The sequence below is a fragment of the Ranitomeya imitator genome, chromosome 10 (assembly GCF_032444005.1).
Source record: "Ranitomeya imitator isolate aRanImi1 chromosome 10, aRanImi1.pri, whole genome shotgun sequence".
NCBI classification, from domain to species: domain Eukaryota; kingdom Metazoa; phylum Chordata; class Amphibia; order Anura; family Dendrobatidae; genus Ranitomeya; species Ranitomeya imitator.
This window is the reverse complement of record NC_091291.1, coordinates 39,980,324-40,124,502: the sequence shown is the minus strand read 5'-3', so window position 1 is coordinate 40,124,502 and position 144,179 is coordinate 39,980,324. Positions and strand designations below refer to the sequence as shown.

At 43.2% G+C, this 144,179-nt stretch overlaps 1 protein-coding gene across 1 annotated transcript; it reads right to left on the bottom strand.

Moving 5' to 3' along the window:
• Positions 1–28,637: 28,637 nt before the first annotated feature.
• Positions 28,638–116,355, bottom strand: CD37 (CD37 molecule). The gene is made up of 9 exons (XM_069742376.1): positions 116,212–116,355; positions 77,842–77,920; positions 68,322–68,394; positions 67,034–67,158; positions 55,121–55,195; positions 53,587–53,691; positions 50,363–50,593; positions 48,794–48,877; positions 28,638–29,789 (listed from the first exon to the last, which is right to left on the bottom strand). The coding sequence occupies exons 2-9, from the start codon at positions 77,905–77,907 to the stop codon at positions 29,712–29,714; spliced, it is 837 nt and encodes a 278-aa protein (XP_069598477.1). The 5' UTR covers positions 77,908–77,920; positions 116,212–116,355; the 3' UTR covers positions 28,638–29,711.
• Positions 116,356–144,179: the final 27,824 nt, after the last annotated feature.

The following is a 144,179-nucleotide window of genomic DNA, read 5'->3' as shown; positions in this document are numbered from 1 at the left end:
CGTGTCCATCACGGCACACTGGGTAAATGTGGTGGATGCAGGGTCCACAGGGGACAGCAAGTTTGGGACAGTTCTGCCTAGCCCACGGTCTAGGAAACAATTGGCTGTAGCCGTTCGCACCCCCTCCTCCTCCTCTTCGTCCTCCTGCAGAAGCGAGAGCTCGTCCACAGACCGCAGTCGCACAACCACTCCATCCGCAGCTGCCACTGTTGCACACCAGGTCTCCCATTATGGGGCAGCTACTGGCAAACGTCAGCAGGCTGTATTGGCTATGAAGTGTTTGGGCGACAACAGACACACCGCGGAAGTTCTGTCCGAGTTCTTGCAGAAAGAAACGCAGTCGTGGCTGGGCACTGTAGATCTTGAGGCAGGCAAGGTAGTGAGTGATAACGGAAGGAATTTCATGGCTGCCATCTCCCTTTCCCAACTGAAACACATTCCTTGCCTGGCTCACACCTTAAACCTGGTGGTGCAGTGCTTCCTGAAAAGTTATCCGGGGTTATCCGACCTGCTCCTCAAAGTGCGTGGACTTTGCTCACATATCCGCCGTTCGCCCGTACACTCCAGCCGTATGCAGACCTATCAGCGTTCTTTGAACCTTCCCCAGCATCGCCTAATCATAGACGTTGCAACAAGGTGGAACTCAACACTGCACATGCTTCAGAGACTGTGTGAACAGAGGCGGGCTGTTATGTTTTTGTGGGAGGATACACATACACGGGCAGGCAGTAGGATGGCAGACATGGAGTTGTCAGGTGTGCAGTGGTCGAAGATTCAAGACATGTGTCAAGTCCTTCAGTGTTTTGAGGAATGCACACGGCTGGTTAGTGCAGACAACGCCATAATAAGCATGAGCATCCCCCTAATGCGTCTGCTGATGCAAAGTTTGACGCACATAAAGGATCAGGCGTCTGCAGCTGAGGAAGAGGAAAGCCTTGATGACAGTCAGCCATTGTCTGGCCAGGGCAGTGTACAGGACGAGGTAGCGGGCGAAGAGGAGGAGGAGGACGAGGAGGATGATGGGGATGATTATATTTTTAATGAGGAAGCTTTTCCGGGGCCACTGGAAATTGGTGGCGCGGCAAGGCCGGGTTCTGGTTTTTTGAGGGACACAAGTGACGTGGATTTGCCTGAAACTGCCCCTCAACCAAGCACAACCGCAGATTTGAGAACTGGAACTTTGGCCCACATGGCGGATTATGCCTTACGTATCCTCAAAAGGGACACACGCATAACTAAAATGATGAATGATGACGATTACTGGTTGGCCTGCCTCCTTGATCCTCGCTATAAAGGCAAATTGCAAAATATAATGCCACATGAGAACTTGGAACTAATATTAGCAACCAAACAATCAACTCTTGTTGACCGTTTGCTTCTGGCATTCCCTGCACACAGCGCCCGTGATCGTTCTCACACGAGCTGCAGGGGCCAGCAGACCAGAGGAGTTAGAGGGGCAGAAATCAGAAGTGGCGTTGGCCAGAGGGGTTTTCTGACCAGGTTGTGGAGTGATTTTGCTATGACCGCAGACAGGACAGGTACTGCAGCATCAATTCAAAGTGACAGGAGACAACATTTGTCCAGTATGGTTACAAACTATTTTTCATCCCTTATCGATGTTCTCCCTCAACCGTCATTCCCATTTGATTACTGGGCATCAAAATTAGACACCTGGCCAGAAATGGCAGAATATGCATTGCAGGAGCTTGCTTGCCCGGCAGCTAGTGTCCTATCAGAAAGAGTATTCAGTGCTGCAGGTTCAATACTAACAGAAAAAAGGACTCGTCTGGCTACCCAAAATGTAGATGATCTAACCTTCATTAAAATGAACCACAACTGGATTTCGAAATCTTTTGCCCCACCTTGCCCGGCTGACACCTAGCTTTCCTATGAAAAGGTCTTGCCTGTGGACTATTCTGAATGCCTTTTCCAATCTCGTAATTTTCTGCACCTGATTGTCCAGCATACGACATGTTTACACCTCACTAAATGGCCAAACTCCCCACACGGGGCCGTGGTATCGACACTTGGCGACAGCACCCGTGAGAGTGCAGTTTGTCTGAAGAGGTGGGTGAGCCCACTTTTGGTCGACGGCACTGCCACTGGGTCCCTCCTAGTACAATAAAGTGTCTCTGGCGGTGGTGGTGCGCACCCAATGTCAGACACACCGTTGTAATATGAGGGGCCCTGGGCCTGTACCGCCGGCCACAAGACAGTTTCCCCCCACCCCAGCTCAAACAGTGCTCTATCACTTGCAAAATTATCTCACAGCTCCACCAATGTTTAGTCTATGAGCTGACATCCTTCAATGCCTGCCACTGACAATACCATTGTATTGACATTTTTGTTATGTTAGGCCTTCGATGCCTGTCTGCGGTCACTCCTTCCACTAGGCCTCCACTGACCACACCACTGCTGCCCGTGTACCCCTGTAACCAATTTAAAATTGCCTACAGCCATGTGTTATTATTTTAGGCCTTCGATGCCTGTCTGCGGTCACTCCTTCCACTAGGCCTCCACTGACCACACCACTGCTGCCCGTGTACCCCTGTAACCAATTTAAAATTGCCTACAGCCATGTGTTATTATTTTAGGCCTTCGATGCCTGTCTGCGGTGACTCCTTCCACTAGGCCTCCACTGACCACACCACTGCTGCCCGTGTACCCCTGTAACCAATTTAAAATTGCCTACAGCCATGTGTTATTATTTTAGGCCTTCGATGCCTGTCTGCGGTCACTCCTTCCACTAGGCCTCCACTGACCACACCACTGCTGCCCGTGTACCCCTGGAACCAATTTAAAATTGCCTACAGCCATGTGTTATTATTTTAGGCCTTCGATGCCTGTCTGCGGTCACTCCTTCCACTAGGCCTCCACTGACCACACCACTGCTGCCCGTGTACCCCTGGAACCAATTTAAAATTGCCTACAGCCATGTGTTATTATTTTAGGCCTTCGATGCCTGTCTGCGGTCACTCCTTCCACTAGGCCTCCACTGACCACACCACTGCTGCCCGTGTACCCCTGGAACCAATTTAAAATTGCCTACAGCCATGTGTTATTATTTTAGGCCTTCGATGCCTGTCTGCGGTCACTCCTTCCACTAGGCCTCCACTGACCACACCACTGCTGCCCGTGTACCCCTGGAACCAATTTAAAATTGCCTACAGCCATGTGTTATTATTTTAGGCCTTCGATGCCTGTCTGCGGTGACTCCTTCCACTAGGCCTCCACTGACCACACCACTGCTGCCCGTGTACCCCAGGAACCAATTTAAAATTGCCTACAGCCATGTGTTATTATTTTAGGCCTTCGATGCCTGTCTGCGGTCACTCCTTCCACTAGGCCTCCACTGACCACACCACTGCTGCCCGTGTACCCCTGGAACCAACATCAGAAAATATAAAAATAAGTATTTTGCTTATAAAAAAGAAAATACTGGAGAGATATCAAATGCAGACATTTTAACTCAGGAAGAGTTCAGAAATCAGTATTTTGTGGAATAACCATGATTTTTAATCACAGTTTTCATGCTTCTTGGCATGCTTTCCACTAGTCTTTCACACTGCTTTTGGGTGACCTTATGCCATTCCTGGTACAAAAATGTAAGCAGTTCTTCTTTGATGGCTTGTGACGATCCATCATCCTCTTGATTACATTCCAGAGGTTTTCAATGGGGTTCAGGTCTGGAGATTGGGCTGCCCATGACAGGGATTTGATGTGGTGGTCCTTCATCCACACCTTGATTGACCTAGCTGTGTGTCATGGCGCATTGTCCTGCTGGAAAAACCAATCATCAGAGTTGGGGAACATTGCCTGAGCGGAAGGAATTAACTGTTTTTGCAGGATAACCTTGAATGCGGCTTGATTAATTTGTCCTTCGCAAAGATTTACCTGCACAATTCCAGCCTTGCTGAAGCATCCCCAGATCATCACCGACCCTCTACCAAATTTCACAGTGGGTGCAAGACACTGTGGCTTATACGCCTCTCCAGGTCTCCGTCTAACCATTAGACGACCAGGTGCTGGGCAAAGCTGAAAATTAGACTATGATCTGGGGATGATTTCTGCAGCGTGTGAACGCGGCCGTACAGACCCCAGAAGCCGGATGTCGTATAGCGACGCTACATAAAGATAAGAATGTTCTGGCGGCTCCGACTGTGAATGAAGGAACAAAATATAATCCCCAGGTCCCAACCATCCCAGATAGGACAGTTCTGGATTTGAGTCCCGCTCTGTCTGCTAAATGTCCCTCTCTGACATCTCCTCCTATTAGGGTAGAAAAAAAAATGGACCCATAGACTTGCATTGCTGATTTTGATCCGACGCTAGGATCAAAATCGGACATGTTCCTCATTTTTTTCCGTGATCACTCATTGCACAGACATGTGCACAGCCCCATAGAATATCATAGATGTGAGATCTCTCCATGAAAACCACAGATAGCGCCTGTCCACGAAAATCAGTTGTGTGCACAAGCCCCTAGTGCAGTGTTTCTCAACTTCAGTCCTCATGACCCATGTTTCCAAGATTTCCTTAGTATTGCATGGGTGGTGGAATTAAGGCTTGAGCAGGTGATGAAATTATCACCTGGGCAATACTAAGGAAATCTCGAAAACTTGACCTGTTGGTGGCTCTTGAGGACTGGAGTTGAGAAACACTGCCCTAGAGAGACACAAAGACTAGGATCTATCTGCGCATGTAACTACATGCATAAATGACATAAATGGCTGTATGGTGGTGGGTAGGGTTGAGCGAAACTGGTCGTTCATTTTCAAAAGTCGCCGACTTTTGGCAAAGTCGGGTTTCATGAAACCCGATCCGACCCCTGTGCGGGGTCGACTATGCGGTACGCGACTTTCGCGCCAAAGTCGCGTTTCAATGACGCGAAAAGCGCCATTTCTCAGCCAATGAAGGTAAACGCAGAGTGTGGGCAGCGTGATGACATAGGTCCTGGTCCCCACCATCTTAGAGAAGGGCATTGCAGTGATTGGCTTGCTGTCTGTGGCGTCACAGGGGCTATAAAGGGGCGTTCCCGCCGACCGCCATCTTACTGCTGCTGATCTGAGCTTAGGGAGAGGTTGCTGCCGCTTCGTCAGAAGCAGGGATAGCGTTAGGCAGGGTCCATTAACCACCAAACCGCTTGTGCTGTAGCGATTTCCACTGCCCAACACCACCTTCGGTGTGCAGGGACAGTGGAAGCTACATTTTTTTTTTTTCTCAGCGCTGTAGCTCATTGGGCTGCCCTAGAAGGCTCCCTGATAGCTGCATTGCTGTGTGTACGCCGCTGTGCAAACCAACTGCTTTTTTCAAAGCACAAATCCTCTTGTTCCTTCCTTTCTGCACAGCTATCTTTTTGGTTTGTACACACTTTTTATTTAATTTGTGCATCAGTCCACTCCTTATTGCTGCCTGCCATACCTGGCTGAGATTACTGCAGGGAGATAGTAATTGTTGGACACTCCCTGTTTTTTTTTGTTTTTTTTGTGGGAGATTAAGATTGACATTTCTGCTAGAGTGCCATCCCTGTCTGTGTCATCTCTCACTCAGTGGGCCATAGAAAGCCTATTTATTTTTTTGCTTGATTTGGGTTATAAAATCTACCTGAAAAAATCACTACATCAATCAGTGGGAGAAAAATATTGGCCTCAGGGCTTGTGTGCCACTCCTGACTCCTGTGTGCATCATCACTCACTCAGTGGGCCATAGAAAGCCTATTTATTTTTTTGCTTGATTTTGGTTCTAAAATCTACCTGAAAAAATCACTACATCAATCAGTGGGAGAAAAATATTGGCCTCAGGGCTTGTGTGCCACTCCTGACTCCTGTGTGCATCATCACTCACTCAGTGGGCCATAGAAAGCCCATTTTTTATTTTTTTTTGCTTTATTTGGGTTCTAAATTCTACCTGAAAAAATCAATAAATCAATCAGTGGGAGATTAATATTGGCCTCTGGGCTTGTGTTATGGCCGGCAATCAGGCAACACAGCGTGCAGTAATCAGCGCACATACAGAGATCTGGCAATAACCAAAAACAATAGGACGAGCTCTGAGACGTGGAATCTCTGTAGACTGCAGTACCTGATCTATCCTCACACAACTATAAGCAGCAGTGGATTGCGCCTATCAACTACCTATGCAACTCGGCACTGCCTGAGGAGCTGACTAGCCTGAAGATAGAAATACAAGCCTGACTTACCTCAGAGAAATACCCCAAAGGAATAGGCAGCCCCCCACATATAATGACTGTTAGCAAGATGAAAAGACAAACGTAGGAATGAAATAGATTCAGCAAAGTGAGGCCCGATATTCTAGACAGAGCGAGGATAGCAAAGAGAACTATGCAGTCTACAAAAAACCCTAAAACGAAAACCACGCAAAGGGGCAAAAAGACCCACCGTGCCGAACTAACAGCACGGCGGTGCACCCCTTTGCTTCTCAGAGCTTCCAGCAAAAGTTAATAGCAAGCTGGACAGAAAAAACAGAAAACAAACTAGAAGCACTTATCTAGCAGAGCAGCAGGCCCAAGGAAAGATGCAGTAGCTCAGATCCAACACTGGAACATTGACAAGGAGCAAGGAAGACAGACTCAGGTGGAGCTAAATAGCAAGGCAGCCAACGAGCTCACCAAAACACCTGAGGGAGGAAGCCCAGAGACTGCAATACCACTTGTGACCACAGAAGTGAACTCAGCCACAGAATTCACAACAGTACCCCCCCCTTGAGGAGGGGTCACCGAACCCTCACCAGAACCCCCAGGCCGACCAGGATGAGCCACATGAAAGGCACGAACAAGATCTGGGGCATGGACATCAGAGGCAAAAACCCAGGAATTATCTTCCTGAGCATAACCCTTCCATTTGACCAGATACTGGAGTTTCCGTCTAGAGACACGAGAATCCAAAATCTTCTCCACAATATACTCCAATTCCCCCTCCACCAAAACAGGGGCAGGAGGCTCCACAGATGGAACCATAGGTGCCACGTATCTCCTCAACAACGACCTATGGAATACATTATGTATGGAAAAGGAGTCTGGGAGGGTCAGACGAAAAGACACCGGATTGAGAATCTCAGAAATCCTATACGGACCAATAAAACGAGGTTTAAATTTAGGAGAGGAAACATTCATAGGAATATGACGAGAAGATAACCAAACCAGATCCCCAACACGAAGTCGGGGTCCCACACGGCGTCTGCGATTAGCGAAAAGCTGAGCCTTCTCCTGGGACAAGGTCAAATTGTCCACTACCTGAGTCCAGATCTGCTGCAACCTGTCCACCACATAATCCACACCAGGACAGTCCGAAGACTCAACCTGTCCTGAAGAGAAACGAGGATGGAACCCAGAATTGCAGAAAAATGGAGAGACCAAGGTAGCCGAGCTGGCCCGATTATTAAGGGCGAACTCAGCCAACGGCAAAAATGACACCCAATCATCCTGGTCAGCGGAAACAAAACATCTCAGATATGTTTCCAAGGTCTGATTGGTTCGTTCGGTCTGGCCATTAGTCTGAGGATGGAAGGCCGAGGAAAAAGATAGGTCAATGCCCATCCTACCACAAAAGGCTCGCCAGAACCTCGAGACAAACTGGGAACCTCTGTCAGAAACAATATTCTCAGGAATGCCATGTAAACGAACCACATGCTGGAAGAACAAAGGCACCAAATCAGAGGAGGAAGGCAATTTAACCAAGGGCACCAGATGGACCATTTTAGAAAAGCGATCACAGACCACCCAAATGACCGACATTTTTTGAGAAACGGGAAGGTCAGAAATGAAATCCATCGAAATATGTGTCCAAGGCCTCTTCGGGACCGGCAAGGGCAAAAGCAACCCACTGGCACGTGAACAGCAGGGCTTAGCCCTAGCACAAATTCCACAGGACTGCACAAAAGCACGCACATCCCGTGACAGAGATGGCCACCAGAAGGATCTAGCAACCAACTCCCTGGTACCAAAGATTCCTGGATGACCGGCCAGCACCGAACAATGAAGTTCAGAGATAACTTTACTAGTCCACCTATCAGGGACGAACAGTTTCTCGGCCGGACAACGATCAGGTTTATTAGCCTGAAATTTCTGCAACACTCTCCGCAAATCAGGGGAGATGGCAGACACAATGACTCCTTCCTTGAGGATACTCGCCGGCTCAGATAACCCCGGAGAGTCGGGCACAAAACTCCTAGACAGAGCATCCGCCTTCACATTTTTAGAGCCCGGAAGGTATGAAATCACAAAATCAAAACGAGCAAAAAATAACGACCAACGGGCCTGTCTAGGATTCAAGCGCTTGGCAGACTCAAGATAAGTAAGGTTCTTATGATCAGTCAAAACCACCACGCGATGCTTAGCACCCTCAAGCCAATGACGCCACTCCTCGAATGCCCACTTCATGGCCAGCAACTCTCGGTTGCCCACATCATAATTACGCTCAGCAGCAGAAAATTTCCTGGAAAAGAAAGCACATGGTTTGAACACTGAGCAACCAGAACCTCTCTGTGACAAAACCGCCCCTGCACCAATCTCAGAAGCATCAACCTCGACCTGGAACGGAAGAGAAACATCAGGTTGACACAACACAGGGGCACAGCAAAAACGACGCTTCAACTCCTGAAAAGCTTCCACGGCAGCAGAAGACCAATTAACCAAATCAGCACCCTTCTTGGTCAAATCGGTCAATGGTCTGGCAATGCTAGAAAAATTACAGATGAAGCGACGATAAAAATTAGCAAAGCCCAGGAATTTCTGCAGACCTTTTAGAGATGTCGGCTGAGTCCAATCCTGGATGGCCTGAACCTTAACCGGATCCATCTCGATAGTAGAAGGGGAAAAGATGAACCCCAAAAATGAAATTTTCTGCACACCGAAGAGACACTTTGATCCCTTCACGAACAAGGAATTAGCACGCAGTACCTGGAAAACCATTCTGACTTGCTTCACATGAGACTCCCAATCATCTGAGAAGATCAAAATGTCATCCAAGTAAACAATCAAGAATTTATCCAGATACTCACGGAAAATGTCATGCATAAAAGACTGAAAAACAGATGGCGCATTGGCAAGTCCGAACGGCATCACCAGATACTCAAAATGACCCTCGGGCGTATTAAATGCCGTTTTCCATTCATCTCCCTGCCTGATTCTCACCAGATTATACGCACCACGAAGATCAATCTTAGTAAACCAACTAGCCCCCTTAATCCGAGCAAACAAGTCAGAAATCAATGGCAAGGGATACTGAAACTTAACAGTGATCTTATTAAGAAGGCGGTAATCAATACACGGTCTTAGCGAACCATCCTTCTTGGCTACAAAAAAGAACCCTGCTCCCAATGGTGACGACGATGGGCGAATATGTCCCTTCTCCAGGGACTCCTTCACATAACTGCGCATAGCGGTGTGTTCAGGTACGGACAAATTAAATAAACGACCCTTAGGGAATTTACTACCAGGAATCAAATCGATAGCACAATCAAAATTCCTATGCGGAGGTAGGGCATCAGACTTGGACTCTTCAAATACATCCTGAAAGTCCGACAAGAACTCTGGGATGTCAGAAGGAATGGATGACGAAATAGACAAAAATGGAACATCACCATGTACTCCCTGACAACCCCAGCTGGTTACCGACATAGAGTTCCAATCCAATACTGGATTATGGGTTTGTAGCCATGGCAACCCCAACACGACCACATCATGCAAATTATGCAGTACCAAAAAGCGAATAACTTCCTGATGTGCAGGAGCCATGCACATGGTCAGCTGGGCCCAGTACTGAGGCTTATTCTTGGCCAAAGGTGTAGCATCAATTCCTCTCAACGGAATAGGACACCGCAAAGGCTCCAAGAAAAATCCACAACGTTTAGCATAATCCAAATCCATCAGATTCAGGGCAGCGCCTGAATCCACAAACGCCATGACAGAATATGATGACAAAGAGCACATTAAGGTAATGGACAAAAGGAATTTGGACTGTACAGTACCAATAACGGCAGAGCTATCGAACCGCCTAGTGCGTTTAGGACAATTAGAAATAGCATGAGTAGAATCACCACAATAGAAACACAGTCTGTTCAGACGTCTGTGTTCGTGCCGTTCTACTTTAGTCATAGTCCTGTCGCACTGCATAGGCTCAGGCTTACTCTCAGACAATACCGCCAGATGGTGCACAGATTTACGCTCGCGCAAGCGACGACCGATCTGAATGGCCAAGGACATAGACTCATTCAAACCAGCAGGCATAGGAAATCCCACCATTACATCCTTAAGAGCTTCAGAGAGACCCTTTCTGAACAAAGCCGCTAGTGCAGATTCATTCCACAGAGTGAGTACTGACCATTTCCTAAATTTCTGACAATATACTTCTACATCATCCTGACCCTGGCATAAAGCCAGCAGATTTTTCTCAGCTTGATCCACTGAATTAGGCTCATCGTAAAGCAATCCCAGCGCCTGGAAAAATGCATCAACATTACTCAATGCAGAATCTCCTGGTGCAAGAGAAAACGCCCAGTCCTGTGGGTCGCCGCGCAAAAAAGAAATAATAATCAAAACCTGTTGAATAGGATTACCAGAAGAATGAGGTTTCAAGGCCAAAAATAGCTTACAATTATTTCTGAAGCTCAGGAACTTAGTTCTGTCACCAAAAAACAAATCAGGAATCGGAATTCTTGGTTCTAGCATCGATTTCTGATCAATAGTATCTTGAATCTTTTGTACATTTACAACGAGATTATCCATTGAGGAGCACAGAGCCTGAATATCCATGTCCACAGCTGTGTCCTGAAGCACTCTAATGTCTAGGGGAAAAAAAAGACTGAAGACAGAGCTAAGAAAAAAAAATGATGTCAGGATTTCTTTTTTCCCTCTATTGGAAATCATTGGAGGGCTCCTTGTACTGTTATGGCCGGCAATCAGGCAACACAGCGTGCAGTAATCAGCGCACATACAGAGATCTGGCAATAACCAAAAACAATAGGACGAGCTCTGAGACGTGGAATCTCTGTAGACTGCAGTACCTGATCTATCCTCACACAACTATAAGCAGCAGTGGATTGCGCCTATCAACTACCTATGCAACTCGGCACTGCCTGAGGAGCTGACTAGCCTGAAGATAGAAATACAAGCCTGACTTACCTCAGAGAAATACCCCAAAGGAATAGGCAGCCCCCCACATATAATGACTGTTAGCAAGATGAAAAGACAAACGTAGGAATGAAATAGATTCAGCAAAGTGAGGCCCGATATTCTAGACAGAGCGAGGATAGCAAAGAGAACTATGCAGTCTACAAAAAACCCTAAAACGAAAACCACGCAAAGGGGCAAAAAGACCCACCGTGCCGAACTAACAGCACGGCGGTGCACCCCTTTGCTTCTCAGAGCTTCCAGCAAAAGTTAATAGCAAGCTGGACAGAAAAAACAGAAAACAAACTAGAAGCACTTATCTAGCAGAGCAGCAGGCCCAAGGAAAGATGCAGTAGCTCAGATCCAACACTGGAACATTGACAAGGAGCAAGGAAGACAGACTCAGGTGGAGCTAAATAGCAAGGCAGCCAACGAGCTCACCAAAACACCTGAGGGAGGAAGCCCAGAGACTGCAATACCACTTGTGACCACAGAAGTGAACTCAGCCACAGAATTCACAACAGGCTTGTGTGCCAGTCCTGAGCGTGCCATCTCTCTCACAAATAGTGGGCCATAGAAAGCCTATTTATTTATTTTTTTTTGGTTTTATAAATTCTCCCTTAAAAAAAAAGGGAGATTAATATTGGCCTTTGGGCTTGTGTGCCAGTCCTAAGCGTGCCATCTCTCTCTGTCTCTCAGATAGTGGGCCATAGAAAGCCTATTTATTATTTTTTTTATTGGGTTTATAAATTTTCCCTGGAACAAAAAAAAAAAGTGGGAGATAAATATTGGCCTCTGGGCTTGTGTGCCACTCCTGACTCCTGTGTGCGTCATCTCTCACTCAGTGGGCCATAGAAAGCCTTTTTTTGTTTTATTTGTTTTCTAAATTCTCCCTGAAAAAATCATTTTATTTTATTTGGTTTCTAAATTCTTCCTGAAAAAATCATTTTATTCTATTTTTTTTTTCCTAAAGTCTCCCTGAAAAAACAAAAAAAACAAATCAGTGGGAGATTAATATTGCCCTTTCTGCTTGTGTGCCAGTCTTGACTCCTGGGTGTGCCATCTCTCTCTCTCTCTCCAATTGTGGGCCATAGAAAGCCTATTATTTTTTTTAGCTTGATTTGGGTTCCAAAATCTACCTGAAAAAATCACTACATCAATCAGTGGGAGATAAATATTGGCCTCTGGGCTTGTGTGCCACTCCTGACTCCTGTGTGCGTCATCTCTCACTCAGTGGGCCATAGAAAGCCTTTTTTTGTTTTATTTGTTTTCTAAATTCTCCCTGAAAAAATCATTTTATTTTATTTGGTTTCTAAATTCTTCCTGAAAAAATCATTTTATTCTATTATTTTTTTTTCCGAAAGTCTCCCTTAAAAAAAAAAAAAAATCAGTGGGAGATTAATATTTACATTTGTGCTTCAGTGACAGTCCTGCGTGTGTGGCATCTCTCTCATTTGTTGCCACCAACAACAGAGTGTGTAACATTGTGCCTGATTTTCGTTGTGGTCTCACTCACCTGTAAAGGGGTAGCTAAATCATACTGAAGTTATAGCTCACCGTGTAATTTGTGTGACAGCAACAAATACCGTTAGTTTGTTTACGTTTTTAAAACAATGAGGAAGTATGGTGGAAGAGGTCGTGGCCGGGGGCGTTCATTGTCAGCTGGTAATGAGGGTAGTGGTAGTGGTGGAGCATCAGCTGGTCGTGGGAAAAAGAATATTGCACCTAAGTCTGGAGCTGTGGAGCCAGGTTCGTCGTCTGGCTACACAAGGCCTCGAACGCTCCCTTTTCTGGGAGTAGGAAAACCGCTTTTAAAGCCGGAGCAGCAAGAGCAAGTTTTGGCTTATCTTGCTGACTCAGCCTCTAGCTCTTTTGCCTCCTCTCGTGAAACTGGTAAATGTCAAAGCAGCGCGTCGTTAGTGGATGTTCACGGTCAGGGACAAGTCGCTTCCTTGTCCTCTTCAGCAAAAACAACAACAGAGAAGAATGCAGCAGGCGACACAACGGGTTACTCCATGGAGCTCTTTACACATACCGTCCCTGGCTTAGAAAGTGAAGCAGTTAACAGTCCATGCCCATTACAAGTTGAATCTGACATGGAGTGCACTGATGCACAGCCACAGCCAGACTACTATGCTGGTCCTTTGACTCAGACCACAACATTGCCCTCGCAGGGTGCTGATCAAGAATCAGACCCTGATGAGACTATGTTGCCCCATCACGAACGCTATACCACCGACCGACACGGTGACACAGACGAAGTTGCACACGAGCTACAAGAAGAGGTAATAGATGACCCAGTTCTTGACCCCGATTGGCAGCCATTGGGGGAACAGGGTGCAGGCGGCAGCAGTTCTGAAGCGGAGGAGGAGGGGCCGCAGCAGGCATCAACATCGCAACAGGTTCCATCTGCCGGGCCCGTATCTTGCCCAAAACGCGTGGCAAAGCCAAAACCTGTTGGAGGACAGCGTGGCCATCCGGTTAAAGCTCAGTCTGCAATGCCTGAAAAGGTATCCGATGCTAGAAAGAGTGCAGTCTGGCATTTTTTTAAACAACATCCAATTGATCAGCGCAAAGTCATCTGTCAAAAATGTTCAACTACCTTAAGCAGAGGACAGAATCTGAAAAGTCTCAATACAAGTTGCATGCATAGACATTTAACCACCATGCATTTGCAAGCCTGGACTAACTACCAAACGTCCCTTAAGGTTGTAGCACCCTCGGCCAATGAAGCTAGTCAGCAACGCAACATCCCTTCCGGCAGTGTAGGGCCACCATTTTCCGCACCACCTGCAGTATCTGTGCAGGTTTCTTTGCCAGGCCAAAGCAGTCAGGGTCAGGGAATCACCAGTTTCGTAGTAGGAAACACTGCATCTAGGGCACCGGTGGCAACAATACCATCTCCCACCGTCTCTCAGTCTGCCATGTCCACCGGCACCCCCGCTAGTTCCACGATCTCCAGCTCTCCAGTCCAGCTCACCCTACATGAGACTATGGTTAGAAAAAGGAAGTACTTAGCCTCGCATCCGCGTACACAGGGTTTGAACGCACACATAGCTAGACTAATCTCGTTAGAGATGATGCCCTACCGGTTAGTTGAAAGCGAAGCTTTCAAAGCCCTGATGGACTACGCTGTACCACGCTACGAGCTACCCAGTCTACACTTTTTTTCCAGAAAAGCCATCCCAGCCCTCCACCAGCATGTTAAAGAGCGCATCGTCCATGCACTCAGGCAATCTGTGAGCACAAAGGTGCACCTGACAACAGATGCATGGACCAGTAGGCATGGCCAGGGACGTTACGTGTCCATCACGGCACACTGGGTAAATGTGGTGGATGCAGGGTCCACAGGGGACAGCAAGTTTGGGACAGTTCTGCCTAGCCCACGGTCTAGGAAACAATTGGCTGTAGCCGTTCGCACCCCCTCCTCCTCCTCTTCGTCCTCCTGCAGAAGCGAGAGCTCGTCCACAGACCGCAGTCGCACAACCACTCCATCCGCAGCTGCCACTGTTGCACACCAGGTCTCCCATTATGGGGCAGCTACTGGCAAACGTCAGCAGGCTGTATTGGCTATGAAGTGTTTGGGCGACAACAGACACACCGCGGAAGTTCTGTCCGAGTTCTTGCAGAAAGAAACGCAGTCGTGGCTGGGCACTGTAGATCTTGAGGCAGGCAAGGTAGTGAGTGATAACGGAAGGAATTTCATGGCTGCCATCTCCCTTTCCCAACTGAAACACATTCCTTGCCTGGCTCACACCTTAAACCTGGTGGTGCAGTGCTTCCTGAAAAGTTATCCGGGGTTATCCGACCTGCTCCTCAAAGTGCGTGGACTTTGCTCACATATCCGCCGTTCGCCCGTACACTCCAGCCGTATGCAGACCTATCAGCGTTCTTTGAACCTTCCCCAGCATCGCCTAATCATAGACGTTGCAACAAGGTGGAACTCAACACTGCACATGCTTCAGAGACTGTGTGAACAGAGGCGGGCTGTTATGTTTTTGTGGGAGGATACACATACACGGGCAGGCAGTAGGATGGCAGACATGGAGTTGTCAGGTGTGCAGTGGTCGAAGATTCAAGACATGTGTCAAGTCCTTCAGTGTTTTGAGGAATGCACACGGCTGGTTAGTGCAGACAACGCCATAATAAGCATGAGCATCCCCCTAATGCGTCTGCTGATGCAAAGTTTGACGCACATAAAGGATCAGGCGTCTGCAGCTGAGGAAGAGGAAAGCCTTGATGACAGTCAGCCATTGTCTGGCCAGGGCAGTGTACAGGACGAGGTAGCGGGCGAAGAGGAGGAGGAGGACGAGGAGGATGATGGGGATGATTATATTTTTAATGAGGAAGCTTTTCCGGGGCCACTGGAAATTGGTGGCGCGGCAAGGCCGGGTTCTGGTTTTTTGAGGGACACAAGTGACGTGGATTTGCCTGAAACTGCCCCTCAACCAAGCACAACCGCAGATTTGAGAACTGGAACTTTGGCCCACATGGCGGATTATGCCTTACGTATCCTCAAAAGGGACACACGCATAACTAAAATGATGAATGATGACGATTACTGGTTGGCCTGCCTCCTTGATCCTCGCTATAAAGGCAAATTGCAAAATATAATGCCACATGAGAACTTGGAACTAATATTAGCAACCAAACAATCAACTCTTGTTGACCGTTTGCTTCTGGCATTCCCTGCACACAGCGCCCGTGATCGTTCTCACACGAGCTGCAGGGGCCAGCAGACCAGAGGAGTTAGAGGGGCAGAAATCAGAAGTGGCGTTGGCCAGAGGGGTTTTCTGACCAGGTTGTGGAGTGATTTTGCTATGACCGCAGACAGGACAGGTACTGCAGCATCAATTCAAAGTGACAGGAGACAACATTTGTCCAGTATGGTTACAAACTATTTTTCATCCCTTATCGATGTTCTCCCTCAACCGTCATTCCCATTTGATTACTGGGCATCAAAATTAGACACCTGGCCAGAAATGGCAGAATATGCATTGCAGGAGCTTGCTTGCCCGGCAGCTAGTGTCCTATCAGAAAGAGTATTCAGTGCTGCAGGTTCAATACTAACAGAAAAAAGGACTCGTCTGGCTACCCAAAATGTAGATGATCTAACCTTCATTAAAATGAACCACAACTGGATTTCGAAATCTTTTGCCCCACCTTGCCCGGCTGACACCTAGCTTTCCTATGAAAAGGTCTTGCCTGTGGACTATTCTGAATGCCTTTTCCAATCTCGTAATTTTCTGCACCTGATTGTCCAGCATACGACATGTTTACACCTCACAAAATGGCCAAACTCCCCACACGGGGCCGTGGTATCGACACTTGGCGACAGCACCCGTGAGAGTGCAGTTTGTCTGAAGAGGTGGGTGAGCCCGCTTTTGGTCGACGGCACTGCCACTGGGTCCCTCCTAGTACAATAAAGTGTCTCTGGCGGTGGTGGTGCGCACCCAATGTCAGACACACCGTTGTAATATGAGGGGCCCTGGGCCTGTACCGCCGGCCACAAGACAGTTTCCCCCCACCCCAGCTCAAACAGTGCTCTATCACTTGCAAAATTATCTCACAGCTCCACCAATGTTTAGTCTATGCGCTGACATCCTTCAATGCCTGCCACTGACAATACCATTGTATTGACATTTTTGTTATGTTAGGCCTTCGATGCCTGTCTGCGGTCACTCCTTCCACTAGACCTCCACTGACCACACCACTGCTGCCTGTGTACCCCTGTAACCAATTTAAAATTGCCTACAGCCATGTGTTATTATTTTAGGCCTTCGATGCCTGTCTGCGGTGACTCCTTCCACTAGGCCTCCACTGACCACACCACTGCTGCCCGTGTACCCCTGGAACCAATTTAAAATTGCCTACAGCCATGTGTTATTATTTTAGGCCTTCGATGCCTGTCTGCGGTCACTCCTTCCACTAGGCCTCCACTGACCACACCACTGCTGCCCGTGTACCCCTGTAACCAATTTAAAATTGCCTACAGCCATGTGTTATTATTTTAGGCCTTCGATGCCTGTCTGCGGTCACTCCTTCCACTAGGCCTCCACTGACCACACCACTGCTGCCCGTGTACCCCTGGAACCAATTTAAAATTGCCTACAGCCATGTGTTATTATTTTAGGCCTTCGATGCCTGTCTGCGGTCACTCCTTCCACTAGGCCTCCACTGACCACACCACTGCTGCCCGTGTACCCCTGGAACCAATTTAAAATTGCCTACAGCCATGTGTTATTATTTTAGGCCTTCGATGCCTGTCTGCGGTCACTCCTTCCACTAGGCCTCCACTGACCACACCACTGCTGCCCGTGCACCCCTGTAACCAATTTAAAATTGCCTACAGCCATGTGTTATTATTTTAGGCCTTCGATGCCTGTCTGCGGTGACTCCTTCCACTAGGCCTCCACTGACCACACCACTGCTGCCCGTGTACCCCTGTAACCAATTTAAAATTGCCTACAGCCATGTGTTATTATTTTAGGCCTTCGATGCCTGTCTGCGGTGACTCCTTCCACTAGGCCTCCACTGACCACACCACTGCTGCCCGTGTACCCCTGGAACCAATTTAAAATTGCCTACAGCCATGTGTTATTATTTTAGGCCTTCGATGCCTGTCTGCGGTCACTCCTTCCACTAGGCCTCCACTGACCACACCACTGCTGCCCGTGTACCCCTGGAACCAATTTAAAATTGCCTACAGCCATGTGTTATTATTTTAGGCCTTCGATGCCTGTCTGCGGTGACTCCTTCCACTAGGCCTCCACTGACCACACCACTGCTGCCCGTGTACCCCTGTAACCAATTTAAAATTGCCTACAGCCATGTGTTATTATTTTAGGCCTTCGATGCCTGTCTGCGGTCACTCCTTCCACTAGGCCTCCACTGACCACACCACTGCTGCCCGTGTACCCCTGGAACCAATTTAAAATTGCCTACAGCCATGTGTTATTATTTTAGGCCTTCGATGCCTGTCTGCGGTCACTCCTTCCACTAGGCCTCCACTGACCACACCACTGCTGCCCGTGTACCCCTGGAACCAATTTAAAATTGCCTACAGCCATGTGTTATTATTTTAGGCCTTCGATGCCTGTCTGCGGTCACTCCTTCCACTAGGCCTCCACTGACCACACCACTGCTGCCCGTGTACCCCTGGAACCAATTTAAAATTGCCTACAGCCATGTGTTATTATTTTAGGCCTTCGATGCCTGTCTGCGGTCACTCCTTCCACTAGGCCTCCACTGACCACACCACTGCTGCCCGTGCACCCCTGTAACCAATTTAAAATTGCCTACAGCCATGTGTTATTATTTTAGGCCTTCGATGCCTGTCTGCGGTGACTCCTTCCACTAGGCCTCCACTGACCACACCACTGCTGCCCGTGTACCCCTGTAACCAATTTAAAATTGCCTACAGCCATGTGTTATTATTTTAGGCCTTCGATGCCTGTCTGCGGTGACTCCTTCCACTAGGCCTCCACTGACCACACCACTGCTGCCCGTGTACCCCTGGAACCAATTTAAAATTGCCTACAGCCATGTGTTATTATTTTAGGCCTTCGATGCCTGTCTGCGGTCACTCCTTCCACTAGGCCTCCACTGACCACACCACTGCTGCCCGTGTACCCCTGGAACCAATTTAAAATTGCCTACAGCCATGTGTTATTATTTTAGGCCTTCGATGCCTGTCTGCGGTCACTCCTTCCACTAGGCCTCCACTGACCACACCACTGCTGCCCGTGTACCCCTGTAACCAATTTAAAATTGCCTACAGCCATGTGTTATTATTTTAGGCCTTCGATGCCTGTCTGCGGTCACTCCTTCCACTAGGCCTCCACTGACCACACCACTGCTGCCCGTGTACCCCTGGAACCAATTTAAAATTGCCTACAGCCATGTGTTATTATTTTAGGCCTTCGATGCCTGTCTGCGGTCACTCCTTCCACTAGGCCTCCACTGACCACACCACTGCTGCCCGTGTACCCCTGGAACCAATTTAAAATTGCCTACAGCCATGTGTTATTATTTTAGGCCTTCGATGCCTGTCTGCGGTCACTCCTTCCACTAGGCCTCCACTGACCACACCACTGCTGCCCGTGTACCCCTGGAACCAATTTAAAATTGCCTACAGCCATGTGTTATTATTTTAGGCCTTCGATGCCTGTCTGCGGTCACTCCTTCCACTAGGCCTCCACTGACCACACCACTGCTGCCCGTGTACCCCTGGAACCAATTTAAAATTGCCTACAGCCATGTGTTATTATTTTAGGCCTTCGATGCCTGTCTGCGGTGACTCCTTCCACTAGGCCTCCACTGACCACACCACTGCTGCCCGTGTACCCCTGGAACCAATTTAAAATTGCCTACAGCCATGTGTTATTATTTTAGGCCTTCGATGCCTGTCTGCGGTCACTCCTTCCACTAGGCCTCCACTGACCACACCACTGCTGCCCGTGTACCCCTGTAACCAATTTAAAATTGCCTACAGCCATGTGTTATTATTTTAGGCCTTCGATGCCTGTCTGCGGTCACTCCTTCCACTAGGCCTCCACTGACCACACCACTGCTGCCCGTGTACCCCTGGAACCAATTTAAAATTGCCTACAGCCATGTGTTATTATTTTAGGCCTTCGATGCCTGTCTGCGGTCACTCCTTCCACTAGGCCTCCACTGACCACACCACTGCTGCCCGTGTACCCCTGGAACCAACATCAGAAAATATAAAAATAAGTATTTTGCTTATAAAAAAGAAAATACTGGAGAGATATCAAATGCAGACATTTTAACATTAAAAACAAACACATACAACAAAAATCTGGTACAGTACTAAAAATGGCCACCAGCTACAATAACTTTCTCCTGCAAGTAGTTAACTGAAAGGTTTTTTCAATTTTAAACACAGATATGGCATCCACCGAGTGTTGTCCTGTCGCGTCTTCTTTATATTATTGCCAAGAAGATGCAAAACAATGAAAATAATAAAATCATTATTTACCAAAAAAATAGAGTAAGTCAAAACCACATTGCAAATAAACATTCATTACAAATAAAGAAGCAGGGCGCGTCCGAGGGTGAGTATATACCTAATAAGAATATAATCACCCTCGGACGCGCCCTGCTTCTTTCCGACAGCCTTCCTTCCTAAGAATCAGCCCTTCCGTGGTGTAGAGAGAGGGTTTGTTACACTCCAAGGTGTTCCCCGGGTTGCCTTTCCTGAGCTTCGATCTTCCGACTCTCGTTTAGTATTTGTTGGAAACTACGCTGCATTGGGCCTACAAATTGGGTATGGGGTGTAGAGAGATGGTGTGTTCCACTCCAAGGTGTTCCCCAGGTTGCCTTTCCTGAGCTTCGATCTTCCGGCTCTCGTTTAGTAGTTGTTGGAAACTACGCTGCATTAGGCCTACAAATTGGGTATGGGGTGTAGAGAGATGGTGTGTTCCACTGTAGAGAGATGGTGTGTTCCACTCCAAGGTGTTCCCCAGGTTTCCTCGCCAATGCTTCGATCATCATGCTCTCGTTTAGTAGTTGTTGGAAACTACGCTGCATTAGGCCTACAAATTGGGTATGGGGTGTAGAGAGATGGTGTGTTCCACTCCAAGGTGTTCCCCAGGTTTCCTCTCCATTGCTTCGATCTTCATGCTCTCGTTTAGTAGTTGTTGGAAACTACGCTGCATTAGGCCTACAAATTGGGTATGGGGTGTAGAGAGATGGTGTCTTACACTCCAAGGTGTTCCCCAGGTTTCCTCTCCATTGCTTCGATCTTCCGGCTCTCGTTTAGTAGTTGTTGGAAACTATGCTGCATTAGGCCTACAAATTGGGTATGGGGTGTAGAGAGATGGTGTGTTACACTCCAAGGTGTTCCCCAGGTTTCCTCTTCATTGCTTCGATCTTCCGGCTCTCGTTTAGTAGTTGTTGGAAACTACGCTGCATTAGGCCTACAAATTGGGTATGGGGTGTAGAGAGATGGTGTGTTACACTCCAAGGTGTTCCCCAGGTTTCCTCTCCATTGCTTCGATCTTCCGGCTCTCGTTTAGTAGTTGTTGGAAACTACGCTGCATTAGGCCTACAAATTGGGTATGGGGTGTAGAGAGATGGTGTGTTCCACTCCAAGGTGTTCCCCAGGTTGCCTTTCCTGAGCTTCGATCTTCCGGCTCTCGTTTAGTAGTTGTTGGAAACTACGCTGCATTAGGCCTACAAATTGGGTATGGGGTGTAGAGAGATGGTGTGTTCCACTGTAGAGAGATGGTGTGTTCCACTCCAAGGTGTTCCCCAGGTTTCCTCGCCAATGCTTCGATCATCATGCTCTCGTTTAGTAGTTGTTGGAAACTACGCTGCATTAGGCCTACAAATTGGGTATGGGGTGTAGAGAGATGGTGTGTTCCACTCCAAGGTGTTCCCCAGGTTTCCTCTCCATTGCTTCGATCTTCATGCTCTCGTTTAGTAGTTGTTGGAAACTACGCTGCATTAGGCCTACAAATTGGGTATGGGGTGTAGAGAGATGGTGTGTTACACTCCAAGGTGTTCCCCAGGTTTCCTCTCCATTGCTTCGATCTTCCGGCTATCGTTTAGTAGTTGTTGGAAACTACGCTGCATTAGGCCTACAAATTGGGTATGGGGTGTAGAGAGATGGTGTGTTACACTCCAAGGTGTTCCCCAGGTTTCCTCTCCATTGCTTCGATCTTCCGGCTCTCGTTTAGTAGTTGTTGGAAACTACGCTGCATTAGGCCTACAAATTGGGTATGGGGTGTAGAGAGATGGTGTGTTCCACTCCAAGGTGTTCCCCAGGTTTCCTCGCCAATGCTTCGATCATCATGCTCTCGTTTAGTAGTTGTTGGAAACTACGCTGCATTAGGCCTACAGATTGGGTATGGGGTGTAGAGAGATGGTGTGTTCCACTGTAGAGAGATGGTGTGTTCCACTCCAAGGTGTTCCCCAGGTTTCCTCGCCAATGCTTCGATCATCATGCTCTCGTTTAGTAGTTGTTGGAAACTACGCTGCATTAGGCCTACAAATTGGGTATGGGGTGTAGAGAGATGGTGTGTTCCACTCCAAGGTGTTCCCCAGGTTTCCTCTCCATTCCTTCAATCTTCATGCTCTCGTTTAGTAGTTGTTGGAAACTACGCTGCATTAGGCCTACAAATTGGGTATGGGGTGTAGAGAGATGGTGTGTTACACTCCAAGGTGTTCCCCAGGTTTCCTCTCCATTGCTTCGATCTTCCGGCTCTCGTTTAGTAGTTGTTGGAAACTACGCTGCATTAGGCCTACAAATTGGGTATGGGGTGTAGAGAGATGGTGTGTTCCACTCCAAGGTGTTCCCCAGGTTGCCTTTCCTGAGCTTCGATCTTCCGGCTCTCGTTTAGTAGTTGTTGGAAACTACGCTGCATTAGGCCTACAAATTGGGTATGGGGTGTAGAGAGATGGTGTGTTCCACTGTAGAGAGATGGTGTGTTCCACTCCAAGGTGTTCCCCAGGTTTCCTCGCCAATGCTTCGATCATCATGCTCTCGTTTAGTAGTTGTTGGAAACTACGCTGCATTAGGCCTACAAATTGGGTATGGGGTGTAGAGAGATGGTGTGTTCCACTCCAAGGTGTTCCCCAGGTTTCCTCTCCATTGCTTCGATCTTCATGCTCTCGTTTAGTAGTTGTTGGAAACTACGCTGCATTAGGCCTACAAATTGGGTATGGGGTGTAGAGAGATGGTGTCTTACACTCCAAGGTGTTCCCCAGGTTTCCTCTCCATTGCTTCGATCTTCCGGCTCTCGTTTAGTAGTTGTTGGAAACTATGCTGCATTAGGCCTACAAATTGGGTATGGGGTGTAGAGAGATGGTGTGTTACACTCCAAGGTGTTCCCCAGGTTTCCTCTCCATTGCTTCGATCTTCCGGCTCTCGTTTAGTAGTTGTTGGAAACTACGCTGCATTAGGCCTACAAATTGGGTATGGGGTGTAGAGAGATGGTGTGTTACACTCCAAGGTGTTCCCCAGGTTTCCTCTCCATTGCTTCGATCTTCCGGCTCTCGTTTAGTAGTTGTTGGAAACTACGCTGCATTAGGCCTACAAATTGGGTATGGGGTGTAGAGAGATGGTGTGTTCCACTCCAAGGTGTTCCCCAGGTTGCCTTTCCTGAGCTTCGATCTTCCGGCTCTCGTTTAGTAGTTGTTGGAAACTATGCTGCATTAGGCCTACAAATTGGGTATGGGGTGTAGAGAGATGGTGTGTTCCACTGTAGAGAGATGGTGTGTTCCACTCCAAGGTGTTCCCCAGGTTTCCTCGCCAATGCTTCGATCATCATGCTCTCGTTTAGTAGTTGTTGGAAACTACGCTGCATTAGGCCTACAAATTGGGTATGGGGTGTAGAGAGATGGTGTGTTCCACTCCAAGGTGTTCCCCAGGTTTCCTCTCCATTGCTTCGATCTTCATGCTCTCGTTTAGTAGTTGTTGGAAACTACGCTGCATTAGGCCTACAAATTGGGTATGGGGTGTAGAGAGATGGTGTGTTACACTCCAAGGTGTTCCCCAGGTTTCCTCTCCATTGCTTCGATCTTCCGGCTCTCGTTTAGTAGTTGTTGGAAACTACGCTGCATTAGGCCTACAAATTGGGTATGGGGTGTAGAGAGATGGTGTGTTACACTCCAAGGTGTTCCCCAGGTTTCCTCTCCATTGCTTCGATCTTCCGGCTCTCGTTTAGTAGTTGTTGGAAACTACGCTGCATTAGGCCTACAAATTGGGTATGGGGTGTAGAGAGATGGTGTGTTCCACTCCAAGGTGTTCCCCAGGTTGCCTTTCCTGAGCTTCGATCTTCCGGCTCTCGTTTAGTAGTTGTTGGAAACTACGCTGCATTAGGCCTACAAATTGGGTATGGGGTGTAGAGAGATGGTGTGTTCCACTGTAGAGAGATGGTGTGTTCCACTCCAAGGTGTTCCCCAGGTTTCCTCGCCAATGCTTCGATCATCATGCTCTCGTTTAGTAGTTGTTGGAAACTACGCTGCATTAGGCCTACAAATTGGGTATGGGGTGTAGAGAGATGGTGTGTTCCACTCCAAGGTGTTCCCCAGGTTTCCTCTCCATTCCTTCGATCTTCATGCTCTCGTTTAGTAGTTGTTGGAAACTACGCTGCATTAGGCCTACAAATTGGGTATGGGGTGTAGAGAGATGGTGTGTTACACTCCAAGGTGTTCCCCAGGTTTCCTCTCCATTGCTTCGATCTTCCGGCTCTCGTTTAGTAGTTGTTGGAAACTACGCTGCATTAGGCCTACAAATTGGGTATGGGGTGTAGAGAGATGGTGTGTTACACTCCAAGGTGTTCCCCAGGTTGCCTTTCCTGAGCTTCGATCTTCCGGCTCTCGTTTAGTAGTTGTTGGAAACTACGCTGCATTAGGCCTACAAATTGGGTATGGGGTGTAGAGAGATGGTGTGTTCCACTGTAGAGAGATGGTGTGTTCCACTCCAAGGTGTTCCCCAGGTTTCCTCGCCAATGCTTCGATCATCATGCTCTCGTTTAGTAGTTGTTGGACACTACGCTGCATTAGGCCTACAAATTGGGTATGGGGTGTAGAGAGATGGTGTGTTCCACTCCAAGGTGTTCCCCAGGTTTCCTCTCCATTGCTTCGATCTTCATGCTCTCGTTTAGTAGTTGTTGGAAACTACGCTGCATTAGGCCTACAAATTGGGTATGGGGTGTAGAGAGATGGTGTCTTACACTCCAAGGTGTTCCCCAGGTTTCCTCTCCATTGCTTCGATCTTCCGGCTCTCGTTTAGTAGTTGTTGGAAACTATGCTGCATTAGGCCTACAAATTGGGTATGGGGTGTAGAGAGATGGTGTGTTACACTCCAAGGTGTTCCCCAGGTTTCCTCTCCATTGCTTCGATCTTCCGGCTCTCGTTTAGTAGTTGTTGGAAACTACGCTGCATTAGGCCTACAAATTGGGTATGGGGTGTAGAGAGATGGTGTGTTACACTCCAAGGTGTTCCCCAGGTTTCCTCTCCATTGCTTCGATCTTCCGGCTCTCGTTTAGTAGTTGTTGGAAACTACGCTGCATTAGGCCTACAAATTGGGTATGGGGTGTAGAGAGATGGTGTGTTCCACTCCAAGGTGTTCCCCAGGTTGCCTTTCCTGAGCTTCGATCTTCCGGCTCTCGTTTAGTAGTTGTTGGAAACTACGCTGCATTAGGCCTACAAATTGGGTATGGGGTGTAGAGAGATGGTGTGTTCCACTGTAGAGAGATGGTGTGTTCCACTCCAAGGTGTTCCCCAGGTTTCCTCGCCAATGCTTCGATCATCATGCTCTCGTTTAGTAGTTGTTGGAAACTACGCTGCATTAGGCCTACAAATTGGGTATGGGGTGTAGAGAGATGGTGTGTTCCACTCCAAGGTGTTCCCCAGGTTTCCTCTCCATTGCTTCGATCTTCATGCTCTCGTTTAGTAGTTGTTGGAAACTACGCTGCATTAGGCCTACAAATTGGGTATGGGGTGTAGAGAGATGGTGTGTTACACTCCAAGGTGTTCCCCAGGTTTCCTCTCCATTGCTTCGATCTTCCGGCTCTCGTTTAGTAGTTGTTGGAAACTACGCTGCATTAGGCCTACAAATTTTGTATGGGGTGTAGAGAGATGGTGTGTTACACTCCAAGGTATTCCCCAGGTTTCCTCTCCATTGCTTCGATCTTCCGGCTCTCGTTTAGTAGTTGTTGGAAACTACGCTGCATTAGGCCTACAAATTGGGTATGGGGTGTAGAGAGATGGTGTGTTCCACTCCAAGGTGTTCCCCAGGTTGCCTTTCCTGAGCTTCGATCTTCCGGCTCTCGTTTAGTAGTTGTTGGAAACTACGCTGCATTAGGCCTACAAATTGGGTATGGGGTGTAGAGAGATGGTGTGTTCCACTGTAGAGAGATGGTGTGTTCCACTCCAAGGTGTTCCCCAGGTTTCCTCGCCAATGCTTCGATCATCATGCTCTCGTTTAGTAGTTGTTGGAAACTATGCTGCATTAGGCCTACAAATTGGGTATGGGGTGTAGAGAGATGGTGTGTTCCACTCCAAGGTGTTCCCCAGGTTTCCTCTCCATTCCTTCGATCTTCATGCTCTCGTTTAGTAGTTGTTGGAAACTACGCTGCATTAGGCCTACAAATTGGGTATGGGGTGTAGAGAGATGGTGTGTTACACTCCAAGGTGTTCCCCAGGTTTCCTCTCCATTGCTTCGATCTTCCGGCTCTCGTTTAGTAGTTGTTGGAAACTACGCTGCATTAGGCCTACAAATTGGGTATGGGGTGTAGAGAGATGGTGTGTTACACTCCAAGGTGTTCCCCAAGTTTCCTCTCCATTGCTTCGATCTTCCGGCTCTCGTTTAGTAGTTGTTGGAAACTACGCTGCATTAGGCCTACAAATTGGGTATGGGGTGTAGAGAGATGGTGTGTTACACTCCAAGGTGTTCCCCAGGTTTCCTCTCCATTGCTTCGATCTTCCGGCTCTCGTTTAGTAGTTGTTGGAAACTACGCTGCATTAGGCCTACAAATTGGGTATGGGGTGTAGAGAGATGGTGTGTTCCACTCCAAGGTGTTCCCCAGGTTTCCTCGCCAATGCTTCGATCATCATGCTCTCGTTTAGTAGTTGTTGGAAACTACGCTGCATTAGACCTACAAATTGGGTATGGGGTGTAGAGAGATGGTGTGTTCCACTCCAAGGTGTTCTCCAGGTTGCCTTTCCTGAACTTCTATCTTCAGGCTCTCATTAAATTGTGGTTAAACGGAATAACTGCATTTGGCGTACTAGTTGGTTGGGGCCTACTATCGGTGTCTGCCGCTCCTTGCTGTTCTCCTGGTTTCCTGTCCTGAAATTCCGTTTTCAGGCGCTCGTTAAGTAGTTGTTAATGTTAGACTGCATTTGGCCTACTAGTTGGGTTGGGGCCTACTATCGGTGTCTGCCACTCCTTGCTGTTCTCCTCCACTGAACAAAGCTGTGCCGCCTGTTTACTACTGTTGCCAATTTTGAACTGCATTTCGACTACTTACTGATTTGGGCCTACTCTCTGTGTCAGCCTCTCATTCCAGTTGTCCTCCACTGCAATGCCCCCTGATTAGTCCTGTGTTACCAATTTTGAACTGCATTTAGCCCACTTTATTCTTTGGGCCTATATCTGTGTTTCCTCCTCATCCTGCCCATTGCCCAGCCAGTGATAGATGAGTCTGCTGGTACATTGACCCATAACGCAACATTTCCCGTGCACGCTACACTGCAAGATTGTGACCCTGCTGAAAGTCAGGTCCCCCTTCCCGCATACAATACCACCTTACACGGGGACAAACAGGAAGGTGCAGATGAAAGTGCAGGTTCCTTCATCAGGTGGGGGGAGGAATATTAGTTGGCGACGTCACTGGCACAGGGCCTCTCATGGTACGCAAAAGTGTTGCTGCCGGTGGGAGGCGCCCCCGCCGTGCAAACACACCGCTGTACTTTGAGGGGCCCTGTGCCAGTGCCAATGCCAACGAGTGGGCCCCCCCTGCTTGCTCAGGTTCACAGCACTTGCAAAGTTGAAATACTTACCTCTCCCTGCTCCACTGCCGTGACGTGGTCCAGATTTCCTGGGCCCACTAATTACTTGAACCAGCCCTACCCACCACAACTTTAGCCAAATGACCCCCAATTTCAAATGCCTTCCAATTATTATAAGGTAAATTACGCTTGACAAGCTTCATTAAGAAGAATGGATGGTTTTGACATTAAAATGGGCAGTGTAGGTGTTTTCCTGGCCCCCACTCACTGCCGACTATGCTGCCCCATTGACTTGCATTGGGTTTCGTGTTTCGGTCGATACCCGACTTTACGTCATAATCGGCCGATTTCACTCGACCCGACTTTTGAGATAGTCGGGTTTCGCGAAACCCGGCTCGACTCTAAAAAGGTCAAGGTCGCTCAACTCTAGTGGTGGGTACAAGGGCCCTGGGCAGGGTAAATCATTGATAAAGAAGGAGCCCCAAAACTCAAAGTAGGTTTCCCCTTCTGATGCCAGATCACGTAAATCCTTATTCCTAGGACAAAGCATGCTCATCCCCTTCTCCTTTTTATAAGATAGAATAGTGGCTCCTCTAGGGAAGAGGTTGTCGGGGTTAAACTTTTTGGGGAATCCCTCTATATGGGCCCAGTTCCTTCTTTATTATATTCACAATAGGGGTAGGTGCACACAACCAATTTCTCCATACCCGAGAAAAGTGGTCCAATTATAGAGTTTGATCCTATCCGAGAGAAGGTTTACCATCTTCTCCATTGTGACAATCCGTGAAAATCGGACTGCGCTCTGATGTCATCCAAGTGCTGTCCATTTTTTTTTCACAACAAACTTGCACTGCCGATATTTTGACTGTGAACCATTGGGTCCTAGGAAATAAAATCGGACATGTGCACGGTACCATAAAATATCTTAGGGGTATGAGTGTTATCTGTGAAAACCATGGATAGAGTTCATCCAAGAAAATCTGTAGAGTGCGCTCATTAAATCACCTATAAATAACACATCATAAATGATTCATATCATTTTATTCACATGCAGTACACAAGAGATGATCATGAATATTTTAGATTTGTTCACATTAACCAAAACTATCAGAACTACTATGTGTTATACTATTTATTTCCACTAAGTATTTTTAGAGAACAATTCCAGGGAGTCCAGAAATCATGGACCAGACCCGGACCACCAATCACAATTTTCTGAGTTTGGTCTAAAGCGTGTGGACTTGTTATAAATTGATTCTTATACAGTTCTCTATGGTGCCAGTTTGCTGCCACTTTTGATAAATTGTGGAAAAGTTTAAAAAAAATGTTGCAAAAGTAATTGCACCTCAATATTTCTGTACACTTTTCTATCTTACACCTGTCACACTTGTTGGGATGCCTTGACAAGTAATGAAATGGCTGGTATAGGAATGTAACATACAAATTATATCTCAATGGAATTTGATAATTGCTTATAAATTCTAAAAAAATCAGATTCAAGAGTTGGATGATGACTTATATTTGTATAAAACAGGCATAAAGAACAATCACAACCACTGCGCAAGTCACAACAGAACAACACACGTATGACGATGTGAACCACATGTATATCTATATACAATAGTAACTTATTCCTTAGAATAACTTTTTTTTTTGTATTGTTGGTTGGATCTATATTTCGATCCTTGTAACATCGGAAGAAAAAAAATTAAAAAAAAGTCTTTGTTATACACACAATGACCTCTAGATGTCACTATTGTCTTAAAGAAGTGACATAAAAAAAGGCGCTCAAGGAGGATTGATTGCCTGGCAGTTCAGAGTTCATCCCCTGGGCCTAAATACTGCAATTGGTAAGGTATTAAATATTCCAAAATATGGGGCCTGAACGGTGAGCAGAGCCTGCTGTCCACAAAGAGATGATGTAGGACCTTGCGTGAAGTCCTGAAGCTTCAAACGTTTCGCAAATTGGCCATCAATGGGGAAGGACTTGTGCCATCAACAAGATGAGCAGGAGCATGCAGTTTGTTTTTGGTTTTGGTTGGATGCGCAGTTTCCATTCTCCTCTTTCTTGGGCAGTGCCAAGAAGCTGAACAGTCTTTTAGGAATAGCGGGCGAGCTTGTTGTAGTTTTGGTCCAGATTCCTACACAGACACATCGACAACGTCATGACAAAGAGCTGCGGAACAGATGAGAAAGGATATACAGGTTAGAGACGTCGCTGAGCATCGGATCAGAGCAAGAAAAATAGCAAATTTCTGTTATATTAGATGCATGAGGGCTTGGTTTTTTGCAATACAAGTTGGTAGTTTTGAACGACACCATTTTCTTAACCATATAACGTACTGTGAGACTAGAGAAAAATATATAACTGGGGTAAAATGGTTAAAAAAAAAAAATGAAAAAAAAAAATCACAGCATAGAACTACTTTTGTATTGTCCACACTTTACTTTGCACTGACATTATAAAATGTCAGTGCAAAGTATGCAGCTTGTAGGAACTCATGCAGCTGCAGGGGCCGGACTCTCCACAGAGAAGAAAAGCATTGTTTATTACCAGGTTTACCTTCTAAATTCTGAACCAGTTGCTCATGTGGTTTCTGGTTGAAGTGATCATGAGTTGGTGGGTCATAGAAGACCCAGTCAGCATTGCTATGCAGCCAGGAGGCTTCATTTCCCCTGTAACTGTGTCTAATATACCAACCTAGTTACAGGATAAATCAGTAATAAAAATGAATGTTAAAATGACCCGCAAAATATCTTTTAAGACCTTATGGGGGACATATTATTAATTTACTTATTTATATATATATTTTTTATCTTGTTATTTATTATTATATACTTTATTTATTCACTAATGTATGTATTGTTTATTTAATATTTAATATAATTATTTTTTATTTTATTCACGCCAATGTGTGAAAGAAAAAGAGAAAGAAAAAAACTGAACTAAAAATAAAGTCACTGCCAATCTGAATCGCTGTTTACAGTTTTAACCCCTTCGGAAAAAAATAAATTATGTCCAACATATAGAAATAATTTTGACGGAAAAGGGAACTCAATTTTGAATGGTTTTTAGCGGTGAAAAGTAGACATGTATTTTGCAGTTTTTCTTTACATTTTATACCAATATCAGAAATATGAAAATTATATGAAAATTAAGCCTCATGTATACACGAGAAGAAAAAAAATGCAAAAATTGTTTAAACAGCCAATTGAGAAAAATGTAATATGGTGGCATCGAGTACATGTGAAATCGGTCTCTGATTTCGGCAGGAGGAAGTTAATGCAAATCACTTCTCCCATGTCGCTACTATGTGTGGAGAGCAGATTTTTTCTTCTATGTTTTTTAAAGGGGTTGTCGGGGACTTTAACATTGATGGCCTATCCTTATGGTTAGTCATCAGTGATGAGCGAATATACTCGTTACTCGAGATTTCTCGAGCATGCTCGGGGGTCCTCCGAGTATTTTTTAGTGCTGGGAGATTTAGTTTTTAATGCCGCAGCTGAATGATTTACATCTGTTAGCCAGCATAAGTACATGTGGGGGTTGCCTGGTTGCTAGGGAACCCCCACATGTACTTATGCTGGCTAAAAGATGTAAATCATCCAGCTGCGGCAAGAAAAACAAACTCTGAGCACTAAAATATACTCGGAGGACCCCTGAGCGTGCTCGAGAAATCTCAAGTAACGAGTATATTCGTTCATCACTATTAGTCATCAATATTAGATCAGTGGGGGTGTTCCTGGTGTCGGCGGCAGCCAGAACTGCTCTGTTATGGAGCTACACAACTCCACTGACGCAATAGTGTCCATAGCCGGGTACTGCACCCCCTAGTGATTAAGGGGCGTATGTGCAGTACCAGTCACAGCCACTATACAGCCGATGGAGCTGTGGAGTTCCGGCCACTGCCGACACAGGGAACAGCTGATTGGCGGAAGTGCCGAGCGTCGCACCCCCTCCGATCAGACATTGATCACCTATCCTATGGATAACTCCATCAATGTTAGAGTCCCAGACAACCACCTTAAACTCTTGTAACGAATGACAATGTGCATTTCAAACATTTTTACAAGTATTGTGGTGTATTTTTATTTGTTTTCTTACATTTTGTACAGCATTACTAATAAATGTTACCGACTGTCTATTAAATGATCTCAGCTATTACAACAGGTGCAGCACATTGGGTCTAGTTCAATGCAGGGGCCTCACATCACAGCTGTCCTGGTTCAAAAGTTTAATGGAGGGAGTAGGTGCCCCCATGAGGATGAATGGTGGCAAAGGGCCAAATATTACATTAACTCGTACTACTATGTATATTGAAAAATCTATATACTGTACATTGGTGGTGGCAATGACTCATATATTCAGGTTTTGTGCAGACAGAAAGAAGCTGACGATGAGATCACGTCACCACATTATAACCAGCACAGGGAATGTCCCTCATTTTATCTGGTCAGTGAAAAGAGGGAGACACAAAAGTGCAAATAGGGTCTTATCAAACGTTACACAAAGTTGCCCACCAAGAAAACTACTCACCTGGTGAGATTGAAGGAAGGACATATATTAATGGCGGCTGCTGCAGGTCCACAGGTCAGTGCAGGACCTGATTGAAGCACACACTTAGATAGGAGAAAAAAGGATCATCCCCCCGCTGCCGCAAGAAGAATTTAAAAAATTGTAGAGGTTTTCAACGTGGTTTATTCTACGCGTTTCAGGGTTCAGGTGACCCCTTCATCAGGACATACCACAAATATTTGTGGTATGTCCTGATGAAGGGGTCACCTGAACCCTGAAACGCGTAGAATATTTGTGGTATGTCCTGATGAAGGGGTCACCTGAACCCTGAAACGCGTAGAATAAACCACGTTGAAAACCTCTACAATTTCTTAAATTCTTCTTGCGGCAGCGGGGGGATGATCCTTTTTTCTCCTATCTAAGTGTGTGCCTCATTTTACCTGCTCGCATCACAGAAGTTTCTAGGTAACTGGAGGCCACAGGCCAGGCGAGAGCCCTCACAGCGCCATGGTGGGGTCCGAGATGATGAAAGCTTCCGATAGCAAAAGAAAAGTCTGAATGTGATGTAGTCTTATTGGCTGCGTATCCTCATGGAGATATGAAGAACACGGACATGAAGACATGAAGAACGCTGCTCAAGTGTCCACAGGGGAACGGCCCTATAGTGATGTGGATGAGGCAGAGACCGCAGAGGTCAGGATGCTGCTCCGCTACATTAGATGAAGACTTTCCTACAGCAAGCTGGGAGGGGAGCACCTTTATAGGAACAGGGAAACACCAGAGAGGTCCATACAGAGCCAAGAGAACTGCCCCGTACCCACCATCCAGTGAACATGCTGCTGTTGTGTAACTCCTGTGCCCCTGTACAACAGAGACATCACCACCTAACTTTGTGCGCTACAACCCGCAAACAAGTTCTATTTCTTCCTACAATCTCTCCTTCATTTTCTTTTTTTCACTCTTTCTTTCTCACCTTACCTTTTCTTCCTTCTGGTAAACATGGTTTGAATTCAACTATGCTCATTTTTCTTCTTTCCTACAATGCTTCTCTTTCTTTTTTTCTTTATTTCTTTCTTTCATTCCTGCCTGCCTTCCTTCCCTTTTTTTCCTTTCCTCCTCATTTCTCTTCCTTCCTCTTTCTCTCCAGTAGGAGGATTTAATGAGATTTGGGCGGGTGATTATTTCTATCCTCTTTTTTTGTACTATAATTGTTTTTGATACATAAGTACAATTAAAAAATACTACTAGCTTTCCCTTTCTTTCCTCCCTGTCTTTCTTTCTTTCCTCCCTGTCTTTCTTTCTTTCCTCCCTGTCTTTCTTTCTTTCTTTCCTCCCTGTCTTTCTTTCTTTCCTCCCTGTCTTTCTTTCTTTCCTTCCTGTCTTTCTTTCTTTCTTTCCTCCCTGTCTTTCTTTCTTTCCTTCCTGTCTTTCTTTCTTTCTTTCTTTCCTCCCTGTCTTTCTTTCTTTCTTTCTTTCTTTCTTTCTTTCGTTCCTCCCTGTCTTTCTTTCTTTCTTTCTTTCTTTTCTCCCTGTCTTTCTTTTTTTCTTTCTTTCTTTCCTCCCTGTCTTTCTTTCTTTCTTTCTTTCTTTCCTCCCTGTCTTTCTTTCTTTCTTTCCTCCCTGTCTTTCTTTCTTTCCTCCCTGTCTTTCTTTCTGTCTTTCTTTCCTCCCTGTCTTTCTTTCCTTCCTGTCTTTCTTTCCTCCCTGTCTTTCTTTTCTCCCTGTCTTTCTTTCTTTCTTTCTTTCTTTCTTTCTTTCTTTCTTTCTTTCTTTCCTCCCTGTCTTTCTTTCCTCCCTGTCTTTCTTTCTTTCTTTCTTTCTTTCCTCCCCGTCTTTCTTTCTTTCCTTCCTCCCTGTCTTTCTTTCTTTCTTTCTTTCCTTCTTTCTTTCCTCCCGGTCTTTCTTTCCTCCCTGTCTTTCTTTCTTTCTTTCTTTCTTTCTTTCCTCCCTGTCTTTCTTTCTTTCTTTCTTTCTTTCTTTCTTTCCTCCCTGTCTTTCTTTCTCTTTCCTCCCTGTCTTTCTTTCTCTTTCCTCCCTGTCTTTCTTTCCTCCCTGTCTTTCTTTCTCTTTCTTTCTTTCTCTTTCTTTCTTTCTTTCTTTCTCTCTTTCTTTCTTTCTCTTTCTTTCTCTTTCTTTCTTTCTTTTCTTTCTTTCTTTCCTTCTCTTTCTTTCTTTCTTTCCTTCTCTTTCTTTCTTTCTTTCTTTCTTTCTTTCTTCCTTCCCTTCCTTTCTTTCCATTTTTTCCTTCCTCCCTTCCTTTCTTTCCTTTCTCTTTCTTTTCTTCTCTCTCTGTAATGGGACTTGGGTGGGTTGGTGTTTTCGATTTATTACTGTAATTCTTTATGATATATAAGTGCAATACAGTCACTACTACTGCTCTCCTGTTCTCTATTGCATTGCCCTCTTGGGGTACACTGCAGCCCGATGCCAGCCAGACGATGGGATAGTACAGCTGATGGTCACCCTCACATTTATATTTTGCACGGTTGTCGGTTGCACGAGGTAATGGGCTTGACCACCACCCGGGACAAGCAACGCTCCTTCCCTGTTACTCTCATATCTGTGCACTGCACGGATATGTCTCTTTATTCTATCTATATTTGTGTTAGCTTAAAAATAGAACTATATGTATGATCCTAGCTTATATATTATGGAATGAATAAATTATATCAGCTGCCAAACAAATGTAGATGTAGGAGAACCTGTGAGCAGCATGGTGGAGCTTTGGTATTGTTGGTATCTGATATAGTAATTCTTTACACAGTGCATAATATATTTATCTTACTCTTTTCACCAGAAAATGTTGCTTAGCAGGTGTCATATGTGGTGGCAGGGAGCCCTGCCCAATCTCCTATCAATATGGGAGATCCCTTCTTTTTCCAGGACACTTGGCAAATATGCTCTATCCTCTGAACAAATTCGGCAAAGTAGCCATCATTTAGCGCAGAGCAACAGCAGCAAAAGCACCGGATATTGTGATGCCATTGATGGAAATATTGGCGTTTTTTTCATTGTTATCCAGAGGTTAAATACATAGCCAAGGTGAGGACTGAGAAGTCATACAGACTCCAGGATAGAAGGTCAAAAAGCCACATCAGTCATTTTTGTCCATGTTAGTTACCTTGCCAGTACTCCGAATAAAAGTCTCTGTAGAGCAAGGACACAAAAAACTGCAGATATTAGCACAGTGATTTACGGGTTTATTGTCAGGCAAGTATAAAATACCGTAATAGTGGCAAACAAAGCAAAAACCATCACTGCAAACACACAGACATAGAAGAAGAAACAGCACAACTCTTGTCTATAGACTGTGTCTGAATTATGGCTCAGCCTCGGCTATTTCAGAGGGATCACCTAGAACAGAGGTCCCCAACTCCAGTCCTCAAGACCCACCAACAGGTCATGTTTTCAGGATTTCCTTTGCATTGCACAGGTGATGCAATTATTACCTGGGCAAGACTAAGGAAATCCTGAAAACATGACCTGTTGGTGGGCCTTGAGGACTGGAGTTGGGGACCTAGAATACCACATCTAATGTGTAGGAGAGCCCTCATCGTCAGAGGAAATCCCTATCAGGCATGTCTAATTTCGGATTGTCTCCCAGAGATAAGCCACTACCCAACATGTCTAGTGATGGCTCTCTCATAAAGAACGCAGGCTGAACAAGTGCGCCTGTGTATCGGAGAGACAACCGAGATGGCCACTGTTCAAACCACCACTGATAGACATATAATGTGTATGGCAGGCTTTACTGCTGCCATTACTCTCCTTTTGCGCTGCTATTCCTTTGCTCGTTGGCTCTTTGGAATTATCTGCTGCCCAACATGTGCAACACAATCCTTTCAGAGATAGGGAAAGACAGTATAGAAAAATGTCTGTCCTTGTATTCCAAATGCAAGTGCTTCTCATTAAATTAGAACATAATCAAAAGGTTAATTTATTTTGGATCTTCAACACCAAAAGTGAAAACTCATATTTTATGTAGAGACATTACACACAGAGTGATCTATTTCAAGTGTTTATTTCTGTTGGTGTTGATGATTATGGCTTACAGCCAATGAAAACCCAAAAGTCATTATCTCAGTAAATTAGAATAGTTTATAACACCAGCTTGAAAAATGATTTTAAAATCCAAAATGATGGCCTACTGAACTGTATGTTCAGTAAATGCTGCGTGGCATGGAGGCGATCAGCCTGTGGCATTGCTGAGGTGTTATGGAAGCCCAGGTTGCTTTGATAGCAGCCTTCAGCTCATCTGCATTGTTGGGTCTGGTGTCTCATCTTCCTCTTGACAATTCTCTATGGGGTTAAGGTCAGGTGAGCTTGCTGCCAATGAAGCACAGTGATACTGTTGTTTTTAAACCAGGTATTGGTACTTTTGTTTGTGTGGACAGGTGCCAAGTCCTGCTGGATAATGAAATTTCCATCTCCAAAAAGCTTGTCGGCAGAGGGAAGTATGAAGTGCTCTAAAATTTCCTTGTAGATGGCTGCGCTTGATAAAACATAGTGGGCCTACACCAGCAGATGACATGGTTCCCCAAACCATCACTGATTGTGGAAACGTCACACTAGATCTCAAGCAGCTTGGATTGTGGCCTCTCCACTCTTCCTCCAGACTCCGGGACCTTGATTTCCAAATGAAATGAAAATTTACTTTCATCTGAACACAACACCATGGAGCACTGACAACAGTCCAGTCCTTTTTCTCCTTGGCCCAGATAAGACGCTTCTGGCATTGTCTATTGGTCATGAGCGGCTGACACAATGAATGCGACACTTGTAGCCCATGTTCTGGATACGTCTGTGTGTGGTGGCTCTTGAAGCAATGACTCCAGCACCAGTCCACTCCTTGTTAATCTCCCCCAAACTTTTTAATGACCTTTTCTTAAGAATGATTTCCAGGTTGTGGTTATCCCGGTTGCTTGTGCACCTTTTTCTACCACACTTTTTCCTTCCACTCAACTTTCCATTAATATGCTTGGATACAGCACTCTGTGAACAGCCGGCTTCTTTAGCAATGACCTTTTGTGTCTTACCCTCCTTGTGGAGTGTGTCAATGATTCCCTTCTGGACATCTGTCAAGTCAGCAGTCTTCCCCATGATTGTGGAGCTACTGAAGCAGACTAAGGGACCTTGATAAATGCTTAGGAAGTCTTTGTAGGTGTTTTTGTTGCGGTAATTATTCTAATTTACTGAGATAATTACTTTTGGGTTTTCATTGGCTGTAAGCCATAATCATCAACATTAACAGTAATCTATTTCAAGTGTTTTATTTCTCTATTTGTAATGACTCTAAATAATATACGAGTTTCACTTTTTGTATTGAAGAACTGAAATAAATTAACTTTTTGATGATATTGTAATTTAGTGAGAAGCACTTGTATATTACTATTTGAATAATTTCAGTATGTTAAGGAATCATGTAACACCCCAGGTTCCAGGTTGTTACAGTGGCATTGCTTTCCTCATGGGGAGAGTGATGTCACGCTTGGAAGCGATGAAGGATTCCTTTTATCAGGTAATCACAAACATGCAACATGTTCATACTCCAGGCCAGAAGGGGGGCCTCTGATTCAGTTTATGGGGGGTGGAACCCCTATATATATTCTGGTCTGGAGGGAAAGTAGTCAGTTGGTGTGAGGAGTCAGTGAATGCCAGACAGCAGACTTGAGCAGTCTGAGGCAGAGAGTCTGAGAGAAGAAGGGAGGGGCCGTGCAGTCTCGTGAGATGCTGCAGCTCCTGGAAATAGAGAGAAAGGAAAGCAGAACAGATTGTCGAGAGCATGAAGGGGAAGTGAAGCGCAGGAGAGTGAGGATCTGAAGAGAGAAGCTGTGACTGGGCTTCCTCCATGCTGAGCGCAGATACCGGTAGCCGGAAGACCGAGGTTTTGCAGTACTGTATATCTCACAGCAGAAAACGACAGGACAGCTGCACTTCAAGTCACCTGTCCACCCAAAACCCAAAGACACAGTGACACAGAGAGCCTGGGTCATGATAGAGATCCAGTAAAAAGGCTCGAGCCACCTGTCATACGGGTTAGTGTCCTACCTGCAAGGGGGACAGAGAGAAAGCGTGAGGACCTTGTGTGAGGCCTAAGGCAGCAAGAGACTACACCACAGCGCTAGAGGGAAGGCTTCTAACCCCACCTGGAAAGGGGAATTCCAGGTTAGCTTCCAAGCCAGCTGGACCATACCTGCACTGAGATCTGGTACCCTGGACTGTGGATTCCTGAACCCTTCAGTAAAGAGACTGCAACCCTTTGTCCTCCGTTTCTTTCTACATCACCTACCATCTGTCCCTAGTACACCGGGAGCCCAGGGGATCCAGCTTCACCTGTGGGAAGCCATACCATCCCTGCTGCCACATCATCACCCCTGAGGACCCCTTTAAGCAGCGTCAGTCATCCCTGACCAAATGCCACAGGTGGCGTCACGAACACAAACTTTAATTCTCATTTCAAATCCCCTTTCATTGGGAGCCTAGGGCCACGGACCGGGTCGCCGCCGCAGTGACCCGGTACCGAGTACCCCACGGCCCTGGCGGGCGTTCCAATCACTCATAAAATAATTATTCAGATTAAGAAACACTAAACATTGAAAATGCAAAAACAATTCCACTTCCTCCTGTAATTTCTGGCTTTTCTTTCACATTATTTTATCTCATATTGCATATAACACTGAAAATTATATAAAGATATCTTCCCTGTCTTTTTTAAGAATTTGGCTATGTCCTCCTCTTCACTTTCCTGTGTGTCGCTGTAGGACAACTGACTGCAGTAGAAGATTCCTTGCACAAAAGATTACTAAGCCCCACCCACTTGACTAGGGAGGGCATTAGCCAGTCACCAGCCAAGAATGGAACACATCAGCAGGCGATTAACCACTGTGTTCACTGCAGGATTTCTGCAAGACTGGCGGTTTCAGGACCACGCAGAAAATGCTGCAGACTAATTAGCAGAGTGGACACTATTTCGTATTTCATAGAATACCTAATTTCTAAGTTCACTGTTGCTTTAATGTGGCTATGACCCAAGTTTAACTTTAATCCGATACTGGAAAGTACAAAATATATTTGTTATGATGTGATGTTTTTGCTTCATCACTCTAGGGCTAACTATTCTTCACATTTTCCATCGGTTTTTGCAGGGTTTACCCAAAAATGACAGACTATTGTGCACAGGTCACAGAACAGGAAGGTGGAAAGTTTCAGCCTGCCCACCCGCCATCATGCGCTGATGAGGTTCACAACATGCACTGAGCAGATAGGGGGTCAGCGACACGAGGAAACAAAAGAGGAACAGAAAGCAGACTGTGCAATCATGAAAGACAAGAGAATCATTTTGAGCAGGTGTGGAACGATACAAAAGGAAGAAAAACAACTAAAGAAAATCAACTTTTGCAGAAAGTATCTAAAATACTAAAAGAAACTGTATGCAACTTGGCAACCGGAATGCAATTTACAGAATTTCAGAGGTGATATAGCCTAAGGTTACCATGCTTGCCCCAAGTGCTGACCATCTGGGTGAGAGACCAGCACAGCCGCACATATGGTTATAATTATACCAAGTCATATTATCCTCAAGTCAGTCTGATTGAGTGGTTAGTGACAACCACAAGAACAAAGTTGCCGTGTTAGTGTGTAGTTATGTTCTTACCACATTTACCAGCAGGGAAAGTTACCGCTAAACAGAATGTCCTCTCACATGTATGATATTTTTTGCAACTCTAAATTCATCCCTTATTAATCATTTTTTAGGTGTTTCCCGTAGTAATATTTTGAAAGCAAGAGAAGCGTCATGTATTAAGTAAGAGAAGTGAGGCCTCGTGTATTAGGTAAGAGAAGGGAGGTCTCGTGTATTAGGTAAGAGAAGTGAGGCCTCGTGTATTAGGTAAGAGAAGTGAGGCCTCGTGTATTAGGCAAGAGAAGTGAGGCCTCGTGTATTAGGTAAGAGTAGTGAGGCCTCGTGTATTAGGTAAGAGAAGTGAGGTCTCGTGTATTAGGTAAGAGAAGTGAGGTCTCGTGTATTAGGTAAGAGAAGTGAGGCCTCGTGTATTAGGTAAGAGAAGTGAGGCCTCGTGTATTAGGTAAGAGAAGTGAGGCCTCGTGTATTAGGTAAGAGAAGTGAGGTCTCGTGTATTAGGTAAGAGAAGTGAGGTCTCGTGTATTAGGTAAGAGAAGTGAGGTCTCGTGTATTAGGTAAGAGAAGTGAGGTCTCGTGTATTAGGTAAGAGAAGTGAGGTCTCGTGTATTAGGTAAGAGAAGTGAGGCCTCGTGTATTAGGTAAGAGAAGTGAGGCCTCGTGTATTAAGTAAGAGAAGTGAGGCCTCGTGTTGTAGGTAAGAGAAGTGAGGCCTCGTGTATTAGGTAAGAGAAGTGAGGCCTCGTGTATTAGGTAAGAGAAGTGAGGCCTCGTGTATTAAGTAAGAGAAGTGAGGCCTCGTGTTGTAGGTAAGAGAAGTGAGGCCTCGTGTATTAGGTAAGAGAAGTGAGGCCTCGTGTATTAGGTAAGAGAAGTGAGGCCTCGTGTATTAGGTAAGAGAAGTGAGGCCTCGTGTATTAGGTAAGAGAAGTGAGGCCTCGTGTATTAGGTAAGAGAAGTGAGGCCTCGTGTATTAGGTAAGAGTAGTGAGGCCTCGTGTATTAGGTAAGAGAAGGGAGGTCTCGTGTATTAGGTAAGAGAAGTGAGGCCTCGTGTATTAGGTAAGAGAAGTGAGGCCTCGTGTATTAGGCAAGAGAAGTGAGGCCTCGTGTATTAGGTAAGAGTAGTGAGGCCTCGTGTATTAGGCAAGAGAAGTGAGGCCTCGTGTATTAGGTAAGAGAAGTGAGGCCTCGTGTATTAGGTAAGAGAAGTGAGGCCTCGTGTATTAAGTAAGAGAAGTGAGGCCTCGTGTTGTAGGTAAGAGAAGTGAGGCCTCATGTATTAGGTAAGAGAAGTGAGGCCTCGTGTATTAGGTAAGAGAAGGGAGGTCTCGTGTATTAGGTAAGAGAAGTGAGGCCTCGTGTATTAGGTAAGAGAAGTGAGGCCTCGTGTATTAGGCAAGGAAGTGAGGCCTCGTGTATTAGGTAAGAGTAGTGAGGCCTCGTGTATTAGGTAAGAGAAGTGAGGTCTCGTGTATTAGGTAAGAGAAGTGAGGCCTCGTGTATTAGGTAAGAGAAGTGAGGCCTCGTGTATTAGGTAAGAGAAGTGAGGCCTCGTGTATTAGGTAAGAGAAGTGAGGCCTCGTATATTAAGTAAGAGAAGTGAGGCCTCGTGTATTAGGTAAGAGAAGTGAGGCCTCGTGTATTAGGTAAGAGAAGTGAGGCCTCATGTATTAGGTAAGAGAAGTGAGGCCTCGTGTATTAGGTAAGAGAAGTGAGGCCTCGTGTATTAAGTAAGAGAAGTGAGGCCTCGTGTTGTAGGTAAGAGAAGTGAGGCCTCATGTATTAGGTAAGAGAAGTGAGGCCTCGTGTATTAGGTAAGAGAAGGGAGGTCTCGTGTATTAGGTAAGAGAAGTGAGGCCTCGTGTATTAGGTAAGAGAAGTGAGGCCTCGTGTATTAGGCAAGGAAGTGAGGCCTCGTGTATTAGGTAAGAGTAGTGAGGCCTCGTGTATTAGGTAAGAGAAGTGAGGTCTCGTGTATTAGGTAAGAGAAGTGAGGCCTCGTGTATTAGGTAAGAGAAGTGAGGCCTCGTGTATTAGGTAAGAGAAGTGAGGCCTCGTGTATTAGGTAAGAGAAGTGAGGCCTCGTATATTAAGTAAGAGAAGTGAGGCCTCGTGTATTAGGTAAGAGAAGTGAGGCCTCGTGTATTAGGTAAGAGAAGTGAGGCCTCATGTATTAGGTAAGAGAAGTGAGGCCTCGTGTATTAGGTAAGAGAAGTGAGGCCTCGTGTATTAGGTAAGAGAAGTGAGGCCTCGTGTATTAGGTAAGAGAAGTGAGGCCTCATGTATTAGGTAAGAGAAGTGAGGCCTCGTATATTAAGTAAGAGAAGTGAGGCCTCGTGTATTAGGTAAGAGAAGTGAGGCCTCGTGTATTAGGTAAGAGAAATGAGGCCTCGTGTATTAGGTAAGAGAAGTGAGGCCTCGTATATTAAGTAAGAGAAGTGAGGCCTCGTGTATTAGGTAAGAGAAATGAGGCCTCGTGTATTAGGTAAGAGAAGTGAGGCCTCATGTATTAGGTAAGAGAAGTGAGGTATTGTGTATTAGGTAAGAGAAGGGAGGCCTCGTATATTAAGTAAGAGAAGTGAGGCCTCGTGTATTAGGTAAGAGAAGTGAGGCCTCGTGTATTAGGTAAGAGAAGTGAGGCCTCATGTATTAGGTAAGAGAAGTGAGGCCTCGTATATTAAGTAAGAGAAGTGAGGCCTCGTGTATTAGATAAGAGAAGTGAGGCCTCGTGTATTAGGTAAGAGAAATGAGGCCTCGTGTATTAGGTAAGAGAAGTGAGGCCTCGTGTATTAGGTAAGAGAAGTGAGGTATTGTGTATTAGGTAAGAGAAGTGAGGCCTCATGTATTAGGTAAGAGAAGTGAGGCCTCGTATATTAAGTAAGAGAAGTGAGGCCTCGTGTATTAGGTAAGAGAAATGAGGCCTCGTGTATTAGGTAAGAGAAGTGAGGCCTCGTGTATTAGGTAAGAGAAGTGAGGCCTCGTATATTAAGTAAGAGAAGTGAGGCCTCGTGTATTAGGTAAGAGAAATGAGGCCTCGTGTATTAGGTAAGAGAAGTGAGGCCTCATGTATTAGGTTAGAGAAGTGAAGCCTCGTGTATTAGGTTGGAGAAATGAGGCCTCGTTTATTAGGTAAGAGAAGTGAGGCCTCGTGTATTAGGTAAGAGAAGTGAGGCCTCGTGTATTAGGTAAGAGAAGTGAGGCCTCGTGTATTAGGTTAGAGAAGTGAGGACTCGTGTATTAGGTTAGAGAAGTGAGGCCTCGTGTATTAGGTTAGAGAAGTGAAGCCTCGTGTATTAGGTTAGAGAAATGAGGCCTCGTGTATTAAGTAAGAGAAGTGAGGCCTCGTGTATTAAGTAAGAGAAGTGAGGTCTCGTGTATTAGGTAAGAGAAGTGAGGCCTCGTGTATTAGGTAAGAAAAGTGAGGCCTCGTGTATTAGGTAAGAGAAGTGAGGCCTCGTGTATTAGGTAAGAGAAGTGAGGCCTCGTGTATTAGGTAAGAGAAGTGAGGCCTCATGTATTAGGTAAGAGAAGTGAGGCCTCGTGTATTAGGTAAGAGAAGTGAGGCCTCGTGTATTAGGTAAGAGAAGTGAGGCCTCGTGTATTAGGTAAGAGAAATGAGGCCTCGTGTATTAGGTAAGAGAAGTGAGGCCTCGTGTATTAGGTAAGAGAAGTGAGGTTTTGTGTATTAGGTAAGAGAAGGGAGGCCTCGTATATTAAGTAAGAGAAGTGAGGCCTCGTGTATTAGGTAAGAGAAATGAGGCCTCGTGTATTAGGTAAGAGAAGTGAGGCCTCGTGTATTAGGTAAGAGAAGTGAGGCCTCGTATATTAAGTAAGAGAAGTGAGGCCTCGTGTATTAGGTAAGAGAAATGAGGCCTCGTGTATTAGGTAAGAGAAGTGAGGCCTCATGTATTAGGTTAGAGAAGTGAAGCCTCGTATATTAGGTTAGAGAAATGAGGCCTCGTGTATTAGGTAAGAGAAGTGAGGCCTCGTGTATTAGGTAAGAGAAGTGAGGCCTCGTGTATTAGGTAAGAGAAGTGAGGCCTCGTGTATTAGGTTAGAGAAGTGAAGCCTCGTGTATTAGGTTAGAGAAGTGAGGCCTCCTGTATTAAGTAAGAGAAGTGAGGCCTCGTGTATTAGGTAAGAGTAGTGAGGCCTCGTGTATTAGGTAAGAGTAGTGAGGCCTCGTATATTAAGTAAGAGAAGTGAGGCCTTGTGTATTAGGTAAGAGAAATGAGGCCTCGTGTATTAGGTAAGAGAAGTGAGGCCTCGTGTATTAGGTAAGAGAAGTGAGGCCTCGTGTATTAGGTAAGAGAAGTGAGGCCTCGTGTATTAGGTAAGAGTAGTGAGGCCTCGTGTATTAGGTAAGAGAAGTGAGGCCTCGTGTATTAGGTAAGAGAAGTGAGGCCTCGTGTATTAGGTAAGAGAAGTGAGGCCTCGTGTATTAGGTAAGAGTAGTGAGGCCTCGTGTATTAGGTAAGAGAAGTGAGGCCTCGTGTATTAGGTAAGAGTAGTGAGGCCTCGTGTATTAGGTAAGAGAAGTGAGGCCTCGTGTATTAGGTAAGAGAAGTGAGGCCTCGTGTGTTGGGTAAGAGAAGTGAGGCCTCGTGTATTAGGTAAGAGAAGTGAGGCCTCGTGTATTAGGTAAGAGAAGTGAGGCCTCGTGTATTAGGTAAGAGAAGTGAGGTCTCGTGTATTAGGTAAGAGTAGTGAGGTCTCGTGTATTAGGAAAGAGAAGTGAGGCCTCGTGTATTAGGTAAGAGAAGTGAGGTCTCGTGTATTAGGTAAGAGAAGTGAGGTTTTGTGTATTAGGTAAGAGAAGTGAGGCCTCGTGTATTAGGTAAGAGAAGTGAGGCCTCGTGTATTAGGTAAGAGAAGTGAGGCCTCGTGTATTAGGTAAGAGAAGTGAGGCCTCGTGTATTAGGTAAGAGAAGGGGGCCTCGTGTATTAGGTAAGAGAAGTGAGGTTTTGTGTATTAGGTAAGAGAAGTGAGGTCTCGTGTATTAGGTAAGAGAAGTGAGGTCTCGTGTATTAGGTAAGAGAAGTGAGGCCTCGTGTATTAAGTAAGAGAAGTGAGGCCTCGTGTATTAGGTAAGAGAAGTGAGGCCTCGTGTATTAGGTAAGAGAAGGTGGGCCTCGTGTATTAGGTAAGAGAAGTGAGGTCTCGTGTATTAGGTAAGAGAAGTGAGGCCTCGTGTATTAGGTAAGAGAAGTGAGGCCTCGTGTATTAGGTAAGAGTAGTGAGGCCTCGTGTATTAGGTAAGAGAAGTGAGGCCTCGTGTATTAGGTAAGAGAAGTGAGGCCTCGTGTATTAGGTAAGAGAAGGGGGGCCTCGTGTATTAGGTAAGAGAAGTGAGGCCTCGTGTATTAGGTAAGAGAAGGGGGGCCTCGTGTATTAGGTAAGAGAAGTGAGGCCTCGTGTATTAGGTAAGAGACGTGAGGTCTTGTGTATTAGGTAAGAGAAGTGAGGCCTCGTGTATTAGGTAAGAGAAGTGAGGCCTCGTGTATTAAGTAAGAGAAGTGAGGCCTCGTGTATTAAGTAAGAGAAGTGAGGCCTCGTGTATTAGGTAAGAGAAGTAAGGCCTCGTGTATTAGGTAAGAGAAGTGAGGCCTCGTGTATTAGGTTAGAGAAGTGGGGTCTCGTGTATTAGGTAAGAGAAGTGGGGTCTAGTGTATTAGGTAAGAGAAGTGAGGTTTTGTGTATTAGGTAAGAGAAGTGAGGCCTCGTGTATTAAGTAAGAGAAGTGAGGCCTCGTGTATTAGGTAAGAGAAGTGAGGCCTCGTGTATTAGGTAAGAGAAGGGGGGCCTCGTGTATTAGGTAAGAAAAGTGAGGTCTTTTCTATTAAGTAAGAGAAGTCATGTCTCAGTGGCTGCAGTGCTGTGGAGTTCAGTGCTGTAAAGTATGCGTTGGACCCGGGGAAGGTGAGTAATACTTAGTTTACTTTTAAAACAAACCAGCAGAGGGGAAGGATTTTCCAAAACAAATAAACTTGTTTAAAGAGAACCTGTCAGCAGGATTTTGCTAATCAAACTACAGGCATTATCATGTTGACATTGTTACACTTATTAAAATGATACCTGGGGTGAGGAAATTAGTCTTGTGGTTCTTGTGTAATCAATGTTAGAAGTTTTCAGTAAATGATATGCTCGTGATCCACAGGCCGCCCCAAGGCACAAACTGTCTCGCTCTCTGTCTCTATAATGAGGAACATGATTGTGCTTCGGGGCGGCCTGTGGGCAGCTTTCTTCTTGGTTTCTCTGCCTGAGAGCAGGAAGATAAGACTCTTTCTACAGTCCCACCTTGGAGCACGAGCATATCATTAACTGAAAACTTCTAACACTAATTACACAACAACCACAAAGCAGATTTCTTCTACCCAGGTATCATTTTAATCAGTGTAACTGTGGCAACACGACAATGCCAGTAGTTTACTTAGCATAATCCTGCGGACAGGTTTGCTTTAAGGCAAATTTCTGGATGCAAAAAATGTTCTGACCACTATTATGTGAATAATTCAGGATAAATTATTTTGAAGATATTTAGATAAAAAATGGAAAATAGTGAACAAAAGTTAGTTTAAAGTAATTATCATATGTAAATAGAATAGGCATGCATATATCTGTATATACACACAAATCTATGTATGCACACAAGTAATAGTACATGGGTACACCACAAAAGATTTTTAAAGTGGTCTGGAAGTGAATAATAAATGACCTCTACACAGCAAACAAACCAAAGGTCACACAAGACATAACCTGACTGGGAAGAACAGGATATCATCTGAAGAACTTCTCATTAATCTTTTCTCTAGGACCAAAGCCAGTATGTGGCCGATAAACTGGAGAAACTGATAGGCAAAGTACAATGGTTAGTACAAGAGTTAGTATTAGTCTTCAATTCCTGGTCGGATGAAAGAGGATGTGGGGCCCTCACAAAATAATGTAAATATTCTATAGAGAAACTGTCTGTTTTTAGACATGTGAAGAAGACTGTAAATCCCCCGCGACAGCAGGTGTGAGCTTACATCCTGCACATTTGTAAAAATCATTTGTAAAAATAACAGTAAGTGACAAATCCGGTAAGTAGTGCAGCTTCCTCTCGGCTCAGTAAATAACCCCGCACCGCATGAAGCTTCCTCAATCCAAAATATAAATGATGATACATAAGAATAATGTACATGACAACGCATTTTAAAAAAAATAAGTAGTATCATAGATGTAGAATGGTTAACATCTTTCATGTGGATGACTATGTACTGTCTTCACCGATCACCATGGACAATGTCATTACCATCTGTCATAACAGGCTGTGTCTTCAAGTTTTCCAAACTTCTGGTAAATAATTTAGACAAATATCTGCTATTCTGATCAGCTATAATAGTGTCTTGTTTTTTTTTATTTTTAGTTGTTGTAAGACCTCAACTACCTGGCATGTGGTCTTTGTTATGCTGTCAAAGATGGTGTGATGTCTGATGACTTGGGTTGCCACTTCTGCCACCAGGGTATGTTCCAGTGGGAGCTCTACATAGCTAATAAGTAGAAAACCACTACAATAAGTGAATGTATGAAGGGGTTTTCATTTGATTTACACCCTAAAACCACATTGGGGACCTACACGCAGATGGACCAAGAGCGGTCCACACATGTGGCCCAAGAGCGGTTCAAGCTACTAATCCGCTGCAGGATTCCGAGGGTCAATCTCAAATTTCTGCCATGGATTATATAGCAAATACGCATCACATTTTCTACATGAAAGATCCACTGGGCAAATCTAATTTTAGGATGCATTTACAGCATATGCAAGTACTTGTTTTGCCCCACAAAATGTGCTATCTACTTTTTGTCCCAATTATGAATAAATCATGGCAAAAAATACTATACAACTGGAAGATGTAAAAAGTACTAATGACTAGTGATGAGCGAATATACTCGTTACTCGAGATTTCTCGAGCACGCTCGGGTGTCCTCCGAGTATTTTTAGTGCTCGGAGAGTTAGTTTTTCTTGCCGCAGTTGAATGATTTACATCTGCAAGCCAGCATAAGTACATGTGGGGGTTGCCTGGTTGCTAGGGAATCCCCACATGTACTTATGCTGGCTAACAGATGTAAATCATTCAGCTGCGGCAAGAAAAACTAAATCTCCGAGCACTAAAAAACACTTGTATGACCCCCGAGCATGCTCGAGAAATCTCAAGTAACGAGTATATTCGCTTATCACTAGTAATGACTGTTGGCGTCTCTGGCTCTCCATTGCCTTGTCGACTGCATTGGTGCATCTCACAAATGACATGGTTCTGATGCCACTGCCGTTCAACTAACCCCACCAATGTAGCCACAGTCTCGTTTATGGCGGTTTTTAGTGTCACAGTAGGAGATTATCCATGTGATCATCTGTTATTGTCCATTTGCCATACAAACAATGGTAACTTTATCATTGGTGTCCAGCTTAGGATCCGGTATGTCCAATTTCAACTGTTGATCCTTTTGGTCTGTAAGCCGCTACCAGAGGTGTGTGGCAGCAACTTTCTCATAGAGAACACCAACTTGGCAGAACAAGTGTTTCCGTGTATTGAGAGTTGGGCAGATAGTGATTGGCTGAACAATCATTTGGTTGTCATAAATCTACAATGCATGGGCGATAATGGGGTTGTCCAGGCTTAGGGTCTAAGTAGGCAGTCACTCTATGTGACTACAGACTTGTTAATCCTCACACTGTGCACACTATGCACTGTGAGGATTCTGTGGCCCGGGGAGGGGCCGGGCACGTAACAACATATATATGATTTGCATACATGCAGTCACACAGCATCGCTCAATACAAGTGAATTGAGAGAGGCTGGACACAGTCTGGTCAGAATGTGGCCAAAGTGTATAAATTACACAGGAGAATCCTGACAGCGAGCACTGTGCGCAATTGTGAGGATTCACAAGTCTGCATTCACAACCTTTTAAGAAGTTCTGACGACTAGAAGTGCCGAATGAATATGAATATAATAAGTTAATATCATGTAATGCTACTCACCTCTAACAAGGCGATACCTATGCATACTCCAATAATACAGATGAAATTATTGGTTATAAATGTCTGAATACTGTTCATGCAGCCCTAAAATAGGAAAGAAGAAAATTACTTAAAAAATAATAACACTGAAAAATGTTACTAAAATCAACAAGTTAAGTACTTTACATGAAAGTGTATATTTTTTTATTGATCATGCGAATGCTATAAAATATAAGAGTTAGCAAAGGAAGCATATAAAAAGGCATATAGTACATTAGTTCTACAGATGTATATTATTTTTGGAGCACGTAGTGCTGACTAGCAATGGTCCCTGTTCCAATGCACTGTTTTGCTGTGGTTTAGCTATTTAAAGTGTAAATCAATAAATGTTTTTGCCTGTTTTAAAGGAATATTCTCAAGTTTAAAAGCTATCACTTATCCGTTGAGAGAGTCCATCCATTGGAACCTTTACCAATCCAGAGAACCAGGGCTGAATGAATGGAGTGGAGGTCAACCATGTGCATGACTGCTCCATTCATTATTATGGAAGTGCCAAAGACCAACCAAGTGCAGTGCTTGGCAATCTCTGGAGGTCCCATTAAGAAAAAAAAAGGAGGGTCAGTGAGCATGATCAACCACCGCAACATTTACACTAGGTCTTCAGAGTTCACGAATCTCGGACTGGCCCACAGGAGAGCAGGAGAATCCTCCGGTAGGCCCCTGTGAAGGATTGCTAAAGAGCAGTGCTATTACACTAGATCCACAATTTGCGGGAAAAGGTATCAACTAATCAATCATTAAACAGGATAGCCAAGCTAATATTACATAGAAGCAAAAGTAAATTTGTGTACTAGGGTCAGGTGATTTTTACATGAAGCAGAACAGTGGGCCTTAAGAATCAATGTTACTGGTGGGCCTTTGCAAACACAGTCTGGCACTGGTTGTTAGGATTGGTGGGGGGTGCCAGCAGTCAGACCCCCAGCGATTTGGAAGTTACAGCCTAGCACTTGGATAGGGGATAGCTTTCAAGCTTGAAAATAGATTGCTTTAATTGCCCAAACGAAGGGCAGAAGGGATGTATGACCATAATGGAAAGTTTGTGTCCGTCCCTCCAGTTGAGTGCGTCACAGGAGCATAAGAATAATGATTTTCATCCAGAAAACGAGAACCAATTTTTATCCGTATCTGTGTGGTATCCTGTGTCCATATTTACGTCCATGTGACATCCACGTCATATCCAATTTTATACATCAAAATTTTAAAATGTACATGGTCAAATACAGTTTCCTAGGTTAATAATGACAATTTAATCTAAAAAAAATGATATAATACGCATGTTCCTTACAGGTTCTGTCTCATTTTTTGCGCACCCGTAAACTTGAATGGGTGAGTCTCATCAGTCTCTGTGAAAAATCTGCCATTAAAACAGTCCTACTGATTTACATTGGTCAGTGTATTGTCTGATTTTAGTCATAAAGTACATGTATAGTTCGCTCGTCTGAATGAGCCCTTAGTTTGAGGGTCTATTGGGGTCTCGATCCCCATACTTAAGAGCACTTTACATAAGCTCTATAGGTGGGCTACACTTACTGTCTTATACACGGGCCAATTATCCCTTCCAGGGGCTACGCAGAGTCCACTCTTCTGCTCAGGCAGGGGGTTGGAGATGTCAGTAGAATTATTGGTGCCATTGCCACTTGGGTTCACAATTAAGGAAGACGCATTTCTGCAGGAGCAGGGATACAAGTTGACTGACGAATTTTCATAGATTTTCGGATTTTTCATCCAGTCTTCAGGTGTGAACCAACCACAGCAGCTCATCTGTAACGAGAGGGCAATGGATAGTGATGCTACATTTGGTACCGGTCACGATTATCTGATGGCGACACAGATCCCTGTGCTTCTCCGAGCCCTATGATTCTCATTATCATTTTGGGAGCCCTTATATTAATCACATTGGTCACCCCATCTGTAAAAAAAAATGGGAAGTAGCGCTTCTTCCAACAACATTTTTTTGGAAGGATAGTCGTGAGAGGAGCTTGGAACACCAGAAAGAAGGAGGAGGTTCGTAAGGATCTGGTCCGGGTGCTGCTCTTTAAACCATAAGGGTGAATCATCTCTCCTATTTTATTAAATACTTGCACCCCCCATCATATGAAGCATATTATTCTATGCCTCGGTTTTTTCTCCTAAAACTTATTAAACAAATGACATCTGGGGAGGAATAACAAAAGAACATCTAGAATCTTAGGAGATGCTCCAGAATTGCTATATCATTGGGAATAACAGTGCTTATCTGAGTATTTATCTCATTATACTGTACCTATATCTGAGAATATTCTCAGATATAGGTATAATACATGAAAATTAGAGCTGAGCAAAAAGATTTGCAGAAAGTTGGTCCAGTGGTTCCCGGACTAGAGCCCTGAGCACTTGCTCTTATGTGCCGGTTATCCCAGCTCCTCATCTGATTACGAGGTCCAGAACAGCATCATAGATGTGGCACGAAGCGCTAATCGGAAGATATTAAAGTATTTTGTCTATTTTACAAAAATTAGCACTTCTCTCAACATTTTTTGGGAAGGATAATCAGGAGGGGAGCTTGCGACACCAACAAGTAGGGGGAGGTTCGCAGAAATCTTGTCTGAGGACCAGGAATCATCACCAAGTTCCAGCAAATATTTTTGCTCAACTCTAATAGGTATTAATTGAATCTATTAAAGGGGTTGTCGGGACTGTATTAATTTCTTAATATTGACCTCAGAACGAACAGGCAGGTAGGTCACCGATTGCTCCTGCAGGTGATTCTGTGGATTCCGCTGACGACACGATGACAGAGCAGCGGCTTCTCTTCTGGACTGCCCTGTTGATGGGGTTTGACTGCTGACATCATACTGATTGACAGCCGGCTCCCCACTGCCTAACTGTGTGGATCCGGCTGTCAATCAGCATCTTGTTGGAAGGCAGTCACGCCTCGTCGACAGAGCAGCCCAGAAGAAAAAGAGATACCCTATAAACATGGTCCATGATAAAGACCATTATTGGTCAAAATGTTGGATCTTTTCTTGCTGGATCCAAGTTAAATATTCATGTATTGCATCAAGGTCTTCGTTCTCCATGGTCATTTCGGTGCTGAGATTTTTTTGCCTACAAAAAAATAATTTAGTCCTGGATAACTCCCTTTATTGAGTAATGCAATGTCTTCTATTTGGGCCCTACTATTCCATTTTTTTTAATATTGAGGATAGTTTGGTCTTTATAAGTGATTACTGGGAGCATTTGCTTTTCACAGCGACTACAATTTCTCTTAATGCAATTTTAGTGTTTTTCTCCCAATAACGTGCAATATAGAAGCAAGAAGTACTTGGGTGGAAAGGACTTTCCCTTGTATTAGGCTGGTTTCACATTTGCGTTTTTTGCCGCTGCGTTTTAACGCATAAAAATGCATGCGTTTTTTTTCTTCCTATATTTAACATTTAAAACGCATGCGTTTTTTTGTATGCGTTTTGCCGCGTTTGACGACGCATGCGTCGGTTCTATGCTTACGTTTCGTTGCGGAAATGCAACATGTAGTAATTTCTAGAGGCGTTTTTTTGCGTCAAAAAAACGCATGCTTTTTTTGCGGCAAAAAAACCGTATTGCTGTCTATGTAAACGCATGTGTTTGGTTGCGTTTTTAAACGCATGCGTTTTAATAGAGAAAAACAAGTCTACACACTGATAAGCCACCCCCCCACCATCAAGGTGATAAAGGGATCCAAACCCTAACCCTAGGGATCCAAACCTTAACCCTAGCCCTAACCCTACCCCTAACCCTAGGGATCCAAACCTTAACCCTAGCCTTAACCCTACCCCTAACCCTAACCCTAGGGATCCAAATCCTAACCCTAGCCCTAACCCTAGGGATCCAAACCCTAACCCTAGCCCTAACCCTACCCCTAACCCTAGGGATCCAAACCCTAACCCTAGCCCTAACCCTACCCCTAACCCTAGGGATCCAAACCCTAACCCTAGCCCTAACCCTAACCCTAGAGATCCAAACCCTAACCCTAACCCTAGCCATTTCTATTTATAGTGGGTTTTATAGTTGATTTTTATGATTGGCAGCTGTCACACACTAAAGACGCTTTTTATTCCAAAAAATATTTTTTGCGTTACCACATTTTGAGAGCTACAATTTTTCCATATTTTGGTCCACAGAGTCATGTCACACGCCCTCTGTAGTCCCATTGGCGGTGTCTGGATCTTGATTTTTCTCTTGTGAAATTTCTCATCATGCGTATCAAAAACGCAAACGCAGGAAAAAACGCATGTAAACGCGTAAAAACGCGGCTTTTTTTACCGCATGCGAAAACGCATGCGTCTAAAAAATGCAGCGTTTGAACGCGTTTACATGCGTTTTTTTCACCACCTGCGTTTGCGTTTTAAACGCTGCGTTTTTAAACGCAAATGTGAAACTAGCCTTAATAGTAATTTGCCTAGGCTTTATTTTGAAACCCTAGTTATTGACCATAGGGTAGAGGAGCGCCACACAACTACTGTGTGCAAAAGAGGCTGGAGAGTAACTGAAAGTGGTGCAGGGGGTACAAGTCGCACTTTGGGGCATAAAGCCTGAGGGTCTCTGAAGCCCCTTCTGCCATATAAGAAGGTATTATAAATGCACATGGCAGGATGTTATAAAAGGATCCCGAAGCTTCAAGTTACACCTCAGAGGAGAGATAGGGCAGTGATGGCCATTACCGTGAAGGACGATGGAAGGACTAGAAGATCTTCTAAAGACCTTATTGCAGTGTGGAAAGGCTCAGACGATCGTACCTGCTCCTGTGCAAAATCCAAACCTTCCTGTTGTTCTGTTTGGTTTGTCAGAATTTCATAGTTCTTGATAATATTTTCCACATATTTTCCCATAGCAATATTTATCTGTAAAAAGAAGAAAAACTTGTGTTATGATGTAGCTGTTGATATCATCACATTTCTGTTGTCAGAATTACTATTAAAGTGGTTTTAAGGTTTTAGAAAACCCCACTCTCCCAGGTGCAGTTGGTTTAAAAAAACAAATACGGTACGTGCTTTACTCACCCTCCCCAGGCCCAGTGCGGAGTCTCTGTGGTTGCTCCCGTTGTCTGTTAATGTCTACCACGCTGACGTCACACCCATAGGACTACAGCTAATAACCGAGCTTGGCAAATCTGTACAGGATGAGGGCAGCTGCTGAGCTCACTGATTGGTTGCAGCACCATCGACTTGACGTCAGCGCTGCAGACAATAACAGACACCGGTAGCAACAGTAGAGACTCAGCGCTGCGCCTGGGGAGGGGAATTAAACCACAATTTGTTTTTTTTAAAATTCTTTCAAATGGAAGGTTTTTGCTATGGTATCTGAGAACAGAATGATATAGGGGCAGAGACCCTGATTCCAGTGATATGTCACTTAGTGGACTACTTGGTGCAGTTTTTATAAAATCTCTGTTTTCTCTGCTGTAGATGTATCAGTGATCAGAATGCTGAGCCCTTTATAACCTCGCCCACACACCTGATTGGCAGCTGCTTGTGTACAATATCAGCAAGCTGCCAATCAGTGGAGGGGGCGTGGTTACACAGATTAGCTGGACTGCCTTCACAGGACACCTAGTCCTCCAAAGATAATCTCCTGCCGATAAAACACAAATTGTATTGAAACTACAGCATATATTACAGCCTAATAAATGATACATCCCTGTAATCAAGATCTTAGCCTCTACATCATGTTGCTCTCAGATTAAATAGCAAAGAACTGCTGACAGATTCCCTTTATCTTATAATTTATTCTCCCGTTTGTACCCATAGACTGGGAATTTAATTTTTGGAGGCTTCAATAATTACATCATATCAGGAAGTTGCTTAAAATAAAATTTTGCATTAATCCGAGTCCTTCTGCCTAAATAAGGTAAATCTTATTAAGGACTAATTCAGACGTTCTTTTTTGTTTTATGTACAAGAAAAAAAAGGGTCAATCTATTATTAATTTCATCCATTTTTGACCCGTGTGGCCTTTATTAGCTTCAGTGTGAAATCCATTTTCTTAAATGCAAACCCCCACAAAAATTTCACAAGTTTCTCTTGTCTATTAAACAGAAAAAAAATGGACAGCATTTAGATGGTATATGAGTGCTATCCCTTTTTTCCACTAATGGAATAGAGCCTGAAAATAGATGAAAAAAATAATGTCTGCAAAAAATAAAAATCAGATGTGAACATGGCCAGAGACTTTAATGTGCTCTATCCACGAAAACCACATGTGAAAAATGAACGTCTGAAAGAGATCTTTCAATGATATCTAGACCATCATTGAGTATATGTTAGTACTTACGGGGGACCGCTGTGTGTATATGAGCACACCCACAGTAATCTGAGCAGCAAACAGCAGAAGAAGGAATGCAAAATACTGGAAAAAAAAATAAAGAATATTAAAAAGAATATTAAAAAGTATTATGTAACAGAACTGCAAATCTGCAATTAGCCAAGCAGCAACATGAACATATTAGTTCTATCATTTGCTGTCTTGGGAATTAAATTATTCAAATATTTAGGTGTCATGTGTACGGTTGTCAAATTGAATTAGTAGTGTGCAAAACCAGACATGCAGTTAGCACAGGTAATCGTCAACAATTAAAAATAAATAAAACTATTTTTTTTAGAAAACTCAAATTTTTTCCAAAACAACGACATAATAAGAAATGTTAGATAAGTACATTTCCAAAAAGCCAACATAAACCAGCAAAAAAGTGCCGAATTGGCGTAGCATGAACGAATGTAAAATTTGAATAGTAAAACAAATGTGCAAAATAAAAAATTTTCCAACAGGCACCCTTTGTGAAGTAGACAGTGACGGGTAAGGAATTTTTTTCTTTTCTTTTTTTTAAAAAAAGGCAATTATTTCTCCCTTTACAAATAGGATTGCACAATAAATACAAAAACTCAGTACAGTTGAGTGTGACCAACAAATGCACTGTCTCTGATTAACACTGATTTCAGTTTGCTTCTTTTTCTGTAAAAAAAAATATTGTGCTGTCTTGCTGATGCTGTCTAATGTATGAAAATAAAAGTCTGTAACTGTGATTTAAACACATCAAAACAGGACAACACCATATGGCTTTGTGCAAATGACCGTATTCCGAGTGCGATCCAACGGGAGTAGAGGAGAGAGATGGGGTGGAGAAAGAGGGATGGGGAGAGAGGGAGGGGAAGTGAGAGAGGATGAGAGGGAGAGAGAGAGAGAGAGGGTGAGGGGGAAAGGGAAGGGGAGAGGGTGAGGGGGAGAGGGGGAGAGTGGGTTTTTTGGCAATTCACGCAAATCGATAGTAAATTTTTCAAATTTGCTGGCAACTGCAAATTTCACAAAATTCCATTTACGTAAAAATGTATCTGCTAATTTCTAGAATAAATCTTTACATTTTCTGTGAGCAAATAATTCTCCATGTACCATGCATGGACAGCTCTGCTGTTTCTAGCTCATTAAATTCTTGTAGTCTTGTATAATTTCCAGGTGCACAGAGTCTCAACGTAGAAAAACTGCGATTTCCGAGGATGGAATTTATGACTAACGCTTTCTGTTCTGCCAATCATGAAGACGAGTAATCATGTGTAGATTTGCTGCTGGTGGTTTTTAGGGTGTTCCTTGAGCATTTGTCCACAGACATAAAAAATAATGCTCCTTCCCATTTTCATGATATCTAAGCAATAAACTGGAACTATGAAATAATTCATACAGGTTTTATGTATACTCTATATGCTAGCAAGGCTACATGTAATGGACCGCATTTCCCAGCCCAACAGCTGCTCTCCTGTCTCGTATGTTCACTCTGTCGGCATCATTATAGTCTACGGCCCAGTCGGCGCATGCACCCGAATACCCAGTAAAATGGGTGAGCCCCAACGGTACCAATAAACGGTTGCCAGAATGTAGTGTGAGAGAACCCTTATTTTTTGCGGATTTGAACCACGAAATCTGCAGCATGTCAGTTTTTCAGCCTTTTTTTTACCCATTCAAATGTGTCAAAAACACATCAAAAACATATGTATTTTACAAAGCATTTTTCCTGCTAACAATCTGTTTTTTTGGTGCCGAAAAATCTGCTGTAAATACTAAACGCAGGCACATACTCTAGGGCTGTGTTCAAGTTCATATCAACATTTTTCCATCGAACCAGTGGTCTAGGTAAAAAAAAACATCGAAACGTGCTAGTCTTATCCATTGTTCCGATGAGAATCACCTATACATTTCAGTGGGTGTGCAAAAATAGATGATTGTCGGAGGAGATAAGGATCCTAGGATTGTTGATCCTTCTGTTCTCTAAGAGATTACCCATCATCAGAGATGTCTGGCAACAACTCTCTCTCTCATAGAGAGCACGGATCACTGAGCAGAGCGAGTGCTCCTGTGTATTGGAGAGTTGGATTAGAGCGCTGCCGACTGAACCACTAGATGGCCAATAGCTATGTAATGCAGGCTTGGACTGGACCACAGGAGAACAGGAGAATCCTCCGGTGGGCCACCACCGTCTTATATGAGCAGTACTTGGCACAATATACTGGAATCACTATGTACAGACAGAGGCAGCATCTTGTTAACTTATCAATCTTTGTGATATACATTTGTGATTGAGGAAAACTTCACATTTGCATGTAGCTTACAATTGGGGCCTTGTATTTGGTTACTGGTGGGCCCATGGCACCCCAGTCCGACACTGAGTGTACGGATGGCTTTAGTGTGAATGTGTCTCTACTCATTATAGCCAAAGATCAGGAAATGATTCGATGCGGATGAATCCTGCACACCCTGCTGCACAGACAATAGACCCAATCCCCATTCTCTTTCCCAGGAGATTACGTTCACACAGCGTCTCTTATGAAGTTCCTGCTCATGGTATCGCAAGAACGAGCTCAATGGATAACCGTGAACAATAGTCTCATTCATTTAAAATGAGTGCAAGACCTGAGGACAATAATGTGATTAATAATGAAAGGTGTAGGATATCACCCCTCTCTTCTGCTTTTCTGCAGAAGGTACATGAAGACATCTGTTTTCGGCCTTTTATTTTTGGTATTTTTCCTAAAAGATTACATACATTAGTAATGATGATTGGTTTGTGGTCTTAAGTCACTGTTACAAGAAAGATTAAACTGGGGTACTGGTCAAAAGGAACATTTTAAGGAAAGGTCGATACTAGGGGAACATGACTCCGATCCTTGTATCCAAGGTTATATTTTTACTATATTTCAAGAGAACCTGGTATAAGAGAGATGCCGTAAAGGGGCTACCAGGTACACATAAAATTGGCCATTTTTATGCGCTAAAAGCTCTCATTTTTCATATTTCTAGTGCAGTAATGCAGTTCAAATTTCGTGTTTTCAAGTTTACATGTTTTAGCGCTGCAGTGTGCTGCCTTATTTACTTAACTATATACGAGTTGGCGACTCTAGGTTCAGCACCTGTTCACACTTAGTCTATGTTTGGATGTGCCGGTCAGGATTTTGAAATGTATTCTTTAGCCTTCTGATCGTGCACTCCGCCTCCTAGCTTCAGGTGTTTTAATTACAGCAGGTCCAATACCCCTCCACAGAGAGAAAGAATTTTAGTCTAAGAAGAGGTTTCACATGTACCCATTCAGATGGAGACGTTTATTCTCAGCGAGGTAAGGCAAGTTTAGGACCTGGTATAAGAGAGATGCCGTAAAGGGGCTACCGGGTACACATAAAATTGGCCATTTTTATGTGCTAAAAGCTCTCATTTTTCATATTTCTAGTGCAGTAATGCAGTTCAAATTTCGTGTTTTCAGGTTTACATGTTTTAGCGCTGCAGTGTGCTGCCTTATTTACTTAACTATATACGAGTTGGCGACTCTAGGTTCAGCACCTGTTCACACTTAGTCTATGTTTGGATGTGCCGGTCAGGTTTTTGAAATGTATTCTTTAGCCTTCTGATCGTGCACTCCGCCTCCTAGCTTCAGGTGTTTTAATTACAGCAGGTCCAATACCCCTCCACAGAGAGAGAGAATTTTAGTCTAAGAAGAGGTTTCACATGTACCCATTCAGATGGAGATGTTTATTCTCAGCGAGGTAAGGCAAGTTTAGGACCTGGTATAAGAGAGATGCCGTACAGGGGCTACCAGGTACACATAAAATTGGCCATTTTTATGCGCTAAAAGCTCTCATTTTTCATATTTCTAGTGCAGTAATGCAGTTCAAATTTCGTGTTTTCAAGTTTACATGTTTTAGCGCTGCAGTGTGCTGCCTTATTTACTTAACTATATTTTTACTATAGACCTAAAAACTAACAGGCAGGTATTTGTTAACTAGCTGCCCATTTTACCCAGTGCCATCACAGTGCAGTCATTGACCGCTCCTGCGGTCATCAACAAAGCAGCTGCATCTCTACTGGGCTTCTTTGTCGATGGGGTGTGACTGCCAACGTCATGCTGATTGACAGCAGGTAGCTGGCTGTCAATCAGCATGACGTCAGCAGTCACGCTCCATCAAGGGAGCAGAGTGGAAGAGAAGCTCTTTTCTGTCGTTGTGTCATCAGCAGAAGTTACTCAATCGCTTGCAGGAGTGGTCTATGACCGCTCTGTTTCGGGAGAGATCAGTACCGGGCACAACAGACAGGTAGGTAGCAACTACCTGCCTGTTAGTTCTTAGGCCGATAGTTAAAAAAAGTCTCAGATAAACGCTTTAAGTGTATTTTTTCCTTAGTATGTAATACTACGAGTTACTAAAAATGGGGGTCAATATGGAGAATGTTTTTCAATATGAAGATTTCTGAGCCTACATATTCCCCGGCGCTCAAGGGCATTGATCTATTAGTTGCTCTGTTTAGACGCTCAGCTTCTTGCTTTGAAGTATAATAAGCTAATACACCCGTGCACAGAACATGCTATCATTTATCAAATCTTCTTATTGTCAGCCAATTTAACTTTAGCTCATTTATACTGGCGCCATTTACACAAACAAGAGTTTATCAACCAATGCCAGACACCTGCCCTTCACTTGTGTTATCAGGATTCAGATGGCACCATCAATGCCAATACCTACCCAGAAAATAGGTTAAGGGAGCAGACTAGTACCCTGTTTACAGTGGGATCTTGTAAAGAGAATGTGTAATGGAAGAAATATCCGTCCTTATATAGAAGTCTATTCTGCAGGGAGCCTAGAGCAGTAGTTTGTACCATTATTGTAGGCGCTGATAGACCGATACATTTTTTAGCTGTGTGAATGTAGTGGTGGAAATGTAGCTTGGTTTCCTTCACTTGTGGCATTTCGTTTTGTGCTATAGTCCAGGTCCTGTAAACTCATCTGTACATTATATGGTTGCCTTGTTTTTGTGGATGCTGCAATTTCAATGTTGAGGTGTGTTTGTGTCTAAATTACACAGTAACATAGTAAGGCCGGTTTCACACGTCCTGATATTTCCGGTACCGGAAAACACGGTACCGGAGATATCCATGTCCGTGTGTGTACTACATGCGGCACACTTGTGGCGACCGTGTGCCGCATCAGTATCACACGGACAGCCGCCGGGGAAGAAATGCTACAGTAAGCGCTGTTCCCCTGCGTGTGGTGCTGAAGCCGGCTGTAATCCCTGAATGAAAGAAAAAAATGACGTGGGGTCCCCCCTATATTTTTAAACCAACCCGGCAAAACTCACAGGTGCAGGCTGCTATTCTCAGGCTGGTAAGGGGCCATGGCTATGGACCCCCCCCAACCTAAAAATAGCAGCTCGCAGCTGCCCAGAAAAGGCGCATCTATTAGATGTGCCAATTGTGGAGCTTTGCCTGGTTCTTCCCACTTTCCCTGTAGTGGTGGCAAGTATTGTAAGGTGACATTAAGCCGGCTTAGTAATGGAGAGGTGTCAATATGTCAATAAAACACCTCTCCATTACTAATCCTATAGTTGTTAAGGGGTTAATAAAACACTACACAGTAAGAAAAATGTATTTTAATGAAATCAGACACAACAAAGTTTCCCATCTTTATTAGTCTGCCATTCCAAGTGAAGCCCTCGATCTCCTGTAAAAAATGTCAAAATAATAAACCAACAATATACCCATACCTGTCCGGCGTACAGTCAGTCCCACGCAGTAATCCATAACTAGGGGAATGTACAGTTTACAACCGGGAGCGGTGCTAATGTGACCGCTCCTGGCTGTAAACTACTTAGGAATGAAAAAGACGCTGCGGGTGCAGGCTCAGTAACTAGCGGTGCCATCACTGAGTCTGTGCTCCCCGCTTCTCATTCATTCCCCAGTAGTTTACAGCCGGAAGCGGTCGCTTTAGCACCGCTCTCGGTTGTAAACTGTACATTCCCCTAGATATGGATTACTGCGTGGGACTGACTGTACGCCGGACAGGTATGGGTATATTTTGACATTGTTTTACAGGAGATCGAGGGCTTCACTTGGAATGGCATAGTAATAAAGATGGGAAACATTGTTGTGTCTGATTTCATTAAAAGACTTTATTCTAACTGTGTGGTGTTTTATTAACCCTTTACCAACTATAGGATTAGTAATGGAGAGGTGTCTTATTGACACCTCTCCATTACTAAGCCAGCTTAATTTCACCTTACAATAGGAAGGTGACATTAACCCCTCAATACCCCACTTGCTACTGCTACAGGGCAAGTGGGAAGAACTGGGCAAAGCTTCAGAATTGGTGCAACTAATAGATGCGCCTTTTCTGGGCAGCTGCGGGCTGCTATTTTTAGGCTGGGGGGCCCATATCCATGGCCCCTTACCAGCCTGAGAATAGCAGCCTACACCTGTGAATTTTGCCGGGTTGATTGAAAAATATAGCGGGACCCCATGTTGGGTTTTTCTTTTATTCATTGACCCCTGCTCGCGCTAATGCCAGCAAAGCCGGGGACAATGGATGAAAGCCGCATTCAGCACCACAAGCAGGGGAACAGCGCATACAGTAGCGCTGCTTCCCGAACGGCTGTCCGTGTGCACGGAGGACAGTGTACACTATTCTCCGTGTGCACGTTTGGCGGCATGTGTGTCCAGGTAAAAACAGACATGTATGCGTGTTTTGCACACAGACACACGGTCCGTCAAAACATGCTGACATGTGCATAAACCCATTCATTTGAATGGGTCTACTTGTGTCAGTGTCTCCGGTACGTGAGAAAACTGTCACCACACGTACCGGAGACACTGACGTGTGAAACCGGCCTAACATAGTTTTTAAGGTTGAAGGAAGACTTTAGGTCCATCTAGTTCAACCCATATCCTAACCTAACATGCGCTAACATGTTGATCCAGAGGAAGGCAAAAAAACCCTGTGACAAACGGTAAGCTCCACATTGGGGAAAAAAAATTCCTTCACGTCTCCACATACGGCAATCAGACTAGTTCCCTGGATCAACGCCCTATCAAGGAATCTAGTATATATATATCACCGTTAGTGAAATTGGGTTTATAAAATCTATTCTGGGCACAGTAATCAATTCAAATAATATATTCTGTATATACAGCTGTCTCACATGTTAGCAAATGTACAACATAAACATTAAACCTTAATGATGATCTGCAGAAAGCTTGGGCGGGAAGCACACTTTATAAGCCCTAAGCTGCCTGCCTGCAGTTGCCAGATAGGTTATATCTGACCTACTTCTGTCCCTATACACACTCCTGACCCTGTGTGTTATTCAGTTGCTGACCTTGGACTGTTTGGTCCTGTGCCTTTGTTTTCTGACTTCTCTGACCAGGCTTACATGACCCTCCTCTGCCAACCCGCTCCAATGGCGAGCAGCCACTCCATCTACCGAAGCCTTGTGTAAGTCCAGAGCCCTGTAGAGGGTTAAAGGGTGTAGGCCAGCATTTTTCTGGGACCTGCTAGATGGACTGTCAGTGAAAGCCCTATCAAGAGCTGCAAGGCTATCACGAATAGAGTGACTTTACACATTCACTTCCATGTTCACCAAAGCTGACATTTGCAGAAACAGAAAGTATAAAATATATATATATATATATATATATATATATATATATATTTATATATATATATATATCGACTATATAATTGTCTAAGGGTCACTTCCGTCTGTCTGTCTTCTGTCTGTCTTTCTGCCTGTCTGTCACGGATATTCATTGGTCGCGGCCTCTGTCTGTCATGGAAATCCAAGTCGCTGATTGGTCGTGGCGAAACGCACACGACCATTGCCACGACCAATCAGCGACGGGCGCAGTCCGTCGGCAATATGGCCGCTCCTTCCTCCCTGCAGTCAGTGCCCTCTCCATACTCCCCTCCAGTCAGCCCTCACACAGGGTTAATGGCAGCGTTAATGGCCTGCGTTATGCTGCGGTGTAACACACTCCATTAACGCTGCTATTAACCCTGTGTGACCAACTTTTTACTATTGATGCTGCTATGCAGCATCAATAGTAAAAAAATCTAATGTTACAAATAATAATAATAACAAAAAAAGGTTATTCTCACCCTCCGTCATAGCGCTGTCCTCGGCAGTACAAGCGGCAGATTCCGGTGCTAAGGATGCTATGCGAGAAGGACCTTCCATGACGTCACGGTCATGTGACGGCGACGTCATCACAGGTCCTGCGCTCATCCAACCCTGGGACCGGAAGCTGCCGCTTGCACCGCACACAGACGACAGGATTATAAGGGGCCTTCGGATGGTGAGTATATATTTATTTTTTATTTTAAGTCTTTTTTAACCTGTTACATACGTGGCTGGGCAATATACTACGTGACTGGCCAATATACTACGTGACTGGCCAATATACTACGAGGCTGGGTAATATACTACGTGGCTGGGCAATATACTACGTGACTGGGCAATATACTACATCGCTGTGCAATATACTACGTGACTGGGCAATATACTACGTGGCTGGGGAATATACTACGTGGCTGGGCAATATACTACGAGGCTGGGTAATATACTACGTGGCTGGGCAGTATACTACGTGGCTGGGCAATATACTACGTGGCTGAGCAATATACTATGTGGCTGGGCAATATACTACGTGGCTGGGCAATATACTACGTGGCTGAGCAATATACTATGTGGCTGGGCAATATACTACGTGGCTGGGTAATATACTACGTGGCTGGGCAATATACTACGTGACTGGGCAATATACTACATCGCTGTGCAATATACTACGTGGCTGGGCAATATACTACGTGGCTGAGCAATATACTATGTGACTGGGCAATATACTATGTGGCTGGGCAATATACTACGTGGCTGGGCAATATACTACGTGGCTGGGCAATATACTATGTGGCTGGGCAATATACTATGTGGCTGGGCAATATACTACGTGGCTGGGCAATATACTACGTAGCTGGGCAATATACTACGTAGCTGGGCAATATACTATGTGGCTGGGCAATATACTATGTGGCTGGGCAATATACTACGTGGCTGGGCAATATACTACGTAGCTGGGCAATATACTACGTGGACATGCATATTCTAGAATACCTGATGCGTTAGAATCGGGCCACCATCTAGTATATATATATATATATATATATAAATACACAGCAATTTCCTTAGATCTGCATTAGTGCACTTGGAACTCACTGACTTTTCAAAATTGACTTCATGTTACACGGTGGAAACCTGATTTAAGGTTACGAATCAAATCCCAAGACACCATGAATCTTAGCTAAAATTCTTAGTGACTTCCAGATGACCAAACAAAAGTTTTTTGGCTCCAGTAATTTTTTCCTAAAGTAACTGCATGGAAATTAGGTTTACATACAGGCTGATTTAGAAATTGGCCTAAACAGATGGCCTCCATATTTTTCTGCTGCAGTCACATCTACGACATACATGGGACTGTATTGACAGCAGATGTTGGAAGTCTTTGCCACTGCCAAGTGTCCATGATTTTATTATTACCGTTTTGTCTGTTCATGGAATACGTGCTTCCTGAAATAACATTTTTTTTATTCCCGTCTATACGACATTACTAGTTAATTCCATACGTCTAGAGAAAGTAGATTTTAGGCTCTGAATTTGATGTAATACTATTAAATCCTTAGAGCATAAAACTTTATGGGATACAGTTAAATGTGTGTGCAGAATATAGTGTATCGTCAGACTTTCAGAAATTGAAAGTATACATTATATTCTTCTAAAAAAGGAGCAATTGGCAAAATACTCCAGTAATAGCAACAGTCCAAACGATAGGCAGCACTCACATCTTCGTAAAAGAATTGCTTTCATTAATCCAGTAGTATAAAAGGCACAAAAATAGTTAAATATAATAGCACAAAAATGAAAAGGGCAGAAAAGAAATATCGTCTGCGCTCCCAAGCAACATGCTTCAGACCGACAAGGTCCTTTGTTAAGCCAAGACCATGGAGGTCTGAAACATGTTGCTTGGGAGCGCAGCCGATATTTCTTTTTTGCCTTTTTAATTTTTGGCTGTTGTGTTTAACTATTTTATTTTAAGAAGCTGTGTGTGCTTCCTATCATTTGGACTGTTATAATATTTTTATAGCCTAAGTGCGCACTACATTTTTGCCATACAGTCAGTAGTTCAAACACATTTGTTTAGAAACTTTAATTTTTTTTGCAAACTTTTTAAAACCGTTGTGCAGAAGACAGGAATTATTGTCATAATCACAATCTTTTGCAGATACATCACGCCCTAATCATGGCTTTTTCTCACTACCTGTATGAGTTTTCATGCAAAGGCTCGGTGGTATGGCAGATAAAAAGTTGGGGATTGTTGAAATCAAGGATTTTCTTGGCGTCACCTGCGTTGTCCATGAGATTTGACAATTCCTCCTTAGATTATGCTTTATGTTTTTTATTTGTTTCCCATTGCTTTGAATTGGTAGATGTTTTACAAGTAGCTTGAAGAACATGCAATAATGCGTTAGGCCCCATTCACATGTCTGAGCATCACTAACATGTTCTAACTATGTTTTCCACGTGGCAGGAAAAAGTTGGAATTGTTTTATTTTTGTTTTGTTTTGTTTTTTACATACGAGAAAAACAAATGCTATACTCATGGTAATATTAAACACAGACCAAAATTGGATGAAAATTGGATTTATCACTCTAATAAAAAATGGGCTATGCTTTTTCTTGCATAGAAAAACAAAAATCGACATTTGAATGAGGCTTTATTTTATGATCTGGGAGTTGTGCTTTGTCCTGATGAGGGGCAATAATCCTAAACAGCAGTCTGCAGTTGGGTGCCTCTTACTACTTGTGTCTCTTTTTAGATTGGCTCATATTCTTAGTCATGTTACAGGGTCAGACTTCAACTTACAGGGTAGCTACTTCGCACAGGTGGGTGAGAGCTAATTTTATACATACCAACTACTCTGTTAATACAAAAAAGAGAAATTAAAGTCTGCCCCTAAACACCCCAAAGCAGGCAATATGTCAATTTTGGATGGGGGTTAATGCTAAACCATGCCCCTTCCTGCCCAGGGTCATCTCTAAATTTGCTTGAACTGTTTAAAAAAAAAAATTGGGACAATTCATGACTGTTACCAACAGTGTCTATGTAATAGATTGGTGCCAGGCTTTAGGTAAAAGGTTTCAAATAGGGGAACCCCCTTAAAGGGAACCTGCCACGTTATACATGAAGTCCGATCTGAGAACAGCACGTTGTATAGAAGGCGAAGCTGAGCAGAATGATATATAGGTTTGTTGGAAAAGATTCAGTATAGCTTGTATTTTATTCATTGAAATCCCTATTTAGTGTTTGACGTGCAGAGTACAGGGAAGACTGCCAATCACTGAGCAGGCCCGCCCACTGGACTCATGTACATACAAACACCAGGGATATCAATGAATAAAATTCAAGCTTTACTGATACTTTCCAACAAAATGTATGTCAATCTGATCAGCTCCTCCTGCTCTATAACATCCTGCCTGCAGATCAGATGCTATTTTCAACAAGACAGGCTCCCTTCTACATGCGGAAAGGTGTTGATCTTGTGGAATAAGCCATTCTCGGAGTTGTATAAGAGTAAAACATGGCTGCCATTTTCCAGAAATGCTACTTTTGTCTGATTTTGGTCATTGGGGCAATACCAGACAAAGTCTATGGATAACGGGGGCACTGTTCTACTGTCAGGTGTACTAGTTCTTCCTTTTAGCTCTTTATGACCTTGTTCGCTTACACTAGGTTTTCAGGTTTTCTCAAGATTCATCGATGACATAAATAATCTCTGGCAAACAACTCAGACGTTATGTACACTGAATGAACAGACATAAAAGTTTGCTTACAAATCCAAGGAGACACTTGATCTCTTTTAATGAACCTAGACATCCCAGAAATCCCAGCAGCATGGTCAGGATCCCGACTCCTGAGAACACATAGGACCAAATCTTCAAGGTAGGAGTAGAAGACCCTGAGGGAGGAAAGACGGGGAGCGAGAGGGGAGAAACAGGTTACATAAATATGAAGAGCTGAATCACTCCGCTTTATTTCTGCAGATTTCAGCCCTAGCCTGGGGGGATCGAACTACAAAGATTCCTGCAAGTCGGAGCAGGGCCTTAATTCCCTTTCTTTATCCTTATGTCTCTATTTTCTCATGTCTGAACTTCATAATTGAGCTGTTTTATCTCTGCCTGGCTCACTTATTCTACGGGATCGAATGATTGAATAGTGTGTTCAAAAGTTTGTAAGTTTATACAACGACATAGTTTCACCTTTAATGAACCTGCCCGCAAATCGAGAAATTGCATAAATACAGAAAAACGAAATCTCATTTAACTGCATGTGTTTTGGGCTAAAAATAATTTTTTCGAATTGGGTTTAATTAAAAATGTTGCGCCATTTGCCTTCTATCACCTCTGTATTGCTGGCTGCAGAATGAGTAATCTGAGACTTCAGTAGTGAGCGCGTTCTGACGGTCCAATGGGAACGTTTCTAACTAATTTTATCTCTTTTCATGAGCTCCTCTCAGTTGATTTATGACTGCAGATCACAGGAAAATAAAGAGCCTGGAAATGCAAAATAGTGCAAAAAGTTTTCAGAAAGCTGAATTGCGAAAAAGACCTTTTGCCCTAAAGACATTAATTTACTTAAAATAAAATGGATAATTAGTTTTCCTTTTGCGGTAGGAACTGATCACCGGATGCCCTAGTACGTAGAGAAATTGTGATCGCTTTATCTTTAAGGAGCCCACCTTACAAAAAAAGGAAATTAACATGAAAGGGTTGTCCAGATTTGAGGTTCAAGTCTGCAGTCACTTTATGGAACTGCAAACTTATGAATCCTACTGCGTGCGCACTTTTATGATATTTTGAATGCTTCCTACCCACTCTAAAAGATGTATAAAGTCTTTTGTGCTAATATCTGGTTTGTAGTAAGGATAATGTGTGTTATGTTAGTCAAACAGCAGAAACTCCTAAAACTCTCCAGGAAAGAATAGGTTAATGCTGATAGAAAGAAGACCACAATTTTAATGACAGCTCAGTCCAGCCAAAAAGCTCTCTTACTCTTTGTGGATGTAAACAAAAAGACATGGCATGTAAGCAACAGAGCCTCTCCAAAAATGATCTCACTCACCTATCATAGAGGCAAAACTGCTCCTGTCAAACAGGATCCAGAGTCCAAAACATAAGAGCACGCCTCCCAGGACCTGCAGGAACAGAACATACAGTCACTGGATAAATCAATAGAAGGTCCAGTCCTAACCAACATCTTATCTGTGATAGATTAGCCTGCACAAACAATTTGCCGCACATGTTACTCGCATTTGCATATGTTTTGCATACAATAGCAGAACTATAAAAGCAGAAGCCCTCTTAAGGGGTCTTCTTTTTTTTAACGGCCTTTGGCTCAATCTCGAGATATGGCAACGTGATGGATGAATGATCTGTAGGAAGTTTGATATTGTAAATGCCAAGATAGGTCCACCAGGGTCTTCTCCTCTGTCATGTTGATAGTATCAAGCAATTTGGTTGTTGGTCTTCATTTTTGCCTTGTTTCTTCTATTCTTCCTACCAAGATGTCCTTCTCCAGTGATTGCTCTCTACGTATGATGTGTCCACAGTAGGCAAGTAATAGCTTGGTGATCCTTGCTTCGAGTAACATATCTGGCTTGATTTGTTCCAAATTTGATTTGTTTGTTCTTCTTGCCATCCCTGGTATTGATTGTATCCTTCTCCAGCACCATATTTCGAATTAGTCAATTCTTCCTCTGTCTTGTTTCTTCATCTTACAAATCTTGCAACCATAGAAAAGACCAGACTATGTATGAGCTGTGCCAACATCACCAGTTAAATGGTCCTTTTCCAGTGACTTCATTATTGATTTGAAAATCGTTATTCTCCTAGTAAAGGGTCATACAAATAAGAAAAAACATTTTTAAAATGTCTTTTCTAAGGAATTATGAATTTATAGAGAGGGGATCCTTATTTTCCAGCCAAAAGTGAAAAATTGCAAAGAGCATCTGTGTGACGTTAGTCACTTTTCATTGCCAAGCCATGAGTAGGGATTATCAAGAAGTCCAAGGTCAGAAGCCAGGAGGGTATGTCGTAAATAGAAGGAAGAGACAAAAACGTAGTCAGGTAATGTTCTAGGGTAAGAATAGCAGGAGGATAGTGGATCAGAGCAGAAGGGGTTAAAAAGACAGATGGTCAGAACGAGATCCATGGTCAGGCAACGAAAGATCAACATACAGAACCTGAGGCACAGAGGAAACAAACCACGGGCTGAATGTACGTCTGGCAGAGGTCTGGGAGAAACAGCTCAGTTAAGTAGCATGGCAATCACCTGGGATAATAAACACTTGGATACAGCCAGCGCCTCCCAGTCTCAGATTGGATAGTTGAGCTGTCAATCAACACACTAACAGCTCAACACATCCCTGTACCAGATTGGCCAGCTAAGCTGTCAGTAAAAGCATCCCAGACACACTTAGGGGTGGAACCATGACAATCTGTTTATTTGGAGGACCGGTCCTATTTTGCATTGCACAGATGGAAACTGTGCAATACTTTATTTCTCCTCTGGTGGCACTGTAGGGAAAGTGTACATTTACTGTCATGACTCGCTTTCCTCATATAAAAAAGCTAATCGCTGGGGGTCTCAACAGGGGATGCTTTGTAATCTTATTGTCAAGTATCCAATGGGTAGGCAAAAAAGGGGAATCCATTTACTGTATTGTGAGAGATGGAATGGCTCCAGTTATCAGCAGACAAATTCTAGATATAGAGCATTAAAAGAAAGAGGAAGACAATGTTCCCACACTTGCCCTGGGATCCTGCAAGCAAGTTACAGATTGTTTCACTGTCTATCAAAAAAAACAGCGCTGATAAAAATAGGACATGCAACATTCAGAAGTCATGTTTCAGAAACATAACTTCAAGTTCTTGGACCCCAATGCAAAACCAGTAACAAGCCCCCACTTACTATGTGTCAATCACCACCACCCCAACCACTCCATATACCAGACCTCTGCCCTTCCCTAATAACTTCCCTCTCCAACATCACTGAAGGAGAACTTACTCGCCTCCTTTCCAAACCACACCTCACCACCTGTGCACTTGACCCCATCCCTTCCCATCTGCTCCCCAACCTCACTAACATGCTCATTCCAGCCCTAACCCATCTCTTCAACCTATAGCTATCTTCTGGTACTTTCCCCTCTGCCTTCAAACATGCCACCAACCACCATCACACCCATCCTCAAAAAAGCTAACCTTGACCCAACTGCTATGCCCAGCTATCGCCCCATATCACTGCTCCCGTTTGCTTCCAAACTCCTTGAGCAGCATGTCCATGGTCAACTTTCCTCCCACCTCTCATCTAAATCTCTCATTGACAACCTCCAATCTGGCTTCCGCCCCCACCACTCCTCTGAAACTGCTCTGACCAAAATTACTAATGACTTACTCACAGCCAAAGCTAACAGACAGTTCTCCATCCTCCTCCTTCTCGACCTGTCCTCTGCTTTCGACACAGTCGACCACTGCCTACTGCTACAGATTCTTTCTTCCCTCGGCATCAAAGGTCTTGCCCTGTCCTGGATTGCCTCATACCTTTCCAACCGAACATTTAGCGTTTCCCACGCCCACACTACCTCCTCACCCCGCCCTCTTTCTGTTGGAGTCCCTCATGGCTCTGTCCTGGGGCCCCTACTTTTTTCCACCCATACCCTTGGCCTAGGACAACTCATGGCTTCCAGTACCACCTATATATGGACAACACTTATATCTACCTCTCTGGCTCAGATGTCGCCTCTCTTCTGTCCAGAATCCTGGAGTGTCTGTCAGCCATATCCTCCTTCTTCAACTCTCGCTTCCTAAAACTCAATGTAGACAAAACCGAACTCATCATCTTTCCCCCATCTCACGTATCCCCCCTACCTGATCTATCTATTATTGTAAACGGCATCACGCTCTCTCTCGCACCTGAAATCCGCTGCCTTGGGGTAACTCTCGACACTGCCCTGTCCTTCAAACCGCACGACCAAACTCTTGCCACCTTCTGTCGCCTCCAACTCAAAAATAATGCCAGAATCCATCCATTCCTCAGCCCTCAATCTACTAAAACTCTTGTGCATGCCCTCATCATCTCCCGCCTCGATTACTGCAACACCCTCCTCTGTGGCCTCCCTTGCACCACTCCAGTCTGTCCTCAACTCTGCTGCTCAGTTAATCCACCTCTCTCCTCGCTACTTCCCTGCTTCTCCCCTCTGTAAATCCCTTCACTGGCTTCCAATTCCCCAACGAATCCAGTTCAAACTACTAACACTGATCTACAAAGCCATCCACAACCTGTCCTCTCCCTATATCTCTGAACTAACCTCCCACTATTTTCCCTCACGTAATCTTCGATCCTCCCAAGACCTCCTACTCTCCTCACACAACCGCCTCCAAGATTTCGCCCGAATATCCCCCATCCTCTGGAACTCCATGCCTCAACACGTCCGATTATCCACCACCCTCGGATCCTTCAGACAGAACCTGAAAACCCATCTCTTCAGGAAAGCCTACAACCTGCAATAACAATTCTGCCGCCTCACCAACCAACCGAGCTGCCGTCTCACCAACCACCCGAGCTGCCGCCTCACCACCACCAGAGCTGCCGCCTCCCCACCACCCGAGCTGCCGCCTCACCACCACCAGAGCTGCAGCACACCGACCTCCTGCCGCAAGGACAGGGTCCTCTCCCCACTGTACCAGTCTGTCTTTGTAAATTTGTTTACTGTTAACGATATCTATAACCCTGTATGTAACCCCTTCTTACATGTACAGCACCATGGAATTAATGGTGCTATATAAATAAATAATAATAAATAATAATAATCATAATGCTGGTATATTTTTACATGGCAGAAAGGCTTTTCAAGCTTGAGTGGAAGTTTATATACTGGCCCGACCAGCCAGCATGTGAACTATACCTGTAATTTAGATTTTTGGGCTAAAAGTTTTGAGACTGACAAAAGTGTAGATTTTCTCAAAGTTTGCTGCTTCACTTTTTATAGAAGAAATTTGTATTAACTTTAGATTGTTCCGAGGAGTGATCAGATGAATTTCAAAACGTTGCAAATTCAGCTCTTGCCATGAAATTTAACTTAATCACATAAACCCCATTTCCAGTGAATTTCAGCCCTGCCAAAGCTTACGAGAAAGTGTTAATGAGGACAAGGCAGCTGATTTCACTCTGTCATGCTGATTGTATTATAAAAGTAGGACTTGTGCTGCCAAAGACAACGGTAGCCTTTGCCCACAAAGAGGTTGTTAATTGACAGTCGTTTAGTGCTGCCCATTGGCTGGTGCTCGTGCCTCTTAATTGGGCAGTCATATTGGCAGTGACACAGTGAGCTAATGAGTGTATTGAGTGAAATGACACACCCTTGATACAATTGTCTACAGTTCGTACAGCGAGAAGGATCCATGGTTGGAGTTGGTCTTGTTAAAGTAATACTAACCTTCAGATCCAACAGAGTGGTTACAGACAACCCCTATGCCACAGGCCAACTCTGGACAGTGGCTATTATTGAGCCTAAAGAACTGAAAACTCTGCAATAAAGTACTGTTTCTCAACTCTGTTGTGTAACCAACAAGATCTGTGCCTCCAGAATGTCACCCTAGTGGAGAGACTGTGACCATTCTGTCAGTTGCCTCATATTGTGTAAATGACCATTGCAGTTAAATCTTGCAGTGTACTTGTTAGTCACTGTTCTGTCTTCTAAGTGTTGTACCATGTTAAGGGTCACAAGCCACACACCCAAAACTGACCATCTTACAAATACATTGAGAACTAACAGATGCATGGGTTCGTATGTATCGGTTCTGGGAGCTGATAGATTGCTCCCTAACACTCAATGATTAAATTTATTTGATGCTCATGTATGTGGTAAAGTTCTGATACCCACTGGGGCTGCAGTTAGCTGGGACAGGGTTAACTGTAGTGGCCAGTTAACTGTAGGGACCTGAGCATTAGTAGCAAGTGCAGGAAGTGACAAGTCAGTCAATGCAAGGGCAAGAGGCCTGGGCTGCTAGGGACAGCGTGAGCCTAATACTCAGGGCAGTGAATTTCCATAAATACCCTTTCCTGTGATTCTGTCTAATGGCCTGGGGTAACCTAGAGATGGACATCAGGGACCTAGGGCACACACTGCTTGTGAAGCTACAGGGAAAAATGGACTCAGACTACGTGGAGCCAAAAGTATTGCAATCTGGATATACTGATAGAGGTGAGGAAGATTCTCTAGAGTTAGGAAAGCCAGAGAGAGAAAGGGACATGCCATCTATACCGAGAACCAGGGCTGAAGTTGTATCTGCTACCTGTGAGAAAGATTGAGCCTTATCTTTTGCATCTGCCTGTAAATACTGTACAGACTGCCATTAACAAAGTTAAAGTTTGTTTTTTAAGAACCTCCTGTCTCCTGGACTAATTGCTGCCCTGGTTCCAGAAGAAGGATTCCTGGAGTCAGCAGAGGCCTGCAAGCCAGAAGTAAGTGGAAAGCGCGACATACTCAGCAGCACACCGGGACTGAGACACAACTTGTCTGTAGAATGCCAGAGTGAGTGGGGACCGAAGATCGCCCACGACTACCTCGCTTGGGCATCTTACACTTACACTGCATTCATTCACATATTCTTTTTTTTGGCTGCCACGTTTCCTCTGTCCTTTCTTGGGATTGGTCCAGACAACCAACAGGCTGAAAATTTTGCCATCAAAGAGTTCAATGACCCATATGGAAAGCAGAAGTCTGGTGCACAGCTGACATATGACCATCATGGTGGCGCCTTCCCTTTAGTGCAGAGCTAGCGTAGCAGAGTACAGTATTGGATCATTATAAGAGAGGGTAACACACTTCCTCTTTCATAGAACTAATGGTCTTCTGGTCACTAGTATTTCATGGCCTATTCTTATCCTGCAGACGTTGACAGAGCAGAGAGGAAAAATGACCAAACACAAGAGTAAATATAAGCTAAGAATCCAGAACTAGCGTGCGGCATCTAATTATAGGTTAGTATAATAAATGAATTATTCTTGGTGCAAATGGTTAAGAAAATAGTATTAGTGTACTTTACAAAGATATGTTGGCGACCAATAAAGGCATACATACCAGGAGCGTAACTATAATAGCTGCAGGGGATGCAATCGTACCTGGATCTTTGAGCCTAGGTGACCAAAAAGGTTTCTTTGGCCTATATGAAAAGACTAGTGATGAGCGAACATGCTCGGAAAAGGCATTATCCGAGCATGCTCACGTGCTCAGGGCCGGCTCCAGGTTTTTGAGGGCCCCGGGCGAAAGAGTCTCAGTGGGCCCCCCCCTTTAACACATACTCCGATTCATGATCGCATATAAACACAGCCATGTAGTATATAACACTGCCCACGTAGTAGATAGCAGCCCATGTAGTATATAGCAGCCCACGTAGCATATAGCAGCCCACGTAGTATATAGCAGCGCAGCCCACGTAGTATATAGCAGCGCAGCCCACGTAGTATATAGCAGCGCCACTCACTCAGGCACTGGTAGGACTAGGAGCTCCTCCTGAATCTGCCTCATAACTTCAGCAGCACAGCAGCCAGCCAGGGGCGGAGATCAGAGAAGAGAATGTGCTCTCTCCGCCCACAAACAATGTCACACTGGCTGCCTTTTCTTAACCCCTATGTGTGCCTGCCTGGCTGCACTGACTGAGTGAGAAGATGCTTGTGTCAGAGCTGGCACATAGGGGTTAAGAGAACGCAGCCAGCAGTGACTTTGTGGGCAGAGAGAGCATGTTCTCCTGCTCTGCTCTCCCAGCTGTATCTATGACAGGGTGAGTGGGCCCCCCTCTCTCTCTAGTGCCCCGGCATTTGCCCAGGTGCGCCGGGTGCTGACGCCGGCCCTGCACGTGCTAACCGAATATTTTGGGTGTGCTTGAAAAATACGTTCGATTCCCCGCGCTGGCATGTCTCGCGGCTGTTAGACAGCCTCAACACATGCAGGGATTTCCTGTTTGTTAGTCAATCCCTACATGTGTTGTGGCTGTTAAACAGTCGCGAGACATGCATGCGTGGGGAATCGAACATATTATTCAAGCACGTCCAAGACACTCTGTTAGCTTCCGAGCATGCTCGGATAACGCCTTATTCCAGCACGTTCACTCATCACTAGAAAAGATCATTACTATTAAAGACTTGCAATAATTGGGGGTCCCATTGGAGCTTTTGCATTGGGGACTACAAGCTTCAAGTTACGCCCCTGATACATACCAAAGAGGGGGATTGCCGGAATACTATGGGGCCCTTTTACTGGGTGTTGGGAACTTGTGCAGAATTCCTTATTCAGAAAAATATACAATAAAAAAGAGACAGGTAAAGGCCCAATAGTTATGGAAAGTGGCACAAGGGATAAATAGAGACCGGGTGATACTGTAATAGGTGGCGACACCTGGCACCCTAGTGGGAGGGCCCATTTTGATTTATTTCAGGGTTCCCGCTACTGCTTTTCAATCTTGTACAATAGTGTTGAAATACTAAAAAAATAATGTAAAGTTAAAGATCCTCGTTACAGTATAGCCTTTATATGGGTTATACAGTCATGGTGAAGAGTTCATATAAAACACCATCCAAATCATCCACTTTGCCAAGCATAGTTTTAATAATTGTGTACCACACCCGGAAAATTTCTAGGTTTCTTAATATTGTTTCTGAGAAAACGTCTAAAAGCTTGAACACCATTCACGGATAAAGCATGTTACTAAAATGTTGGCAAGCTCATCGGAGTGTCCTTTAGGAAAACTTTACAGGAAATATGCAGCAAGAGTTCAGTCCATGTCGGCGTTTTCTCGATTTATGAAGCTATAGCGGCGGGCCATTGTCAGGAACGGGCATCAGCCCATATCGCTCGTCGGTTGTTTCAGGCCCCGTGCCTGGTCAGTTCTGGATGCGTATTAGAAAAGCTGTAAAACGTGTAAGAATTTGATATCAAATCCAGTAAGAGGTAAAATTGAGCCATAAAAAGACTGGCAACGAAAAAAAGCATAAAGAGAGTGAATTGTATTCTAAAACCACTATGCGAGGAAGAGATTGTAAGAGGACCAAAGGAATCAATGACTAGGAGCACTAGCGGACACAGACAGAAGCGGGCCCCTGTGCAAAAACAAGATATGGGCCCTTCATCATAATGCACTCATGTTTTGGAGCTGGATGTTGGCCCCCTGACCCGTTGGGCACTTGTGAGATTTTCTGCTTTTGCGTTTTCATATTTCCTCTCCTTCTTCTCAGAGCCATAACTTTTTTTTGCCGTCAACATGGCCGTGTGAGGGCTTGTTTTTTGCTGAACGATTTGTACTTTTGAACAACACCATTGGTTTTACCATATAGTGTACTGGAAAACAGGAAAATAATTTCAAGTGCCGTGAAATTGCAAAAAAAAAAATGCAATTCAACAATTGTTTTTTGGGGTTTTTTTTAACGATGTTCACTAAATACGAAAACTGACCGGCCATTATGATTCCCCAGGTCAGTATGAGCACGCAGATACCAAACATGTCTAGGATCTTTTTTATTTAAGTGGTTAAAAAAAAAATCTCCAATTTTTTTTTTTTCTTTTTAGAAGGCTCCATTTTCCGAGACCTGTAGTGTCTCTGTTTTTCAGGATCTGGGACTGGGTGAGGGCTTAATGAGCACTTGTAATTTTATGTTTGCAAATTTTGCCTTTGTTTTCATTTTCCAGATGTTTACTTCCCAATTCATCATTTTTGACTTTTTCAAAAGTTGATACGTTTTTGTGCAAATGAACTCCAGCAACTTCCTCCCCTCCACCCGAAGTGATTGCATGCCTTAAATTTTTGCACAAATTATGAAAAGTTTAACAAAACATGCAAGTTTTTGATTTAAAAAGGCACAAAACAGTAAAAGGCAAAAATAAAGAGCATTTTAGATTAAGTTCAAAACTTATAAACCCAAACATGTTTTTGTATTATTATTAAAAAAAAGTTAGATCCCCCAATTCATTAAGTATGGGTTTTTGCACTCCAGTCTTAATGTAGCGTGAGCTGGAGAAAAATGTGTTAAATTCATTAAGAAGCATTTGGCGTAAAAATTCCAAAAGATGCAAGATTTTCATGGAATTTTGAGTTGCGTGAAGATTTTGCCACATTTCAAGCAGTTTTACTTTACTAATGTGTAGCATAAGCTGCTGAATGAATGGTGGCTTTATTTGCTTATTTAGGGACTTGATAGTTTAGGAATATAGGAAAATGCTGCCAAATTTTTGTATATTTGCTGTATTCATTAATAGACTTAAGATATTATGTAACCCAGAAAACGCGAGAGGTCATTACGGCACTCAAGAATTACAGACTATAACAGTCCATAAAATAATATAAATATATATTTTTAATATTCATTTATAACTGTCTGCAAACAAGGTAAGAATCAGTAATATACATAGCATATAAAGACAAAGAAGGACATAACAATATCCTGAAAGTGTAGCTTGAAAGATTCAAAAGAAGACTGGGTTATTCAGTATAACAGTCAGTCCCGACCCCTACTCCCCTACCCCCGGGAAATAATATGTTTTAAACTGTAATATGGAAATGTAAAAAAATGAAATCCACATGGTACTCACAAAGAAAAATAGGTTGAAGACAAACAGGAAATATTTTGTCACACTCAGGCAGCCTTTCATAGCCATCTTCTCTTTTCTCCTGTACAAAAACAAAGTTACATACTCGTCATTGTGCGGACATTATTCTATTGTGTCGTCCATTTTCAATGTATATAATTGTATACAGTTTAGGTAAAACGGAAGATGGGCAAACAGTGTCTGTTCTCTTTTGCCGCCTCATCTTTGTGGACACAGAACAACATTTTTGTTCACGTTATGGTAGGTCTTGATTCCAGGCCAGAAAAGGTTAGCGGTCTTGGCTTTTCTGTCCCTTGTAATGACCTTAAAGTCAGCCACACATTAGAGGACTGCTGGCCTAACGATGCTTCGGCTGATTGTTCGGCTGACGGCCATCTCGGCCTTCTCTCATACACATGAGTGCTCGTTCGGCCGAGCTCTTGTGTTCTCTACGAGAAAGCCACCGATAGACATCTGCTGGTGGCTTAGCTCTTGGAGAACAAAGTAATCGACAGTCCAAAATCAGCAATGTCCCACTGACCTCTCCCCGACATTCAGTTGGTCGGCACCCCCGTTAACATTTGTGTGTCAGCCAAATCAGTTGATATCGACAGTAGACTAATGAGTACAGGGACCTTAAGGTGTTTTATTTTTCTAATTTTCGTTGCTAACCAATATTGCAGATCTTCTGGTTGAGAAGCTATGTAAAGATTCATATCACTATAAGAACGGGGAATCTGAAGTCCCCAAAGATTCATATCACTATAAGAACGGGGAATCTGAAGTCCCCAAAGATTCATATCACTATAAGAACGAGGAATCTGAAGTCCCCAAAGATTCATATCACTATAAGAACGGGGAATCTGAAGTCCCCAAAGATTCATATCACTATAAGAACGAGGAATCTGAAGTCCCCAAAGATTCATATCACTATAAGAACGAGGAATCTGAAGTCCCCAAAGATTCATATCACTATAAGAACGGGGAATCTGAAGTCCCCAAAGATTCATATTACTATAAGAACGGGGAATCTGAAGTCCCCCACTTTCATCAGTGCAGTCACTGCCATAAAGCATACTTCGACTGGGGTGACAAAGGCTCACAAGTAATGGCTCTGGAGGCCCACTGTTCAGCTAAATCTAAATATTACATTACTCTCAATGAAAATGTTACCGCTGCTTCTATATAATAATAAACTGGGTAGTTTCTTAAATGAACGATGAGATGCTGTTTTTATCGAGAGTCTTATGCCAACTACTACTTTATGTAAGGGGATAAGGAATCTGCACAGAGGCCCACCGGGAGATTCTCCTGCTCTCCTGTGGGCCAGTCCAAGACTCTTTCTATGAGATGTGTGCCATATAGGATATTTGGCTCCTACCAATATTATTTTTAGCTAAGTTTGCATATTAGATAACACAATTATAGACCCAAAGTGCTTCAAATAATATTTCCATTTTCTAAATGATAAGCAGTCATGTGTTTCTAAAAGCTTATGTTATTGACTAAATGTATATACCCCGGGATCTCTTGTCGTTAAACAGCTGACTCAGGTTGTCTACTGCACTTTAGGAGAACCGTTCCAAAACACTATTAATCACTTTAAATATAGTGCCCTTGTGCAAATCAAGCCCCATGTGAGTCCAGTGTACCAGCATTGAGATCTACTGTGATGTATGAACCTGGTTTATTCAAAACCCATAAAAATAATGGCATAAAAAATGTAATTGATTTTATACAACAATGAAAACTAAAACAGATTAGCAATTCTATAGAAGTAAGAAGAAGTAAAAGGCAGCGTAATCAACTAAGGGGCAGAAACAATTGCACACACTTTGGTTTTACTCCACATTAATGTATTTATTAGACTGAAGTCGATTCCCCAGTAATATTGGTCATTATATGTAATGGGTAGATTATCACGAGGTAGAAAATCAGATTGAAATACAAACCAGATGAAGACCATGAAGATGGCTGAACATCCATGTAAAAAATGGGTCTAGCCTTGGTTGGCCCTGTCACCCTTCTTACTAGCTGGCAAACACTTGTGTAGGACTCTCCTCTCTGTAGAAATTGTATTGTTAGAAGGAAAGCGGGAAACTTCTCGAAGGGTCATGGGAAGTGCATGGTGAAGGAACAAACATCAGGTCCTCTAGCCCTTAGTGGAAAAACTCAACATCATAACGGAGGCACATTTTGACCTTTGTTATAGAGCCCCCTCTTTCTGTATACACGCTGCATGAAGGGGGCATGGAAGGAACATTAAGATGACATGACTTCTCCGTTGGTTTCGAGTTCTTACTTTGTAAATTCTTTATCCTTCTTTTAGCTTTTGATGTGCTTTTATCATAAAAGGTTGAAAATATAATATTTCCATTTTGTAGAAAAGGCTTTCATCACCATGCAAAACTGGAGACACCTGCACAAACCACATACTCTACAGCTAGAAGGTCACCTCCTACTGGATGGTTTCTTCTGTGAGATGCAACAGATGGAGCCCCATCATCTAAATGCACATTTAGAGTGGCCTGAAAAAGGGCATAGCTAAAATGAGTGCTTTGTGCTCTGACATCAATGGCCACCTGTAAAGTCATCCCTAAAAGTTGGCAAGTATTTAATAAACTATCTGCTGGTATCTAGTTATTTTTTTTTAAAAAAAGAGTCAATGTAGATTGAACCGCTGGATTTTTGGGTACTCCATTGATAGACTCTCAGAAAGAAGGGTCACCTACCTATAGGACAGCCAAGAGAGTTGGTAATTCTCAAAGGTGCCACTAAAGGCTTTCAAAAGCTCAGCACTTTTGGAGTTTTTCTTATGTGGGATGCTGGAGGATAATCTGTCAACAGTTGGAGATGCGGCATCCAAATACACACCAAGAAGGCATAGGAGAGACATGGAAAAAGCGGCATAGCTAAGGGTGGACATTTTGAGTACTGCATTTTGTACTTTGGTGCCAATTTAATTCATGAAGCGTATCCCTAAAAATTAGCAAATATGTAATAAATTATCTGCTGGTACATAGTCTTCTTTCTTAAAAATATGGACAATGCAGCTTGAAGAGTTAGATTTAACATAGCAACATAGTTAGTAAGGCCGAAAAAAGACATTTGCCCATCCAGTTCAGCCTATATTCCATCATAATAAATCCCCAGATCTACGTCCTTCTACAGAACCTAATAATTGTATGATACAATATTGTTCTGCTCCAGGAAGACATCCAGGCCTCTCTTGAACCCCTCGACTGAGTTCGCCATCACCACCTCCTCAGGCAAGCAATTCCAGATTCTCACTGCCCTAACAGTAAAGAATCCTCTTCTATGTTGGTGGAAAAACCTTCTCTCCTCCAGACGCAAAGAATGCCCCCTTGTGCCCGTCACCTTCCTTGGTATAAACAGATCCTCAGCGAGATATTTGTATTGTCCCCTTATATACTTATACATAGTTATTAGATCGCCCCTCAGTCGTCTTTTTTCTAGACTAAATAATCCTAATTTCGCTAATCTATCTGGGTATTGTAGTTCTCCCATCCCCTTTATTAATTTTGTTGCCCTCCTTTGTACTCTCTCTAGTTCCATTACATCCTTCCTGAGCACCGGTGCCCAAAACTGGACACAGTACTCCATGTGCGGTCTAACTAGGGATTTGTACAGAGGCAGTATAATGCTCTCATCATGTGTATCCAGACCTCTTTTAATGCACCCCATGATCCTGTTTGCCTTGGCAGCTGCTGCCTGGCACTGGCTGCTCCAGGTAAGTTTATCATTAACTAGGATCCCCAAGTCCTTCTCCCTGTCAGATTTACCCAGTGGTTTCCCATTCAGTGTGTAATGGTGACATTGATTCCTTCTTCCCATGTGTATAACCTTACATTTATCATTGTTAAACCTCATCTGCCACCTTTCAGCCCAAGTTTCCAACTTATCCAGATCCATCTGTAGCAGAATACTATCTTCTCTTGTATTAACTGCTTTACATAGTTTTGTATCATCTGCAAATATCGATATTTTACTGTGTAAACCTTCTACCAGATAATTAATGAATATGTTGAAGAGAACAGGTCCCAATACTGACCCCTGCGGTACCCCACTGGTCACAGCGACCCAGTTAGAGACTATACCATTTATAACCACCCTCTGCTTTCTATCACTAAGCCAGTTACTAACCCATTTACACACATTTTCCCCCAGGCCAAGCATTCTCATTTTGTGTACCAACCTCTTGTGCGGCACGGTATCAAACGCTTTGGAAAAATCGAGATATACCACGTCCAATGACTCACCGTGGTCCAGCCTATAGCTTACTATTATTTATTTAGGGGTACTCGATTGTAGTTATGAGACATGGAAACAGGCAAATGTTTTGCATCCCTCAAACCACGCTTTTCAACTTTTTGGGAAGGTGTCGAAAAAAAAAGGGGACCTTAAAGACCACTAGAAAATTACATGTGCATGATGTTGAGATGAACTGTCATCAGATGAAGCTATGAAATCCAAATGCACATTTAAATGGCGTGGAAGGGGCATAGAGGGGGAAGGGAAGGGCATCCTTAAAAGTTGAACAATATGTTATAAACTACAATAGAGTAAGCCACATTCATGCATAGCCATCTCTACTGGGCTGGGGGCCAGACAGAATGGCATTGTATGTGGCCCCTGGCATGTAGGTTGTGCTCTTCTGCTTTAAACAGAGCTAGCTAACCTAGAATGTATTCTAAACTACTTAACAGTAAAAACAAAATTATTTTATTGATACTTGATCTGAGCCACGCTTTTCTGAAAGGTCTCACACTGTTCGTTAACCCCCTAGCGACAGAGCCAATTTTGTACTTTATGGCCAAGCCAATTTTTACAATTCAGATCACTGTCACTTTATGAAGTTATAGTTCTAGAACACTTCAACGTATCCCACTGATTCTGAGTTTGTTTTTTTTCGTGACATATTGTACTTCATGTTAGTGGTAAAATTTCTTCAATATGACTTGCGTTTATTTATGAAAAAAAAATGGAAATTTGGCAAAAATTTTGAAAACGTTGCAATTTTCAAATTTTTAATTTTTGTGCCCTTAAATCAGAGAATGATATCGCACAACATAGTTAATAAATAACATTTCCCACATGTCCACTTTACATCAGCACAATTTTGAACTAAAACAATGTGATAGGAAAAAATGAACATTTAACTTTTTTTCACAAAAAATTTACTTTAGACCTAACTTTTTTTTCACAAGGGCTACAATAGATAATGGACCACAAAATTTGTTGTGCAATTTCTCCTGAGTACACCAATACCCCGTATGTGGAGAAAAGCCACTGTTAGGGAGCATGGCAGGGCTCACAAGGGAGGGAGAACCGTTTGACTTTTTGAACCTAAAATTGGCTGGAATCAATGGCGGGCGCCATGTCACGTTTGGAGACTCCTTGAAACAGTACTTAAACAGTGGAAACCCCCCAATTCTAACTCCAACCCTAACACAACCCTAACCTCAACACACCTCTAACCCTAATCACAACCTTAACCCTAATCACAACCCTAACCACAACCTTAACCTCAAACACACCAACCGTAACCCCAACACCACAACCATAACCCCAACACAACACAACCCTAACCCTAGCCCCAACCCTAACGGAAAATTTTATTATTTATAACTAAATAAGGGGGTGATAAAGGGGGGTTTGTATTACAATTTTTGTTATTTTGATCACTGTGATAGATGCCAGCGGCTGTGGGGGGATGCAGAAGGGTCCAGAGACACCAGGAGGTACCGGGGGAGGATCGGGGGACCCTATTTCTCTCTGCTCTGTGCTAGATCATATCAGAGGAGAGAGAAATAAATGGGAAATCAGACTTTTTTTTTTGCGGTTGCAGTTATTGGTGAATAACGGCATTCGCAACACTGGGGATGGTAAAAACCGACCCGAATCTTGTTCTCTTGGGTCTCACCAACCCCGGTAGCCTGGACCCTGGAGATTTTCCGATGCTGGAGGGCGCTATAACCTTATTTCTCAGCGCAGTTAAAAAGCAGCGCTGAGAAATAAGTACTCTTAACTGCTGCCGTTAAAAGGCGTATCGGCGGTCGTTAAGGGGTTAAAGGAATTTAAAAAAAGAGTCTTGACGAACTTAGAAAATAATCAGATGAATATTACTGTCACTTTATTTTTTATTCAAGAACTGAAAACATATTTGGAGATTTCTTTACATTCCTGCAATGAAAATACCTAAAGATCATTAGGTGATTATGTGTTATTATTCTGGGGGGAGACCCATACTGCAATTATCGTGTTCAACATAATGGACTTAATGGCTACTCCAAACTAGTTAACTTATAGTCTTCAACGTCTTGAGTTGAAAATCCTCTGGAGAGTATCGCAAGTCTTAAAGCACGGAATATTACCCGCAGCTTGACATCCACCAATCCAGGTCCTGCATGATTACCGCCATGAATGATTTAGTTGGTATGTAATGTAAATGTGGAAGTAAACGATGATGGAAGGGATGGCCTAATTGTATGAAAGACTGATCCAACAGGAGATGTGGAAATACAGATTGTAGCACATGGAGTCCATTATTCACCTAGACCTACTTCTCCTTTATGTGCGTGTTCCCTTGCAAAGGTGAAGGAAGGGTCACAGATGTTGTACAGTATGAGAGAGGAATGCCAAAGAGATCTGGAAAACTAAGAGCAAGAGGGAAACTAAGGAGAAAAAATTAAGTATCTGCAGACAGAATTGCACTGTGCCATTTGCAATGACTCAGTCTCCTAAACTTGCTCAGACAGCCGTATTGGCAAAGACACCGTGTTATAAACACTATGCGGTGGAAGGGAGACCATGATCGAGATCATGCAGTTAGAATCAAGAAAAGTTACAACAGAGGTTTTCAGGATCACTGTTTGCAGTTGGCGATATCCACAAAGAAACTTTACCCCTTAGATCCCCTGTCAAAGACCTCTCACCTGGCCAAACCAGTTGCCTGCTTTGCACTGATGATTGGTACAACCCCACTCCTTCCCCACTTCGAAACATGTGTCTGCAAATGGATTTTCGGGTTTGGCTTCTAATGGTTAGGCGTTGCTCTTAAAAGGGTCGATACTGACCAAGCTATGACTTGTCTACTTTGGACACATGATACAAAGAGAGCAATCACTGGAGAAGGACATCATGGTCAGAAGAATATAATTAAGGCAAAGTGGAAGACCGGCCAACCGATGGCTTGATACTATCAAGATAATGGTTGAGAAAACCATGGTGGCCCTATCTAGGCTTGCCCAAGATAGATCTTCCTACAGAGCGTTCATCCATGAAGTGCCATGGCTCGAAAAATTCAGCTGGAGGTGGTTAAAAAAAAAAAATTTGACATGAAGCCAGTTCCAGATCCGTACATAGCTGTGTGGCCACTGTGCAGGGAAAAATTAGAATGGGACACATCACTACGCTGGTTCTGCAACACTCCCTCACCCTCTCCCAAGTTCACGGGGAGATTTAAAGGTTAGATCCCCACCAATCATAAAATTCTACTGTCATGCCTTCACTTCACACACTGGCAGACACCACAGACAGAAAAGGACCCCTGGGCTCATCATATTGCAGAATTCCACCTTCTTTGGGAGCGGAAAAGCCCCTTTACCTCTTGGGCCCCTATGTGGCTGCACAGATTGCACCAGTGGGGTGCTTCCCCCTGATTTCACGACCTTGGCATATGAGAAATTTTCCTTCCAGACTTTTTGATTTTAAGGGGAAATTATCTTTGATATGAGCAAACAACTAAATCTACTAGGAGCAGATGGAGGAACTCCCCTATAAGCTGTAAACTCAATGAGCAAGCCATTTGCTTTTGTTATTGAACTCTTCACGATAGGAAATGGTGAAAGGAACGAACAACAGGAAAATGGAAAGAGATTGATGTCAGCAGGTGCAGAACAAGGGGAGTTGCTTGTTTCAGCCCCAGGTCTGGAAGCGCAGAGAAGAGTTACGTTCATGTTTTAATGACCTTTGAAATATAACGGACCGGTCAATGTGCATTCGAAAGCAAAAGCACACTAAGCTGGATTTTAGTTTAGAAACAGTAAGATTTACGGTGTCTCCCTATCCCTATTCATTGTAGAATTTACAGTGCTGGTCTTTTTTTTTTTAATAGAAAAAACTTCTCACAAATATCATCATGTGATAACTTCTATCAGATACATCACAATTACCATCATCTTGTTGTAACCATCTATCCATTTTGAACATTTTCTTAACCTAGATGTTTATGCTATAAGGTTTGTACTGAGTTTGAAAGTTATTGACTATCCATAGGATAGATGATAACTGGGGGTCCAACCAGTGGGATCCAACAAATTCCTAAAATAGAGATCTGCAGAGCCCCTTCTGGATGAGGAGACAGTGAAGCTTGGGCACCGCCGCTTCATTCATCCATTCATTGTTTCTAAATCTACCGGACATATTTAGTCAAGTAAAATTAATTACCGTATATTACATATCCTAAAAAAATGCCTAATGCAGGTCTACTACTATTGATCTCAATAATGGGGTAGGGGCATTACCATCCAAAAATTGAGCAGTGACTGTTAAGGAATGGGAGTTAAAGGGGTTGTCCGGGACTTTTACATTCATGACTCAGTTGGCCAGGTGATGCAGGTTTCCCAGCTTTAGAAAAACCCAGCCTCCTCTAACTTTATGCCAAAAAGCAGCAGTCAATGAAAATGAAAGCACACCTAGCCTAGCGTCTACTTCTATATTTGAGGACCAGTATAGTCCATTGGGTTTTCCGGTACGATAAATACGCACGAAGGTAATGTCAATTCTGGGGAACTGCAATTATGTCAAAAAGGAAGTGACCAGTTACTTATCTTATGCTTTGTTCTGCAGTGCAGATGAGTGAGAAATATCTATTACTAATTAAAAGTTCCCTTCCCCTCAGAAAGAGACTTCTATACATTTACATAAGATTGACGTTACTTTCTTTTATATCATCATCCCAGCCTTTTCTTGGAACAGTCATCTATTCCAGTTGTGAGCAGATACTGTAGAGAAGAAGCCATGCTGCTCCTGGAGTTAGAACCTTCTTCCACCAGGCAGATGGAGTGCCCACTTGAATTCTGAGGATATTTTGCATGAAACAGCTGATACTTTATTTTTATGGGCCATATGTACATTAATATATATATATATATATATATATATACTAGATTGTGGCCCGATTCTAACGCATCGGGTATTCTAGAATATGCATGTCCCCGTAGTATATGGACAATGATGATTCCAGAATTCGCGGCAGACTGTGCCCGTCGCTGATTGGCCGAGGCAACCTTTATGACATCATCATCGCCATGGCAACCATTATGACATCATCGTCGCTGTGCCCGTCTCTGATTGGTCGAGGCCGCAAGGCTGCGTCCTTTATGACATCTACGTCTACGTCCTTTATGACATCATCGTCGCTGTGCCCGTCTCTGATTGGTCGAGGCCTGGCGGCCTCGACCAATCAGAGAGCCGGGATTTCCAGGACAGACAGAAAGACAGACAGACAGACAGACAGACAGACGGAAAAACCCTTAGACAATTATATATATAGATTATATATATATATATATATTCTCTTCCCAAGACTTTTACTTGTTTTTGATATCCTTACTACTAAGATTCTACATGCATATATCAGTTTTGTGGCTCTTTGTATTTCAGTTGACTCCAGGGCCCCTTAAGATATAACGCCAAGAATTGAGGTTGCACTAACACTTTCTAAAGTGTCAGTATGACATCCCTGTTCAGCGAGTCCATGCCTCTTCTAATACATGACAATATCCTGCTGACAATTACTGATTGACATTGCACGCAGTTACTTAGTCTGCGATCTACAAGTCCACCCAGATCCTCCTCTACAAGCGACTCTCCTAGTTTTACTCTCACTGATAGACACTACATGATGTTATTTAGTCTGTGATCTATAAGGACATCCAGATCCTTCTCTACAAGTGACTCTCCTAGTTTTACTCTCCATGATTGACATTAAATAACATCATGTAGTCTGTGATCTAGAAGGACATCCAAATCTGTTGTGAATTCTGTTGTCGAACTCCCTCCTGTGGTCGTGAATGGTACTTCGGCGAGTTCTGTCTATGGGCTCCCTCTGGTGGCTGTGAGTGAAGCTACTGCTTCTGAGGTTCCTTACACAGGTGACGTGGTTTATCCTTTGGTTGGCTGCTCTATTTAACTCCACTCAGATCGTTACTCCATGCCAGCTGTCAATGTTCCTGCATTGGTTCAGTTCGCTCTTGGATCTTTCTGGTGACCTGCCTTCTCCAGCAGAAGCTAAGTTCCTGATAGTTATTATTTGTTCATTGTTGCCTTGTCCAGCTGGTTATCATGATTTTGTCTTGCTAGCTGGAAGCTCTGGGATGCAGAGTGGCACCTCCGCACCGTGAGTCGGTGCGGAGGTCCATTTGCACACTCTGCGTGGTCTTTTGTAGTTTTTTGTGCTGACCGCAAAGATACCTTTCCTATCCTCTGTCTGTTTAGTAAGTCTGGCCTCCCTTTGCTGAAACCTGTTTCATTTCTGCGTTTGTGACTTTCATCTTTACTCACAGTCAATATATGTGGGGGGCTGCCTTTTCCTTTGGGGAATTTCTCTGAGGCAAGGTAGGCTTTATTTTCTATCTCTAGGGCTAGCTAGTTCTTAGGCTGTGAAGAGGCGTCTAGGGAGAGTCAGGAACGCTCCACAGCTATTTTTAGTTGTTGTGATAGGATTAGGGCCTGCAGTCAGCAGAGCTCCCACATCCCAGAGCTTGTCCTGCGTGAGTTTAACTATCAGGTCGTGCCGGGTACTCCTAACCACCAGGTCATAACACAAATCCTTCTCTACAAGTGACTCTCCTAGTTTTACTCTCCCTCATTGACATTGCATGCTATTTACTCTGCGGTCTAACAGTACATCCAAATCCTCCTCTACAAGTGACTCTCCTAGTTTTACTCTCCATCATTGACATTGCACGCTGTTATTTATTCTGTGATGTACCAGTACACCCAGATCCTTCTCTACAAGTGACTCTCCTAGTTTTACTATCCCTGAAACATATGGCTTCATATGGTACATCATTTCATAAACCCAGAGATTTATAAAACAGTAACGAGACATAAATGAATACACTGGAGACACCAGATGAACTGGACTATCAGTACAAATTCTTACAATGTCAATGTTAAACTTTGGTATTGTGAAAAAGGGATTTCCCACTTGTAGATGACATCCCAGGCTGATGTGTGGGAACTAATGATTGTTAATTTGATTGTGCAATCCCCAGATAGCTGGCATATTTTCCGCAACACAGGTTAATATTTTGTATCGATCGTTAATATTTTTTAGGCTGCATAAAAGATGCAATCAGTTGATGAACGAGCTGGTTGCTGCCATGTTTGCACAGGTCAAAGATCAGAGACAAGAGTTCTCACTAGAGCTTGTTTGGACATTTATTGGCTTGTTAAAAAGGGCATTTAAAGCAGAAGGAGCCATAACTTGTCTACAGAAAATATAAATGGAATAGAGCTGTTGAAATAGCAGCAGAGCTACTTGTTCTTTAAAAAAAGATTTTGCTACACCTTTTTAACCCCATATTAAATGTGTACACAAATCTTTTACACTCAGGTGAACCTGCCAAGATTTTCAAGTAGACCCTTCTGGAAACTCTAGTGTTTTTTTTTCCCTTGAAGCGACTTCTAATTCAGTTGTTCTCAGAGCGTTTTTTCCACCGGTTTTGGCCACAATGGATTTTTTTGGCCGATTTTCCTAAAGTATTTGTGAAATCTTTTTTACTGTCATTTTTCTGTAATTTTTTTTTTCACTCCAATTAATAATGAAAAAAGAAAATTGAGCGTTTTGTAAAGCAAAAACTACAGCTAAGCACTCCAAAAGACATCCGGCCATCTTCCGGGCAACTTTTATGCTTTCCCATGGACTTGCATTGTAACATACAAAGCATCTTCTGAGCAGAAAATGCCAGAAGAACGAACAGGTCACTTCTTTTAACAGCTCAACATTTTTAGAAACTTGAAGTGATTGAAAGACCTTCAAGAGCCTGAACATGCGCACAGCAAGTGTTTTTTTTTATAACAAGGGTAAGTGCACACAACATTTTTTGAGTTTTTTTTTTTAGCAGAAACTAGGCAGAAACTAAGTGGAAACTCTCCAAATCCTCTTTCAAATCCCAAAGCTCCTCAAAACTTTGAGGTTCTGCCCAAAAACTCTGCAAACAGACTCTGACTGTACATAGCCAATGTCTTATGTCCATTCATTTAAATATTTTTTGATAGGTTTTTCAGGCAATTTCCAAGACCGGATCTGTTGGAAAAAGACGTTGTGTACCCTCTTTCTACTCAAAAAAATAATAAAAAAGTTTGGCTACGTCCACACAATGTCTTTAAAACTTAGGTCTTTCAATCAGAAGATTCTTCAGGAAATTCTGGAATGTTTTGTTCCTGAATCATTCTTTGTGGAGTTTTTTAGAAAATTCTCTAAGCATTTTTCTTATTGCTTTAACCACTGGTGTTTTTTTTAGGGTTTTGTCATGGTTTTTGTGAAGTCTTTTTCTCCACTTTTTTTTTCACGTTATTGAATAATGAAGAAACCACTAGCATTTGTTTTATGCTAATCTTATGGCAAAAAGCTCCAAAAAGTCTCTGGTCATCTTTTTGGCTTCTTCTGAGCTTTCCAATTGACTTGTATTGTAATGTGCAAGGTGTCTTCCCAGTGGAAAATGTCAGAAGAATGGACATGTCACTTCTTTTATTCGTGGAATGAGCCTGAAAAAGACGTTGTGCACACACTTTTATGTTACAATTGGACTTCTGAGCCTCTAGTATCTCTGAACCGCTTGTAACTACATTCCGCATGCAAATCTGACATCACATGAATGTATATATTATATACTTGTGCTTGTAACATTACCATTGCTTCCACCCCACAGCTGTGATGTTGCCTTTGGCAGATAGACAGATTATTGCTCATATGCTCAAACTTTCTCTAATAATAAATACATCCCAGTGTTTGTTGTTGGAAGTTTCAGTCTTCTTATCTTATGTTTCTTTGTTCTCAGTAACATTCCCAAAGTTCTCCTCCAATACTATTACTATACAAAGACGTCTTAAACTTCAGAATTTCAAGGAGGATAACACCATGACTGTACGGTCAACTATTTTTGGTCTTCAAGGAAACTGATTCATTCAGTGTTTCATGGAACTAAGGCTTCAGTTCTACTCGACACAATTCAGAAAGATCAGTTTAGTTCCGCAGTTATGAAGCATCTGCCCAACCCTTACCTCCCCCGACATCATCTATTAGGGGAAAGTCGAAAGACCCCCACACTTATTAGACTGCTGGCTCACCCTGCCATTATTGTCGGGTTCGGCTAACTTTAGTCTAATGGGTGTGTCTTTTACATAGAATATCCACATGTATTAGATTCAAACACAAGGTGGTCTAAAGGGGTCAAACCTGTTTGATTCATGTTGGTTGATTTCACCGATTTGGCAGGCCAAGTCAAACAACTATAGTGTCCAATATATCAACGTGGTGTAAAACACGCGGGGTTGTGCAAAAATTGAGCCATGGTGTGGCTATGACCACCCTCCTCATTCATGGAAAATGACTGTGTTTCTTAGGCTAATATGCAAATTGCCTCTTTAGAGAAAAAGAGGACTTAAACTCTATAGCGCCACCCCTTAGACCCCAGTCCAGAGCCTCTCACCTAGCCAAATCAGTTCTCATGCTTCGCATTGGCGAGGGCCAACAGCCCAAAACACCGTGTCTGCGAATTGAGATACTGATTTGGCTTTTATCCTAAGTCATATTGCACGATGCGTTAAAGGGTTGATTGTGACTTGTAGGATCGCTACTTCCAACAGGTGGCACTATAGAGTTTAAGTCCTCTTTTTCTCTGAAGAGGAAATTTTCATATTAAATTTCCCAGAAGAGCGTTGCACGACGAATAAGCCTCCTTACCTTGACAAGCCAGAGCTGGTATGTCACTCTCCACAAGGAGAAACCTTATTTCTTAGGCTAGAAATATTACTGTACACCCCTGATTAAGTCTAGTGTGCGAAACGCAAGTCTTAATAAATCTGGACATATAGATGTGTATTCTGATGGTAGATATTGGGGTAAAGAAGAATTGGGCAGCTGGATTCTTTCCTTCTCATGGAAGATTAGCTGCTGCCGAGTTGTCAGGTGGTGGTTTGTTCTTCTCCGCCTTTACGAGCAAAATTGCATGTTACGCACCACTAGTAGATCATGCATTTAGAGCCTCCCCTGGTGCAAAACTAAAAAATGGTGACCCAATGTGGAGTATACGTGGAATCAGGTTACAAGTCAAACTATTGGATCTATATCCAACACAATTTAAGATCCATTTGTTGTGTTTTTAAGAGTAATTGTACAAAATGAATTTCAACATGAATGTATTACATCAGGGAAAGTTGCCCTATATTTATATTATCATTATTAGTGATGAGCGAATATACTCGTTACTCGAGATTTCCCGAACACGCTCGGGTGACCTCCGAGTATTTTTTAGTGCTCATAGATTTAGTTTTCTTCGCAGCTGAATGATTTACATCTGTTAGCCAGCTTGATTACATGTGGGGATTCCCAAGCAACCAGGCAACCCCCACATGTACTTATGCTGGCTAACAGATGTAAATCATTCAGCTGCGGTGATGAAAACTAAATCTCCGAGCACTTACAAATACTTGGAGGACACCCGAGCGTGCTCGGGAAATCTCGAGTAACGAGTATATTCGCTCATCACTAATCATTATGAATCATGATGGTGTCTGTATGAGTCGACTTCCCCACTGATAAAAAAAACACAGACCTAAGCTTGTCGAAAGTCGCTTTTATAAGGAACTTTTTAAAGAACTGGCAATTTCCCCTTATTTTATTATACCTTGTATTTTTCCATGACGTGAACTATAAATCTTTGCATTTTCAATAGTATAAAATAAAATAATTCTCAGAATTTGCTTGTGAGCTACATCACAATAAATGTGGTTGTATGAATAGCAATCGGACATATTTTCTAGCCAGTTTTCACACAAGTTTCAGCACATAAAATGCGAAAATTCCACAGCTAAATAAGCGTGAAAAAAACACCATGACAACATAATCCTTACGTCACTGCAAAGACAAATCAGCTATTATAGCTCAATGACGGGATCTATGTGGCCTAATACTTCTGGGGTGTTGCAGGGCCAGTTCATGGCCTTGTAAAGTCACCAGTGAGTCTGAAAATTCTCTTTAATTCCCTCACCATTCCAGCAATCAGTAACATTATATAGGCACATAGGTTTTGTTTCTATTTACTAGCTATAAAATCCTTGTTTATGTCGGTACCTGATAACATCTAAGGCCATTTACCGATCTGAGCCTAGAGGTCATTACACACTACTGTGATTACCTCCGGAATCTGTCTTAAGAACATACTCATTACTTCTGCTTTTTTCTAGAACCTTGGGGAGCAGGTAGTGGTCATTTCATGCACAACATGGCCAACTTGGCAAGAAATAGGGTTTTCAGCTCTTTGGTAAATAATAATCATTGGCTACACATATTTCAATGTAAGAGAACATGGACAACTTTTCTGCTTATTAAGGGTTCAAATGATAGAGAGATGATGCTTCTCTAGTTGCAGAGGAGCGGCTAGGGCGACTTGGTGGGCTGTGCCCCAGTTGTTCGTGACCAGGCATTGCCAATTTACAGAATTAGGTTAGCAAATTTAATGTCTGACACAGGTGAAGAAAAGTCTAAAGACAACTTTGGCACTTAGGCCCACCATACACTTTAGACAGTGTTGGCCAAACTGTGGACTGGCATGCAATTTCACCCCACTCACCCATATGCAAGAGTGTTCTTATGTTCTCTATGAGAAAGAGAATGCCAGACATCTCTGGTGGCAACTTATTTGATACCTATCTTCCCCATCATCTGTTGGGAGAAGAGACAGGGAACCATCATACACAGTAAACTGGAAGCAGAACCGATCAGTCAAGGGGGCACTGTGCATGGTAGCCTGTCCAGTGGCATATGCTGGCAAGAGTAGAAAGGAAGCCGAACTGATACCAGGAGATCAAGAACAAGAGAAAAAAAACAAGCAAAAAGGTAGACAAAATACTGTATGTCTGATTTAGTTAATTTTTTTATGAATGAAATGTATGTACAGAGATATTGTGACCTAATAGACAATTATGGTTTTACTTAAAGCACCATTTGGTGGCACATGAAAAAGTTTGGCTTTGTCTTTCTGCAGGGTAAATGTCCAAGGGTTCAAGCTATTAGATAATCTAAAATGAGCGTTCCATGGAGCGCTAGTTCTCCTAATATCGGGCAGTGTAGGCAAGCCGCAAATCACTTGACAAACAAGCAAAACACTTGTTCGTTGGGTGAAATGATTTTTACTCTGACTTAAAAATTGCTCGTTGGGTGAAATCATTTTTACGATGGCTTAAAAATCATTCCTCTTGGTAGACATGTGCTGGCAATAAAAATGATAGTCTATTACTGATTATTCTGTTATCATGGGAAAACAGACTATTAAACAAACGCCGATTGGCGTTCGTGTAAGCAATTGGCGGCTGTGAGTTGGCCAGTAGAAGCGCACCTTAACTCTAAATAGGAAAAACCTGACCCCGCATCCAAGGTGACTGGATGTGTGTCCTGATTTATCCTCATATCCTCATATGTGTGATCAGAATGGCTAAAATCCTACTTTTAGGATCTTTGCATCTTGTAGAACAATATATTTCACCTTTTTTTCCCCCTTTTTAAGAAAAAAATTGCTATGTTTTCTTTGACCAGTGAATGCAGTAGACTTACTGGAACAGGGCGGCTTCAATAATGGAAGAACTTACAATAACGGTATTGAATGTGTGTTTGCAGTGCTATGTACAGAGGATTATCTTGCTCTCAGTAAATCTCTCCTGTGGTCTTTTACATTTTGTTTGGCAGACATTCAGTTTTCCTTTTCTTTATTATTGTTAGATATATGCTGGTATTTGAGCTTTAGAAAGAAAGATACCATATGCAAAGATATGATAAAACAGGATGGATTTGCCATGGGATTATTATATTTGCATTTACAAAGCAGCCTTTAAGAAATGATATTGTCGTATGACCTTACTATACTAGGTACATATGTTATTACAAAAGATCTGGGGTGATTTACATAAGTAGGACTATTATATGTATGCAATGGAGGCAGCAAAATTGTCTTATTAATCAGTTTTTCGCAAACTGTAGCATGACCCCTAAATATGAAACGGGTGCGTTCTATCAATAGATGGGTCAGCTCTGTGACCATGATGTGCCTAGTTATGTGACTTGACGTCATATATTGCACATCTGTAGGGCAGATTTCATATGTGCAGAGAGATTAAAAGAAACCTTTCATCAGAGTGCAGGAAACATGAGGTTACTTTCAAGCTCGGTAATCATCATCTTATCTGCTACGCTCTTATAAAAATGGACCTAGTGTATTGGAATCTATTCTAACGCAAAGAAGGTTATTGCAGCTGAAATCTCCGAGCATTCTTTACTGCCTCTAGATCTATGTTATAAACCACAATGGGGAAGATATATGTGAAATCTTCACTTAAAGGGGTTGTCCGGCCTTAGTCTACAATTTTACAGTCTCTCTGCAGTCTATGAGGATTCTCTAGTGCCGGCGCCGGAAACTGCGGGTGCTTGCATATCTGTGGTCACATGCTGACTAGACGTGCACGGCTTCACTCAATGCACATGTTTTGAGCAAAGTCTAGTTGAAATGTGGCCGGGAGTATGCAAATCACATACGTGTGGACACATGGCCGCCTGCTCCAGAGAGTCCTTGCGGTGCACGTGGTGTGAAGATTCACTGCAGACTTTGTAGCCTAAGGCCACACAACCCATTTACACTAAAAGATTATCGTGAACAAGCCGTTCTAGGAACTTTCATTTCATGATAATCTTGCTATGTAAACAGGCTACCGATAATCTGATCAACGAGCAAAACGCTTGTTCATTGGATGAAATGATCTTTTCTGCTGCACAAAAGAGCATTGTTCTCGGCAGCTCATTGCCCTATGCACACAGATAGTTCAGTGCACATTCAAAGTGCAGTTGGCCAGTGTAAACAGGCTACTAAACAACTGACAATCAACAGACAAGTTGATGATAAGCGATCCTTTACTGCCACCAGTCGTTAGGGTTTATGTTCATCTTTCACCCAGATTGCACCATAATTTACCTAAAGTGCTTCTCGGGAATTCATGGCTCAGACTGAAATTTCATTTCTATGAACCAGATACAAGTGGTTGGGGCTATAGTAATTACTAAGCGGGCTGCTCAAAAAGGGACTTGAGGCCTCCATAGACATTAGACAGCGGTTGGACAAATGATCGTTCAGATGACCACTATCTCTCCTAACTCCTCCACAGGCGGGAACACTGGCAGAATTGGCCAATTTTTATCGAATGTGTAGGTGGACTTTATGGAAACACTTTAGCACAGTCTGCTAGTCTGTTTCCATAGTCCCAACCTCCGGTAGCTGGTGTTTAGACATGAATATTTCCACAGCAACCATGAAATGCTGAGATGGAAACAACCCTTTAATGTATGTGACCCAACCCAACGCAAAGTAGGTTGATATTTGATGGTTGAAACATCACTTTGGCCGAACATTCAAGACCTTTACAGGTCAGGAGGAATAGATTAGGCGTAAGTAATGTCACATGCCGGTCAATCACTCAAGGGACTTAGTATAGACAATGTAAAAGTGCTGCATTTGTAATGTGGTTCTATGCTCCCATCATCATGACCCTTGTCTTCCTTCCTCATGTAGTGCTGTCGGAGATTGATTAAGATCTACTTCACTTTCTGTAAGTCTCTGTTGCGGCATCCGATGACGAGCACACTCAGAGATTTGTCTGCGAGCGTTCATATGGCTTCAGGCTATATACGCTTGGGGATATTTCCTCTGCACACAATGATGCATTTATATGTTTAAGCCAAGAGGAACGCCTGTTGCTAGATTTCCAATTGGAGACAACATTTTATTAAGTGTATGACATGGATCAAGTTCTCTCCTAGATGGACAGAGATAACTCACAAAGTGCACGTACTGTGCTATCTACTGACAAAGCCACCATCAAAGCATAAGAATAAAATGACGACTCTCAAGCAAAATAAGCTGGAGTCTGGCAGCGGTTCTCTTATACTGAACACATGGGCACTGAATGGAGCAGGTGCTCCTGTATATGGAGAAGTTGGGAGAGATAATTACCTGCTGAATGAGTGGCTAAATAATTACTTGGCTGACAACTAGCTATTGTGTGGGGGGCATGTGGGACATATCATTGGTGCAACCTGTGTGGTCGTACCAGTGACCAAGAGGTAAGGGGGTCCATTTCTACCTCTAAAGCAGGTGCAATTTTGCTTTATTAGGAGATTTTGGGCTGCAAAGGGCACATATATTATTTTTACACAGGGGCCCTTTTATGTCTGTGTCCACCAGTGATGTGTGGCCCCTAAGTGTAGCGCCTTTTATCGTGATTAATATTAGAGATGGGCAGCACGGTGGCTCAGTGGTTAGCGCTGCAGCCGTGCAACGCTGGAGTCCTGGGTTCTAATCCCACCCAGGACCACATCTGCAAAGAATTTGTATGTTCTCTCCGTGTTTGCGTGGGTTTCCTCCGGGCACTCCGGTTTCCTCCCACATTCCAAAGACATACTGATAGGATATTTAGATTGCGAGCCCTATCGGGGACAGTGATGAAATGTGTGCAAACTGTAAAGTGCTGCGGAATATGTTAGCGCTATATAAAAATAAAGATTATTTATTATTATTAGAGATGTTTTATTCAGGCAGATTTCTGACAATAACAAGAACCAATAAGTCAACCCAGACTGAAATCAAAGAAGTGCGGGAAAGTCTGGGACAAACTGTGTAGAACAGAGGCCTGGAGTAAGTAGCCATGAGAGGCAGTGGCGTACCACTAAGAGCTGCTGGTCACATGGTTGCCATTGGGCCGTTGTATGCCGCAAAACACTGCACCCTCCACGTCACAATTTCAATGATATCTGCATACCCAGAATGTGGATACAGTTGAATACAATCGTGGAATAGTGAGCCATCAGTATCATACTGTGTAGGGGGCTGTAGAAATATACTGGGTTGGGTGGGATGTAAGGCCTTCATACTATGTGGGATGCTATGATAACATCATACTGTGTAGGGAGCATGAGGGGGTCCGTTATACTGTGTGGGGGGGGGCTGCAGAGTCATCAAACTGTGTGTAGGGAGGCTGTGGGGTCATCATACTATATAGGAAGGCTTAGAGGGCCTTCATACTGAGTGATGGGTGTTGTGAGGGGCATCATTGTGTGGGTGATGCTGTGGGGTCATCATACTATATAGGAAGGCTTAGAGGGCCCTCATACTGAGTGATGGGTGTTGTGAGGGGCATCATTATGTGTGGGTGATGCTGTGGCGCACCATACTATATAGGAAGGCTTAGAGGGCCTTCATACTGAGTGATGGGTGTTGTGAGGGGCATCATTATGTGTGGGTGATGCTGTGGCGCACCATACTATATAGGAAGGCTTAGAGGGCCTTCATACTGAGTGATGGGTGTTGTGAGGGGCATCATTGTGTGGGTGATCCTGTGGGGTCATCATACTATATAGGAAGGCTTAGAGGGCCCTCATACTGAGTGATGGGTGTTGTGAGGGGCATCATTATGTGTGGGTGATGCTGTGGCGCACCATACTATATAGGAAGGCTTAGAGGGCCTTCATACTGAGTGATGGGTGTTGTGAGGGGCATCATTATGTGTGGGTGATGCTGTGGGGCATCATACTATGTGGTTGGGCTATGGGGAACATTATGTGTGTGGGGGGCTGTGGGCCATCATAGTATGTCTGGAGAGATGCGATGGCATCATACTGTGTGTGTTGGGGGGGTCTTTTGAGGCCATCTTGCAGTTTTCAGGGGGGATCAAGTATGCTACACCAGGTCTCTGGAACGCACTACCCCACACAGTCCTATGAATTCCAAGTGTCTATAATTTTAAGTGTGCCCTAAAATCACATCTCTTGGGGGCTGGCCTATCACATCACCTCATTAATTTACCGTAGCTGTTTTCAGCTCCCCTTACTGCATTTCTCCCCATAATCTGCTCCTTTCTACCATCTTGTCCCACATCCTCCATGCACTCAGTAACACTTTGTATCTGGACATGTACAGTTGATATCTATTGATAACTGATCATAACAATGAAATCACCTTTACACAGATCATTAAGCAGCCGCCCCTTCTTGCCTGTACTGAACGATGGAAAATATAATTCAGGGAGGGGTAAATTGGAGAGGGGGACGCGTTTTTTTCTGAACCCTCTGGTTCTTATTTCCACTTGGCAAGCAACACTACCAAATGAAATTTTCCAGTCTCAACTTCCTGAAAGCTCTGGTTTGGAAAAAAGAAAATCTTCTTTCGGCATATGATATTAAGAGGCGAAAGAAAAAAAAATTAAGAAATAGAAGAAATAGAAGAAGCAGCACTGAGCACTACCTCTATACACCTAGGGATCATTGCCTTGTCTCACAAGTCCGCAAAGGTGCAAGTAATAAATCCTTCCCTCTAGTTGCACCGTCAGCAGCAGCGATTTGCTGTGTAATGTCTCCCAGACCCTCTGGCAACTGCCAGATATAAAATCCCCCTCTCCTCCAGCCACGGAGACATGTACCTCTGGATTGGTGCGCTTTCTACTAACACAGCCCTGCAACTGCGTAATTTCAAGTGTTTCCCATCCAGCATACACATTCACCTAGGATGAACTCGCATGAGTAACGACTACAAAAGAAGCGTTCCAGGTTCTTCAGCTCCGTACACTCTCCATGATCCTGGGATATTCCCCGATAAACCACAGATTAGGGCTTGAAACGCAAGTAAAACGTATTTTCTTCATTTAAGAGGTGATTTGCTGCAATAACAGTGGGAAATTGGTGGATATATTTATATTTCGCCACCAGTTAATGGTATTTCCAAAAATGACTTTACATGAATTGGACACTGTACTTTCAATAAACATTGAGAAAAATCGATAGTACAATTTTGTTATAATATTTGCTTCTTTCTCCACTTATGAGCCACTTCTTGGCCTCTCTCCTCCCCTGCCGCTTCCTAAACTCATCATCTGATCTGAAAAAAGTCCAAACTTGTCAGCTTAAAACTCATATTCTCCTTTATAGAGGGGGAAGAGAAGGAGTAAGATGCAGACTGAGGGGCAGATAAACAGATCCTGTAGATTCTAACCAGCTTGCAGCAGAGCTGGATTCACAGAAACACTGATCAGTACTGCTGTATAATTTTCTCCAAGCCTCTGCTGCTTCTGTCTGAGTGCTACCAAAGGCAAATAGAGCTGGAATCCCTTTTCTGTGTGCTGTATATTGGAGACATCATAGTGTCTAGTCTCCTCCCACTAGCTCAGAGTCAACTGCAAATTAGGAATAAAGCCTGGAGAGTGCAAAACTTTGGAAAAATACTATACCAGCCCTATAATGGCCAGAAATAGTGTTATTCCTCATACACACACAGTGCAGCTTATTCTTAAAAATTAATTAGCAGTGTAATTCCCCTTTAAGGCATTTCTGTCAACGCCAAGACATTGAATTTCGATCATGGTGCATTTTCGATCTGCGTTACATTCCACTCCTCGTGGTCCTGATCTTGTGGTTGGGAAAAGTAGAACATATGGGACAACAGTTCTGGTGATTGTTGGTATCCACTCACCCAGTAAACAGATCAGTCTTTTAAAGGCATAGTGTCAAGCGTAGTAGCTGTCCCTTACCTATTGGAAAAGAGATAACTTTCCAATTGCTGAGCCCCTATACCAGTCCAGAGAACCTGGGCTCTTTGCCCCATGTGAATGGAGGTTGATCATGTACACTGTTTCTCCATATGGGGATGCCAAAGACGAGCCCCGCAGCAGTCACATTATTGATGAATGGAGTGCCAGTGGGCATGATCACCCCCTGCTCTATTCACACCCACTTCTTGGGATCAGTGGAGATCCCAGTAGTCAGATGTCCAGCAATTGGGACATTATCCACTATGGAAAGGGATAGGGGATAACTTCCAAATTTGAGACAACCTCATTAAGGGATTAGAAATATTTAGCTTTCCAATGCTGTAAAATGCAGGAAAAGTAAAGATCTGGGGACTACAAGTATATACCGACAGTTTCTATAGCATATTATAGGACGGTTTAAGTACCCAGATAACACATTCCATTGTGCTTGGTTTATTAAATATTTATACACATCCATCTGTGATCTATTATTGATGGACTTAAATGATGAACTGCTTTTTGTTAAAGAAAAAGTAACATCAAAGTCGATGCAATGCAAAGAAAATTCTTTCCAATACAAGTAGCCTGACACATTGCACTGCCATATGGTATGCTCACACGTGGTGGATATGCACATTTTCAATCAGAATTTGCTCACAGAAAATCCAAAGCGTATTACAGTACCAGCAAAGTGGATCATATTCTACCAAATCTAATCCACATGCTACAAGCAACCTGATGATTTTGGCACATTTGGCCAATTGTTTAATGCATATGGGGGTCTTTCCTGGTAGATGATGTAAGGGAAAGAAAGATCTGGGTTGTTGAATTAACAGATGATGTCTGTTTGGACACGTACCTGTGTATGGGTGACTTGGGAGAGCTAGCTGTCAACCAAACGATCTTTCACCTGACAGCTATCTAAAGTGTATGACAGGCCTTACGGGGCTTAAAGGGATATTCCCATCTCCAAGATTCTATCCCAATATGTAGTAGGTGTAATAATAATAATATTAGCAAATACAATTAGAAATGTTGTATAGTTCTTCTGATTAGCTATGTCGCTTACCTTTGTGTGGGTAACTTCGAAATCCACTAACAACTGCCTGCCTGTTACTATATGAGTGGTCATAACCATGGATGCCTAAGCTACTGCAATGCCCCGCATATGAGGTAAGTGACAAAGCTAATCAGAAGAACTATACTATATTTCTAATTGGTGGTATTTGCTAATATTATTACACCATATTGGGGTAGGATTTTGGAGATGGGAATACCCCTTTAACTCACGCCTTTGTTTGTTTAAAGATGCATTTCTGCATTTAATCATGTGTTCTTGTAAAAGTTATTTACTATGTTTATGGTGCGGCTTGGCTGCAGTGTGCGACACCAATAGAAATGCTCAGAGAACGATACAAAATGCTGAACACGTCATTACACTAATTTGGACTATTTAAAGGCACATTGTGACTCCCCACATTACGCCTTCAGGCCTCTTGGAGCCACAAAGACGGCTCTCAGCAGCGGGGCTTACTCACAGAACACTGCTCACGCCGCGACAGAAAGCTCTTTATCTTCTATTTCAAGCAAACCATATTTATAGAAAGGAAGGGAAAGCTGCATTCACTGATAGGATGAGTAACAAGAAGTCAGAGGTGAAGTAACTACATCTCCTACTAATGCCACTTAGTGATGAGCGCGGGTGCTCGGTCCTCCAGTTTGCCTAGGTTCCTCGTGTATGCACCGAGTATCGCGGGTGCTCGAGTGACAAGTTCGAGTCCTCACGGCTGCATGTTTCATGGCTGCTAAACAGCCACAAAACTTACGGGTTTTGCATCTTCCTCCCATACATGTTAATGGGTTGTTTCTGCAACGTGCAGAGATTTCTGCATTCAAGTGATTTTTTTGCAACAATCTACTATGTATGAGATCAGTTCCTGCTATAAACCTTTGGCAGCTGCGATGGAAGATGGAACATACTCAAATCCTATATGCCCGATCCTTCTCTCCTCCATCAACAGGACGATCCACCCATATTTATCTAATGTCTGGAAAAAGGTTGAAATGATTTGTATACAGTCAAAAGGAATTGTCCAAGTATATGTGACTGCACATTTGTGAATCCTCACAGCGTGCACAGTGCGCGCTATCATTATTCTCTGGTGTGTGACCCCAATTATCCGATTTGCCTACAAGCAGTCACATGCCAACTAGACGTGCATGGCCTTGCTTAATACAAGGAAGCTGAGTAAAGCCGGACAGGTCTAGTCGGGATGTGGCTGGAGGTATGCGCCGACACAGGAGAATCCTGACAGCGCACATTGTACACGCTGTGAAGATTACCAAGTCTGCAGTCACTTTATGTGTACCCCACCCTGGACAAGCCCTTTAATAGAGTTGTCCATTTTGACCTCTTTCGATTGAAAACTTCTTTCCCATGTTCAGTGTTTTGGTATAGCGGCCAGATCAGTGCTCCATGGCCGCTAGATGGGAGCGGTGTAAAATGCCTCCTACCTGTCGATATTTTGATAAGCTGGCCAGGCTGCGATGTCATGTGTGCGTCATGCAGCAAGGATGACATCCCGCCTGGCCGGCTAATCAAAGAGGAAGGATGCACTCTGTTCACGTGTTTGCTTTTCAACAGTACTCATGTGCTATTCGTGACCACATGACCGCTGCAGGCAATCACTGCCCTCACTGGAGATGCCTTGACGACTCGAGACAATACTGGACCAGCAGGAATGTAAAAGGCATTTTCTATTTTATCACATCTGCTGCTTTTTGAGACAATCCTTTAAGTCATTGGGCGCAAGAGATAAATAGAGTCCAATTGATCTGTTTTCCATTATAGCTTAGCAAATTGTATCCATGTTTTAATTTTTGCATGGATTTTAAAAAGGACTTTTAAACACAGTTTGGCAAAAAAATATGCGATAACTGATTGCATATTGTCACAACTCCATGACTCATAACGCACTGAGTTTCCATTTTTTCCATGCCCCGGGCTATTTTAATGTGGGAGCATTTCTAACTTATACCCTTCCCCTAGTACATGAAAGCTGCAATGGGAATAGACTGTTTTAGGACAGCCTGTCTCCGAATTACGCTGACATTTTGGAATTTGGCAAACGCCTGCGTGCGGTAATCAGATCTAATTCAGACAATACAATTATCGGTAAAAATTTGCTATTCATTCAAATTGAAAATATAGGGAATGTTAATATACACTGTCATTTAATTCCTCGCCATTTTTTAGGATCTAATTTTCTTGTCAGCGAATCAAAACATTTTGACAACCTTCGACAGGAGGCGTGACGAAGCCATTCAGGTGAAACGCGCGTCGAGGCTCCCCTCTCTGCCTGCAGCACCCTGTTATTCACCGCAACCATGTCTCAAGGTAATGGTATACCGGCTTTAACTTATTTTCTATATTTGTAACTATGTTGTCTTGCTTTGGATATATATCCCCTGTTACCCATTATATCTAGGAGACTATCCCACTTTTACATCTTATGTACATTAAGGAGTACCACCCCAGGGCACTACTTAGCATTCATTGGCCTGCAGTCAGAGTAGGGTGCTCAAATTTCTCTCATGTTATCTTTAGCATTGTATTTTGTCATCTATTACATGCTATTTTTTAGCTGTTCCTTTCTACTACCTGTTTTGTCTATGTATTATTATAACCTATAGTATTTTTTGTATATTTCATACCTTAATAAATTTATATTGGCATATATTTCTTTTGTACCTCTATTTTTTATGCACAGACCTTTTGGTTTATGACCATTCCCTAATACATCTAGGGATTATCTCAGTGTCTGGTGCTATTTTTTAGGTTCCTATGGATTTGGCTTAGATGTATGCCCCCTGCTGGCCGAGAGGGCACTATCGTTTAGGTGTTTTTTATCTGTTAAATGCCCACAGTGTGAACATGCTCTCATACTTTGCATGTATAAGAACTTATGCTCCGGCTCATTTCTTTGGTTTTGCTGCAGTTTTTTGTAGTTTGTACAAACAGGGGTATGACTCCTTTTTTGAGCTAGGCATTTCATTTATATGGATTCCCATGGGCAAGTGTTTGACGAGTTGGACCCCAATTCTCCTCTGCCCCACCCACACTAGGTGAGGTTTTAATACTAGAGGATAGGACCTTTCCGATTGGGATGCACCTTGTCGCGGTGGGATGGCTTTTACGCTTTTTTTATTAAAAACAGTGTTTACTAAGTACTTCATGTTATTTACATGTACTATTATTATTTCCTTACAGCAGGTTATATGTTCAATTTGTTTCTCTCTTAGGTTTTGTACAATCTTTATCAGTATGTCTTTGGAGTGTGGATGGAAACCGGAGAGAGGAAACCCACAAAAACATGTGGAGAATATACAAACTCATTGCAGATGTTGTCCTTGGTGGAATTTGAACCTAGGATCCTAGCTCTGCAAGGCTGCACTGCTAACCACTGAGCCACCGTGTTAACTACTGAATCACCGTGCTGCCATTTCAATTGCCAAGTCTAAACCTTGTCTATGTATCTATCAGGTGTGTGAATGGGACTGGCTTAGCTGCTGAAAAGAGCCGTCAGACAGCCCCCTTCTTCCTCTGTCATGATCACGTGCCAACACAAGAGACATTGTTCTTAAAGCCATGCCAAAAGGGTGGCAACAGTGGCTTTGAATGGAGCAGCTTTCCTTTTGTCAGGCTTGATACAGAATATCCATGTTTTAAAAGGACTGATAATATAATAGGGTGGTTCCTATCTGAATGAATGGGGTTTGTGCTCATTGTTTGGGGCCCTGCTTTTTAAGCCAGTAAAGTTCTACAAATTCCCTCCAGCTATTTGTGGCACATTTCCTTGAGAAGTGTAAACTAAGCTCCGCACTTATATAGTAACCATTGTACTTTTCGCAGAAATGCTGAAAATCTGACCCAGTTTCCAGAGGAATGTTCGCGCTGTAGACTCACTTGGGGCCTTTAAATCTTCAGCTTTCCAAATGGAAAAACCATGGTTTTAATACTTTACGAACTCACAGTTTCAAAGAATGTACTGTTTTTTTATGGGGGTAGAATGCAAAATCTAGTTAAAGCATCAACCATGTGGCTGGATTGTGATTTGATTAAATAAAGACTTTAAAAAAACATTAAAATAATGATAAATGATATATTTAGTGTGGTCACCTTATACAAGTGCTAGAGACGTATGGCACAGCCAGTACTCCTCCCTACGTTGGGTAGAAGAACATGCCAGCCTGTGCCTATAGGAGGTAGTATGAAAAGGGTTAATCTATCACCACCATGGGTCTACATGCTCTTATATCAGATTTGAGCTTCATAGAGGGTTCCCTTACACAGGATCCCGCTTTATTAGCCACTCTAGAGGACTTCAGCCATGTATCATGTGGTAGCCCCCTCATTAGAATTGCTTAACAGTGGTATAAAAGAAATCATCATATTCCTGTTTCCAAAAAATTGGAGAAACCCAAACTTGTATATTCGACCTGGGGTTCTGCCAGTCTCGATGAACTTCTCAGTGTTTCCTCCATTAACCTACCCATACACGATATTGCAATTGCCTAAGGATGGATCATCCATAATTCCAAAGCAGCATGCTCGATGTCTTGGGGTCATATTTGACAAAGAAACTTTCCTTTCTTCCTATCATCAGATCACTCGCTTGTTTATGTCATCTGCATCTTAAAAACATCTCCAGAATCCAACCTTTTCTGACTTTTGAAACGGCAAAAACTCATACTGTGGCTCTTATTCATTCTCAACAGGACTACTGCAACTCTCTACTGATCGGTCTCCCTCTTACTAACCTTTCTCCTCTCCAACCCGCTCAGAATGCAGCAGCCATTGTGGAATGTGTGTCCAGCTGCTTCACCGATGCCTCCACCTTGTGCCAGTCCTTGCACTGGTTACCCATCTGCTATAGAATACAATACAAACTTATCGCTCTCACCCACAACGATCTGCACAGTGCTGCACCATCCTACATCTCCACCTTCATCTCCTTCTATCGCCCTACACGTGCCCTCCATTCTGCAACTGATCTAAGACAAACGTCTTTCAGAATTCCAAGCCTCACATCTCTGTCTCTAAGACTTCTCTCATGCTGCACCAGTTTTCTGGAATGCACTACCCCTGACAATAGGACTAATATTTGGCCAACTTATTTTTAAGTGTGCTTTAAAAAAACACACCTCTATAGACAGTCCTATCACCTCAATTCACTAATGTAACTCTTGCCTCTTCCCACTTTCTAAATTTTCTTCAGAATATGGTCTCTCTTATTCATCTGTCTCCACATCATCCATGGACCCAATAGCACTTGGTGACTGTACTAGAGATCCTGGTTGATGACCGGATGATGCATATTTATATCATAAACACTATTTATTATGAGGATGGATGGACCGTACTTGGCAGCATGTTTTACCTAAGGTTTCTCCCTATTTCTTTACAGATTGCAGCTTGTGAGCAGGACCCTCACTCCTGCTGAACTATATATTACTCTATACAGTCTTTATTCTTTCTACTTGTCCTCGCGTAATTGTAAAGTGCTACAGACTATGTTGGTGCTATATACATAAAATTATTATCATCTAGTCTGTAGACTGCCTGTGTATCCTGTATCACAGACTGAACATTCACTGGTACAAATGGTTTTGAGAATTTTCATTTGTCACCAGTCGCCCCTTTCTATGATTAGAGGAGCAATTCCAGTCACAGCATTATATATATATATATATATACTAGATTGTGGCCCGATTCTAACGCATCGGGTATTCTAGAATATGCATGTCCCCGTAGTATATGGACAATGATGATTCCAGAATTCGCGGCAGACTGTGCCCGTCGCTGATTGGTCGAGGCAACCTTTATGACATCATCGTCTCCATGGCAACCATTATGACATCTACGTTGATACTGTGCCCGTCGCTGAATCAGAAACGTGAGATGTCTACGTCCTTTATGACATCATCGTCGCTGTGCCCGTTGCTGATTGGTCGAGGCCTGGTGGCCTCGACCAATCAGCATCGTCGCTGTGCTCGTTGCTGATTGGTCGAGGCCTGGCGGCCTCAACCAATCAGAGACGCAGGATGTCTACGTCCTTTATGACATCATCGTCGCTGTGCCCGTTGCTGATTGGTCGAGGCCTGGCGGCCTCGACCAATCAGAGACGCGGGATTTCTATGTCGATGCTGTGCCGGTCTCTGATTGGTCGAGGCCTGGCGGCCTCGACCAATCAGAGACGCGGGATTTCCAGGACAGACAGACAGACAGACAGACGGAAAAACCCTTAGACAATTATCTATATATATAATTGTCTAAGGGTTTTTCCGTCTGTCTGTCTGTCTGTCTGTCCTGGAAATCCCGGCTCTCTGATTGGTCGAGGCCCCCAGGCCTCGACCAATCAGAGACCGGCACAGCATCGACATAGAAATCCCGCGTCTCTGATTGGTCGAGGCCGTCAGGCCTCGACCAATCAGCAACGGGCACAGCGACGATGATGTCATAAAGGACGTAGAAATCCCGCGTCTGATTGGTCGAGGCCGCCAGGCCTCGACCAATCAGCAACGGGCACAGCGACGATGATGTCATAATGGTTGCCATGGCGACGATGTCATAAAGGTTGCCTCGACCAATCAGCGACGGGCACAGTCTGCCGCGAATTCTGGAATCATCATTGTCCATATACTACGGGGATATGCATATCCTAGAATACCCGATGCGTTAGAATCGGGCCACAATCTAGTATATATAGATTTATGTATGTATATATATATATATATATATATATATACGGTATATATATGTAAATAGCTTTTTTGCAATTCTCTAAATTTCAAGAACAAGTTCACTTATGGTTAATCTGCAAATGTGTTTTGATCTACGGTATAGCATCAGAAAACAAAATGTATATGTTAAGATACTGATCAGGAAACCACCGGTGACAGGAAACAAACTGTTGCGTTGATGATGTACTTTCATCCTTCTCATGTGTTGGTCTCTTGAGAGTTTTCACGTCTATCGGTTCTGATACTTAGTATTTGACCATAAAAAAAATGTATGACCTTATTTTTGGAAAGTTTGAGTCTACACATTTGTCTATTGTCGTCCATTTTAGTAACCTGTCTCTTATAAATCACCGAGAGCAGCTTTTTGTCTGAATATTTTCCATCAATTACTACATTAAAGTCATTGTGATGATGGGTGTGAATGAAGATGTCACAGATAACATCACACCACTATGGGTTTTCATCTGCCATGTATACCAGTAGAGAAGGATCATCCATGTACTTCTCCGATGGACACTTGAATTCCGATCTCCCAATTATTAAATGTAGACCGAGTATACCCCTGTGGTAGAAATCTAGGCACACAATTTAGATTTCAGCATACATAATCCTTTGTTCCCCAAAGCTAAGTGATACCAAAAATGCTCGAAACTTATAACTTCACCCCATAATGGTAGTTTTTCTATAGTTTCCAAAGTCTTAACTAAGTTTTCCAAAGTCTTAACTAAGTTTTCCTTTCCCTTGGACATATAACATGGCTCGGTCCATGGTCACCAGGCAGTTCTAAACAAAGCTTCTACAGATAGTCATTGCACTAGATTCTTCAACTATCATGTCCTAGGGTAACCTCAACCTTCACCCTTCAACCAGTGTACAGGATGTGGACTCAAATGCCCTGGGTTGACTTCTCAGAGTAGCTGCTGGCAGGTGGAAGAGTTTGGCAGGAATGGTCAAATCGCCAGATGAAAAAAATAAGAATGGACAAAAAGGGAAAAGATCATTAAACAGAAAAATAATAAATGGTCTGAATTCAGAACGACAATCAAACAGGCAGAACAGGAGCTCAGCAAGAGAACTGAACCAGAACTAGTAAAAGCTATAACTGGTAGCTCGGAACAGTAAGCTAAGAGCTTTAGTAGGGCATGGTGTTTTCCCGTTGGCCACAGAAAGGACGTGATTACTCCACACCCCTACACTGACCAAAGTTTTGGGTGGCACAGGTTTTGTCCAGCCATTGAGGCTGGTGTACCTTCTAGTCCACCGTCACCAGTGCCACCCACAGAATTAATATGGCGGTGCCTGATGAGGGAAGCAGACATCACAAGATGAGGTCCAAGTTGACATGTGACTAGACAAAGATTGATCTTGCTACCCTTGCCCTGTGGTTTAGGCAGAATTTTGCTTCATCACTAGTTAAACCCCATTCATCAGCAGCTACTGCCTGGGTGCATGACATTACCACCCCTGCCTAAACTGCCTGGCAGGCTACAATTTAGTCCAACAATGCTCGGAATCATAGAGTAGATACTACCAGTGCCGATGGAGGCATTCTCTTATAATGGGGTCTTTCGAGTTCCATCATTCTTCATGGTAATTTGGCTGGAAGAACCGCGTTACATGCAGTGTCAAATCTGCCAAGATTGACAACAAAGGCTCCCAGCGAATCCTCTTTTGAAAGTATGAATACAGCCTTACATATACAGTATATTATGGATTTATGTTAAATTTATCCATACAGAACGCTTTTCTCTCGCTCAGGCTGATTTTATTCTAACAGATCCGGGTCTAGTATTTAGTTTCCCAGCTATATTCCAGTATATTCACTTTAATATATGCTTCTTTGATGTCTGTGTAAAACAATGACATCAATGTCTGGGCTTCAGATCTAACAGTACGGGACATCTTGTGACTTTTACAATTTTATAAGTAAATGTTTGAATGTGACAACTTATAATAAGTGACTACATAAAGTCCTAATGTCACATTAAAAAAAAACACATGAAAGGCTACTTATTACTCAACCAAAGCATACACACTAGAGAACCAGTGTTGTATCAACTTCTCGGCAAGTCTAGAAATGATCTTAAAGGTTTTTTTCCAAATCGGCAAGCTATGACCTGTCCCCAGGTTAGGTGATAGTTTGATCACCACTGATAAAAAAGAATGGAGCCCTGGAATACCCCTTTAGAATGGATCAAAGGCCAAATGTAATGCCTCTGCGCTATTCATTGTCTATGGGACTGTGTAGAGAAGACCAAGCTCTGTACTCGACAATCCGATTGACAATGAGTGGAGTGGTTGAGCGCCTGCGTGGTCACTGATCCTTTGTTACATGGCATTTCAGGGTCCTGTTCTTCAGATATGTGTGGGTCCCAGCAGTTGAACCACACAGCAAAAGTTAACGTCCATTTACATCGACCAACCTGCAAAACAATATGACCACTGATGGGTAACTTTTTGCCGATGGTCGGATGTTCAAATACCTGTTTCACAGACAGATCAAAGTAAATGATGCACACTGAGCGATCTATACTAGATCTCTCAGTGCTCATAGACAACCATGGTTATCAGCAATGCAAGTCCTGTTTACACAGGACTATGCACTACTGAAAATAATCTTTTGTGCTGAACAAAAAATAATTTCACCCAACGAACAAGCATTTTGCTCATTCATCAGGTGGTCGGTAGCCTGTTTACATGGCAAGATAATCAAGAAATGAGCATTTTTAATAATGCCTGTTCACGACTTTCTTGTAGTGTTAATGTCCCTTTATTTTCATGTTTTTAAATGGGTAAAATTGTAAAGGGTTTGTAAGCACAAACAGCTTTGCAATTTACCTCTTTTTAAAAAATACTCTCCATTCTCAAGAATGGAGGGATTTTTAATTTTACTGTTTATTTCTCATTGTCTAGTTTATCCGCCACTTCTGCGGTCCATCAGTGGTGGCTGGTCTCCTAGGCAAGGAGTGTAGTGCTTACAAGTGCTATACTGCTTGTAATCCATCCTCCGAAGCTAGCCAAATTGCTTCAATGTCCCTGCTTTCCTCCGACGACGTAGCGGCAAAGCTGTCTCTGCTTGCAGAATCGGAGATATCATAGTTTAGGCCAACAGTACAACCATGGTGGAGGTTTGAACTGTTTATCATGTTGGAAGCCAAGACGATGGAGAGGGGTGCATTCCCGAAAGTCCAACTTGAGACAAGGCCATATGGAGACCCACAAATTATGATGATGGAAGTCCCCTGCTCTCGTTTGTATTGGTATTCTGTACTATACTCTATGGTAGATTCAGGTGAGCTGCTTCCATATCTCGGGATCAGTGGTGGTGGAGGGCTTGGACTCAAGTTTTTAGACACCTACAAGCCATGAATGTCATAGAAAAACCTTAGAGCAAGAAGACCTTCAGTCACACCACCATTTATGCTCAAACATGTATCAGAAGCACATGACTAATGCACATAATCATCCACAATTCCTTGTGTAATTACGGCATGCACCACTGAATCATGGACTTTAGCTGTTACTCTTACAAGTAAACTTTTCCATATCATCTGGATTGAATCAGTTTTCCTAGCAACCTTGACTCAAGAGAAATGTCACAACAGGAGGTGATGTCATCACGTCGCTTCGATAACACTGACGCCATCCAGAGGGTAAAGGGGAGTTCAAGGGAATGACGTTCCATCACTCGTGGAAGCTGGTGCTCTACAACCATGAAGGCACTATAGTAACTGGTGATGAGGACATAACTGTTGGAGATAGACAGTTTGGATCTTGGTCGGGGAAGGGGGCGTCATATATTACTTTGATCTTAGTGATTAGTGCTCCTTGAAAAATGTATTACTTTGGGTGATGAACATCATTGAGATGGCTTACCCAGTTGCAACCCCTCCTACGTAAACAGCAATGGAGGCAAACGCTGGTCCTGTTAACTAAACCGTGCATTACATAATTGCCCATTTATTTGAAAGGGTGACATGTAATATTACAGTGCCCCAACACAGGCCATTACAGCTTTCATCTGCTTGCAATCAGCTGATCGCCCTCATTTAAAGGGTCCAGAAAGGTCAGCCATTTAAAAAAGAAACTCTCATTAGAAAATGAGATCTGATTTTTGTGTTACATGTATTTTAAAAACATTTTGCTTTTTTACATATATTACAATGTTAATTTAAAAAAAAAAAGAAGAAAAAAAACAAATAATTAGATCATATTGCAATTTTCATACTGGCCACGGGGACTTTTTTGGACTCATGCTTCTTGTTCTTTTAGGAAGTGTTTTCAGCAGGCTCATTATCATCAGAGGCAGGATTACTATGACCGGTAACACATCTATACAGATGATAACACAGGATCTACCATTCACCATACGTGACGTCACAGCTGACTATGCTCCTCCACCTCTCGCAATGAACTTTGTACACCTTCATTAGGCGCTTCAAGACAAAGGATAAGGACTGGATCTGACCAATGTGGGCGAATTTCCAGAAACAACAGGGAGCTGGGACCTAAAGTATCACCAGTAAAAATTACAACATTTGTATTCTTCATTTTTAAGAGATTGCAATATGTAAAAATATTGGCAAAAAAATAAAAAGTAAAGCAAAAAAACTGATTGAAACGGCAGATAATTTTCTGATGATTGCTTCCCTTTAAGAGCACGCTGGAGCATTACAGTCAAATGATAACATGTGTCAGATGCATAGCTATTTTCCTAGCGATGCCGAATGATGGGCAACCAACAGAGAAATCCCCCACCCTGTCACAGATATGCGCAAATAAAGAGAAAACATCTGCTGCTCAGTTTTCGGAAAAATAGCAGAACACAAAGGACTTCATGCAATGAAACTAGTGCAGACTAACAGTGCTGGTCTTGGCACACAAGTTTACATAACGGCAAAATAGTGTTTTTTTTCCATTGTCAGTTAAGGGGATCTTTTTAATTTTATATAAATAGGACCTAAACAAAAAAGGATATCTTGCTAAATTGGAAAAATAGTCTAATAGGTGGTCCCCATGGGTAAGGCTTTATGTACACGTGTAGGCACCATTACAACACAGCCCTTATATATCAGATAGTATTCTATACTGCAAGTCATCTGACCCTCGGACAGAAGATTCTCATGCTTCTGGAGTCCAACCCTTGGTTCTCTGATTGGCGTCTCTTTCCACCGAGCCACAACAGATACACCTTTTCTTTCCGTCGGTTTTGGGTACCAGGAGTTTTTCATTTACCCTGTTTATCTGCCCTATCGCCTTTTGGGTGCAGCTTTAAATACCTTCCCTTGCTGGTGATAGACTTTGTTGGATTCATTCACTTTTTTGTATTTGTGTTGATTGCAGTTGTTTAGTGAGTGATTCCTTTATTCCTTAGGGAACTGCTACTCTACCGAACCTGTCTTCCTTCTCACTGAAGTGACGCCGCCATCAGAAATGTCTGGCAGCAGCATATTCTTCTCTTCCCATACGGAAGACATGCATGCTCAATGTGGCAAAGAGTGCATGTGCATGGAGGAGTAAGGAAAGATAAAGAAGGTGCATGGCCACCTAAAGTCCAAGACAATTCCATGTCAACTCAGCCATTCATCCAAAAATCCTACTACTCTGCAGCATAATGCAAAAAAATGGGGTCACCTTGCAACCTGCAGTGTAACGACACAGTAAGGCACAATAAAAATTTGATTTTGACTTTTTTTATGTTTGTCACAGTCACAACGCATCCTCATTCACTTGCATTCTGCTTAGATGTAGCAGCGGCATGTAACCATGTTTCGCTGCGTGACCTCTTGCAGCCATAGTCACCATGTGGCCCCAACCTAAACATGAAATTTACCCTCTACAGGGAGTTCATGCCTTGCTTTATTAGGGCACATGTAAGGTCAGTGATTGGATCAACTGTATATCTGAATTGTCCATTACAAGTCATAGATCTTAAACCCACCTACGCTTCATCAGGGGCTCAGGTTGCTGCAAGTCATTTCCACTAAACTTTATGCCTGTTGTATAATTGCAGATTCTCACCAGTAAATCAGTGAACAGCATGTGCTCATTTTGGGGCACAACAGGTCTAAACAACAAGTAACTAAACCAACGGTAAGAATAGAGCTACGAATATTAAAGGAAGGGGCAGCTTGGCGATAATCTTTAACAGTCAGCCATGGATATCCTCAGAATGTGTACACTGGATATCAGGATTAGCGCATTTTAAGACATTTTCCACATTTGAGGATTTTCTGTTCTCATAATTTGTAGAGTGAAAATTTTTGGCCATATACGGTGGGTCGAGACAGAATAGAGATGTGAGGGCTTGGTCTGATCCCTTGAAAGAATCATTTTTATTGAACCCATTAGACTGCGCTTCTGAGCTACTAAAAGTATCTAACAGTCAGACTTTAAGAGGGGATACGTCCTCTGAGGACAAAATTATATAAATTGAATGGAGAACTATCAGAAATATCACTGTTAGGGCACGTTCAGTATTTGGTCAGTATTACATCAGTATTTGTAAGCCAAAACCAGGAGTGGGTGAAAAATACAGAAGTGGTGACGTGTTGCTATTATACTTTTCCTCTCCTGGTTTTGGCTTACAAATACGGATGTAAAATACTGACCAAATACTGAACATGTGAACGTGGCCTTACAGCTATTTCCCTGATATCTTCTCGGAAGGCAGAGAATTAATTTTTTTTTCATTGGCGGAAAATATATTTCGGCCCTCACCCCTAGCACATAGCACTCCCGCACATGCTTTCTAGCAAGTCAAGTCCGAATATGACAAACCTTTACCAATCCAGATGTCCCGTCAAAAAGACCTTGAGTGTTTAACTATACCATTAAAGTAAAACAGAACAAAACTTTAAACTTTCAGCAAAAAAGTTCAAAATTGATAACAGGCACCCATTATTTTTTTTTTTCCCCAGCGGCGGCACATCAAAAAGCTGCTTAGGAATAGGAAACTTCAGATGACCCAAATATGACTTGCTCTAACTATGAAGCATGTGTACATTTCTTATTCTAATAAAACACAGACATCAAGGATTTCTCTAGAGGACGACGCAAGCGGCGTTCAATCGGAGTATCTGCAAGGCAAATGTTGCCAGGACATTGTATCACTCATTAAACCATTTGAATAATTCATCCATCGGCTTACACTCGCATGGCCTTTGAGCGCTCGCATCATCATTTACTGGTTGGGGAAATGTATTTCACAAGTCTTGAGGTCTGACGTTTGCTTAACATCTGCTTTGAAGAAGTCCCTAGCTCCAAGTTCCAAATTCTGATAACAGACGTAAAAGTAAAGTTTACTGCCCCGAAAGAGACAGACGGGGTAAAGGGTATCCTATCATGGGTCAATGTACACAGATCTAATATGTATTTGTTTGGCCTGTTCTCTTTTCCCTTTTGCACCTATATTGAAGGTGTCTTGGACCCCTTTCATTGACACTTACAATATAGTATCTACATTGAAACAAGACGTAAACAATATATTCTTCATCCATACCATAAAAACAATTTTTCCCTATATGTAGCAATTTTCACTTATCTGTTGCAATAGCAAAAGTCTGCGTAACTATTTGGTAAATACAGTAATCAGACATCTAATACATGAATCCATTGTTGCACCATTCATTATTAAACAGACCAACATGTAAAAAGTTTACGCTTTAGATCTCCAACACTAAACTATTATTTACTCACCGGAGAGCAATACACGTCCTTGTAACAAAGGGTGGAAGCGAAGGGATGAAATTCAGCAATGCAGATGTCTGGGTCCCTGTGATACAATGTAAACTACAAACTTTAGGACTTCACCCTCTGTTGAATGATTCACAAAGCAGAACTGCCCCCTCCAGAGCTCACTGTCCGCCTACAGTTACTCCTACTAGGGAGGGCACATGCAGAATGTGGGAGTCAGCCTGTGTTGTGTGTCAGTCTGGTTCTACAAGGAGTGGAGCTGCGCTGTCACATCGCAAGTACACTGTCACTCCTACATTATAACAACATGCATAGGAAACTTGCTGAAACTTGCGGTTCTACATCCACTGTGATGGCCTAGTAAAGATGAGCAAATCGATTCAATGCAAATCTATTTCGGAACTAATTTTAGGAAAAGCGATGAATCCGGAGAATTCAAACAATTTGCAATTCGATTCACGTAACATAGTAACATAGTTAGTAAGGCCGAAAAAAGACATTTGTCCATCCAGTTCAGCCTATATTCCATCATAATAAATCCCCAATAAATCCCTAATAATTGTATGATACAATATTGTTCTACTCCAGGAAGACATCCAGGCCTCTCTTGAACCCCTCGACTGAGTTTGCCATCACCACCTCCTCAGGCAAGCAATTCCAGATTCTCACTGCCCTAACAGTAAAGAATCCTCTTCTATGTTGGTGGAAAAACCTTCTCTCCTCCAGACGCAAAGAATGCCCCCTTGTGCCCGTCACCTTCCTTGGTATAAACAGATCCTCAGCGAGATATTTGTATTGTCCCCTTATATACTTATACATGGTTATTAGATCGCCCCTCAGTCGTCTTTTTTCTAGACTAAATAATCCTAATTTCGCTAATCTATCTGGGTATTGTAGTTCTCCCATCCCCTTTATTAATTTTGTTGCCCTCCTTTGTACTCTCTCTAGTTCCATTATATCCTTCCTGAGCACCGGTGCCCAAAACTGGACATAGTACTCCATGTGCGGTCTAACTAGAGATTTGTACAGAGGCAGTATAATGCTCTCATCATGTGTATCCAGACCTCTCATAATGCACCCCATGATCCTGTTTGCCTTGGCAGCTGCTGCCTGGCACTGGCTGCTCCAGGTAAGTTTATCATTAACTAGGATCCTCAAGTCCTTCTCCCTGTCAGATTTACCCAGTGGTTTCCCGTTCAGTGTGTAATGGTGATATTGATTTCTTCTTCCCATGTGTATAACCTTACATTTATCACCAAAAATGTGATACATCACGTAAATCACCAAAAATGCGTTTCTGCTATTTTACACAATGTAAAAGCATCAGGCACGACAAGGCGAACTTCCAAATAAGTCCCTGCAGCTATTACATCGCATAGCATCCATGGGGTAATGTTTCTCCTCACCTCGGCATGTCAGGCTTGACGTGTCACTAACCACAAGGAGGAACATTACCCCTTGGATCCCGGTCAGACGCCTCTCACCTAGCCAAACCAGATCTCACCCTTTGCACTGACGAGGGGCAGTACCCCGAAACACAGTGTCTGCAAATTGAGATTTTGGTTTTGGCTTTTAGACCAAAGTCATGTGACAAGGCTCGTTAGAGAGTCGATATTGACTTCTAGGATTTCTACTTCCTATAGGTGGCACTAGAGGTCTAGTCCTCTTCCTCTCTGAAGAGAGAATTTCCTTGTGGAGAGTGACAAACTTGGCATGCCAGTGTGAGGAGACATATGAGCCTTACACTGTCCTCTGAGAAATTAAATATGCAAATATTTGCATAATTAATTGCCCAGAGGACCACTGCATGGACCACTGCATGGGCAGCACGGTGGCACAGTGGTTAGCACTACAGCCTTGCAGCGCTGGGGTCCTGGGTTCTAATCCCACCTAGGACAACATCTGCAAAGAGTTTGTATGTTCTCTCCGTGTTTGCGTGGGTTTCCTCCGGGCACTCCGGTTTCCTCCCACATACCAAAGACATACTGATAGGAATTCTAGATTGTGAGCCCAATCGGGGACAGTGATGATAATGTGTGCAAACTGTAAAGCGCTGCGGAATATGTTAGCGCTATATAAAAATAAAGATTATTATTATTATTATTATTATGGCTTACAAGCCTCCTGACACTGGCATGCCAAGCTTGTTACTCTCCACAAGGAGAAACATTACCTCTTAGATCACAGTCAGAAGCCAAATCAGATCTCAAACTTTGCACCAATGAGGGGCAACACCCCCGAAACACAGTGTCTGCAAAAGGAGATTCTGGTTTGGCTTTTATCCTGTCATATGACAGATATGACACATACTTCCAATAGGTGACACTAGAGTTCTAATCCTCTCTTCGTCTCTGCAATTTGCATATCACATAGTATAGCACAGCCATACCATGCACAGCACATCACCGAGTAAAATACATCACATAGTATAGCACAGCTTATCATCGCCTCTATAAAAGCCCAAGCAGGGAATGCAATGCACCAACCATTTTGGGATGAATCAGCTTAGCAATAGAAAAAAAGCAAGATTTTTTATAATACACTATACAGATAGGGTATGTGACAAAACAGCAGTGAAGAATTGTTGCCATCTGTGTACCCATAGCCACATAAGTGGGGGTCACATTGACATTACTAAAGCTTCATTCAGATGTCCATAAAATACAGTCTGAATGCAAATCCGGGTGCACAGATCAGCTGCAGTTTTCTCAACCCAAACGCAGCAGAATTATATATGCCTATGAGTCTGTCAAGTTCCAATCTGAAGATCAGAGTATGGTCCAGGCATCGCAGTTCATACTCAGACCATGTTTGAAGGACATCTGAATGAAAAAAAAATTGTAAAAATATTTTCTTAAAAAAATATCACAAAAAAAATAAAAAAACCCATGAAAATAATATTATACTATAATAAATATATGTTTATAGATATAAAAAGTACACATTTGACATTGCCGTGTCCGGAATGACACAACTTTAAAACTGTCACACTAGTTAACTCCTTAAGTAATAAAAAAATAAATAAATAACTAGGCAAAAAACGATGCTTTATCATTATACCTCCGAACTAAAAATGGAATGAAACACGATCGAAAGGACAAATGTAAATAAATATGAAATCTCTGAAAACGCCATCTTGTCCCTCAGAAAACAAGTTGCCATTCAGCTCCATCAGCGGAAAAATAAAAAAAAGTTATAGCTCTCAGAATATAGTGATGCAAAAACAATTCTTTTTTCTATAAAATAGTTTTTATCACGTAAAAGCGGCAAAAAATTATATAAATGTGGTATCGCTGTAATTATACTGACTCGAAGAATAATAAAGATTCCTTATTACTTTTACCACATGGTGAACAGCATAAAAAACAAACAAAAAACAATTCCTGAGTTGCTGGATTTTGCTCATTCTGCTTCTCAAAAATTGGAAAACAAATTGATCAAAAAAATGTTGTTATGTAGCCGAAAATGGTGCCAAGAAAAACATCAACTTGTCCCGCAAAAAACAAGGCTAACATGACTGTCGGCAGAAATATTTAAAAAATTACAGCTCTCAAAATATGGAGATGCAAAAGCTTGTGTTTGCAATAAAAAAGCATTTTTAAGTGTGTGATAGCAGCCAAACATAAAAAAAAAATAAAATAAAAATAAATAAAACCAATTTTTCATCTGCTGTTGATTTATTTATTCTGCCCCTCAAAAATTGCAGTAAGGCTCGGCTCATATTTATCCTACGCTCTGCGCTGAGCACTTACACTGGGGTTTCTGTGGAAATGTCTGAAATACATGATTCAGAAAAAACCTCTGGAGGAAGATTCCCTATAATGAGGCAGATGATGGCACTGTCAACACCATCTGACCTACGATAAAGCGGTGTCTGTTGTTTTTAGGCGTGCATAAAAGTACAGTCGGACACAGTTTTGTGCACCTTTAAAAAGAAGGATACCGCTGAACAGAGGCCAGAGTAACTCTGCTGCCTTATTATAGTGATTGGATAACCTACAGGTTTCATCTGAATTATGTCATTCAGAGACTTAGATGGAACTGTATTGTACAGTAAGTGCTCAGGGTAGAGTGCAGGATAAATGTGATCTCAAACGTTATATAAAAAGTTTCCTACAAAAGCTTCGACTCAATCCACAAAAAAAACAAGTCCCCACTCAGGTCCATCACCTGTCAATGTAAGTAAAGGAGGCTTCCACGTTACTGGTAGCACAAAGGCTTTGGAAAAGCGAAACGTCTCCTCGCACCCCAAAAGAAATCCAGAGTATTTTGCGCTTCCAAATCCAAATGCCACCTCCCATCTGAGCACCAGTGTGCCTAAACAGCTTTTAGTGTCCACATGTTTGGCCCCTTAATTTACGGCGTGTGTGTCTCCAGATACACGAGCTGGGCACAATGTATGTGCACTACAATGTACAAGCAGATTTGAAATTTTCACTCAGTAACATTCACTGCTACCTGTTTTTGGAAAACAAAACACCCATGGAGTCAAAATCATCACTAAATTTGTAGGCAAATTCCCAGAGGTGTGCAATTTCCAAAATGGGGTCACTTGGGGGCGTTTTCGGCTCTTCTAGCACTTTGGGGTTCAATATATGGAGTCCGAAAACTATTCTACAATACGCCATTCACTGAGAGTCGCATAGCGCTCCTTCCCTCCACAGTCTCTCTGTGTGGCCAAGCAGTACCCCCATTGGTATAAAATTCTAGATTAATTCAATTAAGGGAGACAATGTATCCAGGTCATTGGTACCAGGCCCAGATTTTACAAAATACCTGAAACATACAAGAAGGCTGGCTATACTGTGTACACTGGCGCAGACAGCTGTCAGCGCAGATATCCATAACAACCAGTTTCCAGCTTTTGTTTTGTGACCGCAGGTTGGATCATGCAAGAAGTGATCTCATTGGCTGCCACGGGACACGTTATTACTTACAGAAACCAAAGAGAGATGGACAAGCAATAGAGCACTTTGTCCATAACAACCAATCAGATTCCAGCTTTCATTTTGTGACTGAGGTTAGATAATGCAAGAAGTGATGTCATTGGCTGCCATAGGAGACCTTTCTACAGCAACCAGTTAGAGATGGGCAAGCAATAGTAGAGCAGTTGTCCATACCAACCAATTAAAATTCAGTTTTAATTTTGTGACTGAGGTTGAATAATGCAAGAAGTAATCTCATTGGTCGAATTAGACTCTTCTGAAGCTGTTGTACATCTTGTAACCTATAGCAACCACTGAGAGGCAGACAAGCTAAAGAGCAGCTGTCCATAACAGCCAATCAGATTCCAGATTTCATTTTTGTGACTGCAGGTTAGATTTTGCAAGAAGTGATCTGATTGGCCGGTCCAAAAGTGTCTACAGTGGAATCTGATAATTACAATCACAGCTATAATAGAGCAATCACTAAGCTATACACAATACACGTCAGGAGGGTGTGTGCACACAATGTCTTTTTAATGCGGATTCTGCCGCGGAGACCATCAGAAAAAGCTCAAAAGAATGAATTATGTTCGAGTCCCTGCTGTTGCATGTGTCACGTCTGTCTCATGCATGTGTTGTAGCTGTCAAACAGCCTCGAGACATGCAGCCGCGTGGACTTGAACATATTATTCGAGCACGCCGAAGACACTCGGTTAGCACCCGAGCATGCTCAGATAACACCTTATCCCAGCACATTCGCTCATCACTAATTGTGATACCTTCAAGCGCTTGGTAATTTTTTTCCTCTCTATTAAAGGAGTCAAGAAGAGGAGACTTATAAATTGTCAGCATTTCTACGTACTTTGCACTGGCTGAATTGGCAATCAGAGCACAAAATGCTCAAATCACTTCTACTTCCAGGGAAGGCTAAGGGGCACAGCACATGCCACTTCTGCTTTCTTGTTTTTTTTCACATTGCATCATGCAGTGACCAAATGACCACACAATCTGCCAATGTAACAGAAAATGACTAAGCCATAAAATATCTTAGCATTTTTCCCACAGTGGCAATGTTTCGTAAAGAGCAGTATATGCATGACTTTTACATATACTATACTCTTGTGTCTGTTGTCATATACTTCTGAACCTCAGTGCATGTGCAGGGTCCCAGGGTCCTGGTCGTTGCAGTAATGTCATTCTTCCACCAGGGGGAGTGATGTTACATCTGATGGCAATAAAGGAGATCTCTTTACCAGGTATCATAAACCACACATCACACTTCACACTCCAGGCCACCAGGGGGAGCCATGCTTCCATCTACTAGGGCACTCCTCACAATTAGGTAAAACTGGTAGTCTGGACAGGAAGTTAGACAGAAGCTAGCTAGGCTTCACCGAGTTAGCTGCTATCTGAGCTCCACTCAGGTAGTGGGTTCCTGACAGGGGTGGGATCCTGTCAGAGGCCTAGACAGAAAGTCACGGAGCTGCGCCTGCCCCACGTGCGGCAGCATCCTAAGAGAGAGAGATATCAGAAGGGAATTGTTTTGTAGTGAGTGAGAAACAAAGTCATAGCACAAGGAGAGGAATCCAGAAGGAGTTCTGCCCTGCAACAGGCTGCCTCCTTCTGAGGCGCAGAATCCGGTAGCAAGAACACCGAGGGAGTAAGGATCTCTATGCTTTACTTCAGAGACTGGCAGGACAGTTAATTCCACGTTGGCTGCCCGACCCTACACCCAGGAGGCACGGTGGCAACTTGTAAGGGCTGGGGCGTGATAGAGTCCCTGTAAAAAGCCTCAGGCCACCAGTCATACGGGTTTGTCCTATCCGTAAGGGGAACAGAGAGAAATCATAACATCCACAACAGTTGTGAGGACCTCACCGAGAAGCTCAGCAGGAAGGGACTACAACACTCAGGCGCTAGAGGAAGGCTACTGATTTCCACCTGGATAAGGGGACTCTGGAGTTGCCTTCAGACCGGCCAGACTCTGCCTGCCCTGTGATCTGGTGCTCTGGACTGTGGACACTGAAGCCTCCAGTAAAGAGACTGCAACCTTGTGTCCTCGTTCTTCACTGCGCCTTACACCAGTCACCATCCACCATCTATACACTGGGACGCCCTGGGGACATACTTCACACGTGGGAAGGTATACCATCTGGCTGCTATAACATCACCCCAGCAAACCCCTAAGCAGCGTCGGTCACCCTGACCGAATACCACAGGTGGCGTAATGAACATTTCCCCTTTAAAGACCTTCCCCTTTTATCAACGGACCTCCCGAGGGCCACGGACCGGGTCAGCCACCGTGACATCCCCCTTGAGAACCGAAGGGCCCGGTACCGAGTTCCCCTAGCCCTTGGGGGCAATCCACATGCAGCTTCACAAAGCTGAATGGGTAGTCTTAATCTTATCTGCTAAAACTACATTTCCCAGCAGCACCCGGCTCCAGTTAAGTGCTGCAGGCCCTCCTATGTTTTCCTTTGTGCTCCCTAATAAAAATAGATAGATCTCAATATAATTTTTATTTATATGGCTGTAGAAGTGACTATTGTTTGTTTTGAAGATAGCAACTGTGACCCACTATTTGACCAATATTCATTACCATTTACATATGTCACATTTCATTGGTAGCTCCTGGGATCTTCAGAGTATAATCATGCGCTCTCCTGCATGCATAGGTGAACATAAAATAGCTGAGATGTTCTACAACATAGCTGTCAGGTCAATGAGGACACTTTGAGAGGGTCTGGGAGATGTTTTATTAGATAGGGTCAAAGGTGCATTTGTTTTCATGAATTAGATAGGGTCATTAGGTGCATCAGTGGGATCTTTAGCAAAGCATATCTGAACTTTCATAAATTGTAGCTTGCCAACAGGGCACTTACTCCTCTCGTTATCTGTTTAATTATGTGTTTACTCTGTTATGTCTTTTTTTGTCTGTACAAGTCTCCTCTGAAATGTAAAATGCTGTGGAATATTTTGGCACCATTGAAATAAAAATGATAAATATTCCTGCCTGTCAGTTGTGTTATTACACAGGGTCATTAGGTGCATCTGACCAACAGCATTAGAACTGTTGGAGGATGGGTCCAGTGGTAAGAGAGGGTATAGGGTGCCCTGGTGGGGAGCAGTGGGGGATAGTCATCATTAAAAGTGTAATATCTAAAAATCTTTGCAGATTTAAAATAGGTTGTGTTGGATTAATTCTGTATGTACAGAAAACTGATTTCTTTCATGTTTCATGAAGCATAGCGAGCTTGTTCTGAGCACCTAGGTTTTTAGTTGTGATACATAAATGACATTGTTATTTTCTTGGCTGCAGAAAACTATTATTGGACATATTACGTTATGGTCATAGACATTGGAATATACAAGAGATTCCAGAAATTCTATGGTTTGGTTAAACTGGATGAGATAGGTTTGGACAGAAAAAAATCCATCCTAAGGGGTTTGTTCACACTTACAAGGAATCTGTAACCTTCATGCTGCTGTAAGGAGATGAACAAGATAGAGGACGCACGCAGTTAAGGACTGGCAGAGTAGCTGCAAGCGAACACCGCCATCTGCTGGTCAAAGACTATAGAAAAAGTGAAAGCAAAAAGAATTACAGCAGTAGGAACCCAAGAGTGAAGTGTATGTTCCCATAGGTAGGAGATTGAAGAAGACATCTGGTCAGGTGACAGCTGTGGCGCAGATAATAATTATTAAAGCCCGGGAAGGGAAGGAGTTGACACCTGGACCTGTAGCAGGATGAATGTGAGGTGCTGTGGAGATGGCTTACAGCCACCATTACCAGTGAGCCAAGCCAGGACAGAGTGCCGAGCTCCAGGAGAAGGTTCCGGTGACAAGATCCGAGTGACCAGAGACAAGGGCTATGAGATCCGAATTAAGCGAGCCAAGCCAGGACCGAGGAAGATGACCGGGCTGCAAAAGGGAAAGTTTGCATGAGACGTTATTTCCAGAGTAGATGTATGGTATAGACTGTAGGCCGGGGCCATGCTTCAATGAACGAAGATGGCAGCGTGACAAACATACTGTGTGCCAAGTAACTCACTAATCCAGGACTTTCAGCCTAGCGGAAAATACTGGTGACCCCTGTTAGTACCTTTGACGGTTGGAGCCTACTAGAGTAAGATAACAGTGACAGGCCAAGTAGTGAAAGTGACACGCGCTAGGTTGGGGTTTGGAACTAGACAATATCTAAGATAGTACTCTATAAAGCAGAGTGTAAATATATATAGCTATAAAGGTATCCTGCATAATTGTGTTACTGTGTTCTGATTGTGCTATATTTCACTGTATTCTCATTGTTCCTTGTTACCCTTGAGCACGTGCCTGTGTGAGGGGTGCCAGGGCTGTAGTAGTGGCTATCAATGGTGGCTGCTTCAGCACTCCCTGGCCCTCCGTCACATGAATACAATGTCCTTTTGTCTGCGTACCTGCTCTCCATTTTCCAAACCATCAGGGTTACCTCTGATCTGTTGCAGGCTCACTCCCAACGATTGCACACAAATAGAGACAGAGTCCTGTTCCAACTTTAAATGGGTAACTTTACTGGTTTCTTTTCTCAGCACATCCAAATCCATTACAGCATCGACATAAGATTCCACATGGTTCACTTACTTCATTTTCCCTGTGCTCTCCCTCATGTCCTTCAGCACGTTCCCAGGTCGTACCGTTTTGTCCAGTACCGCAGCGTCTTCTCTGTCCAGCTTCACTACTCTTAGGAGTTCCCCTGTCCACTTCGCACCAGACATAAGGGCATCTTCCCACCTAGTAAGCTGCCACATGATAGAGCCTGCATCCCTGTGCTGCTGCAATTTCTGGCTTTGTGGCCTTGGATGACTGGGCTTCTCGCTTTCAACGTTAAGGGCCCACTGGGTTGCCCTAGCTCTAAGGCCCTGCTGAACTGTCTGGGCTCCCTGGTCCTACTCACTCCAATCAGGAAATCTTCCTGGCTTACCCACAGCTGGCCCCTCCTATGTCAACTAGTTCCTATTCTAAGTTCCTATCTATGTTATTACTTTCCTTCAGTGCCCCCCCTCTAGTATGGGTACTACACTTTCCCTACATGAATATAAATATATGTACAGTATATACAATAGTACATTTAACATCATTAAGAAACATACCGTTAAATACAGTCAACATTTACCAACGTTAGAACGGGACGTGCTTGGAGCATAAGACAGTCTCTGTGACCCCTTACACCGTATGTATATATACTAGATGGTGGCCCGATTCTAACGCATCGGGTATTCTAGAATGCACAGCCACGTAGTATATCACACAGCCCACGTAGTATATAGCAGAGCCACGTAGTATATAACACAGGCCACGTAGTATATAGCACAGCCACGCAGTATATAGCACAGCCACATAGTATATATATAACACAGCCCACGTAGTATATAACACAGCCCATGCAGTATATAACACAGCCATGTAGTATATTGCACAGCCCACGTAGTATGTAGCACAGCCCACGTAGTATATAGCACAGCCACGTAGTATATTGCACAGCCCACGTAGTATGTAGCACAGGCACGTAGTATATAGCACAGCCCACGTAGTATATAACACAGGCTACGTAGTATATAGCACAACCTCGTTTTATATAACACAGCCACGTAGTATTTAGCACAGCCACATAGTATATAACACAGCCGCGTAGTATATAACACAGCCACGTAGTATATAACACAGCCACGTAGTATATAGCACAGCCATGCAGTATATAACACAGCCACGTAGTATATAACACAGCCCACGTAGTATATGGCATAGCCATGTAGTATATTGAACAGCCACGTAGCATATTGCACAGCCACGTAGTATATAACACAGCCCACAAAGTATATAGCACAGCCCACATAGTATGTAACACAGGCACGTAGTATTATATATGGTATTGACGGTATCTTGTGATATTTAATTTTTGAACATTACATGTGACAACTAATCAACCTGTTCTTTCAGGTTTTATTTCCGGTATGTGAAAAAAATCATTTGAAATACAGAATGTTCTTCTGACCCGGCGGTTTCCCCTCGGCAGGGATTCGTTGCCACACATGGAACCGTGCAGAGATTGTACTGGCCACAAGCTGTGAACAAATACATCAAAGCGAGCCTTTGGATTAACTGCTCATGTTCAGGAGGAAATATCATTGTGACATTGTCAGCCTAAGAAAAGCACAAAACTCACTTCCGAAGTTATTCTTCTGGCAGAGCAGCATCAAAGTTTTATTGTTCGATGAGAATAATAGACTAGACTAGAGCTTAATCAAGGCTCGGGAATTATTAAATTGTACCTATCATTCTGGGTGAATTTTCGGAATAAGTTTTCCTGTCTATACATAAGGAATGACTTTATTTCTCTCCATTATTTAATTTGTATGTTGCGTTTTTCAGCAATTTTACTCTCCTTTAGGCTCCATCGCTAATTGTCATTTTCCTTGAACCCTGCTCCAGCTCTCTTGGTGTGAATCCAGCACTGTTTAGCTAGCACATCACTTTGTAGAAGCAGTAGCATCTGTGTGGCTTCTCTATCTTTCTGCAGCTCTTTTCTCCTCCTCTCTGCTCAATTATGGGCAACTGCTGTAACCTGATCTCTCAGTGAAGCTGATGTTTTAATTTCCTCCTCCCTAAAAATGGATTTATCGATCTGTAAAAAAGACACTTAAGTCATTAGAAGCCATTTAACGATGTATGCAGATTAGCTCTCTACTGATTATAATAACAGAATGCTGTTATTTTGTACACAAAGATAAAAGTTATTTTTGTGTGCAATCTACAATATGTAAAGGTTAAATTGTTGTGCAGTACCCTCTCCAATATTTTTTTTTCAGGTGCACACAGGGCTATAGTGGTACCTGGCAAGCTTAAAGAGGCTTTCATTTTTTTAAAGAGATTTATACTATATTTTCTGTCCATATATTATTTATTCTGTGCTGCACATATGCACCTTTATTTTTGCTGACCATACAATTTTGTGATGCACCAATTGTTATTTATTAATATTGACCCTTTGTTAATTTATATGGCATAGACAGTTGTTATTTTATTTTACTTTTATTAATAGATCATGTTATAAATCTGTTTATCCCTGTTAATTTCTGGAATAATTCTTTGGGTCCTTGCTATTGATCTTTAATTGGTGTATAAAGTAAGAAATTATATCATTGATATTTATATAACCCATGTTATTAAAATCCTGCTTCCTGCAAATTTTATTCTAATTGTGGATATTTTTCCCTTACTCATATCATTACTTTGTTGACTTTTAATAAAGAGTTGATATTGCATCATAATAATGTAGTTGTGTTTCATATACAGTATATCAGTCTACTAATTCCAGTGGATACACAACGCTCGGTTTAATGATATGTGTTAAAAATGCTAAGAAAGCAGAAAAGCGCAAAATTGTACAATTTTTTTAAAATAAATCGGAGATCAAATTTGTTAACTTTGTTAAATCAGAAAACTGACATACAGGGTGTGATAATTTTCCCTGTGTTCTTTATTTTCTTGTGTGCAGTTTTCTTATGCTTGCTATTGTATATGCCTTCCAGCTATTATTATTATGCATTGCTTATATGGCGCTGTCATATGCCACAGCGCTGTACATACATTATAATGTTTTTATGTACTGTATTGGGCAATACGATGGCCTTGCATCACTGGGGTCCTGGGTTTCAATCCCACCAAGGACAACATTTCCACGGAATTTGTGTGGGCTTCCATTGAGTACTCTGGTTTCCTCCCACACTCCAAAGACCTACTGAAAGGAGATCTTGATGATAAGCCCCAGTGGGGACAATGATTAAGTCTATAAAGCGCTGTGGAATATGATGCCGTAAAATAAAATAAAAATAGTTTGGTTTCTACCCGTAATGTTATTTGTAGCTTTTAAATGCCACTTTAGGGCCATGGACTATAAGTGGCCTGCAAAACAGGAAGTTAGCGAGTGCGTGGCTGAGACCACATGGGGAGTCTGGATGCTCAACTGTAGGTTCCAGGGTGCATTACTGTCGAGAGCCAACCAAGAAGAAATCTAGGTGAGTTTAACATCTCAAGGAACTGAATACCAGCTGTGAAGAGCTGTATGTGAAGAAGTTGGTACAGGCAAGCTTATGAAAGAAGTGCCCACCTAAACTGCAGGAGGGGGCAGTAAGCAACTAGGAAGAGACAGTGTCGATTCAGGCTAAAGTGGCTTCTGATGAGTGAGAGTCACATTGGGACTTTTAAGTGTCACGGTTCTGGAGCGCCCTCAGACACAGGGCCACGCGTTTCGGTACCGGGCCTCTCTCTGGTTCGGTTCTCAGGCTGTCACTGTGGCTAGACCCGGTCCGCGACCCTGCTAAGGGGCGTCCAATGAAAGTAGTATTGCAGTCTGTCAGGGGTTCGTGACGCCACCTGTGGTGTTCGGTCAGGGTGACCGACGCTGCTGTGGGGTCCACTGGGGTGATGGAATGGCAGCTGGATGGTATACCTTCCCACAGGTGAAGTATGTCCCCAGGGCTTCCCAGTAAGGTGGATGGTGATGGTGTGAGGTGCAGGCAATAACGAGGACACAAAGTTGCAGTCTCTTTACCTCTTTACTGAAGACTTCAGGATCCTCTATCCAGAGCACGTTTAACAGGGATTTCAGAGACCGGCCGGTCCGATGGGCACATCCAGAGTTTCCTTCACAGATGGAAATCGTTGCCTACCACTAGCGCCTGTGTGTTGTAGTCCTACCCTGCTGAGCATTCGGAATAGTCCTCACAACTGCTGTTCTCGTTCGTTCTCTACAGCTCTCTCTCGTTCTTTGGTTCCAGATGTTACTAGTTTCTAACGTCCCCCAGGTATGTTATGGCTAGGACGCCACACGTATGACGGGAAGGCTTGGAGGTCTTCCGGGACCCTAGAGACGCCCCTCTCCCAATATTGCCCCCTATGTCTTCGTAGGTGTAGAAGGTAGACAGCCAACCTATACAACCTATAAACTTTCCCCCCTTGCAAGGGAAATCAAACCCCCCTTGTTTTTACACGGGGAATATATGCTCCCAAAACAGCAGGAAATATATATATACCTATAGAGATATAGTCCTGATCCTCAAAAAATCAAAAGAAAAAATAGAATTCTAAGGACTACATATAAAAATGGGAGCAAAACACCAGAGTATATAAATATAACAATTTTTATTACATATCATGTTAATAATCAATACATCACATAAATAGTAACTCTGAGAAAAACCAAAGAGCAGACAAAAAAACAGAAGAAAAACATAATACCAGGCAGCAAAAACGCAGGAAAAATTGCGCACCACTACAGATATCTTAGTATAAACAGCCCCCAACAGGGATACCATATGTAAATCCAGCCATAGTTAATTAAGTCAAAAAAGAGGACTTAATAGAAGATGGTATTAAAAGGAGCAGAGAAAGTATGGACTATATTGTGCACCAGGATACTGCACTGATAAAGCTGCTAACATAACGGGTACAGTAGAAGGTGAGCATAAATATCTAATCCTACTATACCTGAAGCCATGGCTGGTCTCTGTAGGGTGGGCAAATCCTGCTGCCGTGCTGCCAAGCGCCTCGACACGCGTTTCGCCCGATGAGCTTCGTCAGGAGGCGTGGCTAGTGCGGCAGAAGGAGTTCTCTATATAGTGCGTATAACAATAAGGAACCGGTGTGTGGCAATTAGTTGATGTCATAGAGCAGGTGTTATTTTAAATGCCGCTATGCGTACTCGGTGGTTATCTAATAACGGCTGCAGGGAAGGAGCTGACTATTGCGAGATACAGATTGAAAAAAGGACCTTTGAGGAACTCCACCAATAGTATTACTCCCAAACGGTCACATGGTGTAATCACGTGACCGGTAAGAGTATCCATGGTGCACAAAAGGACCTGGCAGTTTTATAAGCCAATAAAATTGTACGATTGTGATCGCATAAGGTTCTTTTAAAATACATAATAATAAGTATTTACACCAATCGGCGCATATTAGCACTGTGATATCGTGCTCCCGCAGACTCGGCACTGACATCAAGCCCCGCAGACAACCAGAGGGAAGAACATATATATGTCGTCCCCGTGGGAACTACGGAAGCCGGATGCCGCGACGAGGGTCGGACCACGACAGCGCACATGAGCAATGCGTCTGGGTGAAAAGAAAGGGTAAGTAATTAAGTAATAATATACATTTAATAAAATAACCTGTATTGGATACTATAAACAAACAATAATAAATAAATAATAATAGTATTACAAAATATTTATAAAGTTTTAAACAGACAAACAAAATGCTGGATTCCACAGTCAGTTTAGTATAATCTCCACAGTGTTCGAACATAGATCTTGTTGTTCGGACACAGTTCTTCCAAATATATATAATGTCCATATAAATGACTCTATAGTCGCACGATAGCTTAAAACTTCCTGCAGAACTCCATGACATAACCCCACAACGAAACGTATGTCCTGATTGACGATGGAATGCTTTGGTAGAGGAGTTTTTTATGAAAGAAGAACATGTAAAGACAATCTGGGAACTAAGAAAGAATACAAATAATTAAAACATCATAAAAAGAAAAAGAGAAAACCATTTAAAATAGCGCCATAAGGATATTACAGAGATTATTATATTTACAAAAAAGACTTGAAGCTAACAAACTCATTGAGGCCAAAGGGAGTGACGGTATTTAGAGTGACCATCCATTTTGTTTCTTTTTGCAAGAGTTTACGTTTAGCATCGCCCCCTCTATTGCCCATATAAATTCTATCGATACCGCAGACTTTGATCCCTTTAGGGTTGCAGTTATGATGTTCACGGAAATGTCTAGGGATATTTTTAAGATTCCCGTATTCATTATCTGCCTTTTTAGCATTTATAATATCCCGTATATGTTCTTGTATCCGGACCTTCAGGGCTCTAGTAGTCATGCCTATATACACTAAATTACAAGGACATATAAGATGGTATATGACACATTCTGTATTACAAGAGATATGATGGACAATCTTGAAGGATTTATCCCCTTTAGTATTTGAAAATGAAATAGTTTTGGGGATATATTTGCAGATAGAGCATGTCCCACAGGCATATGAGCCCCAGGGTGGGCCTTTACTTCCAAACAGATATTGATTATCTCTAGGAGGAACGTAGTGTCCATCATATCTCTTGTAATACAGAATGTGTCATATACCATCTTATATGTCCTTGTAATTTAGTGTATATAGGCATGACTACTAGAGCCCTGAAGGTCCGGATACAAGAACATATACGGGATATTATAAATGCTAAAAAGGCAGATAATGAATACGGGAATCTTAAAAATATCCCTAGACATTTCCGTGAACATCATAACTGCAACCCTAAAGGGATCAAAGTCTGCGGTATCGATAGAATTTATATGGGCAATAGAGGGGGCGATGCTAAACGTAAACTCTTGCAAAAAGAAACAAAATGGATGGTCACTCTAAATACCGTCACTCCCTTTGGCCTCAATGAGTTTGTTAGCTTCAAGTCTTTTTTGTAAATATAATAATCTCTGTAATATCCTTATGGCGCTATTTTAAATGGTTTTCTCTTTTTCTTTTTATGATGTTTTAATTATTTGTATTCTTTCTTAGTTCCCAGATTGTCTTTACATGTTCTTCTTTCATAAAAAACTCCTCTACCAAAGCATTCCATCGTCAATCAGGACATACGTTTCGTTGTGGGGTTATGTCATGGAGTTCTGCAGGAAGTTTTAAGCTATCGTGCGACTATAGAGTCATTTATATGGACATTATATATATTTGGAAGAACTGTGTCCGAACAACAAGATCTATGTTCGAACACTGTGGAGATTATACTAAACTGACTGTGGAATCCAGCATTTTGTTTGTCTGTTTAAAACTTTATAAATATTTTGTAATACTATTATTATTTATTTATTATTGTTTGTTTATAGTATCCAATACAGGTTATTTTATTAAATGTATATTATTACTTAATTACTTACCCTTTCTTTTCACCCAGACGCATTGCTCATGTGCGCTGTCGTGGTCCGACCCTCGTCGCGGCATCCGGCTTCCGTAGTTCCCACGGGGACGACATATATATGTTCTTCCCTCTGGTTGTCTGCGGGGCTTGATGTCAGTGCCGAGTCTGCGGGAGCACGATATCACAGTGCTAATATGCGCCGATTGGTGTAAATACTTATTATTATGTATTTTAAAAGAACCTTATGCGATCACAATCGTACAATTTTATTGGCTTATAAAACTGCCAGGTCCTTTTGTGCACCATGGATACTCTTACCGGTCACGTGATTACACCATGTGACCGTTTGGGAGTAATACTATTGGTGGAGTTCCTCAAAGGTCCTTTTTTCAATCTGTATCTCGCAATAGTCAGCTCCTTCCCTGCAGCCGCTATTAGATAACCACCGAGTACGCATAGCGGCATTTAAAATAACACCTGCTCTATGACATCAACTAATTGCCACACACCGGTTCCTTATTGTTATACGCACTATATAGAGAACTCCTTCTGCCGCACTAGCCACGCCTCCTGACGAAGCTCATCGGGCGAAACGCGCGTCGAGGCGCTTGGCAGCACGGCAGCAGGATTTGCCCACCCTACAGAGACCAGCCATGGCTTCAGGTATAGTAGGATTAGATATTTATGCTCACCTTCTACTGTACCCGTTATGTTAGCAGCTTTATCAGTGCAGTATCCTGGTGCACAATATAGTCCATACTTTCTCTGCTCCTTTTAATACCATCTTCTATTAAGTCCTCTTTTTTGACTTAATTAACTATGGCTGGATTTACATATGGTATCCCTGTTGGGGGCTGTTTATACTAAGATATCTGTAGTGGTGCGCAATTTTTCCTGCGTTTTTGCTGCCTGGTATTATGTTTTTCTTCTGTTTTTTTGTCTGCTCTTTGGTTTTTCTCAGAGTTACTATTTATGTGATGTATTGATTATTAACATGATATGTAATAAAAATTGTTATATTTATATACTCTGGTATAGACAGCCAACCTATGACTGACTGTCCAGCGGAGTTTGAAGTAAGGCCTGAAGTCAGTTACTCCTACGGTGTTCCGGCCACCGACTACGCGCCTCAGTAAGATGTTGCCTTTCTCTCTCTCGGCACGACTCTTACTGGCTCTCCTTTGTGCTTGATCTCGTTTACACGGTTCCACAATATCCTTCCCTTCGTGTCTCTTTCTTAGGATACCGCCGCAGGGTGTGCAGGCGCGGTTCCGTCACGTTCTGTTCGCTAGGAACCTGCCAGGTTCCCTCGCCTGACAGGGGCCCCCCTGTGCCTTCTCCCTGCAACACCCCTTGCCACGGGATGTTGCCTGAATCCAACCCAGTCAGCTTCTGACTAACTTCCTCCCCAGCCCCTAGTTTTACCAGTGTGAGGAGTGGCCCAATAAATAAAGCCTTTTTCTCCCCCTAGTGGCCGGAGTGTGAAGTGTAATGTGTTCTGGTGATACCTGGTCAGGCCATCAGACGTACCGCTGCTCCCCTTAGCGACAGAGCGCCATACTGCAACGACCAGGTCTCTGGGGCGCTGCAGTTCCACCCCTCAGTGTGTGTCTGGGTTGCAGGTACTGACAGCTCAGCCATCCAATCTGATACAGGGGAGTATTGAAGCTGTCAGTATTTTGATTGACAGCTCAGTCGTCCAGTCTGGTGCAGTGGCATGCTGAGCTGTCAGTTTGTTCATTCATAGCTCGGCCATCCAATCTGAGACTGGGAGGCACTAGCTGGCTTCAGGTGTTCATTGTCCTGGGTGATTGCCAGGCTACTTAACTTGTCTGTTACTCCCAGACCTCTGCCAGGCATACATCCAGTTACTGTGTGATTTATCTTTCCATGTCTTACCTTCTGTTTTAGAGCTTTCATTGCCTGAACTTGAATCTTGGTCTCACCAGCCATCTAATTAACCCCTTCTCCTCAGATCTACTATCCTCCTGGTATTCTGACCTGGAACGCTATCTGACTTCGCCTTTGTCTCTTCCTTCAGTTTATGACGTATCTTCCTGGCTTTTGACCTTGGACTTTTTGACCACTCTGCCTCAAGGCTAGTCCATGAGTAGTAACTTGCACCACATTAATCACACAGATTGGAGAGCACTACTGTGTGAATATCCTTTGGGACACTGCGGGTGAGTGGAGGAACCTCCCTGCTAGAGAGGTCCTGACACAATAGGATAGCAGGAAAATGACTTCAGCACTTTAGAAGGAACTGATGAGATAAAGATAAGAACCTGAAGTTTTGGCCTGTTGAGTCCTTTGTCCAGTCAATCTGTAGGAATGGTGGAGGCAGTGTCAGGAAAGTTGGGTGTCCGGTATTAGCTTCGCTAAGACTCAGACACCTAATAATTCTGACACTGCCTCCACCAAAGTCTCATAGGTTCTTAAACTCCAAAATTTGTGCTTTGTTTAAAAGAGTTGTGTTCTTGCATGCAAACTTTGTAGGGACGGCACCAAACATCTGTGTCCCACCATTTGCTAATACTAAATCCCAATGATAGCTGGTGACCCACAGTGTACTAAGCAACCCACCCATTATAATATCAGTGATGTCACCAAGAAAGTAGAAATGGCCCCAATAAGGTCACATCCATAGCAAAAAAATTCAAGGACTAGTCCATTGTTTCTCCTGGACACAGCTGTGCAAAACTTCAATTGGGCAAAGGTGAATACACAGGAGCGGTGCTCAGTGTTCCAGAAGAGATGCAATACTCAATTCCAGCAGTAGAAAATAATCCAGTGCACTTTTCTGCTGTTGATCAATAAGGCTACATTCCCACAATGAGTTTTTGAAGCTGCATGTTTTGAAAAAATGCAAGTAACCCATTTTGCTTAATGGGTGCAGAAAATCCGCAACATCAAAAACTTACCAAAATCTGACTGTAGGATAGGAGCTCATACAATAGTAGGATAACAAACTGCACAGACAGCCTACAACTGTTTCACACCATGTGGTGCTCCCTTCCTAAAGTCCCGCCCCGAGTCCTCACCTTAGGCGGGATTCACACCGGCGTATAACATGTGATAAGCTAATGACCCTTGGACCTAGCTCTGCTGCAAGTCCGAGTGTCAGTGCTCTGACATCAGAGAATCACAGCACAGGTGCGGAGGAGACAGAGAAAGTAATTTCTCCTCTTCTCTGCTGACGGCATCCGAGGGAATTGCACTGCACTCAGGTGGTATCAGAGTGCAGTGCGACGTTTCACATGTGCCCATATACTTGTATGGGTGCATGCAATCTGATTCTCGCAGCCATTCGAAGCACACTCAATCGGCATGAGAAAACAATTGCAGATGTGCACTGTCCCATTGTATAACACTGGGCTACGTGCCATCTGATTTTTTATCGGATTGCCCTCTTATTTATTCCCTCGTGTGATCGAGCCCTAATAATGAATAGCCACATCCTAGTCTGTGGATGCAACCACTGCAGATCTCTGGCAGCTGCCGGTCCAAGCACTTAAGGCTACGTTCACACGATGAGCTTTTGTGGAATTTTTGAAACTGCAGATTTTCTGCACCCATTACTTAAATTAGGTTACTTGCGGTTCTGCACATGCGTTTTTTTGTCTCTTTTTGGTGTGTCATGGTTTAAATAAAGCTGCTTTGTTTTTGAAACTTCCTGATATTTGGCTTTGATAAAACTTTATTGATACAGTTAGATACAGATCACATGCGTTTTTAATGCGTTTCCGCCGTGGAAAACGCATGTACATGTTTTTCCTGCAGATTTTTCCCGCATGAGAAAGTGACATGTTGCGGATTTGAAATACATACCGCAGATCACTTTACACTGGGTAAAAAAATAAGCGTAGTGGTCATGAGATTTCTATAAGGGCAGTCCCACACGTCCAGATAATTCCGGTACCGGAAAAATCGGTACCGGAATTATCCGTGTCCGTGTGCCCGTGCGTTTCTGTGGCACATCAGTGCAGCAGCCGTGTGCCGCCCGTGTGCCACCTGGGTACCACACGCACCGTGCAGGAGACAGCGCTAGAGATAAGCGCTGTCCCCTGCATCTGGTGCTGAAGCTGCCATTCATATCTTCTCTGCAGCAGCGTTTGCTGTAGAGAAGATATGAATAATCCTTTTTTTTTTGTTTCTCGTGTTTAAAATAAAGATCCATGTCCCCAACCCCCTCCCACCCCCTGTGCGCCCGCCCGCTGTTATTAAAATACTCCCCCGGCTCCCTCGATGGCGCTGCTTCCTGTCCTGGCCGCACCTTCTACTGTATGAGCGGTCACGTGGGGCCGCTCATTTACAGTAATGAATATGCGGCTCCACCCCTATGGGAGGTGGAGCCGCATATTCATGACTGTAATCGGCGGCCCCACATGACCGCTCATACAGTAGAAGGCCCGGCCAGGACAGGAAGCTGCGAGGGAGCCGGGTGAGTATTTTAATAACAGAGGGCGGGCGCACAGGGGGTGGGAGGGGGGTGGGGACATGGATCTTTATTTTAAAGACGAAAAACAAAAAAAAAAGGATTATTCATATCTTCTCTACAGCAAACGCTGCTGCAGAGAAGATATGAATGGCAGCTTCAGCACCAGTGGGGGGGACAGCGCTTACTGTAGCACTGTCTCCTGCACGGCACACGGACTGCACACGGACAACGTCCGTGTGCGGTACGTGTTTTACACGGACCCATTGACTTTAATGGGTCCGTGTAATCCGTGCGCTCCCACGAACACTGACATGTCTCCGTGTTTTCCAAACGGACACACGGTCCGTGAAAACGCGCTGGCATGTGCAGAGACACATTGATTTCAATGTGTCTACGTGAGTCAGTGTCTCCGGTACGTGAGGAAACTGTCACCTCACGTACCGGAGCCACCGACGTGTGAAACCGGCCTAAGGCTGTGTTCCCACAATGAACTTTTGATGCATTTTTCCCGCTGCATATTTTTGCTGCATCAAAAACGCAGCATCTTCCAGTTCCGGCAAGGTGGATGGAATCTAAAGAAATCTCCTTCCCACTGCGCTTCTTTATTACTCCGTGTAAACTGACCTGCGGTGCGTGTTTCAAATATACAGAATGCCAATTTCTATTGCGGGTACGTGGAGATTTCTGTGGAGAATTTTCCCATAGACTTGCATTAGGGGAGGAACATCCGCATGCAAAATACTCACATGCATTTTTAGTGGGTTTCCAAGGTGGAAAAATATCACATGACTGTCAATAAAGTTTTGATCAAGCCAAATACCAGGAAGCATCAAAATTGTGCAGTGTCAAAAATTCACCAAAAGCTCATTGAGGGAACGTAACCTAAAATGATTTTCCAATTTATTAAAACAGGTCCCCAAACACTTTTATATATGTAAAATAACAGACAAAGCAGCTACTCGCACTCTCTGACACTGCACATCACTGCTGCAGCCAATCCCTGAATTGAGAGCTGCAGTGTCTACATTGACAAAGCTGCTAAGCTCAATGATTGTCTGCAGTGGTGATACGTTCTTCACCACTGCAGCCAAAACACGGAGATAGGAGTGTTGGGCAGCTGTGCACCTGGAGTAAATTTATAGGGCCAGCATCCCTTATGATGGCATTACTTGGCACTAGTAGGTGCAAGCTTGGACTGGCCCACAGGAGAAGCGGAGAATCCTCCGGTGGGCTCCTGTGAAAGAATGCTAAAGAGTAGTGCAGAAAAAAAGGATCATCTTATCATTCATTAAGCAAGCTAGCCAAATTAATATTACGCAGAAGCAATAGTAAATTTATTTACTAGTGTCTGTTTTTTTTTGCATGTAGCTGAACAGTGGTCATTGTTAGTGGTGAGCTTTTGCCAATCCAGTCCGACACTGCAAAGTCATTACCCACTGTGTTATCAATAGCTTGGATTTCCTGTCCAATAGCGACACCACGGTCGATAGCACAATGTAGGACAATCTCTCCATGTATTGGGTTCGTTTCATCGTAACTCGGCACTGGAGTGAATAAAGTTTTTTTTTTCATAGGTGGATACAGGAGCTCAGGATCCATCAGGTATTCAGGACCAACAAAACCAATTTTTTTAAATCCCATAGAGAAAAAAATTCACAAAAACCCTCCATAACTCAAGCATGGTGCATTTTCTATTCTTATTCACATTGAGGTCGCTTTTGACAAATGATAAGGTTTCAGGGTATGTGCACACGTTCAAGTTCTCGCGTTTTTTTCGCGATAAAAACGCTATAAAAAACGCATTGAAATGCATACATATGCATCCTATCATTTAGAATGCATTCTGCAATTTTTGTGCACATGATGCAGTTTTTTCCGTGAAAAAAAATGCATCATGGTAAAAAAAGCAGCATGGTCATTAATTTTGCGGATTTTTTGCGTTTTTCCCACTATTCTATGCATTGGGAAAAAACGCAAAAAAAAAAAAAAACGCGCAAAAACTGCATAAAAAACGCATGCGGATTTCTGGCAGAAATGTCCGTTTTTTGTCAGGAAATTTCTGCAAGAAATCCTGACGTGTGCACATACCCTTAATATTGGACATAGTATAGGATTGTCCCGATTTCGGAACACTTTGTCCCGGTGGGATGGCTTTTATGATTTTTTTTTTTTTACTTTGTGCCCTATGTAATGTTATTCATATGCACTAGAACTTTTTACTTACACATAGCAGGGCATATGTTCATTTTTTTTTCTTTCTTGCCTGTTAAATGGCCAGCATGAACACGCTCCTAGACGTTGAATGCTTACCAACTTATACTCCGGAACATTTTTTTTTGGCAATGTTGCATTTTCTGTGTGGACATTAGAACCTTTTTACTATAGATTTGTATATAACAAACTATCCACTGAATTTTGAAAACATACAAAACTTGGTGTAAAACCCCTCTGCACCCCATTAAGATGTATTAGAAAGCAACTGCAGAGGGAACTGTAGCCAAGATTGGAGCTGAGCTATAGATTAACAGAAATGTTACAATACTGACACCTGGTGGTAAAATATATAATAGCATGTTACTAGTATCCCATAGTTCTGTATACTCTACTTATTGGGCAATTTTTCCATCAGTAGTTATCCCCTTTTTTGACTCCAGTATCGGATGTTGACCTTCTGGTGTCCCTCAATTGTATTCTAGTGTTCGTCATCACCGTTCCATGACTGCGTGCGTTTATTGCTTTCATATTGTTCTATGTCATTTAGAAGGGTCGAGTCACAGTGAATATTAAAGAACTGGTTTTGTGGCTTTTTTTGCCTCAATTTGCACCACTAAATCAGTTTCTGTTAATTAACCCAAACTTGTCTATTCCTTCTTGCGTAGCATCTTATAATGTTCGTGACACATTGAAAGACTCTGAAAACGTAGAGGCTCAGTGGTTAGCACTGTAGACTACTAGATGAACGGGCATTAAATGCTTGGGTGCTCGCTGCTCGAACCACAACTCAGGACCAGGTAGTGGCCAAAGCCTTCTGTCGGGACTTCATTCGTGTATATGGATGTTTGGTTGGAGGAATCGAGAGATAACAGAGTGGCAGCACGGTGGCGCAGTGGTTAGCACAGCAGCCTTGCAGCCCTGGGTTCTAATCCCACCTTGGACAACATCTGCAAAGAGCCCTGTGTTTGCGTGGGTTTCCTCCGGGCTCTCTGGTTTCCTCCCACATTCAAAAGACATACTGATAGGGAATTTAGATTGTGAGCCCCATCGGGGACAGTGATGATAATGTGTGCAACCTGTAAAGCGCTGCGGAATATGTTAGCGCTATATAAAAAAATAAAGATTATTATTGAATCCGGAAGCCACTTATCCAGGAAGTAGCCCAAAAACCTGGGTCCAAGTACACAGACACCGATTGCAGACGATGAGGCGGCAGGTAGAGCAGAAGTTTAGAGAAGTCGAACATTTTGACAGGTCCCCAACACAACAAGAGCCACTCAAGCTGGGTGACTGTGTGCTAGTATGGGCCAAACCGCCTAAGGACAAACTGGACTACCGCTGGGAGGCAGTGCCCTACTGAGTAGTGAGGAAAGTACACCCTGGAGATGACCCAATCTATGAGTTCCGACCCGCGGGAGACGATGAGGCTCAGACTCGAGTGTTGCATTGCAAAATACTCCGTCCTTGCTCTTCTGAAGTGGATGGAATCGCAGGAACAAGGTCCCCGGAAGAACGACATGTTGCCACCCAAGGTAGCGCTATCAGTGATGAGGAAGAATGGGTTACTGAGTCTATGAAGCTGCAAGAGTTGGCAACACCACCCTCAAAGGGAGCGGAGGATGGGCAACAAGACGATCTGCAAAATCAGGTGGTCGAAACTCTGGAGGCTCAAGAAGCACCCTTGCAAGAGGAACCACAAAGAACCGAAGGCACCAATGCTGGCATTCTCCCCAACTGATACGTGCAGGTTGAATTCATTTGGGAAAAGATTCAGCAGAGGACCCGAGAAAACATTCAACTGGTGGCAGAAATTGGGCCATCTTCAAGGAAGCGCCAACCATTCAGGGATTTTACAAGCCAGAGGACTGGTAAGCTAAAAAGGTGGGAAGAATGTAAGAGGATGTGACATACTGTAAACAATAAGGCACTTGTGCAGGAAGACGGCCATTTACTGCCCTGCGGAACTGACCAGAAGGGGTAGAGAGTTTCAGGAGGGACAAGTTTGGATGGAACAACGGCTTAGTTCACCTTAATGACGTAGTTCTCCAGTATAAAAGACAAGAGTATCACAACGGGAGAAGATTTGGCGACCAAGAGAAGGGACAGTCAGAATGTGTGTTAAGGAAGACGCTGAAGCTGGGGTGCCAGGCCGTGGCACGTTTCGCCCTTCCCCCGAAGAAGCTGGGCGAAACACGCACCTTGGGTTTGGAGGTAGGAGCTCCCTTGTACCTTCACACAGCGGTTGACCATACAGGTATGCTATTACTGCCTATTCACCTCTGCAGATAGCTCTCGCTTAGCACTTTTAACTTTTGCTAGCCATGGATATAAAACTTACTGACGAAGACTAATATATCTATCACATTTACTTCTACACATGTCCTATGACGTCCTCTGTTAGCACAAGCACCTTTTATTGATGAAATTGCCATCTAGTGGCTATATGACATCACTTCCTTTGTTAATGAGGATTTGGATAAAATAAGGCATCAGTTCTCCTTCAAAACTAATTATATCTTTTTGATTAGGATAGTACTTTTTCACATCATAATATTTAATATTTTTTCTTTTCTTTACTTTTGTTTTAACGGAATGTCTGCGTTTTTAGTTTCTTAGTAGCAAAATGGGCTGTTGGGATTTGTGTGCGCTTTTTTTTTGGATTTTTTTACCTTTTTTATGCAATTTCATTTTTTTTTTACTTCTTCACATAGTTCCACTGTGTGACATGTATATTTTTTACTTTGATCGATGATGTCATACATTGTAATACTCATGTACGGCAGGGCCTGAGACCTGTCAGCGTCTCACTGACTCAGTCCATTAATTAGACCCTGCTTTTAATCAGCTCAGGTCAGTTCTAAAACCAGCTGGGGCTGATGCCGCAGGGTGTCATCTGTCATATACAGCTGTCTCCTGTGGAATTGTCCTCATTGACGTTTTAAAATGGCGCTTTGGAATAGGGCCCCTTAATGGCTGCTGTTTCAGTGCATATTGGCGGTCATTAATGGGTGGGGTGAAAGAATGGTGGCAGACAAAAACAAAAAATCAGCAAATTCATGACTGCATTTTGGGTTTTGTTTTTGCGGCGTTTATAAAGTGTGATGATGACCTGACAATGTTTCTCCAGGTCGATACGATTACACCAATACTGTACTGTACAAAAAATGGCAATTCTAACATGAAATGTATGGGTCGAAGAGTCTTAGATTTTGATTCTTTTTTGGGACATGGTAAAAATAATTGTCCTTTAGGATTTTTCTTACATTTTGGCTGGGGTACAATGGGCACCAGAATGATTGCGCCATGGAAGTTATATTTCCCAACAGCTGTGTGACAGTGCCAGCGGAATTTAGATGGTCACATCAGCAGCAGTGTAAGCTAGCTCTGGTTGCTGCTGTTCGCACAGGTGGTAACTGTATTACACCAGGGCTGTGGAGTCGGAGTCGATTTTGGTGGAGTCTGAGTCAGAGTTGGTATAAAATGGACCGACTCCTAAAATATATAATAAATTGGGTACAGTAGTTCAATGCAGTTTGTGGGGAGTATTTTTATCATAAGAATTTTGGAAAGTTATGAAATGTCCTATAAATGTCTTTCCTATTCCTGATCTAAGGTCTAGACTTTTAGCTGAGATGAATCTGTGCTTCTACATATAAGGGGGGAAATAAACACACAGGGAAGGAATGCCTGCATTCATCTCAGAATTGCTGGAGTGAAAAGGAGAGCAGGATTAAAGAAGGTAAATACTTCCTAAAGCATATCTAAACTTTCAATAAACTGCATAAATCAATAGTCCAGTATATGTTGTCTCTGTAAGCTTGATGTTTTAGTTTGATTTTCCTCTTAGCTCATGTTTGGAGAAATTAGCTGCTCTGATGACTTATATACACTATACATAGGGGAAAAATGTTTTCTAACATCTCAAATTCGGAAATACAGTAACAGGATCGATGAAGACATATATATTTGTGTATTGTGTTCTGGAATGTGATTCAGCACAAACCTGCTCCCTCCCTCCTCCCCTCTTCATAGACTGTGAAGAAATATGATGTGAAGCATTTAGTGAGCTGTACCCTGAGACAAGCCTGACATTGAAAGTTCAGAGTAAATCTACATTTTACAAACTTTATACTTAGCTGTCCTATTAATTTATGCAAAGATTGTTTTATTTCTATCCCAAATTATACAGTGCACGATTCCCTATTCTTGCAAGAATTACAATATACTTTTTTTTTTACAGGACAAAATTATTTTGAAAGTGAATTTACATAATTGCAAAATGTCTAAGAAGCATCTTATGAAGTCCTCTGTATTAGAGCATTTCACAGTGACTCAAGATAATAAACATTGTGTGTCAGTGTATAAGTGACCCAGATGAAAAGTGCTGTGATGCCAAAATCAGTACATACTCAGGC

Bases quoted from the DNA above. Each gene is read 5' to 3' on its own strand.
- CD37 (XM_069742376.1), bottom strand. From the start codon at position 77,907: ATGGCTATGAAAGGCTGCCTGAGTGTGACAAAATATTTCCTGTTTGTC. The intron at 67,159-68,321 runs GTGAGTGAGATC...TTCCTCCCTCAG, and splicing joins CAGTTTTGCCTCTATGATAG to GGTCTTCTACTCCTACCTTG. The intron at 48,878-50,362 runs GTAAGTGTAGCC...TTCCTATTTTAG, and splicing joins ATTGGCCCGTGTATAAGACA to GGCTGCATGAACAGTATTCA.